Source organism: Anser cygnoides, chromosome 25 (assembly GCF_040182565.1).
Source record: "Anser cygnoides isolate HZ-2024a breed goose chromosome 25, Taihu_goose_T2T_genome, whole genome shotgun sequence".
Lineage (NCBI taxonomy): Eukaryota > Metazoa > Chordata > Aves > Anseriformes > Anatidae > Anser > Anser cygnoides.
This window is the reverse complement of record NC_089897.1, coordinates 6266766-6404375: the sequence shown is the minus strand read 5'-3', so window position 1 is coordinate 6404375 and position 137610 is coordinate 6266766. Positions and strand designations below refer to the sequence as shown.

Sequence of the window (137610 nt, the reverse complement as noted above, 5' to 3'; positions counted from 1 at the left end):
CAGAGCTGATGCCTCTGTTTCAGGATTGCTGCTCCCAGGGAAGTATCCATCTGAGCACAAGTTCCTGAACAGAATAAACTTCAGTGGAAACCATTCATTTGCTTCAAAGCAAACCTCTCTTCCAGGTCATAGGAGTCATCAGAAGATATTTGTAGCAATTTGTATGCAGATGCATTTATTTAATCTTGAAGTTATTTGTGCAACTGCATTGTAATAAGATGAGAAATGGGAGATAATTTTCAGAAAGGTTCTGTTATCTTCTTGTTTAGAAACAAAACGCTCCAATTTCCTTTACCAGGGGCTCAGGCTGGCTTTTTAAGAGCAGTGAATACACCACTCAAAATACAGTGGGGTGCTGCCACTCGAGGTCAGACACTTCGCTTGACAATTTTGTTTTATGAAGTCCTCTGCACAGGAACCTGGGCAGGCGAGGGGATGGGATAGCTGTGCTTTAGAGGGCTGATGGCTGGGATTTGAGTTGTGCTCCCCGCCTGGGGAAGGGGCACTACAAAGCCTGGTGGATAGAGCAGAGCAGTTCCTGTGGGACACTGTGAGAAATGAAATACTGAGTTGCAGGAAGAGTGAGGATTGCAGACCAGCAGGCACCATCCATCCCAGGGACATCCCCCAGCCTTCCACAGCCCCGTCCACGGGGAAGGGTGCAGTGAGCTGTGGTGGTCCTGCTCCCTGGGCTGACACTGCACCATGCAGGGGTGCTGGGAAAATCCATCCTGAGCGCTGAAACTCTTTCAAACTTGTAATTGTTTAATGATTTAGAGTTAGGTCCCCAGCCACTGCAGCGGTTGCCTGAAACCTAACATATCACCAGAAAGTATTCCAGAGAAAGAAGCTTGGCTGTTATGCTTCTAATCAGATGGTCTTGAGAAGCTGTAGGATAAAACTAAAGAGAAACAAAGAAAAAAAAAAAAAAGAAAAAATGGGAAAGAGGTAATGGAAGAAAAACAGAGATAAAGTGCTGTCTGGAGAGAAGTGTGAGGAAATATGCCCCACAAAATAAATTGAGAAACATGAGAAGACGATGAGCTCTCATTTATCTCTCATGCGTTGCTCTTTCAGTGACTGAGCAATAACAGAACAATAAAAGGGCCTCTCCAAAGTCTTCTCTTGTTCAGGATTCACAGGAAGAACATCCAGAGACCAAACTTTTAATACAGCTGTGAATATTCTTAAGGTTTTCCTCAAGAAAAGAAAAAAAGATACTTGGCATCATCAGCTCTGCACCACCTCTAGAAGCTGCTCATGCCAAGTTTAGGTGACTAAGTTGCTATTAACTTGATAATTAGGCTTTTAATTTAGGTGAGTGTTTTCAGCCAGAGAACAGTTCCAAAATCCCGAGTTCAGTGCTTTTCAGACAAAAGTTGTGGTCTGATCTCTCACAGACACTTGAAAAGGAGCCAGAAAGATCCTGACCAGCAGCTCTGTGCTGCCAGAGCACAAAAACCTGATCCCAGTTGGAATTTCCCAACACTTTGCATCGATCTCTTCTGTGACCGGCAGAGCTCCGGCCCCGGCCACCAGCAGTGGGGTGCTGACACCCGCACCCCGCCGTGCTGGAGCCCCGCAGCCCCGGTGGAGCCCCGCAGCCCCGGCGAGGCAAGGTCTGCGCCCCCTCGCCATGGGGAGAGCCCCCGGGGCCTGCTCCTCACCGCTCCCACCCCGGAGCCTTTTCAGGGCTCCTGCACGAGGGGCTTGGCCAGCTCCAGCGTGCCGGCAGGTACTGCAGGATGAGAAATGCAAGCGTTTCTGTGTCATCTGTTACAGCAAGCGGCCGCGGAAATGATGATTTTTTTGTTTGCCTGGCAAGGAAAATACCTTGAGTTTGTACTCATAAGAGGGATTGTTGTGTTAGGGCTTGGAACATGCTAATCCCCATAGTGCCATCAAGCCTGTTGTTCTTTTGTAGCTAATAATCAACATTAATTCTTTAAAGTCTCTTGCTTTCCCTCATTCCTCTCTTATTCCAATAAATGTCACAAAATCATTTATTACTCCGAGATGACAGGTCGTAGACTCTAATTTGATTTCCCTCTGCTTGCGCTGCTGAAGTCCCTTGGGAGACAGAGTAATTCTTACCACATATTTTTGGAAAATGACATTGCTATAAATGCCAACAAAATTGAGGGAGAGGGGACTTAAAAAAAAATAACCTTTCCTCCTGTCACTGGCATAACGTCAGGGAGGGTGCAGGCACCTGGGTTTCTGCTCTACCCCTTCACACAGCTACTAATAGGAGTGCTGCTGCACAGGGAAAGTGTGATGCAGGGGAGAAGCCCCCCTGCCTCGGCATTTCGGCGGGCAGGCCGGTCCCTTGTCCCCGGGGCCCGCCGGGCGCCCTGCCACCTGCACCACCCGGCAGCTCCTGGCCTGGGAAGCGCTGGCCCTGCGGCCCCAGGCGTGGAGAATGGCCTCTGCTGAGCCCACTCCGGTGGCACGGGTTTCTTGTTGATGGGAGGATTATTTTCAAATGAAATTGTGGCACGTAGCACAGACAGGAGAGTTTAATTGGCTGGCTCCAGAATCGATGGGACAGCCTAGCCGTGACATTAGACAGAGAGGTGAATCTCCCCAGCCTGCGGCAATAAAGAGGCTGGAGGTACGAGGCACTCCGTGGTGGCAATGGAAACCTTTCAGGCTCTCTAGCTCTCTCTCTCACAGGCAACCCTGTGGGATGAACGTGCGGGGGTTCAGCCGGTGCCTTTGGCCAGCCCGTGCTCACAGCCTTTCAGCTGCCGTGCCACTGGTGAGGGAGGGCAGAGACCAGGGTGGCCCCTGGCACCCGCTCACCCCTCCACGCGGGACGCGGTCCACCAACACGTTTACCAAGAGGAACTGTTTGAAGGAATCCTCCCTGCAGCCCAAGGGGCATAAGGAATACAGACGTAGCAATAAAGTCAGGAATGCTGTTAACACTAATGTTATGATTGAGATTTGAGAAGTAATTTGCTGCATGATTGCAGAGCAAAATAAACCAACAATGCCAACAAAAGCAACAACCTCTGCAGGTGTGGGTGATACCACAAGAATTTTTTCAAATGAGCCTCCAGCACTGATACTCTTGCAGCCACTGGGGTTTGCTTCTCGCTGAAGCCCCTTCTTGTGCTTCTGCTTTCTGCTCGCGGTTGTAACCCCTCAGAAGCCCCTGCTACCCTGAAATTTCAGGTGTGGGTCACTGTGTCACTGTTAACTTCTCCTGTGGCTTTCCTCCCACACTTTCCACCTTCGTTAAGTTTACTCACCCCCTGAGGCTGTTTTCTGAGCTTAGCAGGAGAACTTTCTCTTTGCAAAGCCCTCTTCTTCTCCCTTTTTGACTCTCTCTGTGGTGCCTTTTCCTCCCGGTCCTCGTTAGCATTCAGACACGCATCTGTGGGGTTACGTCTTCAAGGTTAAAAAATTCCGATGGCAAGTAAGATTCCCGGTCTGAAGTTTTCCTTTGAAGTCTTTTTACAAGCCATTGGGGAGGGCAGTAGGCAGAGAGGCGCTGTGCAGAATACTGACACCGGGACTCAGCACATGAACCGAGGCCCAGAGAAATTTTGCAGAGATTTCTGTTAGGGGATTTGGTTAATGCTACGGGACTTTCATTCTAATGGAGAGGAAAAATGAAATCACGGAGCAGTGAACAATAGGAAAATTAATCATTAAGACTTTTGTTTTCAAAACTATAGCTGTTCATCCAGTTAATATTCATGAAAGGTAACTTAATATGTAAAGTACAATAAATTAAAGCCATTATTTCAGCGTCCTTCTGCTCTTCCAGGAGAGTGCATGACATATATTGTAAAACTGAAAGAATAATTAGAATTCATCTCTGGGAAAGAAAGCTAGGTAATTACCATTAGCAAAATCTTTCTGCCATTTTCTATCAACCAAGCACTTCAGTTACGGTATTATCAACAATCAATAGCAGTGTACTTCAATAACCGATGGTAAGAACATGTGTCCACTGGTTAAATTGACCTTACGCTGTGATCTGCCCAAGTGCAACAAAAGATGCTGCATGACAAACCAACGTGCAAAGGGAGAGCTGATGCAGGATAAATTCAGGTCCACTTTCCTGAAAGAGAGAGAAAACTGAAGTGCTTGTGCTAATCCCAGGTGGTAATCAAAGATATAGAAAACGTGCAGGTTCAGCACTTTCCCCTACATTACTTAGGGTTTTAAAGTTGCAAACATCTTTTATATTCTTTCCTAAAAATCCATGTGTTGTCCCGCACAATGACAAACGGCTGCTGTGCTTCACCCAGCAGTGGCTGTGGCTCAGCTGCGAATGGGAGTGAATTTCTACAATCTGCTCCATTTGGCCTCTGTGGGGATACTTCAGGACCAAAACTGTCAGACAAAACCCCGATTCAACAAAACAGACAAGCAAAGCACAATTTAATGTCAATGGCTGACATTAAATATGTGAAGAATTCACTTAAGACCGTGTCCATTTGTCTTTGGTGGGCTGGGATAAATGTATGATGTGGCTCCTCCTGAAGAGCTATTACTGCAAGTTTAGTTGCACGAGGGCTGTCAGATGCGTTGTCTCAGACACGCTCAGCAGGAGACGACACCCAGCGTGTGGCACCCAGGCTCTCTGAGTGGCACGGACCCCTGGGCGCCGTGCTTAGCACGGGGGCCCGGGGTCACGGCAGTCACTCCAAGCAAAATAAGAAGGAGGAGGATAAACACGGAGCATTTGCGACAGAGCAGCCGGAGGGATGGAGCAGCCCACGCTGCAGCCCCCGTCTGCGACTGCCTGCCGAGCACCCGCCCAGCCCTACTGGCCCCAACGCCGGGGTGACGGCCGCGCACGGGTCCCCTGGGGCTGTACAGCTGCGGGGGGCCAGATCCTGAGCCAAAGGGAGCCCCAGAGGGGAGGACCCGGGTTGTGCAGCTCCATCATCTTCTGCCACTTGGTTTGATTTTTTCTGGGGGTGGGAAGGCCGGCTATTTTAAATGCTTTTGATCAATTCTTTTTTCAACCGTTATTTGCTGAAATTAAGTGGGTTTTGATTGGAAAATAAGCTTAACCAACTGCTTTATTAGTCAGCGGAAATTGTTTTGGCTAATTGACAGAGGAAATATTGGAAGAGAATTCAAGACCTGGAAAATGTTACTTAACAGAAACAGTTCAGCTCCTGTAAATCACGTTAGCTTTCCATTTTGTGGTGATATTGAATGCGGGCACATTATAGGCTCTTTTTCAAGGGGAAGCAGTAGAAAATTTTCCTAGTAGCGGAAAGTAATTGCCTTAGATTTATTGAAATAAAGATGATTCATCCAAGTTTGTGACTGGGGATACGAGCTCTTGAGGCGAAGAACCGAACCTGGTGGCGTGACTCACTTTCTTACCGGCCCATGGCTCGCGCAGCCCTCACGGCACTGCCCTGCACCTCCCTCCACCCGCTGTGCCCTCCTGCACAGGCGTGCCATAAATACTTCCCAAATGCGGCTGGCAGACAGAGCCAGCAGGAGTCGGAGCGGTGCAGAACGGTGGGAAATTACAGCAAAAAGCTTGGTGCCAGATGGTTGTATGCCCAAGTGATTCCTTCAAAAGGATATTGGAAAGGAAGCTGGAACTCGTAGTCCGGATTATTTATCTCGTAGGAGAAATGAAGTGCTAAATGTCTATGTTTTCACTAAAGCTTCCAGTGTAATTAAGGGCAGCAAAGGATATAGAGCACCAGTGGGTTTAATCCCCAATTCAGACAGAAGAGAGCGTGGAAAAGCGTGCCAAGCTTTGGCAGCAGCCATGGGCAGTCCCAGAGGAGCCCGGCCAGGAGGGAAGGGCTGGAGGCTGGCTGCTGGCCCGCAGCCCTGCCGCGGTGCCGGAGGCAGCGCCGTGTCCTGCCCAGTGGTGCTGGTCCCTCCAGGCAACACGAGGCAGCGATAGCAGCCGTGCCACTGACTGGCAGCACGTCCAAAAAAATTAATTAAGGCCTGGTCCTCTCATGAAGCACTGGACTTGCAGCCTCCCTGATAAAAACCCAGCGCAGCGTATGCAGCGCTGCACACATGCGGCGTGTCCTGGCTCGTCAGAGCCGCCTCCCTCGTGCGGCATTTTGAGTGCAGGCACAGCGGGCACCGAGCTTTGCCAGGTCGCTTGGCCAGGAGAGCCTTGTCCAGCGCTTTGCTTCTTTGCAACAACCATCTGCATTTCGGAGGGAGGTCTCTGGAGCCTGGGTTTAACATCAACAGAAGACAAAGATGAGAGCTCTGAAAAGCTGGTGACCAATGTCTGTTCCTAATGAGAGAGGCATTGCTGCTGGATAGTTTTGCTTAATTAGCACATCGCCTGTGAATATTATGAAGCTCTGTAAGCTGCACTGAAACAGAAAAAGAATAATTTGTCGTATGGCTTGGCCTTAGGATTCCTCTACAGTGAATTATTAGGTTGGTGATAAATACATTTTGTCATTTCCTACATCATAAACATATATTTCTAGTGCTAATTAGAACAGATTCATTGTTGCAGAAGTTATAAGTACCTATAAAAGCCTGCAGTTGTTGCGCTAAGTACTCTGCATGCAGCTGTGCCCCCACAAATCTAGAATACTGTAGCAGATGGCAGGTATTATTGTACAATTAGCCAGAAAGGCCAGGCTACCTGCTTACTTATGTAATTAAAGAGTTTGGAGAAAAAAACATTCATCTAAGGCAGAAATATCAGCATCGTATCCCTTCTGCCTGGGCAGGTTCTGCTTTTGAGCCCTACATTTGCTGCTGGGCAGTCCGCGCTTTGCTGGCCGCAGAGAGGCTCCAGTCCTGCCCCCAGCCCTGGCAGAGCAGGGAGAAGCCCTCCAGCTTCAGGGCTGGTACCAACTGATGCCAGAATAAATAGAAAATTACATCCCCTAACATAAATCAGCATTCTCTTCTCTCTCTTCGTTGGCTTTCCTTCTTTTGCTTTCTCTAACACAGTTTTGAAAGTTTCGTCACACTGCTGTATGTTCTCCTGGCATAAACGGACAGTTCATTAACGCTTTCTGACCTGTAGATGAGGATTTGCGTTGCAATCAGAAAATTATGCCTTCTGTCGAGCTGAGCTTCCTGGCAGGCATCAGAAGCGTTCCTGCCCCTCCGCGGGCTGCTCCGAGCGGTGCTGCCCACTTCCAGCCAGGAGCCTGCAGCCGCAGCAGGACCAGCATCCAGGGCTCCCAGGAGAGGAAGGGATGGGACGTGCCCAAGAACCCCTTCCCTGGACGCTTTTCCAGCTGCTCATATCAGCACGAACCTTGGAACTGAGGGAGCCAGCCCTCCCTAGCACAGCACATTGCAGCAGAATTGTGCAGAAAGCTCCAGGCTTTTGGTGTGCACGGATCTGTAAAACATGGCCCCTTCTGCTTTGACTCCCCTGCTTCACCTGGCACACACACTGGCACAGAGTGCAAATAGTCATAACCTAGAACGAGAGAAAATGCTGAAATTAATATTAAAATTCTCACCTAATTTTGGACAAAGCTCCTGTTTTGGTCGCAATCAATAGATCTGTTCCAAAGTGCAACGCTAGGACCATCTTCAGAAAGAATGAAGTTCCCAGGCAGACTCCCAGCCTGATGAAGACTCAGTTCAGCTCATGCTTTAGCGCGCAATATTCCTTGCAGAGTGATGAACTCGGAGCCAATAACGGGGCAATTTCTTCTTGGGATCTCATTTGGGCCAAAAATGACAAATGCAGCTGCTAATTTAATCGTCTATTGAATTGCCTCTCTCAGAGCTGGCCCAAAAATCAATGCATGGAAATATGTTGGCTGCATGTACCTAGCATTATGTATAACCCCAAATAAACCTGTGCCTACTTTTAGTCAATTGCAAAACAGTGTAAGATGGTAATAAAGACTGAACACAAATAGGCTATTTGGCTGAAATATCTGTAATTTAAAATGTGAATGTTCCTGCTTCCACAGGAGCTGAAATGAAAGGTCACGCACTGGCTGCCGCGTGCAGAGGCGGCGGTAGGGAAGCCCCGCGTGCAGCGGTGGGTTCGGTACGTGGGAGTTCACGAGGTACAGCCCAGGCGGAGTGCATGTGTGCAAATGCCCCGAAGGAAGGGCTGCATGCCGTGCCATCAGCAGCAGGATGTGTCCACCCGAGGAGGCCAGGGATTATGCCCCAGCACAGAGCTGAGCGGTGCTGGTGGGAGCTTTGCACGGCTGCTGTGCTGCATGCAGCATTCATGCTGAGAACGAGACATCCTCAGGATGCCGATCCGGTACCATTCGCCAGCAGGAAATTTATTTTTCTGAAAGACGCAAGACTGCCTGCCCTGGCTTTGAGGCGCTTGTAGCACAGCTAGCGCTGCGCAGGGCGAGCAGGCGGCATCCAGACACGGGAAGGACAGCCGGCGCTGAGGCGATGCTCCCACACCCGCACGGAGCGAAGCCGAGTTCTCAGGCTGCCTCGGGGCTGCGGTGTGCCCTGGGGCCCAGGAGGCAGCAGGGGCTGCAGCAGAGCTTAATCCTGAGTTTGAGCAGCCAGACCCCTGTGGGGTGGGACGAAAACGCAGCCTTGGCTGCCGAGAACAGCGGGCAGAGCAAGCTGGACCCAGCGGGGCTGGGGGCTTGCCCTCAGAGCTGCTCGGGGCCGAGATAGGTGCAGAGCACTGCGGGTTGCCTTAGGGCTGTAGGTGCCAAACGCCAGCCTCGTGCTGCAGGTGGCCCTGGCTGGCACCGCCGCGCTGTCTGGCTGCTCCAAAGCGCAGGAGCAGCGGGGTGCACGGAGCAGCCGTTCCTTGTGCAGGAAGGAGCTGGAGATACAGGGCTGCTCTGGTTGGCAAGCGTGTTATTTTCCACCAGCGACATCACCCATGTTTTGTCGCTTGAGATTGTTAGATCACTTAATTTTTTACAGACTAATTACTGCTTCATTATGGTGGTATGCCTACTGTGAGCACAATGTCAAAGAATTTTTAAAATTTTATAAACGATATAGTCCTTGAGCCTTGGGCAGGGTTTTGGCCTAATAATTTAAAATGCATGCACCCTCCCAAAGCATCTCAAGCTCCCTCTGGAAGTCCGTGTTTCTCCCTGAGCATCATTTGCATAGGCCTCATCACTTAGCACGATGTAACGTGAAAAATGGACTTTCTCATCAAGAGCACAATGTCGGAATTATTTCCCTCTTGTTCTTTAAGGTACCTGTGTTCTCCCATCGTCGATTAAATGTCAGGTCATACTGGGTATCCAATCAAAGCCAGAGCTGTTTCAGATCCCATTTCGCATGAGCACAGGGAGGAACTCTGAATTTTTATCACCTTTCTGTTGGAATGAAGGCTCCAGGACTGAGCAGAGATGCATCCAGCGCACAGAAAAATGATGCTGGGGGCTCCGTGCCGTGGCTGCCTGCGCCCAGCGCCAGGCCTTTGCGCCTCAGCCTGCTCTTGACAAACACAGTGCTGGGCTCATCGCCTCCTTTATGCATTATGTTCCGCTGAATTAGGCTCAAAGATTAAAGCAATAAGAAAATAAAATTGAATTAACCTGATGAGAAGGCAAATAATGTCATTTGTAATTAGATCTTTTGTCTTTCCATTTCATTCTCTGCTTTTATTGTCTTTCTCTTTTCAGCTTTTATGTCGTCTCCTCATCCCTCTCTTGATATATTTTTTTAAATCCCTTGCTAAGCTCTGAATAACACGTCTGCACTGAGTAATTCTCAGACAAATGACTGGCTGGGGGCTGCTGTGCAGTGCGGCAGGCGGGGACGGCAGCCTGCCCCCTGTCCCTGGCAGCCCCACGGCTGCTGCCTTGGCTGTAAAGCCCACGCCACAGCAATTACAGCCAGCAGGGGCATGGGAGGCAAAAGGGACTAGCCTCGTAAAGCTCTACAAGACAGTATATATAGAGTGCATCGTGCTGTTGGAAAGCAGCCCGAGCTGTCCTAACACCGACAGGGATGGAGAAACCCTGGGGGTTTCAGGTCCACGCCACCCCTGGCTCTGCCCAGCCCAGACGCACCGAGCGGCCCCCACCACGTCCGGGCAGTTTTTACAGCCCCTGCTCCATTTTGGCACCTTGCCGTACCCTCTGGAGCCCCCCGTGCGCCCCTGTGCCCTGCTGGGCAGCCCCTCGCCCGCCAGCCAGAGCCCCAGGAACGCCCCACTGTGCTCCCAGTGCGGCACAGGCAGCGCGATGCAGGGCTGGATCTGCTGCCGCCGCCTTCCCCACGCTGGACGGGACAACAACACTCCTGCAGAGGTGCAGAACACACCGGGTGGCAGCTGGTCAGTGCCCACGGACACGGCAGGAGGCTCTGCCCTCCTGAGCACCCCGGTCCTCGAGGAGCAACACCCACAGCCCCGAACTGGTGGAGGACCAGTGGCTGCCAGCTGCAGTACTCAAGTTTTTGCAAGGCAGAAGCTGGAAGGGACCTTTAAATGAATGCAGCAACTACCACAACTAAATGAGAAGAGTTTTTAGAGTATTTACTGGGAGAGCATAACCCACATCCAGGGCTGGGGGGCAGCAGCTCCCACCCAAAGGCCGACCAACATGAGGGGACATTTTTGTTTAGAGCTTTGCAATTCTGAAGTCCCAGCACCCCATGTGCTGTGATTTCTCCCAAGCCGATCTTGCTTGTCTATGACTGTCGGTGATTTTTCTCTTGCAGTAACGAATGGTAAAATCAAAAAAATGCAGCTGATTTCAGGTTCAGAGCGGTGAACTGGAATTTGACCTAGGGACTAGGAGAGAAGAGCAGCACTGTTCTCTGTGTACTCAGATTTATTTCATGTATTGGCTGTACGCAAGGAAGGCTCTGATCAAATTACCTCCCAAGGATGTTGGCTATATTTGCCTAGGACCTGAGTTTTTACAACTGTATAATTTTTAATTGAGAAAGATGAGATCTTAGTTTTCAGCATCCCGTTTCATCTCCTGCCTGGCTGTTTTTATCATCCAGCTAACACTGCTCACATTCATCTGTACCTGGATGTTTTTGCTGTAGCTGGTGTTCTATGATTCATACTTTTAGTTTCCCTAAATTGGATTACTGAAATCCTAGGCCTTTTGGGCTGCCTGGAAACTATTCTATCACAGCTGTCACAGTGCTGAGTGCTGTAGCACTGTGTAACATGCAGAAATTTCAGCTCTGATGCCTGTTATGGTTAATCTTGATCCACTTTCTTGCTGAGGGTGGATTGAGTTAATGCTATACAGGATGCTTTGCACCAGACTCACGCACAGTACTGTGGGGCTGGACTGTGTGCCTTCACTCGCTTTAACTTCCCTCATCACCTCCTCCTCCTGTTTTGACTCTCCAGACCCCATAGTATTAAGCACTAATTTCCCATTTATTCTCCATATAAAAAAAACACAACACTTTTATTTTAAAAACTCCTAATAGCTTTCCTAAAGCCATAACCTGTTCTGTCTGTTGTTTAAAAGGAAATCAATATCGTTGTAATACAATGAAATTAGCATTGATTTATCTCATAGTAACTGGCAGCTAAACCAATAAGGTATTAGTCCGTGTGCTCAATCCAGGAGGTCCAGTCGGCTTCAAGCCTGATGTATTTCTCTTTGCTAATGATTAATTACAAAATCCAGCACAAGGTTTGCAAAAGGGATTAGGCAGAATAACTACTTGCAACAGTTTTCTAACTTAATGCAGAAGCGGAGCCCATCAAACCGAGGTGCATCTCCAGCGCGGTGCCGGTGGGCACAGGCTGGCTGAGGCCTGTGCCACCGCGCTGCTGGGCGGCACCTTTGCTTCAGAAGCTGGGAGAAAGCCACAAAAAGCAACAGCATCGCACCACAAGCATCACCCATGGCAAGAGCAGGCAGGGCAGCCAGGGGAGGGCTGCAGAGTGGCGCCGGGAGCCCAGGCAGGAGGGCAGCGCGGTGCCTGCGGCCGCACGGCAGCACTCGCGTAGCGGCTGCTGGAAGAGGTGCCAACAGGAAACCAACGGGTACAGATGGATTTCTGGCCGAGGAAAAAGGACATTTGTCTCTCACTCGGAGGACTGGGAAAGCCGTTTCTCATTTTAATAATGCAGTGATTAACTGAGAGGCTGGAGGGAATACTCCTTTGAGAAAGGAAAGCTCTTGACTGCAGTTTACATGGGATCTACAGTAATTCTGTTGTATTAATATAATTACCAGGCAATCCATTTCAATAACGTAATCACAACCCATATTTCATTCCTCAATTACTGTTCTGATTAGAACAGTTTCTAAGCCATAACCTTCACACAAACCCATCACTAAAATGATTTTTAAAGAGAACAATCCAATAATTACTCTCACCATGTTAAGCCAATTAGCCCAGTGGCAACAGAGCAGAAAGGTGTTTTTCTTACGAGCTACTCATCAGCAGTGGAACGAAGTTTCAGCAGAAGAACGTGTCCCTCTTCAGAGGCCTTTTCAAAAGCTTTCAGTCTTTCAAACGTCAGATACAGCGGGACAAGTCAGCCCTGAGCAGCAAAGGCAGCGCACTGGTGCTCTTGCCCTGGCACAGCAAACCGGGCTGGATTTGTCCCATCCTCCCCCCCACGCACCAGCAGCTCCTCCACAATCCGCAACTGAATGGCAGAAAATGAGAGCATCCATAATGGGAAATTTATATTCTTCCAACTGAATGGACTACTATTGTTGTCAAATTTAGCTAACATTAATAATAATTTACTTTCTAAAATCCATGTGTTGTACTCCTTGGTAAACAAATGTCTAAATTAATTCTGCATGCCAGCTACCAGCCGGCTTGGCGCAGAGTGGCCCCCGCGCCTTGTGCAAAATGGGAACACCGCACAGATGAACAGAGCTAAGTGAATAATGTCCTGTTACTAATTTACTGAGAATCTTTTCCTGTTCTTAGGCTTCCTGCATGCGGATATGATTTTCTTCAGATTTCCCTGGTGTTTGATGTGGTTTCCCTAGCAGTTTATGAGAACCACTGGCCTGTGGCTTGTCCCTAAGCAATTCCTTTCCCAAGCAGCACATGGGAAAAGAGAGCCCCATGTATGTTCTTAACACCTTTTCTGGGGAGTAAAAGAAGGCAAACCTCTGAGGAGCTGGGCTCGTGCCCCCAGTCCCAGGCTGTGCAGCAGGCACCCTCCTGCAAACCTGCAGCGCTCCCAGACACAGCCTGGGGTGTCCGAAATTTAAACAAACTGCACTCCCAGCTGTCCAGGAGATCATGGCAATGTGCAAGGGATGAATCCCTCTTGTCTCAGCACTGAAATTACAGAGTAGAAATGTGACTGTTTATTACAAGAAAGCAGTTTAGAAAGCTGTGTTTTATACATGATCATGTTATACATGATGGTTTTGCACTGCAGTCCTCAGAGATTGTAATGAATAAAATCTTGACAACATTCCCTCCTGCATTAATCATTTTAAGCTGATCCTACAGGATACAAGGGCAAATTAAATTCTATTTGCAATTTCATGCATGACGCACAGGCGCAGACGATTCCTGAGCTAGCAGTTTTTCAGTAAGACAAGCGTGTAAGTTGCAATTATGCAGTTACTTTCTCCCATGTGCCAACACTCTTATTACTGACAAATTTATAAATGAAAATGTATGAATGGTATTAAATTCACCTTCAAGGATGTACCAAATTAAAATGAATAACTTGTAAGACTGCATTTGAAGAAAAACACTACTTTTAATACTTAAAATGACAAATGGAAACTCTGAGCCTTTCCAGGGCTGTCTCCACAGACTGATCTCCCTGCATGACCTGGCGTGCCCTGCAGAAATGGGGCTGCTCAGCACCCTGCTCCTGCCAGGTGCTGGATGAGGATCCTGTCCCTGCACCATGGGGCCGTGGCTGCGGGCAGCACGGGGACGGCTGTCCCGGAGAGCAGCCCTGCCCAGGCAGGCATTTCCAGGCACTTTTGGCTTTTAGCACTTCTAGGAGGTTTTCGTCTTCGTTTCATGATCTGTAAAAAAAAACACACAAAACAGAGCAGCCTTGCTGACGGTGCCCTGGATACACAGAAGAGCACAGTGCCGGGGCTGTGGAGCTCCGTGGCAGCATCCTAATCCAAGGACGGCCAGAGCTCTCTCCCTTATAATCCTGGCAGCCCTTCCCCTTCCCACCACGGTCAGGAGCTTGCAGGGCCCTGCCTGCACTTCCCTCCCAGTGCCCTCCCAGTGCCCTCCCAGTGCCCTACCAGTGCGGGGGAGCCCCTGCCCAAAGCTGCCCCCAGGACACCTGAGCCCAGGAGCCTGCGGCCCCTCTCGGCACAGCCCAGCCTCGCAGCGAGCCCCCAGAGCCCAGCCCAGCCCTGCCAAGACCTCTCCTGCCGAGATTTGCAGTTACCATCTGACCTGTTAAGGCAACAATCTGTCGCTTCTGCAAGACTAACTATATCTACTCGGGCTGACAGAGGCTCCTGCTGCTAATTTTACATGATCTACAGCCCTAATGTCTCTCCACTTTTGGAGATGTGCGAGCAGTGCAGCATATGTAAGCTCTGGTATTACTGCATGGCCTTCCTGAGCCGCGCAGTGCAGGCGTTTATTGAAGGTTTCCACCCAACACGCGTCTCGGGAGCTTTCCCTTCTGCATGACGGAGTCCCAGACAGCCTTCCCCAGCCTGAAGACAGCTGGCAATTTTTCATATCAAGAACAACACTGACACAAAGCTCCAGCCTACCTTCACTACCAAACAACAGTTTTCGAAGCCGCAGCTAATTGCCGGCTCCTGGGGGCTGCGGAGGGGAGATGCTGGAAGGCAGCAGCCACGTGCGGTCGCACGTGGGGAAGCCGGCAGCATGCAGACCCCGGAGGAGCACGGAGTGACTCACGCAGGCTGTCTTTGCGTAGTGCCAGTGGCCTGATGTTGATTCAGGGCTTGAAATAGGAGCAGCGCTAGGAAAGTAATCATAGAAGTAATAATCATAATCCAAGCATGCTGGCTGGCTTTGTGGGGTCAGGGCCTGGATGTGCCCAAAGTGCTCTGCTTGAGCTGTTTTGTGAGGCACGGGACGTGCCGGAGCCACCCGGCACTCTGCTGGAAGGGATGATGGAAGGGAAGCCCCAGTCCCTGGGGCTGCCCGAGCCCATGCCACATGGGAGCCGTCCGTGCTAATTGCGGCCAGGGTGGCGTCCCCAGTTCGGAGCCCCCCGGCACACTGCACAGCAGCCAGCTTGTCGTTCTCAAACAGCCTCCTGGCTTCCCCGCGCAGCCTCTGCACGGCACCTCCTCAGCAGCAGGGACGGGCAAGGAGAGAACTGGCAGAAGTCCCCAGGCTCTCCTCTCCAGGCTTCATCACAGTGCTCGTCATTTTTTAAAATCCTATTCTTGGTTCTGTTGTTGCCTTTCTCTAAGGTCCCAGCCTCTGCCGTGAAGTGATGATGTGAGTTTCTCACTTCAGCTTTCATGGTATAAATGTTCAAAACAAATGGAGCAAACTGCACTGTGCTGGTAGGAGAGAGGGAGGGAGCAGGGCAGAGCCTGCAAGTAGGCTGCCTCTCTGGAAGGCACACGCAGCCCAAATGCAGGCTACCAAGAGTAAAGAAAGGGTATCCAGTGGGTACTTGAACCAGCACCTTGTGCAACCCCCTTCCCGTGCCCGAGCTGTACCGTTCAGCTGCAGAGAGAGTGCAGGAAGAGGGGCCAGACAGCAAACCTTTGTCTCAGAGAAATGCCTTAAACTCTCCTTTGGAAGAATTAAATCCTGCAGAAGTACTCCCCAGCCAGCAAGCTCAGAGATCTCTTGTGCCTCTCCATTGTGCAGTGTATGCTGATCATGCTCCATGCAAAAGTTCAAAGCCATTTCCAGATGCATTTGTAAGGAGGCCTGTGTTAATCAGGTTATAATGTAATATGCTTCTTAGTCCTCTGGAGGGGAAACTTACACTTTTCTTCAAAGCAGTTTTCTCTGATAACTTATAACCTTCTCCCCCCACAGCCGTTCTCCTTCAATGTTATTTCCCCACTGGGAGGAAGTGATTTTTGTGAAGTTATCATGTACAATATCACGCATCAGACTCCTCCGCTTTGGTCTTTCTCAGCACAGTAGCTGCAGAAGAGCCCTGGAACAAGCGGGGCCCAGACCAGCGGAGCCAGACACGTGCAGGTCCTGCAGCTCCCTCCCTGCTTCTCCTGCCAGGGCACCCCGCTGCCCACGTTCTTGTCCCCACGGGAAGCCCACGTTATGAAAGCACTGTTTGTTATTTTTTTTTCCTTCTACATTAGCTTAGATGAAGAAACTCATCGCCTCAGGCTGCAAAAAGCCTGATAAAACCCCGGGAAGGATCAGGCGTCAGTACAGGTCACAAGGCAGCAGCAACGCGCGTGCTTACAGAGCTCTCCAGCTCCTCACATTCTCAGCTCTTTTTCTTTGCCTCTGCTTCTCTGCTTCCTCTCCCCATGCCGTGTTCATTATTTATCACCACAATTAGACCAGCCAGTGCAGAATGCTCAGGAGGGCACCTGCAGGAGGCACCTGCACCAGCGATCACCACGGCAGCTCCAGGCTCAGCACCACCGGCTCTGCCCAGCAGCTGCAGCGCTGCTCCCTTGGGGGCCAGAGCCCCCTGCAGCCCCCACACCCGCAGAGACCCTGCTGCAGCTGGGCATGGCAAACCTCTGCCTGCGAGAAGTTTTTTTAATTGAAGAGAAGGCAGACAAGCAGACGGGCACACACCAGGTCTGACCGCAGGCTTGTCACAGGCAGAAGCCTCTACGACGCAGCCATGCAAACATCACGCTGTGCTCCAGCCCATCGCAGCCTGGAGTCCTGAAACTAATCCAAAATTGACATCGACCTGCAAGGCTGCTGTAAACGCTCAGTAACCTTTATTGCATGTGTTTCTGTCTGTGTGTTTGGAGTTTTCTGGTAATTTAGGTGATAACAACAAGGAGCCTCATAAAAACCCTACACTGTGTTTTATTTGCAACATTATGTTAATGGTATATGGCTTTACTTTGTTGGTCTATGAATAACCTATTCATAAGTGAAACACTTCATCCTGTATGAATGCACTGTGCTTAATTGACACTGAAAACCGTGCTGTAGCTGCATGACAGCAGAGACTGAGAGCCTCCACAAAAACTGGAGAGGAAAGGCACTCCTTCCAGACAAGAGCCCAAAGGCCAGCGGCCATGTGCCTCGAGTGCTCAGCCTGGGACTTACCTCGCCCTGAAAGCACAGTCCTAATTAAAATATTGATGCAGGGAAATGGAATCAATCAGCAGCTGGCACATCAGGGCACGCGCTGAATTAAACAGCAGGCGGCAGACCCAGCTGCGCTGCTCGGTGGGTGCTCGATGGCTGTAGGCACAGCCAGGGAGGTGACCTCTGGCTCTGCCATGTCACAGCTGGCAGAAAGCAAGACCTGGTGCCTGTGCGACTTCAGCCTTGGGTAAAGACTCCCCACCTCATTCCCTTTCAGCATCCTGGCAAAGACGCGGGTGCTTGCTTTTCAAGGGTGACGAGGTCCCACCTTCGGGTGCTGGGGTGAGGTGTGTGCAGCGGGCCCTGGGGCTGTGAGATGCTGTGGGGGCAGCCCCCCCCAGCACGGGTTTGTCCCTCGGCACGGCTGCGGGTGCATGGCAGCGCTGCCGTGGGGCATTTGGGGCCGGTGCCAGCCCTGCGTGAGCGCCGTGCAGGGGCTGCCCCACCAGGGCCTCATTACAGCAGCACGTCCGCTCCGGCCTTGGAGCCATTCCGGGACATGTAAGGGGAATGCTGCAGGAAGCATCAAAGGACCCTGGGAAGCACTGTTAACCCACATCAAAGATGGAGGCCTGAGCTAGCAGCTTGGCAGGGGCAGCAAAAATCACTGCAGTAAGATCAAAAGGAATAAAATACCAAGATGTGCAATATTTCTTTGCCAGCCAAAGAGATAGCTAAGAGAGCTTCAAAGGCAGCTTCTGCATTTGTGACTGATGGCTAAATAAATAAATAAGGCAGTTGGCTCCTTGGGAGCTTAGCAGCCCAGGGATGCAGGGCAGGGAAGGAGAGCTGGGAGCCACCCTGCTGGGAGCCACCATGGGCTTGCTCCCTGCTTCCCCGCGGCCGGGCACCCAGCACAGCACCTGTGTTTGTCCGGGACAGGAGGCAGGAGCTACAGTTGGGAGGGCATTTGCACACCGATGTTATAACACGGAGCCTGTTCTCGACACTTGCAGGAAGCCTCAGCACGTGGATGCACAACCAGAGGGGCTGCGAGGACAGAGAGCCCCTTCCACCGTCCCTTCACAGGGGAAGCCGCAATAACCTGGAAACATGTGCAGGGGGAACTGCAAGCCAGGAAAGCCACCCAAGATTTTGTCTTCACTGTGGTCAGTGCTCATCTCCTGTGAGTGGCCCATGACGGACCCAGGCCCCAGTCTCACCCCAGTGCCCTGCGGCCGCTGCCTGTGGTGCTCAGCAGGCTCCGAGCGCAGTGGGGGCGCAGACCCTCCTCCCCAGTGCCGTGCTGAAGGGGCTGTTAAAAGGCATGCTGAAGTGTAAGATTTTGCACCCTTGTTACAGCTGACATCTGTCACAAGTGGCACCCAGAGCTAATTAACAGGCCCTGTTATCAAAACATGAAACTCGTTATTTGAAAGCAGCCTCTTTCCTTCTCCCAAAGTAAGCTCACAAAATGACACATCAGGCGTTTTCCTCCGTCCCGTAGTTACGCTCCATTTGCTGCATGCTTTGGCAAAGCACCGCAGATTTCGTTCTTTGGGAAATGTGTTTTAGTCCCCGGCTCGTAGGGAGATCTGTGTGGCTGGGAGCACCACGAGATGTTCTTCCTGGAGCCTTGTTAACCCCATCACAGCCCTGTTACCCACATCCCGAAGGACTGGGCCTGCCCCATGGCAGCTGCCTCCCAAACCACGATCCTGGGGAGAAATCTCCCACTGCCCCCCAGCTGTGACAGCGGTGGCGGGGGCGCGGGCAGACACCGCAGGTGTTTCAATCCCATGCCAACAGCTTCGTGGGTCTGCCAAAAGACAGGGATGTGGGTGACACTGCAATTCACTTTGGAGGAAGAGCCCTATTTTAGGTGGTTTTCCGTTTTTTGGTCTTTCTGTCAAGAATACAGCTGAAGCAGTAAGCACACAAATGCTACTGAACAAAGGAGGCAGTTCTTTTATCTAAATGGCAAATTCAGATAATAAGCAGGGAAACAGCTTGGCTTAAAAACTTTGAACAAACTGCGAATTATTCTGTTTGAAAGCAACGAGCATGTTCTAAATTTTCAGTTGGATGGTTGGGTTGTGACTGCTCAAAGATCAAAAGACGCACTTCCTCCAACGTCTGAGGTCTGAGGAAGCCATTCCTCGCCACCCGCCCGGCTGGGACCGCAGGCAGCGCTGCGGGGCACGGGGCTGGTGCCTGTGGCCGGGCTTCCCTGGCTGCTGGGGCTTGGCACGGGGGTGAGGAAAGGAAATAACACCGCAGGAGAAAGCAGACTGAACTCCCGTCCCTCTGCAAACAAACCCGGTCCTGCTCTCCCTGGTGGTGTACCCAAAGCACACAAACAGTCCATTTAACACTGGAAACTAACCAAACAGGAAGAAAATCATTGATGGCATTTTCACAGCTTTTGTTTGTGGACCTTTGTGGGGGATTTCGGTGTAAACCTGCCTGGCTTGGCTTGTGTTAACCCTTCTTTCTCTCTGCGAGTGGAAGGGAGAAGTAGCCGAGCTCCAGACAGACATGTAATGGGTAAAACTAATTTATAACAGACGGTGCGGCCTTGTTGAGTCTGTGAACACCAGCTGTGGGTTATTCTGGGGAAAATTTTCCACCGGAGTGAGGGACCAGCACAGACATTAGGATGAGCAGATTCCTGCATCGGACCTGGGGCTCGCGGTCTGACCCAGCACAGTCAGCAACGTGCCTCCCCCAGCCTGGCCCTGTGCTTTCTGTTCGAGCAGGGCCAGGCTCGGATCTGGTCCACAGGGGGGCTGTGACACAGCGGGCACAGCCCAGAGCCCCTGCCGGTGCCTTTTGTACCATTTGTCTTGTTGTGGATTTAGGTTCAGGAGTGTTCGCCGTCACCTCAGCTATCTCACGTTCCTCAGGGTTTGCACATTTTATGCATGCAGCTGCCTCTCCTGATAAAAGCAAAACAGAGAAGCCAAGGAACACCAAAGGTTGACAGGTGGAAAGGTTAGGGGCACGACATTCATAGGAGGCCATCCATAACCAGTGCTCCATCCCCTAGTGCAAGGGCCAGCACAACCCTACCCTGGGAGAGGAGCTGGAATCATTCGATGGCTCTATGGAAACCTTAGGACATACGCAGCTGCAACGATGGGTAAAAATTTCCTTTCCAGAATTGGGTTAAAGCATTCAGCCTAGTGCGAGAGCCAGTTGGTATTTGAAGTACTGTACATTTGCATTATAAAGGATCAGATCCAGGTATAAATTATATATCTTGTTTCAATACCTTCTTTAAAGGCGAGTGGATATTGTCCTTTGAAGAACGGATTTCTGTGATAGAAGAGCTGCACCGTGCCAGGAGCGAGCCCAGCCCTCGCAGGGCGGCGACTCCGGGGCTGTCAGGGCTGACGGCCCCCAGATGGAGCCGAGCGGCTGCTGGAGGACACCAAGGCAGCTTCAAAGTTGCCTCAGTGCTGTGGGTGTTTGTTGCACACCTGGATAGCAATTATTGTCCTTCTGCAGCGCATGGGGAATGAGAAACCACACGGGGACTGTGCTGCCAGCTTGTGCCGTGGCGGCCCTGCTCAGGGCCTGTCTCCGTGGAGGACAATGCAGTTATTCCGCAGCCAGAACGGTGTACAGGGGAACGGGAATTGTGCCTGATTACTGGATTATCGGTGTCCTTATCTCCCTGAAAATGTGCCCGAAGGAGGTGCAGCAGGAGGGGCGGGGGACGGTGCGCCTGCACTGTCACTGACGGGGGCTTGAAGGCCGGTGGTGCCCACCGCTTGGGCTGCCTGTGGGATCTGGGGGCCAGCTTCCCCGTCCCTCAGGAATGCCGTCAGCACAGCAAAGCCACAGGATCTCCCCCGAGCTCCTTGCTGAGGCTCGCCTTGCCCAGCTTCTGCAGCAGACTGCAAGCACGCTCGCCTTCTCACAGCCGCCTGGCAGACGTGCAGCTCCTGCTGCTGCAGCAGGAAGAGGTCCTCTGCCAATACTGCATTTGTAAAAACATTTTTTCCTATCTGTGTGCATAGGAAGATGAATAGGTTGTTTGCATACTGGGAGCCATAAGCGGTAGTGTGACTTACATGTTGTTGTTGTCTTCTCCAAACCTATTTAGAGGATTAGGGAAAGCCCACATCATACAAGAGATACAAATGTTATTAAGGGAGAAATGTATTTTTCAGCACAGGGTGCCTGAAAAGCATACAGCCAGTAGAGTTTTAAATACCCCAGTGCAGTTATTCATAGAAAATGCTTTCCTTTGTTTTTTTTTTCTTTTTTTTTCTTTTTTTTTTTTTTCCTTTTTCTAATATAACCATAGTCATCATTCAGCTTTATAACTATAATAGATGGTTGTTAGAAGCCTTCTAAACAAGCCAGCACAATAAGATACAGACAGTTAACCCACATCAATTCTCTAAGGAAATTTCATGTTGGGCCCCTTAATACACTCTTTTTGAAATTATTCAGATAAGTCAGTGCATAGGGCACTGCTGCAGGGAAAAGATTGAACCTGGAACAAAGAGGAATGAGATTTGAAATAATAAAAATAAAGAAAAAACACAGATGCAAGCTTCAGGTACACCTCAAAAATTCAAATGAGCTCATTTGCAGAGCTAAAAATTTCCCAGGGACTCAAGTTGATTCAAAGAGAAATGTATTTAATTTAAAACAACTCACTTCAGGGAGCTCTGAACTGGGATGAAACGTATTGAATAATTGATCAGCCAGGGACTGAGAAAAGAGAGGAAAGAAAAAGGGAAAGAGAAAGAAAGGCAGAGGGGCACCTGCGCAGGCTGGCTCTGGCGGAGAGGCTCGCGCCGGCCGCCCCCATCCCCGTCCCCGAGCCAACAGCCCCCAAAGCCTGCGGCGCTCGGGACAAGCCATGGGAACAGCCTTGTCCCGGTGCCCTGCTGGGGGGCCCGGGGAGATCCATCTCACCCCAGTGTCACGCACAAGTTTTTATGATGTTTGCTTCCAGCCGCAAAGTCAAACAAAGCCTCTGTGTTCTGCATGGCCTGCGATTTGTATCGGTTTCCTTTCTGCTTCACTGGGTATTTTACAAAGTGCTTAAAATAAAACAAATATACTTAGTCCTCTCTCCTCAGTTGCTCTAAGGGCAGATTAAGATGTAGCTGGAATCTAAACACACATACTGATTATTTTTCTGCTGTGGTTCAGATTTGGATGTAGAATGGAAATACACTTTTAATGCTTGGATATAACACTGCCATCTATGCAAACAGCAATTAAAACGTGCAGCCAAACTACATAAATCCACCAGCGACAGAATAACTGCAGTTAAAGGGGAAAAATGAAAAGAAACTGCAGCTCATTTGCATTTTTTTAGTGTAATTTTGTTCAGACTACAGTTGTTCTGAATGAAATGTAACTTCTAAGTACTGTTGCATCGCACTGAGGCCACATTGTGAATGCGGGAGGCTTTGAGCTGCAGCTGGGCTGCTCTGAAATGGTGATGAGCACAGCTCGGCGGGCATTAAGGGACCCCTCGGAGCCAGCCTCGCTGCGGAAAGCAGCCCCCTCCTCTCCCGCGAGCCCCTGCCTCTACTCAGGCAGCTGGGTGGCTCCGCTCACCTAAATATTAGTTTTGGAAATGTGTTTAAAAGGCTTCCAGCTTATTAACCAAACTGGGAGGTTTGCATTGCTTTCCAGACAATATGCTTTCTTCCAGCAACAGTGAGCAGATGAAGCGATGCGTGCTGAATTTAAGGCGTGCCTTTTTACTGGGGAATTCGCCGCCCTTGTCCCCAGTAGCACCCCTCATCTGGGGAGGCCAGGGCACGCCGCCTGGCTTGGCAAGGGGCTTTGTAAGCGTCAGCTGGCGTCTTCTCTGTAGCGGTGGCAAACACCGGATGGATGCTCTTATAGCTTCAAATAAATGAATTAAATTACCGGCATAAATGTAATTGTTATCCACTTCATTTACTCTTGCCTGCAGTACTCCTACTGCTGCGGCTGGGTGCAGAAGGCGCGCAGCGCGCCCTGCCAGCGGGGCCAAGATGCTGCGAAGCTTTGCTGGCAGGGGAAACAGAGAGGTTGAAGGCTGAGAGACACAACTGACAGCACAAGGGACTTCAAAACAGTTCTCGCAGCTCTCCTGTTTTTTTGTCCTGCAAGCATGTGCATATATCATGGCTGTCATTCAGCAAGTGAGCTAAACCCTCATGAGGTTAGGCATGCATTAAAAGTACAGGACTGAAATCAAAGTGACAAATTCAAGGAGATTATTTCTGTAAGCGTGATTGTGAATCTTCTGTTCTTTTCCTTGCAAGAATGTTTTTGTGCTCTCCACACACACAATTTCCATAGGAAGCTAATTGTTGTAATCGCAACCAATTTTTTGTATGTAAATTTAATTAAAAACCGTTTTCCGTTGATCGTTAATGCTTAACCAGCTCATTAAAAGCATTTATCTTTGTGAAAGAGAAAAAAGAACCCAGACACTGGAAATGCTGACGTGATGAGCTGCTCATTGATTAGGGCCCGCGGGGTGGTGACACCGGCGGAGCCATGGTGGCGCAGCGCGGGGCAGAGCACGGCCCCGTGGGCCTGCGCCCGATGCTGCAGAGAGGCAGAAATGGGTGAGGGGGGCAGCAGTGGGGGCCTCTCCCCGCAGAAGGGTCTGCCCAGGGAACGTCAAAGCGTCACCCGGCCCAGCACATCCCTGCAGGCTGGCCCCCAGGCAAGGACAGTGTTAGCAAGGGTTAATGAGGTATGAGGTGAGGAATAAATTTAGGCAGGAAATGGCGAAAAGGTTTCTAAGCTCAGAACAGTGAGGGTCTGGGCTGTAAAATCCTTCCAACAGCAGTGGAAAAAAACCACCCTGCTTCTAAGCAGTGTTTTGATGAGTTTCCACAAGGAACTGCAGAAAATGATGCCTCTGATATCCAGGACCGGGCTCAGAAGGCAGCACAGAGTGACTTGTGTGCGGCGATGCAGCAGGACTTAGCCAGCCTTGCTTCCCCAGGATGGGAGCACGCCGGAGCCCTGCAGCCCGCAGAAGTGGTTCATTGCCTGGAAATCCCCCTGCAGAGCTAGGTTCGGGGTTTTGTCACCAAAATGAGGGATTCCAAGGCAGCGGTGTTAATGGTGGCACACACTTCCTTCTGCAGAGTGGGATTTCTCCGTTCAACGTTGGTAGAGGCCAGAAATTGTTAAAACAGTGAAACACACACCAAAACATCCCAAAGAGAGTCATGGAGGGCTGAAGAGGAATTTCCACTCTTGAGGAAATTGCAGCTGGAGTTACCCCGGGCTCAGCCAGGCTCATGCACTCTGCTCCTTTTTTGTACCGAATACATCCCGTGGAAAAAGTATTGATTACAGGAACACAGGCAAGTGAGAGGCAGGCAGCACCAATGAAGGCAGTTAATTGCTTATTGCGCTTTCCTTTGGCTGGTCCCTGGTGATTTTTCCATCAATGAATAATTCAACAGCTACTGACACATAAGTAATATCTCCGTATCTGCATGTGAGCATCACCCAGCAGGAAGAGGACAAACACCTCGCCCGTCCCCCTGGGCTCTGCGTTCTGCCCTGGCCCTGTGCTCTGCCAGCACGTGGGGACCGGGGCCGTGCCTCCCAAAACCTGCCTCAGGGCCAGCAGCAGCCTCCCGGCGCTTTACGTCGCTGAGCACTATGCGGCGCAGATAATCAGATTTACTGACAGAGCTCCCCTGTCTCACGGACCCAGCAAATCCCTTTTAATCCTTTTCTTAAACTCTTTCTTACAAGTGCTTACAACAGAGTTTATCTTTTAGCTTTGGGTCTAATTTTGGTTTCCAAATGCATTTTCTTTTCAAATGAGGCTGCAGCTGTGCTCGTTATTTCCAGGCAGGGGAAGCGGAGCTCGTCGCCTACGTCCAGGCAGCCGCTCCCGCCTGCTGGGACGGTGCCGGCGCTGAGAGCAGGGGCTCGTTTATCCCCCTTTGAATAAAAGTACTGAGATGGACGGGTTTGTGGCAGGTGACACACTGCCAGGACCAGGACACGGCATCCCATGGGAGGTCTCGGTCCTCCCCACGACTGGGAAGCTTCTCCCATGCAGAAGGTGCCTGCGCTGTTGAAGCTCAGCCGGTCCAGGTACGACAAAGGCGAGCAAGGACAAAGGCAGGGAGGTCCCGTTCCCTTCCCAGGGCAGCAGGTGCTCCCCAGCCTTAGCGGTGATCTTTGCAAGTGAAGTTGCAGGTGATTTAGAAACCAACAGACAAAAATAAATCACCCACTCAGGTTTTTTTTTAAGTAGAAGCCTGGATCGCTGCAACAAGTGATTAGATTGTTCTCCTGCGAACATCTCCTCATTACATCCCAGCTCAGGCTCTGAGGCACCTTTTGGGATGGCTGCAAATTATATAAAAGCCCAGCCTGAGTCACAGCAATTAATCTCCACATCAGCAGCACCACTCAGTTCTTTTCCTGCCTCTTCTGCACGTGGTTTTCTCATCAACCAGCTCAGCCTGTTCCCATAGAAACTGAGCAGCACATCACTACTGAGTCGTGGCTTCTGTTGGATTTGTTGTTGTTGTTGTTTGTGGGTTTTTTAACAGCTATCATCAGACCTTCATTCTACCTGTAAGAAAACCATGCTGATAGTTGGGATAGGGGATGGCCTCACCACCTGGTCCACAGCCAGAAAATGGGGCTCAGGTGGGAGTGCTCCCAAGCACAGCCCGCAGAGAGCTCGGTACACTGCAAAGGCTTTGCTGTGGATACTGGCATCTCGTGAATCCTTTCAGCTACAGCTGTGGTCTCCTTTGACCCACTGCCCACAAACGTTCGCTTCTCCTGTGGCTGGTGCGTGCTCCTCCATGGCAGCTCACGGCCAGCCCCGAGCAGCGCCGGGACAACAAACACCAGGTCCCCGTGTCCCCAGGCACCCCGCGGTCCTCGGGGGGCAGCAGCCCAGGGCAGCAGCTCTCCGGCACTTCTCATCCATGGGTTTTAAGGGCTCAGAGATAGCAGACAGCTACCACTCACCAAGCCCTTCATGCAGGGCAAAAACCGAGCTGAAGCTCCAGGTGTGAGTGCAGGTCGCAGGGGATGAGCTCTTGGGAGCGAATGTTTTTATCCCACCGCCACGCCGGGAAGCCCGGGCAGCCCCTGGGAAAGAGCTGCGGGAACCGGGGCTGGGCAGAGCTGCCGGGAGGAGCAGAGAGGAGAAGGGAAAGGCCGAGAGGCTGGGGACCGGCGGTGTGCTGCCTGCAGCCCCGTCCTTCCATCAAACACTGCTAATGTAAATATCTACTGGCAACTATTCCCATTCTATTAGTGACACGGCCCTGTGCAGGCTGTGCTTCTCAGGGAAATACTTTAAAAATCTGCTTGATATATTCAAGTCATCTCCAATGTATTCATTTAATTTGCCTTTTTTTTTTTTTTTTCCTCAGGAGTGAGACTCCAGCACATATGGCTCTGCTTATGCAACTAGTTGATTAGATTTTACATTTCCATGTGTAATTTATGGTAAATTGCCCACAGATTTATTAAAACACCCCATCCTTTAAACATATCCTAAATACTCTCTTCCGTGCCTTTTATATAGAACAAAAATAGGGTGATTCTATATTCTAAAAGGAAACCCGCTGATAAGAACATGTTGCATTTGTAGCAGTTTAAATGCGGAATATAGAAAATGTCTATCTTGCTGTGATTTTAAAATCCCACTAAAATGTATTTCAAGGAATCAATCAGTACTGGCTCAGTCTACAAGAATTGCTTTAATAAATCTAAATAGATGTGTCAGGCTCTAAGTGAATTGCACATTAAATAAAATCCGATTCTTCATCGAATGTATTGATTGTTATCATTAAGAGCATATTTGTTACACTTTCTGAGCAGGGGGCTGATAGAAATAGCAGCAGCAGACAGCACTGTGCAGCTCTTGGGCTGTAGCAGCTCTGTAAGCTCGACCCACAAGTCCCCGGTGAGCCCTGGCAATCCCTTAAAGCCTTCATCCTACACTGGGGTGTCACGGTTTGGGCTGGGATAGTTAATTTTCTTCACAGAGGCTTGTTTGATGCTGTGGTTTGGATTGTTGATGAAAGCAGTGGTGCTGACGCACCGATGTTTCGGACGTTGCAGGACAGCGCTCATCGGAGATGAGGGCCCTGCTCCTCCTGCTCCTCCTGCCCGCAGCGAGGGGCTGGGGGCACGCGGGCGGCTGGGAGGGGGCACAGCCAGGACAGGCAGCCCCGGATGGCCACAGGGACCCCACGGGGCGCCATGCTCTGCAATGCGGGCTGGGGCAGAGAAGGAGGAGGGGGTGACGGTTGGGTGCTTGGCATCCCCAGAAACCGTTCCGCGCGATGAGCCCTGCTGAGCACCCGCCTGCCGTGGGAAGCAGCGAATGGGTCCCTCGCAGCATCGCTTTACCCACAAACTGTCCTTGTCTCAGCCCCTGAGTTCTGCCCATTCACCTTTCCCGTTCTCTCCCCCATCCCACCCAAGGCAGGGTGCTGAGGGCTGCTGCCGCTGCACGGCCCGGCCCGGCAGCCAGCGCTGCGGGGGGTGCGGGCACGGCGAGTGCCGATGCTGCAGTACGGCACAGCGATGTGTACTTTTCTTCACACATTTCACTTTCATTTGCCCTTATGTTTTCCTTAACCCTGTTAAGCAGTTTGAGACAGATATTCCATAAATATATATTCTCCCCGAAAAGCTGTATTCCAAGTGTGGGTTTGATGTACGATGGGCTGTTCAAACATCTGATTTATAAGGCATATGAAGTTTCTGACTGGAAAAAAAATATGATGAATTTCTCAGGTGTCTCACTGATTTATTGACCATATGGCAATTTATAAGTCATGTCAGTAACTTCGTAAGTAACACAATTAATTCTGAAGTTATCCCCGAGTTATCCAAGTTCTGTGTCACTGACGGATACGTGACGGGTCTGAATTATAGGCCGACTCTGAACTATGACTGACTTTGAAATAAGTCACAAAGCTGAGTCATAAATCACGAGATGGATGGATCTGGTCGCACCAAGGAGTCTCAAGCACATCGTTCTGTCAGACACCCCAAGCTAACCGGCTGATTGCCGGGACATCCGCTTCGTATACTCCTTTGGAAAACCATGGGTTGATATACCTGGCTAACATGCAAATCACGGCCCGGCTTTGCACCCCGTGCTGATTTACAGCCTGTGTTTATCGGATCCGTGCCATGCCCTGGCTGCAGTCCCCAAGGCCCCTGCCCGCCGCCAGGCTGGGCGCACTGCTCGCTGCTGTGCTGCTCTCTGCTGTGCCGCCGAGGCCCCGCTGAGGATTTACGAGCTGCCGAGGTGGCATCCACATTATCTCATGGTTTGCAAATAAAAGCCAGGGGTCCAGATACAGGTTTCTGCTGCGGCTGTGGGGAAAGGAGCCAGGAGGCACCAGCAGCCCTTTGCACCAGCCCACGCTACCAGGAAAGGGCAAACGGGGAAAGAAGCAGCAGAGGGAGAGGGAATGCTTGATGGTGTGAAACGCTGCTGCTGGCAAGGGGACATTGGGAATGGTGCTAGCTTGCTCTGCTACTCCTAGCAGCAAGTGGCTCTCCCTCCTTCCATCCCTCCTGCTTGCCCTTTTGGAGTGGAAAGAGGTTTTTTTTTGGTCTTTTAGTTTGCCTGTTATTTACAGGAACTAATCTCAGGCAGCACCACGTTATAGCAACAAAATCCACCTCTAGAGTGGAGAGGTTGTTCTCAGGAAATCAGCCTGGAAATGCAAAAGCACCGAGCTTAAGACTTTCCTTCTGAATCAGTGCTTGCCCAAAACCAGCACGGGTGGCCAGCTGTGTCCCCAGCGCCACTGGCAGGTGGCACCCACAGCTGCCAGCAGCTGCCCCTCGCAGCCCTTCCCCTGCAAGCACTCGGTGGGAGCAGCAGCCCAGCCCAGGTGGCCCTGTCTCCAGTCTTAATGACAGCAATTAGCAGGCAGGGACAGCACAGCCGCCTTGCCCTGCTTACGCATGAGATGCTCACGGTTCTGCTGCTCGTTTGTACGCACGTGCACTTGCACGTGCACGCACACAATAAGTGTCTGTAGCCCTTTCCCTGCCGGTCAGCACCCGCAGGTGCCTCAGGCTCAGTCGCTCGCTCCCAGAGGTACTGGCCCTGTAGCAAGGCTGGCTGGCACTGGCAGATATCGGGGGCTATTAATTAAGATGTCATTTACAGGCCCACTGGGTGACCTTAATTAAACTGTAAAATGGCAAGCACTAATAAAAAAGATGATATCCCTGTGGGTGGCGAATCAAGTGCATTAACCTCCTGGCGAGGAAGCTTTCCTTCATCCGATGGGGAGGAGAGATCCAGCCTGCCACTGGGGCTGAGCCTGGTGGCGCTGGTGCCCGGGCTGGTGGCAGCGGTGTGCTGGTGGCTGCAGTGGGCGGCTCCGCTCCTCGCAGGGCTCCTTCCTTCAGTACCCACTGCCTGGTGCAGCTGCTGCGGCTTGGTGGCCTTGTGCTCCTCGTGCCTGAGGGGCTGATGCAAAAGACTCTGCTTTTGGTACCACGGCTTCCTTTCTGAGGTTGGGAAGGGAGGGAGGGGACCCGACCTTTCCCCCCCCAGCCAGGCAGGGCCCAGTGCCCAGAGCTTTCGCCTCCTCGGCGGGACGGGACGGGTAATGCCTGCAGACTTCACAGGGCAGGGGGACACCCCCGCCCTTCCCGCAGAACATCAGACACTTTCTTGAAGGAAGGGTTTCCTTTTTCCTTTCGCTCTTCTCTTTCTGCTCACACGGGGCGCAGCACAGACCGCGAGGAAGGCTGGCATGCTCCATCTATGTCTCCTGCTTGGGCTTTTTGCCTTGGCTCAACCCTGGTCTAAATTTGGCTCATGGATGGGTTGTACAAACAAGTACACAGTTCAAAGTACAGTTCAAAACCAAATGTTTGTGTGTTAAATACTGCATTTGCAAGGAGACTAGCTGGAGACCCTCAGAGCCCTGTTTGTCGTTATTTCCTAGGGCTATGGCAGAGCTCCACAAGTGCCCCAAAGCCTCACGTCCCCGTGCTGGGGGGGGGGAGCAGCTGGGGGCCATGGCACGCTCGTCCCCGCACGCAAGGGGAAGGCGATAACCAGCAGCAGTTTGGGTGTACAAGGAGCTTTTCTGTTTGTTTTTCTTGCTGTGCATAATTCACAGATGCTGTTACGCTAAGCACTCATTTCGTATTCCCAGGAGGTGAGGAAGATGTCATGGGAGATGTATTTACATTTGTAAGCTGCAATCAAAACTAATTAAAACCAACACAAATACTGATTAATAGAGGGGGAAACCTGACTTCAAGTCCCATGGCCCCACCCCAAATAACAGTGACTTACGCTGTCAGAGGAAGGTTTTCTTGTTCTCCTTTCACTCCTGACATCTGGTGGCACGGTGCCGAGCCCCAGGCCGTGGGAGGCAGCCCTGGCAGCAGCGTGCCTGGAAGCTGGGCAGGGGCGGCAATCCGACGGCACAGCTTGTCCTGCTGAAGAGCAGTTTTCTTTAAAAATGCACTGTTGGGACATTATGGTATCGGGTATGCTCCATGCCTGTTCTCATTTGGTACCGGGCCACTGGTTCCAGTCTGTTTCGTGAAAGCTGAATTTAGTCCAGCAAAGCAGTTAAAATATTCATTACGAGCCTTGCCACCTTTAAAACTCTCCTCTCCCTGTGTACTGTCAATAATTGCTCACTCCAGGCAGAGAGCTCTGGGATGGCAATTCTCCAGACAGGGTCTCAAATGAAAAAGGCGCTAACAAAAGTGAGTCAGGCTCACAGAAATAGCTCACATCAGAGCGCGCTTCCACACAGGCGTGCTGCTAGCAGCCGAGTGATTAGCACAAGCAGCAAGGAGCACATAGTTTGCTAAACACGTAAAATTGTGGATGGAGCGCTGAGTGAAACACGAGGGAAATGACTCTAAGTGGAACAGAAAGCCAGTTTGTTTAAACAGCAAGTTATTGATTACTGTGCAGCGATCGGCAGAGCCGCCGGGTGGGGTATGAGTGCCGGACCTTCCTGGGAGCCCAGGCGGCAGCTCCAGGAGTGGCAGCCGTGGCACCCACCTCCTGACACCCACCTCCTGGCACCCACCTCCTGGCACCCACCTCCTGGCACCCACCTCCTGGCACCCACCTCCTGGCACCCGGCCCTGTCCCAGCGGCGGTGCCCCTCAGCACCCTGCTGCCTGCCCAGCAGCTCGGGGTGGTGGGGCAGGGGCTGGCGGGGCTGGGGGCCAGCGGGGTTGGGGGCTGGTGGGGCTGGGGGCTGGCGCTCAGCACCCTCTGTGCCCGCAGCCTGTTCCTCTGCTGTGGCTCTCCTGGTGCACCCAGATGGCTGTCAGCACTAGCGGACACTTGACTGTGATGGACTTAAGACAAGTAATTAATTTCCACGAAGTGGCCTTTATTACACCGTCTCGTATAGCTTCTCCCTCTGCAATGAGCCTTTACTGGGACAGTGCTGGCAGTGACTATTTTCAAATCGCAGTTTTTTGTGGTAAATGCTGTTTTCCCCAGGCAGCCAGCAGGGGTTTTATTGTTTAAATAGTGTGAAATCCTTCTTTATGAGGCCACTTGCCTTCTGGTCTACAGGAATGGCCTATTACAGCATCTAATGTTCCCTGTTCTCCCAGATGCTATTTGTTGGAGACAGCCTGTCCAATCTGGGCCCTGCTGTCCTGCTCTTCCTTACTAACTGCTCAGGATTTAAAGATAAAATGACCCACACTGAGGGTGAGGGCTGCCGGGCACAGCATTCACAGGTGGTTAATCTTCCAATTTCCTGCAAAGGATTTTTACAGCATTTCTTTTTAGAAATTGCAGGTTTGCACTGCGTGTGCCTCCCGTGCTCTGCTGAGCGAGGTCCTTGGTTCAAAGGGAAGGTGGGGGAGCCAAAGCCCAACATCAGCCGGATGGCACAGCCGCGCGACAGCACCGCGCCTTTCGTGGGAGCAGCTTCAGCCTGCAGAGAGCCGGCTGTCCTGAGAGATCTTTGGGGACTGAACCGGTGTCCGCTGACCCAGTCTTTGGTCTGACACCGTGTGGCGATGGCACCAGCTCACTTGTCAATATGACTATAGAAAGCTGATATCCCAGCTTCAGCTCAACTAATTAACCCAAAGTTCCTTTCAAACAAAATATCACACCGCTTAATTATTTTTTGTTTAACCACTTGCAAATGCCATCAATTACTGGAACGTGACACCATTGCCTTTTGTAAGACACTGGAATCACACTCCACGTCACCCTCTAACAGGAGCCTTGTAAAACTGCGTTATTCAAATCACACATCAGTCACAAAAATTGAGGAGTAATTTGTCAAAGTCACAGCTGTGCTCAATAGCAGTCAGGAGATGACTAAGTAATTAATCAATAATGCATTCTCACCTTTTCATTTCTCTTGGTTTCTGTGACTTGCACAGTGGAAAGGCTGAAACGTAACAGCCTGCGCTGCCTGGTGGCTTTGGAGACAGCAGCTGGGGGTGGGAGGCGCTGACGCAGCCCGGCGTGCACCGGGGTCCCCGTGCTCCCAACCCACCGGATTGCGGATGGCAATACCGCTGCCTGCCCGGCCGCACCTTCCCCGAACACCCCTCGCTGTCACGGGCAGGTATCAGGAGGGGGCGAGCAGGATGGGTGCAGCTCCTTGTCCTGCCGCCTGCGCCACACGCGAGGTGTGCGGGGCAGAGCCGGCACAGAAACCCTCGAGCCTCGCAGCTCGCGGCGCCTTCACCCGCTTGGCAGCCATCGGGTGCAGTTTGCAGCCACGCTGCCCCCGGCTCCCCGCACCCAGAGGGGCCCGGCTTGGCCGCTGGCACCCCCCCGCTCCCCCAGGGCTCCGGCTTGTGCAGCTCCCGCATCCCGGGCCCGCCGGGGCTGTAAATATCCTCAATGACCTCAATTGCTCAGAAGCCTCTTTCAGGCCAGATGGCACCAACTAAAGCCTGGCACATGCTGGGCGTTGTGTGCAAGCACAGGCACCGCCAACAGCATCTGGGACAGTGCTGCCGAGAGCTCGTGCTGCTGGCCCACGTGCCTGGCAGACCCTGCCCAAACCCTCTGGATGCACTACGGAGCTAGATGCGAGCTCAAATTTCATGGGTCAGACCGATGCTTTTAACCTCAGTGCTCACCCTGTAATCTAAGTTATCAGAGATATTGTTAATTTAGTCTAATTTCTTCTTTATGTTCTTGAAATAACAGTCTCTAATGCAATGCAAGAATAACCCATCAGTGTAGTGAAACATTTCCCTGCAAGACTGAGCTGCTCCTTCTTGGATGACCTAAAAGTGATAATTTGATTAATAAAATGGTCAGATTTGCAGTACCGAGGGGCTTTTCAACTCAAAATCAATCACTTTACATCTATTACTCAATGCTGAATTCACTGAATGCATTGTTGAACTCACTGAAATCTGTGTTAGTGATATTAAGTAATTAGTAAGATTAATGCTCTTGCAGAGCTATAACCTGGGCAGAATCCAGATTGATTAGTGTTAATTATCTTCTGCCTGTTTAAATAATTTATATACTGTTTTCTCTGCTATGGGAGAGCAGAAAATACCCGAGGAAGACTCCCTTCCCCTGCACGTGCCAGCCCCAGCCAGAGTGTGTCCTCCAGACCCACTGCTCCTGTGCTGCTGTTTGGCCCTGAAGGCTGATGCAGTAATTTATGCATGATTCTGGCTTTCTAATCAAAATTTCATTATTATAAATGATTGCAAAAGTTTTCAGATTCTACATTTTGTCTTTGCAGAGAATTTTAAACACTCTCTAATTTTGTCCCTTGGTGCTGGTATGTGTAATAATACCGCTGATCCATATTCATATCCCCTCAGCCTTGCAACTCCTGGAAAGATTTCAGATCTCAGGAAATCATTTTTTTTTTAAAGAACTGAGTATCCATAATATTTTTTATTGTTATTAATGCAACATGATTTCAGCCCCTTTAATTAATTTAAATTAATGGGACATCGTTCCCATCCTATTTAAATAATTGATTGACTTAGAGCCCACTAATACGAAAGCATCAACAAGTATTTAATAGGATCGTCACTCGATCCTGGCTCCATGCAGCGTGCCCTGTTACCGATGAATCAATTCTGTGTCTCCCTGCTCATGAAACGCTTCTGGCAGCTCGGCAGGACCGTGGCCATGTGCTTTCCCTTCCAGGTAGGGGTATCGTGCCTGGTGCGATACCCGTGCGGGCCCCCGTGGCCCCTGCCTGGGGATGCGGAGCAGGGAGAAAAGCACATCGGGGGCAGCGGAGGTGTGCAAATTTGTCCGTTTTCTGTTGGCAGCAGTCAGGAGGGATGTCTGACGTTCGCATGCAGGCCAGCCTCACCAGTCCTGCATTACCCTCGCTTTCACTGATGTGCACAGCAGGCTCCAGCCCCGCTTTGCAGGCACTGGACATGCAGACCCAGGGGCCTCCTGCCCGCGCTCTGAGAGGAAGAGGAGAGCGAAGCTGCGTGGGCTGGGGCATCGCGGCCAGGCAGGACAGGGCTGGCAGCAGCCTCTTGCTGCTGGCCTGGATTAAAACTGGAAAAACCCTTCTGTTGAAGAAAGGAGAGCCTTGGCAAAGATCACTTCTCCCAGGAGCATCCTTCAGTGGCTCTGGCCCCGCAGGCAGGAGCGTGCCAGAGCAGCAGCCAGGCAGTGCAGGGGATGCTTTCCGCAGAGCAGCTCTTGCTTTACGGCTCTGGGGCTCCGGACCTGGAGGTAAAGGATCAGGACCCCATGAGATAGGGGCAGGGGATGCCAAATGGGCCAGGAGAGCAAGTGCTAGATCACGGATTTAATGTGTTCCTGCAAATGTCAACAAAATAATACACATATTTTCATTTTTTACTTATTTGACCCATTAACTAACTACAAAATTTCTCAGTAATCCCCAGCAGATGAGCATCAAAGACCAGACCTATGGTCCTGGCTAATCCCTTTATCATGAAGTAATGCTACAGAAATCAAATACCAGCAGTAAATCGGGAGATTAACAACAAGCTGGGAAATGCTCAAATTAAATTGCAATCTCCCTTGCTGCTTTGCACAAGCCGACGGTGCCATTTCTGCTCCAGCCACTGCAGCCTTCCCAGCAGGAAAACAAGGTTAGAAATCACTTTATAGAAATGAAAATATACTTTAATCCCTGATCCCGTCAGTAAATAGTCTGCCCAGAGTGAGCTGGGGCCCATGCAGCCCTCCCCAGCCCTGCATGCCTTTGGCCTGGGGGTGGCAGAACTGCCAGCACTTCCAAACGTGCTGGGCAAACCAAAGCTGGAGACGGTCTGTTCCGGCAGCGTGGGCTGTGCCCTGGCTCCACTTTTATTACACCGTAACATCCAAATTAATATTTTATTCACTCCCTTAAGAACATCCCCACAAATGCACATTTTAATAAAACATGAGGCTGCATTTTTGGCAGAGCCATCTAATGCTTCAAACAACGCCATCACAGTTTATTAACCAGAGCAAACACTGGGCAGTTGCACTTTTACTAAGTCGCGGCATGTGCGCAGCGACAGGAGGGTGCCCGCAGCGGGGCCGCGCCGGGAGCAGGGCCGGGGCTGCCTCTGCCTCTCACCCCGGGCAGGGGCATGGGCACGGCCTCGCTCTGACAGGGCTGCGCCTGCTCCTGGGCATGACAGAGGGAAAAATGTACCCAGTTTCTTAGCAAGAGATGCTAGCAAACTTCAGAATGTTAAGCCTCAGGTACACGTGCAAACACGCACCAGTGCTGAAGCCGCTGCGTGTCCCTTCCCCTGGAAGCAGGACGAGGCGCACTGCTCTGGGTCTGATACGCCGGCTGGTTTTCTACATTCCTAACTGTGGCACTGGAGCTGCATGGTGAATCTTTTCTGTAGCTGGGGTGATTCTAGCAAAAATCTTGTGGCTTCTGGAAAAGACAAAACTTTTTCTTGTCCTTGTTTGAATCCATTGTAAAAGCAGCAATAAACCAAATGGCCAGACAGGAGCAAGCTGAATGGCAGCAGTGGGATGGAGGTGGCAGAGGTTACTTCTCTCTCCCTGCTACAAGGAAAAGAGATCCAATTAAGTCTGAAAGGAAGAAATTTAAAGGCAGTAAAAGAAAATGTTCCTCCAGCCCTAAACTGGGCTGTTGAACTCATCATTGCAAGAGGCCACCGAAGGCAAGTCTTTGGCGAGGTGACAGAGGGAGCGATGCTGGCAGGAGTAACAAGGGTGGCAACAGCGGCAGCAGCAAAACTTCGGGGAAAGCAAACCGATTTGGGGAAGGGGACAGGCCCCAGCCCAGCACAGAGCAGCCTCAGCCGTCACTCACCAGGGGCTGCAGGAGGGAGAGGCACCGGGGCAGTCGTGCCGCGGAGGCAGCAGCTCCCCGGCTGCGCCACGCCGGGTGGGGCGAGCTCCCCGCCACGAGCTCCCAGCCGCAGCATCCCTCGGACAGCTCCTGCTCCGAGCAGCCCTGCGCTGCTGCTGACAGGTAGCACTGATTTATAAAGCAGAAATAAATGAGCCTGCTCTGCAATTTCACCTAATTTTTTCTCCCATTTCAATTTTCCATCTCTCAGGGTAATGCTGGATGGTTAATTATGTTTCCATCTTATTTCTCAGATAATACACCCCCTCGTACTGCATGTCGTAACTGCTCTAAGGGTCTCATTTTACCTTTCATTTCACCACCTAGCACAGCTCTAAATTTAATCAGCTTGTAATTTTTGGTATTTTATACATTATGCCTTTATTATTGTGAAGTAAAACGGAATCCTAGTCTTTTAATTCACCCTCTAATAATTCTCTGCCAAACCTTAATACAAAGGGCTTTCTTTTTTTTTTCCCTGAAGACTAATTGAATGGGGCATAATTATAATACCCAGGGAGATGATATTGAAAGCACCTTAACTGAGATGGGTTCCAGCGACTAACGGCCCCTCTGGCGACTTACAGACCTCGGCAGCTCAAACTCCCCGGGTGGCTCATGTGCTGTGTGGTAAGGCCATGCTCAGCAGGGGCTCGGCTGCGCCGCTGCTCCTGGGACCCTCCCTGAGAGCAGGGGGACGGAACAGCCTCTGCAGCTCCCTCTGGGAAGCGTTCACCTATCAGGAGGGGAGCCGGCAATTTTCAGTATTTGTATACTTTGCTTTGACAGTGGTATACAACAGGCAAGGTCAGCACTCAGCAGAGACACCAAGGGGCTATTTATTCCCTAAACCATGTATTGCAGTAAGTGAAAAATAAGTGCTACGGGTGGCTATTACGTGGACAATAAAATGTTTCTATATCAATGTAGGTGTCAAGCTCGGTGCTTCTGTAGAGTGGATCCTTACCGTTACGGGCCACTACAATTATGCTTAGCCAAGCAGGGACGCTCCCAGCAGTTGATGGAGGGAAGTTGTGTTTGTTATTATAAATAACAGCCTTTCACGGCGCATTTGGCAGATGTGGCTTTGGGCAGGGGGCGGCCTCCAGGTGGGGACTGTACAAATCCAGCCTGACGCGGGGAGGGGGGACAGGGACACCACCCTGGGGCAGCGGGGATGGGGTGCGGGACGTGCTCAGCAAAGCGAGTCCTGGAGACCTTAATGCTCTTCGTTTTAGGATCGCTATGAGCTCATTAGCCTCTGCTGGCCAGAACAGACATTTTTCTTTCCCTCACATGGGCTGCATTCAATATTGGAGGGAAGCAGGTATTAAACCAGCACTCGCCGGCCCTAGAGCCCAGTGATCGTTTGAACTAATAGGGAACAGCTGCAGGTCTGGCTGGAGACAGGCATGTGGGCATTTCCAGGTGCAGCTCATTTGTGGTTGAAGATCTGCCTCCAAAATTGAGCCAATTCAATGGAGAGCTGCTTGGAGGGCAGCACGATCGGCGCACCCTTTGCAGCTCATGCACACTGCAGCCATGATGCATGCCAGCACCGGCAGGGCTGCAGGACCCGCGCTCAATGGGGCTTTGCACAGGGTCTAACGAGCTCCATGGCCTCAATGAGCCTCCGCCTGCTGCTGCCTTCCAGGCCTGCTCCACATTCACGCACTTCTGGCATCTCTCTGCTTAAATGTCCCTGACCAGAATTCACTCGCACACAGACTAGTCCTAAAAGCCTTGGCAGCAGTAACTGCAGCAAGGAATAATAATGCCAGGGAAACATTGGGAGCAGACCTGAGGGCACGCTCCATGCTTGTGCAGACAGTGAAGTCAGTGCCTGACCTGAGGAGGAGAATCAATTAAAACTTCCAGCTCCATTAGCAGCTGCAAAGGGCAGAGTGAGGAGCAGACAAAAGAAGCCCCTCCGCACCCACAGAACCTGAGGACAGCGATGAAATGCCATTTTCCAGCCAGCTGGATCGAGCCTGAAAGCACAGAGGGACACAAACGAGCTGCTCCCCGTCCCCCCCATGGTGTCGGCTGCCCAGGACACCAGGCAGGGGCAGGGGCTGCAGAGCTGCTTTTTCACACACCCCCAGTGCTGAGGGATCTCTTCCTGGTTATTCTGAATTTGCTTCTTTTTTCCACCCTCCCTTTGCTGTTTTTAACAGACGAGATGTCCCAGGTGTGGCTCTGCAGCTAGGGACACGCAAAGCTGCCGGCGTTGTGCCGGCGTTGTTCCTGCGTCCCCTCAGCCCTGTTTCCGCAGGGACGGAGGCTGTGCTGCGCGTCCCTCCTCCAGGAGCTGCCATGTCCTGCTCCCGCAGCGCTCGCCTGCACGCCAGCAGCGTCCTGCTGCCCCTCAGCCCACTCCAGCCAGCGCCACGAACATCAGCACAAGCTGTTGACAAAACACGCGAGCCCTTTGCTGGTAACAGAGGAATCGCGCGGGGCTTTTAACAGAACAAGCGTTCTCGTGGTGCTGGCAGCACGTCGTGGCTGTGACACCGGAGCGGGAGCGGAGGGGTCGGCTCTGGTCAGATCCCGGCGTGCTGAAACAGAGAGGCACAGGAGAACTCATCCCTGCGGCAACACCAGCGAAATCGGGACGAGAAGCAGCCCGCTGCGCACAGCCCAAACTGTTCCGCTGCGGATCGGCTAAATGAAAGAGTATGTATGCCTCCTTAATGCAACATGTAATTAGAGAGCGTAAGTCACAGCCAAAAGATTTTATTGAGCCAGAGAATTAGGCAGTTGCATGAGTAATGAGACTAGCCGGGGCTGCAGGAGCCAGGTGGCTCCAGGAGGATGCGGTGCCTCGGGGACCAGCCGCAGCCCCGCTCCGCACCCCACGGCGCACAGGGGGGGTTAGGGGTGAGCCCCCAGCCCCAGGCATCCCAGTGCGAGCTGTGACCAGCCCCGAACCAGCCGGGGACCTGCAAAGGCACCGCTCCCTGCAGCTTCTGTCTTCTGTGGTCCCCCTTGCAAATCCAAGGCAATGGGGCAAATGCGACATGAATTTATCCTGTAAGGAAACCTGTGCTGGACAACACAAATATAAACAGACCCGAGGGATCTTTCCCTTACCTTTGACTTACAAATCGGCCTCCACAGAATTAAAATCTCTACTCTCATTCAAAACACATTCTTCCTTCTTAGCCTCTCATTGAAGGAATTGAAAGAAAGCCTAAATCCTGCGTACTTTAAAAACACAAAGGACTGAAAAGCCCAGCAAAGCAATTTGATGCACAGGGAAACTGGTGCATAAACGTCTCTGGTCTGATGACAATAAAAATAATTTCTAAGCGTCTGAGCAGCTAACAGCGCTGTGTTTCTCAGCCTCAAAGCACCGCGTCCATCACACAAAACGCTCGCACTAACCTCTGCTGACCCTGGCGTAACACGGGGAGCCCCGCAGGGCCCGGCAGCCACCCCAGACCCCCCAGCTGGAAAACCAGCACTCGTCAGAGCAAAATGAGAACACACGGGAGGCAAGGGGCGAGCAAAGGGCAGGGAGCTCAGCAGCACCTCAACAGTCACCTCGCCTCACACCAAATGCGTCTCCCCACACATCACTGGACCAGCGCTCTGCTTACAGAACGGCAGAACCAGTCAATAATAATAACAGAAAACTGTGAGCAGTTCCTCATTAAAGGGGAGCTCTAACAGGCAGATCCCAAGGGGAAGGCACAGTGGCTCTGCATGGACCCCGCTGCAGGATGGGTACGGGACAGCCAGGGGACAAGAGCAGGGCCCCCCATCCCCACAAGGATCAGGATGCCCCCAGCGATGCCACCCGTGCTGAGCAGAAGGGGCCGCGGCTCGAAGCGGTGCCGTGCAGACCCCAGGCAGCACCGGCTGGGCTCGGAGCCGGCACCAGGGAGAACGGCAAGGTGAGGACAGAGACCCCCGGACCCCCCCGCCTTTCTTGTGGGCGGTGAGAAAAGTGCTCCTGCAGCCCCCTCTGCCTTGGAATGAAAAGATCTTTTGCGGAGATTAAAATGAATTTAATATTTCCACAGTCTGGTATTTACATCGCATCTGCAGCAGGTATTGCGTGCCCCGTTACAGAAACGCCCCCGTGGCGAGCCCGGCAGCAGCACCACGGGACCCCCGGTGCCCCCCAGCTGCAGGGCTGGGGACACGGCGTGTCCTGGAGGCCTCGAGCTCACGGCCAGGGCAGGGTGCACGTGTCCTCGTGCTGGATCAACGCAATGACGCCTGGCTCAGGCTGGTCTCTGCACAGCTCTCTGCGCTGCGGCTGGCGCGACAGGCCCCGCAGACGGGAGAGGGGTTCCCCCTCCCTTTGTTCTGGGATTGATTGCGGACATGAGCAGTAATTTGGTGCCTGGGACGTGCACTGGGGGAACAGATATTAAACTTGCAGCCTGATTAATGCAATTACAGAGGAAGGAAAAACCAGCAGCATGCTCCACGGAAACATTTTTACCATCTCCGGTGCCGGAGGTGTCGGACGGCACCAGCCACGCCGCCACGCCGGGGCTGCAGCCTCTGCAGGGCCAGCACCGCGCTCCCAGCGCCGCGCCGGGACGACTCCGCGCCGCCACCAGCTTCTGAGCTCCTGGTGCTGACCCTGATTCGGGATCCTGGAGATGGGGTAACGGCGACTCCTGCAGCAATGATTTTTGCTATTTTAGCTGAGATTAAAGCCTGGTTTGGGGGACCATTGTCTGTCTCTGTAACCATCAACAGCTCTTATGGAGCATTTTATTTAAGAGGACGGGAGAATGAGCCCGTTCCTTGGTCGGTGAGCACGTCCATGGGGGAGAAGGGGACCGTGGAGCAGCAGGAGTCTTGCAGCTGCCTTCGGGCCCCATTCTTGCAGCCTGACGGGAAGCTGGGTGGCAGCAGTTGCTCCGAACCCGTACCTGGCATGGTCTGACGGCGGCGCGGGATGCAGGACAGGAGCACCACAGCACGCCGCACCTGGCTCCGGGACAGCACGGGCACGGCACAGGCAATGTAGCAGGGACCCCCACGGGGGTGCTATCGGGTGACCTGCGGGCAGAGGGGACATGTCGGGCTGGTGCCAGCCCCCGGCTGCCTTGTGGCACCTCTGTGATACCAAGAGCAAGGTCTGTGACGGGGTCTCCAGAGGCCACGTCCCACCTCCCCCAGCAGCAGATTACCCACAGGGGAAATGTGCCCCTCTCTTTTCGTGTTTGAAACAGTTTTCCTGAAGAACTGTTTTTTCGGTGTCGTCTTTGCTAATGGAAATGGTCAACTTGTCGGAAGTGGGCAGTTGACCTAACGCACCGGCTGATGCTTGATGCAAGAATTACGTGAGCCGCCTCAGCAGGTGCAAATGTGATTCGCTCTTTGCATTTGACAGGGTGGTTGTTCCAAAGTTCAGCACATGAATTATTTGTGAACCCCTTGCTCTGGTGACAGCTCCCACTTTGGGGTCTGTCTGCACAGGGAGGCTTCAGGCTCAGTTAGCAGCTGAGAAAAACAAATAAATAATACAAAGAAGGGGAAAAGACAAAGAACTAAAAGTCACGCTGCAATTACTGGTCAGTCAAGGGTGCCCAGGCCAGAGCAACCTTCTCAGACATACACAAAAACACTTGAGCAGGAAAGTGCTTTTTGTGCTCCAAAATAATAGCAATAATGAAAAAACCTCCCACATCACTTTTTTAATACGATAATTTTACGGCAGGGGATGTGGGGTGAGAAAAGCTAAAGCATAAGGAATAATTACTCTCGACTATATGAACAATGATTACAAAATTATGCAACTGATTAACCATGACATGTATGTAATTACTAATGAGTTTGATAAAATTTTAATTATACCTTGTTCTTTGGGGCATTCAGCAAGCCATGAAAATAATAATCATGTAGCTCCCTGTCACAGATGACTGCCTCAGACAGGGCGCGCAGGCGGATGCGGGGCCGTGCGGAGCAGCCTGCTGCCCCAGGGGCTGGCAGCCTGGGGCTCGGGGCCAGGAGCCCCAGCACAGCCTCTGGGGCTGAGCCATGCACCCGTGGGGTTTTGGATGGGCAAAGCGACAGGACCGACGCGGGGTCGCTGCTATGGGTGAGCTCACCCTGCCCCTCTGTGGGGCTCGGTGCGCGCAGGACGAGCAGCACGCGCCCAGGAGAAGCGCAGCCCTGTCCCCCCACCAACTGCAGGGACGCTTCCCCGGGTGTTTTAGGAGAAGGCCGCGGGGCTGCCCCTGCGGCATGGACGTACCTTGGTTGTCTTCACTTTGTTGCCGCTGCTGCAGCTCCAGCCTGAGAGGTCGGGCAGGACCTTGCACTCCTCCCCGTCAAGGCAGGGCTCCATCTGGCACCACCACTTCTGCAGCACGATGGAGGCTGGCACGAGAGGGGCCGTCAGCGTGGCCTGGTTTGGGCTCACAGCATGGGGGGATGGTTTGGGGGCGCCAAGGGGGACGCACGTCCCCACACAGTACAGCCAGCAGGTCCAGGCTCCTGTGTGGGTCGGGCCTTGCAGGAGCTGCATCCACCTGCTCAAAATGCCTTGGGGTCCTGGCTCTGCAGAGCCGGGACCTGTGCCACTGGGTTGGCTCTGCACGGCTCTGCCCCTCCTAATGGGGGCTGCTGGCTCCAGGGCTGCATTTAACACAGCTGCCTTCGAAGCACCGCATTGCCTATCACTGTCCCCAGTAAAAGGCAAAACATCAGCCCTGTCCTCATTCCCAAACGAGCAGGGGAAGCAGCTTTGTTCCCTGACTTGCTCCGGGCTCCACCACTAATGCAAAGTGACTGCCTATTACTGCTCAGCTTCGTGAGACTCTTGTCATGTATGCCTAGTGAGGGTAAGGAGAAGGGGCTTCCCTATCTTTAGGAAAGGCAACACATGAAAACTATATGGGACAACGAAAGCCTTCCCTGACAATTAATCCAGGCCTTTCTCGGTGCTGTGGAGAACTGCGCTCGCAGGATACAGGCAATTGAGTGAATCAATACAGCATTGGCAGAGGCTCCCAGCTGCTCCCGGTGGCTACACAGTGACGGCACATGATGCCATTTGATAAAATAGAAATGGCCTGAGTTTTGCTGGGTGCTCTTCCCTGGTGGCGGTGCTGTGTTGCTAGAGGCACGTCCGTGCCTCCAGCTGCAGGCGCGTGGGCACGCAGGGACCAGTGCCGTGGCACCCAGTCCTGGTGCTGCAGCATGCCGGGGAGCTTGAGCAGGCAGAGACTAGCTGGGCAAGTGGAGGGTCCCCCAAAACACCTCCCTGTGCCCTCTGCTTCACTGCAGCAGCTGGCGGGACCGAGTTGGTCCCGGGGCAGGTTCAAGCAAGCAAAAGCCCCCTGCCACCAGGGAAGGTACCACTGGGGCTGCCAGCCGCGGTACTCACCGTCCACGCAGGATGGGGCCGCCCGCGTCGTCCCCGCCACCTGCCCTGGGAAGCAGGAGCACTTCACTGTCTGGGAGCGCTCCTCGATCTTGTTCTTATTGCAGCACCTGTGAGCCGCGATGACCTCGCAGGTGCCGGGCTCGATGTGCACTGCACGGGAGAAACAGCCACATCACGCGGGGATACGGCCCCGGTCCCCCGACACGTGCCATGACTGAGGGATGGCAGAGCCCAGCCACGGGCAGGGCTGCCCTGGCCCCCGGGGGGCTCCCCGGGGCTGCCGCAGGCATGGGTTGGTGCCACGGCTCCCCAGCCCACCCCTAAGGGGAAGTGCTGGTTCTGCTCCAGACCCCTGTGTCTGAGCTCCCAGTCCTACGGCTCCCACTCCCATCCTACCAAGCAGAATTAACAGCCCTTTGCCACGGCCAAGCCAAGAGCCTTATTGAAACAAACAAGCACATTAGTTAACTAGGGCTGATAACGAGCTGCAGGCTTTGCTACAAGAGGGGATGGCGCGTCGTGTCGCCTTGGGTTCCAGCAGAGGAACACCACCCCCAGACCCCTAACGCCGCAGCTGAACACGACGCCTCGCCTCGCTGTCATGCACCACCCTTGGGATGGAGGAGGGAGAGCCAGGTCTGTGCTTCCAGCCCGCAGCGACACAGAAATGTCACGCTGTTCATCAGAAATCCAGGCTATTCTGCTGCTCCCCCCTCCCATTGCCATTAAAATATTAAGGAAGAAAGAAAACTAATGTGCTGGCTTATCACCTCTGGGATCTGGGTTTAGAAGCTAGTTAGCATCGCAAATCAATGAATTTCGCTGGGTAATGGCCCACACAAGCACAATACAAATTAGCCAAACAGGGCTAGATAGGCTTTATTCCCATGACCTGAGCAGGAGTGATCGCTGCAGGACCTGTTTAATGAGCACCGGAGGAGCGGGCTCAGAGCTACGCGCCCAGACACCCCCGTGCTACAGAGCAGGCTGTTATTTATGCAGCAGGCAGCTGCCAGGCGGCGAGGGGGAGAAGGAAGCCGCGTTCCTGCAGCGTGCTGTCCCCAAGCACGTGCCTGCAAGCACGGGTCACATCACCCGTCCTGGCTGCCTGCTGTCTGCCCTCGGCTTGGGGACAGGAGCTCGTCCCCTGCCGCCTCCCAGAGCACAGGCGGGAGCCCCAGGGAGCCCCCGACAGGACAGGGGGCTGCAGGGAAGCCCCTCTGCTTGCAGCTCTCGCCTCCCGCTGCAAACACAACCCAAGTGCAGCCACTATGGGCACTGGCCGGGCCCGGCCGTGCCGCAGAGCCCATGGCCAGAATCTGCACACCCACACGCCCTGCGCCCACCGGCACACGGGCAAGGCAGACTGTGCAATTATTCGCCTTTATTTATTGTTATTTCATGGTCATTTTCTTTTAATGAACCATCACTTTCATTTCTGCCCATAATAATTACACAATTACCTATCCTGGAAGTATTCTGCAATAGCATCTCTGGCCATACATTTTATCCTCCCTTTTAAATGCCATCATAATTCAGTTTTAATGACGATTTCCACTCTCTGTATGCAGAAATGATAGACTTTGCTGAAAGTGAAAAGGAAAGCAACTCATTACAGAATAAACGTGACCACGCTTTGCTTTGTTTTTATGGTGAATGGGATTTTCCAGGTGCTGAGGAATGTGCAGAGGTGCCTGGGTTTGGCTGCCTGTGAACCCACACTCCCTCCACGCCCTGGGCAGCCCCTCGCAGTCACTCACTGCCCTGCGCACCACAACCCACGTCCCCCGGCCCAAACACAGCATTTCTTACCCTCCAACTTGGGTCCTCACATGTGCTTGGAGGTTTGACTTTTTTTGAAGCCTCCGTCCCTGCAGAGCTTCGTTACCATAGCTTGTCCCCGACCCCTCTGCCCCTCCTGCACCGCTCACAGCCTCTTGTTTTCAGCTAATTTAAAAAGGCTCAGCAGAGGGAGAGCTGGGCAGAACTGAGAAATCGCTCATTACAGCCATTCAATAGGAGTTCACTAACAAGCCAAAACCCTTTTAATTTCCTCAAAAAGGTGCAGCGGGGAGATAAAGGGAAGCCAGCCTCTCCTTGGCAGCACCGTGGCTGGCTGGATGCAGCACGAGACCCGCAGCCCACCCCACACGGCAGGAGCCGGCTGGGAGCCCACAGACACCGAGCTCCCCCCAGACAGACGGCACGGCCGTCTCCATCGCCCCCCTCACTGTAACACCCCTGTAACACCCCTGCCTCCAGCCCTGGCATGCGGGCTGGGGAAGGCAAAACCCCAGGCAGACAGGAGATGCTCTCAGGTGAGATCGCTCCCGGGGCAGCTGGGGGACGTCCCAGGGGAGTGGGGCCAGAGCCCCACAGCACCGTGACACGTCTCAGCTCCCTGAGCTCCACAAGGGCTACAAGGGCTCACTGCCCTCCTGCGCCGTGCCCGCAGGCGCCGAGGGCTGGTGCTGGGGACCCCTCGCCGAGCAGGCTGAGGTTTGTGGGGGTTGCAAGATGCGGGCAGACCCCAGCATCAGGCGCACCCTGGCAGGAGAGGCGGGCAGGGCCAGGGGCTGCCCAGCCACCGAGCGGCTCCCGGCGTGGGAAGGAATTGCTGAGTTTGAGCACGGGCACGGGGACAGCGACTGCTGCCCCAGGGCTCCCTGCAGGGTTTCTCTTGCCGAGCAGCAGGGAACTTTGGAGCAGATAGGGCTGAAAAATGCAGGCCCAATGGTGTGTTTAACACCAAGTGCAGGAAACCCCAGAGAGCCTGGGACAAGCTCCAGAGCTGCTGGCACGCTTCTCCCTCCCATTTAACTGCTACTCCCCCGCTGGAACCCTTTAAGAATCTCTTATCTCACAGAACCGTAAAGGCATTGTAAAAGCACAAGGGTTTTGAGTCCTGCATGTAAAAATAAAATAAAAAATGCTATCCTACTCTGGCTGACCTTTAAGTGAGCAGCAGAACATGTTTTTTTATGGCACAACCTGGAACGACACACTTTGTCTCAGGGAGCTGCGGGCACTGCTCCACACGTTCGGTGTAAAATATCTGCTCGCTGGTGGGAAGTTGCAAAATGAAGTCAAGTGCAGTGTAAGTGCTGGGCAGAGCCCAAACCCTCAGCGTCCAGAAGGGCAGAGCAATGCCATTAAACCACTGCACACCCTCGGGAGGGCTGCGAGGCACGGGGGCACCAGGCAGGGGCCAGGAGGGCAGCGGGGTCCCAGTGCCCTCGGTGCACGGATGGCGCAGCCTGGGGCCGAGTGCCCATAGACAGCCCTGCATGGCAACAACCCCACCGCTAATATTCCCTAAATAATTAAAGTCTTAAAAATCACTACTGCCTTAGATACATGCATTATTTAAAAGGCTTTTGGAGAGAAGCAGGCCTGTTTTTATTGCTCATTATCACTGCACGTCAGCTGAGATTTTTTTTTACTACCTCTTCATATCAAAACTTCAGATCATACTCCATTCCCCTCTGTGGCACGTGCAAGTGCACACACACCCATGAACTGCTTATCCAAATCTGCAAACAGAAAAACAGATGCACAGGCTGCGTGGAGAACAGCTGGAATTGTGCTCACACACGAGAAATAAACTCGCACGGGCACACTGCAGCTGGAGGACACAGCCACCACCGCGCAGCGTCTCCCTCCACAGCAGGGGCACCAGCTGCAGCTTCTAGAGAAGATGGCTTAGGAAAATATCCCAGCTTGATTTAAAGGCTGTGCATGAGGGGGAAACCAACGTCTCCCCACACAAGAGGGAAGCTTGCAGAAGCACCTCACAAATAAAAGCCACTTAGCTGCTGTCCTCGCTCAAAGCAGCGACACGCCGGCCAGTAAATCTCTAAAGATATCAGAAATCAGTGCCCTCCTTTCACTCAGAGAACCTCATTTCCTGAAAGCTAGTCCCAGCTGACCAGGTCTTTACTTCTGCCCTGTGTCAAGTGATGAATGCAAAGGAAGGCAAAAATGGCACTTTGATTATCAGCATTAAGGGGCTTATCTGAAGATGCTGGGGCCACCTTTGTGGGAGCTGTGTGTAGACAAGCAAGGCTTGCTCGTCACATAAAGCTCACCAAGTTTTATGTGGGATTAAATTGCTGGTGAATCATTCTTCACTGAGGAGTCTCCTTTTCCATTTCCAAATGACTTAGTCTCTGCACAGGGTTCACGTGGCTATTTAAATGCAACCAAATACACCGGGACACACTGCTCTGCTCTGACACATTAGCACACATTAGCATTCTCCACGTGTGAGGTGAACATAAGTGATCAGACCTTATTTCCAAAGCCAGATGCTTAAAATGCATTGCTTTCCCGAAAGGCTAACAAAGAAGATCTGCACGCATTCTCTCCTTTCGAGAAATTCATGTACTCGAAGGCTCTGAGATGTGGCTATATTTTCGCAATTGCATATTTTCTTCTGCAATTTTTTGTTTTCAGGTGCCACACCTGTGAGTAAACACGGTACTATACATGGCCAAAAGCACTGGATGTGTCTATCCTTCTGTGCGTGCAATTCATCAGCACCTCTGACTCTGGGGTTTGCGGGGTGCAGGGGTGCAGCCGTCCCATCTCACACCGCCACTCCATGTGCAGAAACGCAATGGGGGCTTTCCAGGAGAAAAATGTCATTGCAACTAAGAATGCAACCTCATAGAAGTGCACTCCCAACGTGACCTTTACTAAAAAACTGTCCTAAATGAAGAAAAAGCACAGGACAGACAAGAGGGAAATGAATCCCATGAACCACAACAAGCAGACTAAAAATTCCTGCTTCAAACACAGAAATTCAGCCCAGGAAAGCAAGAAGCAGTCAGTGCAAGCATGCAAAATTCCTTCAGTAACCAGAAATGCAGGATGTACAGGCAGAAACCTTGCTAATACATAGACACAGAGTGAGGTCAAACTTTTAAGTATTTGCTCCTATTATGCCCTCTTTGCTGTGGGTTAGAATTTGCTTGAATAAGAAGAACAAGATTTGGTCCGCTGTGGATAAGTCTTTGCGAGTGAAAAATCCCCAGCCCTCTGCCTGCGAACACATGAATACATAAGCGTCGTCTCCTCACACATGGAGAGAGATTTATACATAATTCACACCCCACAAATACACTTGGGCATTTGCACTTTTAAACCTCAGTGAGTCGCAGCTTTATTAATTCCAGGCCTGACTCTTCCCCCAGGAAGCACCTGTCCCTCCAAACCGCTCCTGGCTGCGGGGAAGCGGGGCTGGGCATTGGGACCAGCTCAGGAGCCCGGGGCTGAGTCCTTGTGCCCAGGCTTACGCTCTCCTGGAAGGGAGCACAGCACCCGTAGAGCCTGCGCCAGCTGGGACGGGCAGTGGGAGCCGGCCGGAGCAGCGCTCCTGGGCACCTGTCCGGCATCATCCCATGGAGCAGACACTTGCACACCCCACAGACCTGCCCGCCACAGCGCACCCCTCGGCTCCGGAGTCGCTCCGATGCAAACGCCCCACGGGGCGATGCCCCACGGCAGCGTTTTTGGTAACGGCTTCACTTCGGGCCAGGCAGGATCCCACCTGGGTCCTGCAGGTCACCTGCCAGCACCTGGGGAGTCCTGAGCTGAGGCCAAGAAGTAATTCCAGAGATGACTGAGGAATTTTATCTTTTCATGCACCTGCGGTTAGGACGAGGGCAAAGCAGGTAACTGCTGACTAGCTGGTTGATGGAGTCACTCTGGAAGATATGTTTTGGTTTTAAGCAATGAGGATGGGGATTATAGGATTAGAAGTGCTTTAACTGTCAGGGAAAAACGACAGAAATAGGACAGGGTTAGGTGTGGGGTCAGGCAATAGCACAACTATTTTCAAATTAACCCTTGAATGCCATCTAATAAGGTAATAACCTGGAAATACGGACACGAAGAGCTTTGCTTTCCAGCTCCACAGAGCAGCTGGGCTCTCCGAACAGCAGCTTTTAAATAACCCACGTCAGATGCTTACAGGGCACGGCTCCAGCTCACAGGTAGCGGGGCCAGGAGCTCCCCGCATGCGCAGAGCCCTGGGAGCCCGGTGTGCAGTGGCACAGCCATACGGGAGGCACCGTGACTGGGGACCTCGCCCTCCCACCCCGGTACGGGCTGCATGGGGCCACATCACCCCCACAGGCCCCACAAGGCACCCACCGGGGGCCCTGGGACAGCATCGCAGAAGCGCATCACACGTGGACGGACGTTGCTTCCCCTACCTGAATGGCTTCTGTGGTGGGTGGAGGCCAGTGTCAGTCTTCCCCATAGCGTGGTAAGGCAGAGAGTGAGCACTAAAACCCATTTGCTCAAGCTTTGTATGTCTCTTTCACTCATTCTACCAAAAACAAGAAGAGAGAGAGGCGTGCAGAGGACGAGGGGCTGTGGAGGGGCCGCGTGGTGGGGGCACGGCCACGAGCGGCGGGGATGCGCCCGCCTCCCTCGTGCTTCGTCAGCAGCAGCCACAGCTGCGGGACAGCAAGAACCACATCGGCAGTAGCAAAGATGAGCGATATTTACCTCTTACTGGGGCTTCACGCTAACACCCGTGCATCTGCCAGCCGCAGGTAGAAGGGGTCTTTGCAGGGGGCAGACATCAGCGCATCTGAAAGGGGAGAGAGAAACATCGCGTGGGTGCGCTGCCGGCTGGGCCGTGCCGGTCCCCGCAGGGCTGCAGCCAGGCACCGGGGAGGGCACGAGGCACAGGGGGCAGCGGGGCAGGTGCCCACAAGCCCCCCACCCGCAGCGGGACATCCCCGGTCGCTCAGCCCGTGATGCTGCTCGCCCCGTTTTACGCCAGCGTGACTCCACCTGCTTCAGAGGAGCTGTTCCATATTTTTACTGCTGAGAGAGCAAAATCCGGCTCGTTACGTTATTAATGCTGATCACAAATACCAAATACACATTAAGTGCACGTGGGAAGAGGCAGCGTAAATCAACCATGAACCGTTCCTCCTCCCAGCAGGGAGGTCCCTTACAGGGACACCCAAGTTTTGGTTCCCATGGGCTGGGCACTTGCCACCAGACAGACAGACCAACCAACCACCAGACAGACCGCCGGACAGACCGCTGGACCTCGTGCCCTCACCAGCCACCCTCCAGCTCAGGGGGCGAGCACCACATGGGAGCTGCGGAGCCGAGCAGCCCAGGCAGGCACGGCGCGGGGCCAGGAGCCCTGCCACAGCACCCCACAGCAACGCCGGCTTCTGGGGCCGCTCCTCCCCGCAGCGCACTCACAAAATTTGTAAGAGCGCACAGGCACAAAGCCGCACCGTTATCTCCGAACACACCTGCTCCCCCGTAACAAGGGCTGGCACTTCGTACCCACCTGCTTATCTCGGCGATGGAGCAGCGCAGCTCCGCCAGGGATGCTCACGGAGCAGTGCAGCGTGACCGGCCGTGCCAAGGGGACGAGATGCTGGCTCCTGACAGGGCTGCCCCTCTCCCAAAGCACCACGCAGGGTGCAGGAGCTGCCTCCCAAACCCTCCCTGTGACCAGCCACTGGAAACAGCTGGGAGCTGGCAAAGGAGCCCACTGGCCTTGGCCCGTGGTGCTGGGGGGCACGGAGGGTGAGCGGGATGAGGTAGGTGGGGAGCAGAGACCCAGACTCCAGCAGGGACCTCACAGCAGCTCCCCGGGCCCCAGGCTGTGCCTGGACCAGCAGCATCCTGCTTCTGGCTGGCAGGCGGCTACCTCCCTGCCCTGAGCGCTCTGCAGTCAAGGAAGGGAAAAGCACAGCACTCGCACCACGACCTGTGCACGGCCAACACCCGCGTGGCAGAGCCGGCATTCGCTCCCACGCCACGTGGGACCGCTGGGAAGGAGCCACGTTTTACGCCGTCCGGAGCCCTTCAGGAAAAATCCAACCCCCCAGAGCTTCAGTGTTTCACTTTAACTGCTTGAAATATGCTCTTTGTAACATTTATCAGCTGTGGCCCCCAAGGTGGAAACAGCTCTGGGGCTCTGCAAGAAGCAACAGGAGAGAACAGCCCTGACAGCAAAATCTCTGCCAGGTGTGACGACAACTTCACGGCCTCGTTCATCGCCTGCTGAGATCTAGCAGGGTCCTGGGCAAGTAACTGTCCCGCATAAAGCTTCAGTACCAGATCGTAAGTTATTGACGAGAGGCCACGCAGATGAGCGGTAACAACGCTGAGGCTTGGGAGCGATGCAGGCGCCATGCGGGTGGGAACCTGCCCTGCGGGATTGGGATTGGGATCGGGATCGGGATCGGGATCATGCCCATGCCCCAGCCCCAGCCCCAGCCCCGCCACTCGCAGCGCAGCAGCCTGCTGGGCATCGGGAGCAGCCGGGGCTGCTGGAAGAAGAAATCTTTAATTTCTAGCAATCTTCTAAATTGGTGTCTGTTCCAGCCCAGGCTGGGATGGTGAAACATACTCATATAATGAAGTGCCAGAACAGAAAACACTGACATTTTTAATCAAAACAAAGTGATTTGAGGTGGTAAAGGGCATTTCTTGTTTGAAGCGTTTCAAAATGAATTGGTCTCTTTTAAACTGACATTTCAAAATGAAAAATATTTCATTCCAAAATGCTGATTTAAAATGATATTTTTCCATTTTGATTTTCCTAGCTGGGAAAAAAAATCAGAAAGTGTCACAAAAAAATGTTGATGTTCTCCCAGAAGAAGAGTGATCTTGATAAAGACACATTTTGGGCTAGAAAAGAATTTAAGGCAAGAAAATTCTCCGTATTAGTGCTGCGGGATAGCCAGCAAGCACACCGATGTACAGACCGTGGAGGGCACAGCTCTGCAGGCGACCCGGTCACGTCCCTGCCCCGCTGGGTGACGACGAGCCCTTCTGCCCCGCAGCCCAGCTCCAGGGGCCCTGGGGTGCTGCCAGAGCCTAAGCTTCCCAAGGGTCCTGCACCACGTCCCCACTGCTGCCGAGGCTGTGGCCGCCCCAGGGCCGAGGGAAGCTAAAGGGGACCCGCACCCCACACCTGGAGCGATGGCAGGGAAGGGGCTGGGAGCCACCTGCAGCACGGCCGGGACCTGGCTGTGCCCGGAGGGCTGCACGGTCGGGCCGGGAGGGACGCCCTGACCGAACCCCCCCAGGGTGCCCCACTGCCAGGCGCTTCCCTCTGCTGCTGCGCCCCGTCCCACTGGGCCCGCTCCCCCTTATCTCACGGCTCCCTATTCCCAGCTTGCAGCTCACCCCGAGCAGCACGGGAGAGGTGCTGAATGCTAACGAGCGGCAGCACGGTGCTACCAGAGACGTGGCTGCTGATGAGCCGGCGGTGGTCAGGCAGTGGCAAGCAGGGGCCGGAGGGGCTGCGGGACCGGTAATGGGCCCGGCCCGAGATGCTGCACTGGCCGAGCGAGCCCATAGGGCGAACGAACTTTGAGGGCGAGAACCCTTTCCTTGAGGTGGGAGTGAACGGTCGTGACAAGGCTGGGCCGACTGCCTCGCGTAAAGCCGTGTTTAGGCAACCCCTGGCAGGGCTGTCAGCTGAATCTGATCTGCAAGAGGTTTCCTCAAAGCGTGCATTTCCACACGGCGCTCTGCACTGTGATAGTCCCTCCAGAGTTGTCACAACCCATCCTGTAAATATTGACACCAGCTTCAAGCCCGCACCATTTCCTCAATGAAAAAGCAAACAGCCCTCGGAGCTGCTCCGGTGGCAAGGCTGGGCAGCGGGGACATGGTGCTGTCCTGCACCTCCGCATGCTCCCATCCCACGGGCGTGTGGGGCCTCCACGGATCTCCCAGCCGAGCCAAAACGCAAGCACACTGCTCGCCTCCGCCCTGCGCAGGACAGGGATGCGCTTCCAGTGTGAACTATATTTAGCTCAGAAGGCTGAGCTGTGTTCTATAGCCAGGGAGCATAAATAAAACAGGGAGTTATCAATAATGCAGCCCACACCATCCACGCCGCACTTCGTGGGGAAGCCACCGCAGCAGGCGCAGCGCTGGCAGTGGCACAGCCTGGGGAGCACGCGGGCGCTGCGAGCGGCGCGGGCACGCGGAGGCTCCGGGTGCCCCAGCAGCAGGGACTCAGCCCCGCGGCCATCGGAGCTGGCTCCGCTCCTCAGCCCCGCGCTGCCACAGGCACTCGATGCTCTCACTCACGCACAAATTCCCCTTAGAAAAACACAGCTTTGCAGAAATTGCTATTTTGACAGTTATCAACCTCCATCATCGTGAGACTGCAGCTACAAATGTTTGGTCTGACTTGAAATTTTTCAGCCTGGAATGTCATTTTGAAATGAAGAGTGGTGTTCTGGCATGTCAAAGCACTTAATTTTGATTGAAAATATCAGTATTCTCTGCTCTGTTCCATTTTGTTTGGAATTTTGTGATATTTTTCATTAACATTTTTGGTTAGCTGTTTTCTACCTATCCAGTCCAAGCTGGGACCCAAAGGAACTGCAAGGTGCCCGAGCCTCTTCGAAGATAAATCTCGGTCACAGCCAGTGTGCCAGAGCCGAGTTTGGCTCCAGGTGTGCCCGTGTCCCTCCCGTGTGGGCACGGGGCCACCGCCCCCTGGAGCACACTGCTCCCGTGCCCCCCTGGCACCACGCTGCGGGGCCAGCCCCGGTCAGGCCGTCAGCCCCTGCGAGGCCAGGATGCCCAGCAAAACGCCTGGGTGCTGCGGAGGGCACCGGGCCCTCCTCGTGCAGGCGCCTCCACCCCAGGCACACGTGGCCGGAGCAGACCGAGGCGGGGAGCAGGAACCCCCCTGCCCGGGCAGGGGGAGCGGGCACACACCGGCTCTCGGGGCCGAGCAGAGCCCCAGCCCTCCCGAGCACCACAGTGCTGCCGCCTGGCTCGCGCTGCAACCCTTCACACAGCACTTTTAATTTTTTAGCATGTTTGTTAAATACAGCACAGAGCTATGTAGGAGGAAGTGCCAGTGAACTACGCAGCAGTTAATCATGAGCAGCCACGGGGATCTCGGCACTGGAGCACTGCTAGCATTTCTAAGAAGTCACAGGATGTGGAACCTGGAGACTTCTTCTGCCTCTTCATTAAAGCGGCACGTAAAGCTGTGACCTGCAGCCAGGGCTGCTCCATCCGCAGCTCCGCTGAAGCGCAGCCCGGCGCCCCGTGGTGCTAATGAGGGACTCTCTGTCACGCCAAATTACGCTCTGAGTTTTGGGAGTCTGGAGCCTTATTTGCCAAGGTCCGTGTGAGCTGGATAATTATAGTTAGCAAAATTCCACCCAAAAAAGAAACAAAAAGGTGGGGGAGGCTGGCATTTTCTGTGCCAACTAACACAAGAACTCCCCACCGCAGCTCTAACATCACCAACCTTTGCGCACACCTACAGATTTCCAGTATTTTTAAAGCTATTTTAGTCCTCCTGCTGTTTCAGCACACCTTGGAACCTCGGTGTTTCTGTTGGGCGTCAGAAGAGGAGCGTGCTTTGCTTCCACAGAGCCCTGGGCAGCCCCACACCCCGGCCAGAGAGGAAACCTCCGCAGAATCCAGCAGGCACAGAAACCTTTCTGTGAGCGCTGCAGGAGCTGTCACAGTGCCCGCTGGTGGGGGCAATTTTATTTTGGAACTTCCCTGAAGCATCGTCAGTCCACCTCAGCAAATGCCCCCACTGCGTGGGAGCCAGGAGCGCAAAGCTGCAAACTGAAGGGAAGCGATGAGCCCAGAGCCATTTTCTGAACAGGACAAAGAGCGAGGATAAGCAAACCCTGCTAGTGAAATTACACCGAGCGGGCTGAGGAGCTCCCTCAGCCCCCGCAGCACGGGTCCTGCCAGGAAGGCACACACGCTGCGCATCACCGGTGCCTGTCGCTCAGCATCACAGACACCAGGCATCGGGCGAGAGCAGCGACCCGCGCGCAGCCAGGAGCAAACCCCACAGCCGCTGCCGGCCTCGCACGGCCCACGTGCTCGCACCTCCAGCGACTGCCCCGCTTTGCAGCGCTGCCTGCGGTCACGCTGCTTCGGGCAGCCAGGAGGCAGAGGCCACAGGCGCGGGTGTCCGGGCACCAGCCCCCTGCGGGACACCGCGCATCCCCGCCGTGCCGCACCGCCGCCCAGCGAGCCTCGGACAGCGGTGGCCGAGCCGAGCCCCCTGGTACCAGGGGGAGGGCAGGGCCCCCCGGACCCCCCTGCTCCGTACTCACAGGCGCTGCCCTCCCCTCGGCCTGGAGCGCAGCTCTGCCGGCTGCACAGCAGCAATCGCGGCAGCATGGAGATGCTGCAGAGTCTCCAGAGAAGCTGACACCTCATCAAAAGATCCTGACAAGCGACGAGACACCTCCACGGTCCCCCGGGAAGGCATGGCACAGGCTCCGTCACAGTTCTGCTGTCAGCAATGAACGGGGGGGAAGCAGCAGGGTAGGTCTGGCAGAGAGGGCCAAACTCTCCTCACCCAAGGCTGGAAAAATCAGCATGATCCTCTATCCCAGGCAGGCGAGGAAACAAGACCTGCACAGGCGGTGAGGTTCGGGCCCTGACCTCCGCGAGGCTCTGCTGCTGAGCATCCTGGGGACAAGCTGCAAGCCCTGACCACGGCCGGGGGCCCTGGAAGCAGGATGCTGCCACCCCCGGACACAGCCTGACAACGGCAGCACCCTTCATACCCACAGCTTTGGGTTACCAGTGCCAGCCAGCAGACTGGCTATATCCTAACTCCTTCTACAGCACTAATGATGCTTAATTAAAAGCCAGGGTGGGAAGTCAGAGCTACTGAGGCTGCAGCTGCAGAGCTGGGGGAAGCGCGAGGGGGCTGGCGTGCCCACTTTGCGCTCCAGGCTGAGCTGAGCCCTTCCGTACACTTCACTTTAGCTCTTACCCTGGGTATGCTTGCAGGGTCTGTCCCCACGGCCCCGCAGCCCCAGCGCTGGGCAGGGCTGTGCCCACGAGGGCAGTGCCAGGCGCGTGCTCGCCAACCCGGCGGGGAGGCAGCAGCGGAGCTGACACGAACACAAAGCACTCATTCCCACAGGCGTGCTCTCTCCTCCTCTCCTCTGTGCTGACTGATTTCCAGCTCCTTCCTCATTCCTCCAGCATCTGCAGCATTTCCTTCCCAGCCAAGGTGAGCAGGAGAGTTTTTAACTTTAATTCGGCCCAAGCATGTGCCTGATTCCTGCCCCCTCGCTCAGTGAGTCCCATCCTCCTGCTGCTGCCGGCGCTCTGAAGGTCAGCTCCGCTGACAGCTCTAACCTCAGACTCATCCAGCGCCAGGAACCTCTCTCTGGCAGAGCATGGCCACGTATCAGGGTGTTGAAGCCCAAGGTCAGCAGCAGCCAAGTCAGCCTTGTCAGCGGGGGAAGGCAGAGCACTTGGCAGCTCAACTTTCCCCAGCAGACTCCACTTCTCACCCGTGCGGGCTCTGGGTGTGGGTGCCCAGCACCGGTGGGCTGTCCCAGGGCACAGCCATCCCACACGGCCACGGGCTGTCCCAGGGGGCTGACGGCCCCCCAGCCTCACACTGCGCTGATGGGGATGGCACGAGCAGGGCACGGCTGGTCCAGCGGTGCTCCTTCTCCCTGCCCAGTGCCGCAGCACGCACCCGCTGCTGCCTGCCTCCAGGACGGGGCTGGTACAACTCGTGCCCCCCCAGACCACGGAGCCTGCCCTCGCAGCCCCAACCGTGCCAGGAGCTCCCCTCCTGCACCCCCGGAGCCACTCCATGAGCCAGGACGGAGCCAGAAGCAGATCCTCCCCTGCCAGAGGAATTGTACCAGAGACGAACAAAGCAGAGGAAGATCCAAGCCCGCACCCCATCCGCTCCTGCCTGAAGCTTTGGCTGCAAGGGGCAGCTTGCACCAAAGGCAGGCGGTGGTTGGTCTCGTGTTCCCCTTCCAGGATGAGGATGCATTTTAGCACGGCTGTTACCCCTCAGCTCCCAAGCAGCACTTTGTCTCCCCAAACTGCAAGCGGCTCTGCGGGTCCGGGCAGAACCACCACACCGCCGGGACACGGAGCAGGGCCGGCCCCAGGCCCCGCTCGGGGCGAGCCCCCCCCGGCCGGCCGGGGCTGCGCGGGACGCGCCCGCTGCCTCCGGAGCTCCGCGGTCGGTGCCCGAAGCCCGAGCCCCTCGCGGCCAGCCCCGGGGGAAGGATCCCGGCCCCGCCGCCTTCCCCGGCCCGGCTCCCCGCTGACGGCCCTCGCTCGGCCCCGACGGGGCGGCCCCGCTCCCCGCCGCCCCGCTCCGGGCACGCCGGCCCCGCCGCGGCGGGCAGGGGCGCGGGGCCCCGACGGCGCTGCCGCTCGGCCCCGGCCCGCGGCGCCCTCGCAGCCCGCCCCCAACTTTCGGGCCGGGCCGTACCGTACCGTACCGGGCCGGGCCGTGCCGTGCCGGGCCGGGCCGTGCCGCACGTACCTGCCGGTGCCGTCCGTGCGGGCCGGGGCCGCCGCTGCCCATGGCCGCCGTCCGTGCGCTCCGCCGTCAGCGCCTGCTCCGGGGGCCGCTCGGCCGGGGGCCGGCTGGCATCGCCGGGCGGCGGCAGCGCTCGGCTCCGCTCGGCTCGGCGCGGCGGGGCTGGGCGCGGCGGGGGCGGCGGGGCGCGGAGCCGGGCGGCCCCGGTGCCCGCGCCGGCGCGAAGGGGCGCAGCGCCGCCTGCCGCCGCCCCGGCACCGACACCGGCACCGGCACCGGCACCGGCGGGAGCTCCCTGTCCACCCCCCCCGCCCCCCGGTCCCGTCGAGAGTTCGTGCTGGAAAGGCGCGGGCCCGCCCCCGTTAGCCCCGGGCGGTCGGTGCTGTCAGTCAGGTAGGCTGGAGAGCTTCCTGACCCCGGACCCGTCCCTCCCTCCGAAACACGGCGTGCGGCGGCCCCGGGACTGCCCCGGGAGCGGGCTGGGCTGCACGGCACGGGACAGACGGGCGGCCAGACAGACAGCGGGTCCCCCTCCCGCAGCACCCCCCACGGACGGCAGGACCCCGGCTTCCCGGTGGCCCCACCAAAGCCGCAGCTTTCTCAGAGCCGACAGCTGCCAAAACCGGCACCGATCCGCACCCAGCCCCGCGGGACGCTCGCACGCCTGGCACAAGGGACCGAGAAAGGGGCCAGGGATGGTTGTGCCCCCACAGCAGCTCCCAGACTGGCCCCTAAAAAACCCCTTGTGGGTCACCCCAGGACAGCGCTCTGACAACGGACAGCAGCAGGCTGTAAAACAGCAGCAGACAAGGAAAGCGAGGTCAGATCTTCACAGCGATCGCTGCCATCGGTGTGTGGCACTGAAGGGACAGGAGCTGGTCTCACAGCCGCAGGTCAGCTGGGGAGACAGGTTGGAAATAGGTATAAGTCATTTTCTTTGCTTTATCCCAAACAGTTTGCGTCTTTGTGTGTTGAGGACAGCTCACAGTTTACTCCCGGAACTCTCACGCCACCAGCCAGCTGGGAGCTCTGGATGGGGTAACCCGGAGGAGGAAGGTCTCAGCAAAGCCCAACCTGAGCCACAGGCCAAGGGCAGCTGTTCAGACAACCCGCGCGTGGGCAGCTTGCAAATCTCACGGCCGTTTTCTTTCGGTGAGATCACCAAAGCCTTTCCACGTCCCCTTTCCCCAGCCAGGGCACCAGCCTTGGACTGGGCTCTGCTGAGCCCCCCAGTGAAGTGCCATTTTCAGGCCACCCTTGCCAGGAGCTCGTAGTGCCTGGGTTTGTACAAGCCCAGGCTGCCCCACAGCGGGGCTCCTTGCTGCCACCCAGCACCCTTTCCTGTGGCTTTGGTGCACACTGGACCCGGCCTGGCTCCATCCTGCTCCCCTGGGCTGTGGCTCCAGCTCCTCCCATGCTCCGTGCGTCTGACAAGCCTCATCGTCTGACCTGGTTTTCTTTCTCTGATCCAAACAGTTTCTGCAGCCACTTAGAGCAAACCACAGCCTCTGTCTCCACAGGCCTTCCATCCAATGTCTCCAGCTTTTTTTTTTTTTCCTAGGAAAGGATGCAGGACAGACAGTATTCCCCACTGGGAAGGTTTCTCTCCCCTCCATGTATCCGCAGCAGAAGCCCAGGCTCATCCCTTTCTAATCTTGGTTTGATTGATAGCGTCTCCAGTCCAGATCAGTGAAAACGATTAGTGCTGGAGGAAGCTGAGCACAGAGGCACTGCCTGGCCCCAGGCAGCCCCGAGCAGCTGCCTCCTTGGCCTTTTCCCTGGGCAGAGGCACCCTAAGTGCGTGCAGGAAGCCAGGCAAAAGTACTCCTGGTGTTAAGAAGCACTGGATAAGAGCACATTTCCTCTGCTATTTCACTAAATGGAACTGAGTTTCTTTCCCCCTTTTTTAAGGGGGAAAATTGCATTATCGTGTTAAGTTCCAGTTGATTAGACTGGCTGCTCAAAAGAAAGGGAAAAAGCTCTGCAAGATTAATCCAAACTCCAGTTATAAGATATTAAGGAAATAAAAGCATCGTACTCTTCAGATCAGAGAGTTTTAATAATAATGGCAAAAATCGATATGAAACAAAATTAAATCTGCTGTTTATATTCATCAGGTAACTTGACAGAGAGTCCACAAATTCAAGTCTCTATTGCTGTGATAAGTAAATACAAACATATTACTTTCCAGATCACAAAGTTTTAATGGGAACGATCAAGAGCAAATGCAATCAAAACCACCTTTCACATCAGCCAAATTCCAATTAAATTAGGGCAGATTATTCAATAAGGAAGCATACAAAATCAAGCTCTTTATTGATGTAATAGTATAGAAGTACAAACGTGCTGCTTTCCAGATCACAGCATTTCAATGCAGGGGAAGAATTAAGACTTCAGTTAAACAGATTTCATTTAAATTCCGGTGGAAGAGAACACGGTAATTTCTCTTCCCCCCTGACTTCTTGTTAGACTTCCCAGCAGCAGTCTTCAACACTGTTCTCGTTCCTGGCTATGATTCTTCAAGGAGTCCATTATTTCACTGAAGAGAAAGGGAGGGGGCGGGGGGCTGTTCATTCCCCTGAAGCCTTTGAGAGCAGATTTTAGCACAAAGATCCCTCGGGCGGTGTGGAAGGGGTAAGTCAGTTTTGGTAGCATCAGAGAAGGGGCAAAAGCCAAGTGACTCGAGGAGATTCACCTGCTGACCTCCCCCTCTGCAGCAGAGGGAGGTGGTGGTAAAAGCCTGCAGGAAGTACGCACGTGCACGGGGTCCTTCAGTCTGCCACAAGCTGCAAAGAGGTCGCGGACGAGCCCTGAGCTGCAGTGCTCCCAAGGCTTTTCTGCACTCGAGCAGGAACAGACATGGAATAAAGATGTGTGGTTGCAATCACATTATCCCTTAAAAGAAATAACAATAAATTCTGAACTTCCCAATTACAGGGGACAGGCAAACCTTGGAAACCATTAAGAGCTGCTTCTTCTGTTGATGAATTATCCAGAGTGCAGAGCTATTTGCTGAGCTTCACTGTATTACACTAATTATAAATTAATATATTGCTCATTACACAGTAAAGCTGTGCAGTCGACTAATGCACTGCTGCAAAGAGCTTATTTTAAAACATCCTCTGGTACTTTTATGATCAAGATGTTTAATCTACTTCCATACTGGCTTAAATGCCACCAACATGTCATTCTTTCACATTTTCTTACCAGAAAGTGCATTACAGCTCAGATATCCCTGGCTTCATCCTACCTCCTCTGGGACCCAGCAACGCATAGGAATGACGAACATTAGACAGGCCTTTTTAATGATGAGCAGTTGCACGAGAAATGAAGCAAAGTAGCAAAATTTAAGCCCAATTCCCTTGTTACTAGTTTTTAGTCAGTGTTTAGCATGAGCAGAAATCCTCAGATGATGCAGAGCGGCACACAGAACCCCCGGGTTTAGATCAACGCAAGCAATCGCCCACTCGAGGGGAGCTGCGGCAGTTTTGTTGTGCTGGAAGGAGCTCGCTACAGCCTGGGGGCGGAGATGCCTCCAGGACCGAGTTTGGAAGCAGAAAGCTGGTGGCTTTTGGTGGGATTCTCCAGGACAGCGGGTCTGCCAAGTAAGGCAGAGGGAGCACCCGGAGCCGTCTCCAGCAGGGTGAGCTCCTGGTGCAGGCGGGGCGGGCGGCTTGGCTGAGCCGGGGAGCAGGGGGCAGAGGCCACCCCAGGCGGGAATCCTGGAGTGGGAAACGCGAGGGCAGAGCAGATGACGTCCCAGCTTGCCACAGGGGATTTTCCTGGAGCTGCCCCCCAGCACTTGCAGCCTGACTCAGCCTGTGACCGCCTGCGAACCCCGGCACGCACACAGGCGGCACTGCGAAAAGGCTCACCAGGACGGCAGACAAGGAGGAAACCTCCCAGAGAGCTTGCGGGCACGATGAATAGGAGGAAACGTAGCTCTCTTTCTTGGAAAACAGCTATTAGCACCACATTGTTTCAGGGAACATTCCTGCAGCGTGTTTTTATGTCACACCATTCTTTCTGCGCAGTGCTTAGCATAACGGGAAAAAAACATGCCTACAAAACAAGATCAGCCTCACACAGAAGTCGTTTCGGACGCTTCCAGTTCCTTCTTTCCAAGGAAAGCATCCTGGTGGCTCGGGGCGGGCTGGCCGCCCCCCGAGGGGAGGGACGGCCCTGCCAGGCCGCTGCTTCGCGACCTCGGCGCCACAGGGGATGCTCTCGGGGCCCGGGCACGGCCGGCCCTGCCCAGCCCCGGCCAGGAGGGGCTCGAGGGGAGGGCCGGGGGGGGCCGGGAGAGCGCCCGGGCCGTGGCGCAGCCTGTGCCGCCCCCCAGCGCCCGCCGCCCGCCCTGCAGCCCCGCGCCCCCCCTGCAGCCCCGCGCCCCCCCCTGCAGCCCCGCGCCCCCCCCTGCAGCCCCGCACCCCCCCTGCAGCCCCGCGCCCCCCCCTGCAGCCCCGCGCCCCCCCCCCGCAGCCCCGCGCCCCCCCCTGCAGCCCCGCGACCCCCCCTGCAGCCCCGCGCCCCCCCTCTGCAGCCCCGCGCCCCCCCTGCAGCCCCGCGTCCCCCCTGCAGCCCCGCGCCCCCCCTGCAGCCCCGCATCCCCCCTGCAGTCCCGCGCCCCCCCCTGCAGCCCCGCACCCCCCCCCGCAGCCCCGCGTCCCCCCGGCGGAGCGGCAAAGGAAGGGGCAGGCAGGGGAGGGGAGCGCCGGGGGCGGCCGCGGCCCAGCCCGGGGAAGGGGCGCAGCGGCTCCTGCCGGGTGGCGCAGCGAGGAGGCGGAGGAAGAGCCGGGCAGGACGAGGGTCTCAGCCAGCTCCGGGCCGGCAGCAGAGGTTCAGAGGCCCCTACGGTTAGATAGAAAGGGCCGGGGAAATTTGACCCCCTATCGAAATGCAGCGAGGAGCCTGACCTTAGCCGTGTTCCGGCTCAGGGAGCTGCAGACCAGCAGTTCCTCCAAGCCTCCCTCGTTCCTGTGGGAGAAAGAGCAGGGAATAATTTAATTGGAGCCAAACAACAGCGGGGACAGCCAGGTGGTGCGAAAGAAGGCAAGAAACGAAGCAAGAGCTTCAAACAGGAGCGTTGAGAGTAGGCATCAGAAAGCAGAGTGGGAAGGGGGGTACGAGGTGGGGACCTTAATGTGACAGACTGCTAAGTAACTTGAAGCTAGGGATAAAAGGAATACAGGGAGTACTGAATAGCATCCATAGGCTGACCTTAACAGTCTGCTATAATTAAGCAAGATCTAGCCAAGGGTGCAGGCTAAAGCACTCAGAGCTTTACAGAGGTAGCCGTGAAGTGCTTCTGCTCAGACCTTACAGCACAGAAGACCTGTATAGAGAGGAAGAAAGCAGCTCCCTTGGAGAACCGAGAGCACTGGAGCACGCAGGTCCTAGCAAACAAACTCAATTCTGCTTTACAGCAGGGAAACACGGTGTTTTTTCAGCGGGTTTTTTGCTGTTGTCATAGGAACCCAGAGGAAGGGAGGTGCTGAGGTCAGGCTGTGCAAGAGACACCGTCTGAGCTGCCAGGTCTTCCAGCGGGAGCGTGTTACCCCAGCTCAGTTAAAGCTGCATCCCAGCCGGGGCCGGCCTACTGCAGCTTCAGTGGAAGGCAGAGGTTCTGCTCCCAGCCCTTAGTCACGGCAGCTCCTTGCTCCTCTGCAGGCTGGCCAGTTATTAATAGCCTGGCGCGATTGCGAGTGGGTTGGGTTTCGCTGAGGAGCGCAGGGAGAGTGACAAGGCACCTGCCAGGGGAAGTAGAAGCCGGGTCGGAGTAGGCGGCTTTGCTGCAGCCCGGGAAGCGCCAGCCTGGGAGCCCGTCCGCTCACCTGCGGCAGAGCGAGGGCAGGGCAGCGGGCACGCGTGGGCAGGGTGAGCCCGCGGGCAGCACACGCGCGTCCCTCTCCCTGCTGCTCCTCCGCCTCCCGCGGCCTCTCCCAGCGCTGCCCCGCGCCGTGCCGGCTGCTGCGGGGCTGGCAGCGGGAGGAGAGCCGGGAGGAGCGGCGGGAGGAGCGGCGGGCTGCCCGCAGGGGGTCCCCAGCGGCGCCCCGGGGGGGCTGCGGCGCTGACCTCGCCTCCCCCCGGTCCTGATTCAGCGTTGGGCAGGAGCCGGGGGGCCGGGAGCGGGGCTAACGTGGGGCTAACCCGGCCTGCGGGCGCCCCGGGGGGCGCTGCCGGGGCCCGGCCTGGCGGCGCTGCGCATCTCCCGGAGCGCGGCTCCCGCCGGGGGAGGGCGGCGGCGGCGGCCCCGGTAACCGGGGCGGGGCGCGGGGCGGAGCGGCGGGGCCGGGCTCGGCTCGGCACGGCACGGCTCGGCCCGGCATGCTGCTGCGGGTGCGCTCGGCGGTGGCGCACCTGGTGGCCGGGCTGGGCCCCGGGGCGGGCGCGCAGCCCCCGGCCGAGCCCCGGCGCGGCGGGGCGGGGGGCGGCGGCGGCGGCGGGGGGGGGCGCGGCGGCGGCGTTGTTCTGCCGGCCGGCCTTCCTGCAGCTGACGCCCGAGGAGCTGCGCCGCGCCGACGACCACACGGGCCGGGCCGTGCAGAGCCCCCGCGACGGCCGCCGCCGCCTGCCCTGGAGCACGGGCTACGCCGAGTGAGCGGGGCGGGGGGGAAGGGGGGGGCGCGGGGCCGGTGCCCCCCGCCCGTTACCGGCTGTGCGGGACGCCCCGGGGGGGCCCTTAGAGATGGATCGGGGCGGGGGGACGGGACGGGACAGGGACGGGACGGGACGGGACGGGACGAGCGGGTGGAAGCCGGCTCCTGGGCCGCCTGCCGCCGGGCGAGCTGTGCGGGGGGGGGGGGGGGGGGCTGCTGCCCGCCGCCTTCCCAGCTCCGCTGTTTTCGGCACCGATGTGCCCGGAGCCACGGACGGGGAACCGACACCGGGGGGGTGGGGGAAGGAACTGCTCGATCTCTCGCAGGCCCCGGGAGGGGGGGAGGAGGGAATTGAAGCCGTCTTGGGAACAGGACCTGACTCCGACTTCCCCTTCGAGGGCCGGGTTCTCTTCTCCTTTTACTGGGGGTGAGTTTCACCCCGAACCGAAGGCAGGTGGGAAGGCCACCGGTACTGCTCCGTGACACCAGCCTGCTCCCGCGTCCCGCGCACAAGCTGCTCTGCCCGGTGCCTTGGGAGCCTCCCGAGGTGCAGAGTGGCCGGGGAGGTGCTGGGGTAGGAGTGCCCGGTGCTCGATCTCAGGGGAGCAGGAACCTTGCAGGCTCTGGGGGGAACGAACGAAAACCGCCCTCTGCTCGGCAGCAGGACTTCTCTTCTGTGTCTCGAGACTTACTTCTTTCTGCAAACCGCTTGAAAAGTCCGTGCCCAAATAGCTCTTGTGCACATTTACTGCCTCCCCCCGTGAGCAGGTTTGGCAATCTGGATCTGAAATCTGCTTTGCCAGCATAAGCTGTAAAAAGTCGATGTGAATCTTTTCGCAAAAGTTCTGCTGGTTTCATTTTCATCTCCTCCCCTCTGAGCCACCTGCTCCCTCTGAGCAGTGCTGCTCTGACGATGAGGCCGTAATCCCCTTGCGCAGTGTCTGAGCCCCGGCTGGCTGTGCGTGCACTGAGGCTGCTGCAGGTTTTCAGGCAGTTGCTCTGCTTGGGGCAGTGGTGGGGACCTGCGGCAAAGGCACCTTTTTCTGGCCACCTCCCTCTGCGGGTGCCCGGCCAGCCGCTGTCCCTGGCCCCTGCGGTGCAGAGGGAGCAAGCGCTGCCACTGCCCCGGGTCAGCCCCCGCGGCCGGCCTGGGACCTCTGCTCGCCTGGCTGCTGCTGTGCAGGACGGGAGCCCCTGCGAGGAGCGGGGATGGGGGCAGGAATGGGGCAGGGGGGGTGAGGTGCTGCTGGGGTGGCCCCTGCCGTGGCCAGGAGCCTGGCTTACCCCCGTTCTCAGCGAGTGAATTAGGGTCGGGTTTTCTGGAGTACCTGTGGGCAAAACCTGATATTTTGGGTGCGAAAGAGCGAGTCTTGACACCTCGTTCCCTCCTTGCAGGGTGATAAATGCGGGCAAGAGCCAGCACAACGAGGACCAGGCATGCTGCGAGGTGGTGTTTGTGGAGAGGAGGCCGAGCCCCAGGGGACACCCACCCTCCGGGGATGGCAGCAGGGAGCTGGATGGGGTGAGAGCAGCACGGGGTGAGAGCCGGAGCGGCTGCACGGCAGGAGGGGACGCGTGGCTGTGCCCTGCTGCTGGACTGGGGCTGGCTGGTACTGGGAGGCGCTGGCCCTTGTGCCCCTGCGGGCTGCCCCAGAGGAGCCAGCTGCTGCAGACGGGGCGCTGGCAGTGCTGGGTGTCAGCGCAGGGCTGGGCTCGAGCCAGCGGCAGCCCTGACCAGATGCCCTTCGTCAGCCACCCACGTCGCTCCTGCCTGCGCCGCGCTGGGACATGCGAGGCAGAGCCCCTATGTCTGTGTCCCCGGCCGCTCGCTCTGCAGCAGTAGCCCCAGCTGCTCCCTGCTGCCCACCGTCTGCTTCCTCACAGCACTCGCTGAACCTTCCTCTCTCTCCCCGCAGGGCAGAAAGGGTTTTTATTTCCACTACTGGGCCTTGTTTGATGGCCACGCGGGCAGCGGTGCTGCCGTCATGGCATCCAGGAGGCTCCACCTGCACATCTGCGAGCAGCTCCGGGACCTCGTGGACATCCTGCAGGACCCCTCCCCGCCTCCCATCTGCCTCCAGCACGATGCCAGGGCTGGCGCAGCTGAGCTGAGCCGGGCACCCGTCACAGAGGACAATGGAGAGGTCCCCAGCGATGCTCTGCCACGCTTTCACCTGGAGAAAGCAGTCTCTCATGAGAGCCTGGTGATCGGTGCCATCGAGAATGCCTTCAAGCACATGGTGAGCGATCCCTGGCCTGCGAGGACGCCTGTTGGGCACTGACTGGGAGCGTTTGCTTTGCTTTCTGTCCCCTCCAGCAGGAGGCAGGTCTGCAGCGAGGGCTCCTGGCAGGGCGGCTCCTGCCCTAGTGTGATGCTGTCCCCTATTTCAGGGGTTCAAAGCACAGAGGCTTTGGGCTCGGGGCCTGTGTGGGTGCAGGGTTTGACTGCACTTCATTCCAGCAGTGCCCAGCTGCTCCCCTCCCATCTTGTTCTCTCCTGCCTGCTCCACAGCCCCAAGGAAGCCGTGCCCCTGCTGCCCACAGGACCCCAGGCTGCGTGGGGCAAGGTGCCCGGCCTCAGCCTGACGGAGCAGCAGGACGCTATTTTGGGCTGCTTGGACCTCTGCTTGCTGGTGGGGGCTGCTGCTCGTGCTGCCCAGACCCGCTCTCTGTCTCCCCAGGACAACCAGATCGCACAGGAGCGGGCGTCCCAGAGCATCTCCGGGGGGTGCTGTGCCCTGGCCGCCGTCTACCTCATGGGCAAGTTCTACGTGGCCAACGCTGGTGACAGCAGGTACAGCCCCCGGCCTTCCCCCCGTACTGGGGCTTGCCCCAGTGTCAGGGCGGTGAGGAGCTGGGCTGTCTGGGGGAGGGCAGGAGCAGCCAGAGCAACCTGCGGCCTGGCCACGAGCCCTGAGGACAGCGTGCCGTGCCGTGCCGTGCCGTGCTGTGCCGTGCCGTGCCTCACCATACTCTCCGTGTTTGCCTGGTGCACTGAGGGGCTGCGGAATTTCCTCCTGAAATCTGGGACTTGCCACCTTCCTTCTCGGCAGTGTGGCATTCGCAGATGGCTCCGAATCGCACACCAGCCCCTGCCACCGGTGCTGGCCTGGGCTGTAAGATGGAGAGTGAAAATTGCCCTCAACAAAGCTGCAGAAAATGTGCGAGCATTAATTTTAGGGTACATTTCATACCAGTGAACTATTCTATCAGGACGTGCAAATCTGTGTGCAGTCAAGGCCCGAGGGAGCTTGGAGGCCAAGGATTTTGCCTGACAAATTCATTTCCTTGGGTGCATTACTGTAGTCACTTCTGGGTACGTTCATACTGCACGAGAAACAGCAGGAAGGCAACTCCGTCTCACACGGAGGGCGAAGCTGCTTTGAACGCTTCTTGCCCTGGGATGGCGGAGGAGATCTTGGTGCCTTTCTGCTGGGGGTATGCAGAGCGGCGTGGGCAGGAGCCGCGAGCAGAGGCTGGAGGTGATGAGCAGGGATTGTGCTTGGCCTCTGCCAGTCTGCCGTGGGGCAGTGGGGTGCCGCGGGGCTGGGTGAGGACCGCACCACCGGGGAGAGGCTGGGGCTGGAGGGGAGCCGCTCGCCCTCAGGTGCAGGGCTCTGCCTGCGGCTCCAGCTGCTGGCAGTGCCCGGGGAAGGCAGCGTGCGTGGACACCACGGCTGTAGCCGTGCAGCTGGGCGAGGGTCTGCGCTCCCTCCTCGGGCATCAAAGCCCTCCAGAGCCAGCCTCACCTGGGCTCTGTGTCCCTGGAGGGGACTTGCAGCCCTTGAGAGGACAGCGAGTGGGGCAGATGGGCCACAGGTATCAGATCCTCGATGCCCCCAGACCTCCAGAAACATCTCATAAACAGCCATTGTTTTAACCCATCAAACACTTTTTTAACGTGCAGCACTGGTGTGGGTGCGGGCTGGGCGCTTGCACCCCTGTCCTGCAGCTGGTGACTTCTGCCTGTCCTGTGTGCAACTCCCCTGCTGACGGAGGCTTTGTAACCTTTGTGCTGCTCCTTCTCTAACCATATCCCTTCTTCTAGTTTGCTTTCCATCCCCTCTGCCCCGTGCTTCCCTTCCATTTTCTCATCCTCTCTCCCCTGCCCTGGGTGCCGGCTGCAGGGCTGGGCTGTGCCAGCCAGGAGCTGCTGTCCCTGCAGCTGGGGCTGGGCAGAGGGCCCGCAGCGGGGGGAGGAAGCTGCACCCCTGGGGCAGCTGGGCAGGGAACCAGCGGGGCTGCCCCAAGCTGAGCCAGCCCACCCCATCCCCTCTCCTCCTCTCTAATCTCATCCTTCCATGTTTCATTGCAGGGCCATTATCATCCGTAACGGGGAAATCATTCCAATGTCCAGGGAGTTTACTCCAGAGACAGAGAGGCAGAGGCTGCAGTTTTTAGTAAGAAAGACCTTTCTTCTCATCTCATTCCTGCCGAGCCACCTCCCGGCCCCTCCGCAGTCCCCCGTGCTCCCTGCCGGGGCTGTCCCCTCTGTGGGGTGCGGGGCCCTGCTGCCGGCACCCATCCATCCTGGCCGGGGGGTGCTGCCCGGGAGCTGCCCCCGCTCGCTGTGCCGTGGCTGCCGGGCTCCTGGCTCGCTGCGGGACCGGGGATGCCGGGCTCTTGGCACCGTGTTGGTAGGAGTGCGTGGAGCTGGTTCAGCCCATCTCGTCCGGCTCTGACCCTAGGGCCACAGAGTGTCCCCTCCCCGTGGTGGCACCACGTCCTGCCTGCGTGCCACACCAGGCTGCTTTGTGTCCCTGCGTGCAGGGGAGCGTGGGTCCGTGCCCTCCACCTGTGGTGCCCCCTCGTGTGTTTGGGGGGGCCACAGCGCTGTGCTCAGTCCTACTTTCGTGCCTGGATGCCCCCTGGGGGGCAGCTGAAGTGTGCCAGTGGATTTCTAGCTTTCTTCCTGAAAGCTCCCTCTCCTGCTTGTCCTGGACAAACCTTTCTGTGCCGTACAATGAGACTTTTTAAGGTTATAAAGACCTCTCTGATGGCAGCACGGAGGAGGAGGCGTTTCTGCTAGAGGAGGTCTTGCTGGATGCGATTTCCTGGCTTGCAGCGTATTTGGAAAAACACTAAGGCACTTTTTCTCAAATCTATTTTTGAATGACCACGGGGAAGAAATTGCTGTGAGCAGGATCCTCTCCAGCCGGCTGCGATGCTCAGGGCACGCAGGCAGAGGGCCAGGCGCATGCTTACTCCGCCGTGCTGTGGCCAGGCTGTGGCCGGGGCTCTCCGTGCCTCTGCACCAACACCACCCTTCTCCCCGAGGCCTCTTCCCCTTTCTTTCAGCTCCTCTCTTCCTCCACCTGCATTTTCCAGCACCGTCCCGATCCCTGGCGCCTGCAGGCTGTGCTTGGGGAAGCTCCAGGGCTGCTGGCGCAGGGTTCGGCCGGGGCTTCCTGGCTCAGGGCGTGCTGGGGTCTGCTGGGTGCGGGGCGGGGGGTTCGGTGGGATGCAGCTGGGGCCGACACCCGCAGGGTGCTGGGGAGGTGGCTCCGGGGCTGGGTCCCTGGGGGGCCCCGGCTCTGCAGGAGCAGCGCGGTGACAGCTCCGCGCGGGGTAGCGATGCTCATGGGAGCACTGGCGGTCACCTGGACATGGCAGGGGCCGGTGGGTGTCCTGGCACAGGCTCTGTGCTGCTTCTCGCTCCCTGTCCCAGGCCGTGGCTGCAGCCAGGGCGTGCTCTCAGGGAAGAGGTCTCAGCTCTTCGCCCAGCGAGCCCTGCGCTGCGTGCTGAGCCAGGGCCCCGGGAGGTCTGTAGCTCTGCCTCCTCCTGGGCCAATTCCACCTTCTCCTGGAACTTGCCCTCTTTATGGTCCCTTTTGGGTTTGTTTCCCCAAACTCCTTGCTCAGCGTTGGCATGGCCACCCCGAGCTGCTCCTCTCCTCTGGGTGTAGCTCAGGAGGGTGCCTCGGAGGCTGCGGCACCGCTCCCTGCTGGCGTTGCAGTTGGAGCAGCTGATGTTACCCCCACCCCACAGCACCGAGCCCATTTCCCAGCAGGCTGGCATGCCGGCTGTCCCGTGCGGCGTGGGGGTGCCCGGTGGGCGATGCCAGCCCAGGGGGTGGGCGATGCTGGCAGGACCCTGCTCCTGGCACCACGGCTGAGCCCTCTGCTTCGTCCTGCAGGCGTTCCTGAGGCCCGAGCTGCTGGGGAAGGAGTTCACGCACCTCGAGTTCCCCCGCAGGATCCAGCCCAAGGAGTTGGGGAAGAAGATGCTGTACAGAGACCAAAACATGAACGGCTGGTAACCCTGCTGCCCCCCCGGAGGCTGCCGGCTCCAGCTCCCTTCCTCGTGCGGGCCCTGGGGCATGCCGGGCACCTTGTGTCCTGTCCAGGGACACCTGTCCGTGTCCTGAGCGCACAGGGGAGGCGCTGGAAGCTCTTGCCCGCCTGCTGACACGTTGCCTCTGGCTTGCTTTAACCAGGGCTTACAAAAAGATCGAAGAGGATGACCTGAAGTTTCCACTAATCTATGGGGAAGGCAAAAAGGTAGAGTGCTGGGCATGAGCTGTGCGGGGCGGGGTCCCCCTGCCTGGGAGGGGGGCGGTGTGGTGGCACTGCGGGGCCGCTTCCAGTCTGCCCATGCTGACTTGCAGGATGCAGTGCCTTTTTGCTAGCGCTGTCGCAGCTCCAACACCACGTGCATTTTCTCAGCTGGGGATGGAGGTGGAGATGAAGCAGCTTCAAGCTTTCTTTTGGTTTCGCCTTCCTCCAGGCTCGGGTGATGGCCACAATCGGGGTCACGCGCGGCTTGGGAGACCACGACCTCAAGGTGTTCAGCTCCAACATCCACATCAAGCCCTTCCTGTCCTGCTTCCCAGAGGTGAGCCTGGCCTCTGGCTGCTCCTCGCCCAAGGGCTCCTGCGATGGCTGGAGCCGGTCGGGGTGCCCGGCCTCGTGGTGCGCTTGGAGCGTGTGGCGGTGCCGGGGGGCTGTCCACGAGCCTCATCTGCCCTCACTCTCGTGTCTTGCCCTGTTCCCTCCCAGGTCAGGGTTTACGACCTCACGCAGTACGAGCACTGCCCTGACGACGTTCTGGTCTTGGGCACCGACGGGCTCTGGGATGTCACCAACGACGAGGAGGTGGCCAGCGTGGTGATGGAGGTGCTGACGAGCTACGAGCCCAATGACCTGTGCAGGTGAGCTGCGAGTGGGGAGGGGACAAGCGTGGCCTGCACTGTGACATCCCACTTGGTCTTGTTCCCTGGAGCAGTGTCGTGGCCACGTACCCGCTGGCCTTGGGGCTGTTGCTCTGCAGTACACAGCACACGTCTGGATGCGTGCGTCTGAGCTTGGATCTCTCTGAGGGAGCCTTTCCTGCACCTCTGGCTCCTCCAGCTTCTCCTTCCCTGCTGAGGCCAGTAGTGTGGTGCCTCGCAGCCTGCTGGCTGTGGGCCTGGGGGGCTGCTGACCCATGCTGTGCTCTGCCCGCCCAGGTACACGATGGTGGCCCAGGAGCTGGTGGTGCGCTCCAGGGGGGTCCTGAAGGAGCGGGGCTGGCGGCTGCCCAACGACAGGCTGGGCTCCGGCGATGACATCTCTGTCTTCGTGATCCCCCTGGGTGGCCCGGGGAACTACACGTGATGCCCCATGACCCGGGGCACAGGGGCTCGCGCTGCCTGGACGGACGCGAGCAGGACCCGGCGCTGCCTCGGGGCACCTCTCCCTTCAGCGCTTGTTTCCCGAGCTGACCACAAGAAGGAGAAACTTGGAGCCTCCGCCTGCGGCCCTCGCAGCCCCTGCCCGGAGCTCCCCTCACCTGCTGCGTCCCAGCACCCTGCAGAGATGGAAGGGCCTTGGACAGAGCGGGGACTGGGCTCAGGGGATGTTTTTCATGCTGCCATTTTCTTGATTGCTGTGAAGAGCCCAAAAGCTCCCTGGCTTCTCAGCGCATGCTTGGCACCTCGCCCTGGCCGGGAGGTGCTGGTTACAGCCATCGGCCTGGGAGGCTGAGCACTCCTGCCTGGTGAGGCCTGTACTTGCTGCTGCAGTCACCTCCTCCTGGCCCTGCCCTGTGCAGTTTGCACCGCGGACACTGAACCTGCTGCCGCTGGGCCGGGTGCTGTGTCCGGATGGCTGTGCCCAGCCCTGAGCAGCCCACCTGGGGGTGCTGGGGTGGGGGGTGAGCCCCACGACTGATGCCCTAGCCTTGTGCTTGCTCCCTTGGGCTCCTCCGGCCTCCGTCCCCAGCCGGGCACTTGGTCACAGTCTTGGGTTTGGGAGGACGTGGCAGCGCTCAGTCACTGCGGTGCATGGCGAGCACCTGGTAGGAAAGGAGCTGTTGCACTTGCACATGTCTGCCAGCCCCTGGCTGTGCCACGGGCTCTGCCCACCACAGCTCTTCATGCCTTGGATCACTGCTGTTTTTCTAGAGCCAATTATTTATTGTTAACTGTAGAGCTGAGCTGGGAAGCATCTAAATTCTTTCTCGGTACGGGGTGGTGGTTGGTAGGAATATAGGTCTGTGTTTCTGAGCAGTTCTAATTTGGCCACTGCTGAGCAGCAGTTGCAGAGCAGCCCCGTTCAGCCAAGCTTAGCAGCTTAAACACGCTGCATGGATCTGCTTAGCTGAGGGCTGGGAACCCACAATAAAAGCAGCTTGGTTGTCACTGGGGGACAAAATGACAGCTCTGTCCTTTTCCTTCGTCTCAGAGCTGGCGCTGAGCAGAGCTGTAGCAGCAGTTGTTCTCTGCGTACTATTTTGTTTTGCATCCTGCATACCTCTGACCTGCACCTCTGCGGAGTGTCGCATCCCACCAAAACGTGAGGGCTGCCGTCGTGGCCGAGGGGTGTGGGGGGACAGCCGGGCCCCGGCCCTTGCTTTGAAAGGCCCCGTGGCACCAGCAGTTCGTGTCCTGCTGTCACTGGGTGCGGCCAGCCCTCATCAAGTGTCACCTCTGGTGAATGTTGTTTGTCTCTTGTAATCAGCGAGATGTAAATAAACTGGGTGCACTTAGTGGAAGTGAAAGCTATCCAGCGAGATTTTAACCTATTGACGTTTTTGTGCTGAAGGGAGCAGGGAGAGATACTGGGACTGGAGCAGCTGTCCTGGCGTAGCACTGTTTAAATAAAGGTGCCACTCGCAATCCTACTTCAAAGACTTACTCGCAGAACTCTTGCAAAGAAGACTTACCTAAAATCCAATTAGTGCTGATTAATTTGTGTAGGCAGGCTCGGTAATCATGTGAGCTGCCGTCCGCCTGCCCTTGCGCCAGCCGGAGCACCCTGGGACCCTCGCACGTGGGGACCGGGAGCCCCTGCTCCCTGGGCAGGGCCACAGGGGGGTCGGTGACCCTGGGGCCCTGGTGAGCGCCACGGTGGTCTCCCTGCCCATGGGCCCCCCTCCTGTGGCTGTGCCACCGGTGCTGTGGGATGTGGGGCCTCCCAGCTGGGCTGCCTGCTGGAAGCACCCCTGCGCTCACATACCCGCCAGTGGCACCCACCGTCCTGGTGCTCCTGGGCTGATGCTTGCCCGTGCAGCCCAGTTCCCCCAGTTTATGCAGCCCAGTCGCTCTTGGCTGCCGCTGGCTGGGAACCAGCTCTGCCTCCCGCAGCTGCTGGGTGAGGCGAGGCGGCGTGGGCACAGGCTGCATTTAGCGCTGCCTCTGCGGTTCCCTTTCTTACTATGGAAACATTTCCTTTGGCGCCAGCTCCTGGCCTGGGGCTCGACAAATTAAGGAAAAGTTGTCCCCGAGACCTGAAAATAGAAACCGTTCGGAGGCCGGGGCCCGGGCCAGGACCGGGGCTGCCGCTCCCTGGCCGCGCCGCGGGGATGGGCGGGGGCCGTGCGGGGCCGGGGGGGGAGCGGGGGCTGCGGGCCGGGGGCTGCGGGCCGGGGGCTGCGGGCCGGGGGCTGCGGGCCGGGGGCTGCCGAGGCCCCGCCGCTCTCCGCCCTGGGGGCTGCCCGGCGGGGTCTGGGTGAGGCAACCCCGGCTCCGCTGGGCGCGGCCGCTGCTTCGGGGGCCGGTGCCGGGGCTGCCGCTCTCCTCCCGTCGGTAACGACACCCGGGGGCAGCTCGGGGGGGGGGGGGGGGGGGGGGGGGGGCACGGGGCCGGGCCGGGGACCGCGGGCGGCCGGGCTCAGCCCGCCGGGGGCGGCGGCGAAGGGGGCAGCGCGGCGCCGGGTCCCGGCCCGGCTCGGCTCGGTTCGGCCCCGCGCGCTCCGCCCCCCGCGGGCGGCCCCAGGCCGGGGCGGCCCCGCCCGAGCCGCGCTGCGGAGCCGGGGCCGGAGCCGGGGCCGGGAGCGGGGCCGGAGCCGCGGCGGAGCGAGGTGCGGGCAGCGCTCGGGGCGCGGAGGCCGGGGGAGCCCCGCGGCGGGGTGGGGGCAGCGACGGGCCGGGGGGTTGGCGGGGGTCGGGGCTCACCGGCACGGGGGGGGGGGGGGGCAGCGCTGGGAGGGGCAGCGCCGGGGGGACCGCGGCGGGGCCGGGCTCGGGGGGGTCCCCGGGGCTGCCCTGGGCAGCGGCGAGGCCCGAGGGGGCGAACGGCCCCGGCCCCGCCGTGCCTGCTCCGGAAAAAGGCACAAAGTCGGCTCTGCTCGCCGCGGAGCTCGGTGTTAAACATTTATCCGGGGGGGGTGGCGGACAGCTGTGTAATGTCTTAGGAGCAGGGGCGCATTCCAAAAGCATGAGCGCGCCGCTGCCCCAGCGCCCGGCGGGCCCCCAGCCCTTCCCGAGCCCCCCCCCAGCCCCCCGAGCCCCCCCCAGCCCTTCCCGCGGCCCCGGAGCCCCCCGGACCCCCCCGGAGCCCCCCGAGCCGTGGCCGGGCCCTGGGCGGCTCTGCGGGCGGCTCTGCGCCGCCCTCCCCTTCCTCCAGGCGCCTTCGGGGGTCCCGGCAGTTTCAGCGCACCTTTCGGCTCTTCCCTCTTCGCTGCGGCTGGCAGGGCTAATCGCACGCCCGAAACTGAGCCCGTGTTCCTGACAGCCTCGGCGCCTGCAGGGAAATGCTTTTCCAAGTGGAGAAGGAGCCAAGTCACTGCCTGCCAACAGGTTATCCGGGGCGTTTAGCCGGCCTCACCTGGTGGCCTGCAGTTTGCGCTGGGGAGGCCCCGTTGACATGGAGAGTAAGGAAGGTGTTGGCAAATATTGGCTGGCCCTGGGGCAGTGGCTGTGAGGCACTGCGCCACTCCGGGCATCCACTCCGATTGGGGCACCAAAGCTTTCGGCGAGGTCCTCGCGCTGCCGTGAGCTGGGGAAGGCTGGCCCTTGGCGGGAGGCGCGGTAAGGATGGCCTCTGGGGAAGGAGGTGAGGGCAGGAGGCGAGCAGACACCGAACGGAGCCCAAAGTGGGAAGGAGGAGGGCTCGCTGCCACCTCGGCTCGCCGGAGGGGTGTTCCTTGCTGCCTGCTCCTGCTGTGCCACGTATTTTGCTCATATTGTTTTCAGTATGCCCAGTTAAAATAAAATACATTCGGTAGCTTTACTAGTTCAGCAGCAATACATAAAAAGTTAGCTTCTCTTCTTTAGCCCAGTGATACCCAAAAGTCCGAAGTCCATGGCTGTTGTCCTGAAGTCAGAACTGTGAGCTTCATTTCAAAGGTTCTGTGCACTTGCGGTATATTCACTGCTCCAAGAGCGGTCATCCTGCTCTCGCTTCCTTGGGTGTCATCATACGACAGAAGACGTTTAAGTTAATTACAATAAGAGTCCTTGTTCCTGATAGTGTTTGTATAATGTGTTGATTTCTGAGTGTCTGCACATAAACTACCAGCCCTGCAAAACAAGCCGTGTGGGATTTGCTGGGCAATAATCCCACGGGGTCCTGGCTGGCACAGGGGGGGCTCTGCTGCTCTAAGGGGCTGGAGGGGGTTGAAGAGGGAGCTGTGCGCTCCGCGGCGTTTCTCCCTGGCAGCAGCGAGCAGCAGGCACAAGTTTTCCCACAAACACAAGCACTCAGGGTATCGTGACCGAGATACGCCCAGGAGCTCGGAGCGGAGCTTCACTGCCATGGTGTTTAACTTTGGCATTGCTCTTCCCTTCCAGCTGTTGGAATGGTTTTCTGCTTCTGTTTAAGAATTCCCCTGATACCCGAGCCAGGGATTTGTCCGGCACTGTGGGACTTGCTGCTGGTGATTCATGCACATAGCTGCGTACCCCTGCCATTGTCCCCAGACGCCTTCAGTCCCCTTAGAATGATTTTAGCTTCAGGGACGGCAGTAGCCGTGAAACACTCTTGTGAGCCTCCCCGCTTTGCTGTCGCAGAGCTGCGTGCAACCGGTCGGTGGGGTGGGAGCCTCCCCCCTGCTGGGGTTTCTGGGGGTGCTGTCACCAGCCCCGGTCCCGTTGGGCTCTGGCAGCGCCAGCACCGACCCACGCCTGCCCGAAAGCGGCTCCTGTTTGCCTCTCTCCTGGGGACCTGTCCTGATGTGCCCTCGCCTGGCGCGTTTCGGGATGTGGCAGCAGCCCTTTGCACACACAAAGCCATGTTTAGAAGTGGAGACAGCCTGTCCTCGGCTGCTCTGGGTAGAAAACCTTGTTTGTGTTCCCTGCTAGTGTTTCCTGCTCTCTGGGTGCCGCGAGCTCCCTTGGATCTCGTCTGCCTTACGGGGTGCGCTGCCTGAGCTGAAGGCCTGTGCTTTGGGGGATTTGAAACCCAGTTAAATTCCTCGTGAATATTTTAGCCTTGAACCTGGTTTGTGTTGCAATTAGCTCGGCTCCTTCCCAAGCAGAAGTTAAATCAAAACAGTCTGAGTACCCAGGATGCCTGAGTACCCAGGACACTGTTGTTTGTTAAACCTCTGGAAGTTTAGCAGAAGCTGAAGACACAGCAGGGCTGAGTGGACGGAAGCCTATCTCGGTCCCTTCAAAGGCTCGGTTTCCTCCCACAGCGCTGGGGGGGCCCCCACGGCCGCAGCCCTGCCTGGGGCCGCAGGAGCCGGGCCCTTGGCTTCCCCCTCCAGCTGGGAGCCCTGCAGCTTTGGGGACGTAGTGAACTCGGTGTCTGAGGCGGTGGGGTCCGAACGGTGGTGCTGAGTGTTTCGTTAGCCCCTAGTCCTAGAGGAGTGACTACAGAGGTGCCAGAGGCGGAGAAATATTTTGGACGGTCTGTCAGGAAGCCTGTAGGGAGTTGTCTTCTGACAGCTCGGCAAACTGCCGCGGCAGGACGTGGCCGCGAGCCCCAGGTCTGTCCTCCTGCCTGTCCTCCTGCCTGTTCTCTGTCTTCTGCCAGGAGAGGCCGGCGGCCGTGCAAGTGCTGCCCGATGCTGGGCCTCTGCCTCGCCCTGCCCACCGCTGCTGGTCCCAGGTCGGGGGGGGCTGCTGAGCGGGGCCGGGGCCAGCCCTGCCGTGGGGCAGCGCCGGGTGTCCCTGCGAAGGTCCGATGCCTTCTTCAAAGCGCTAATGTCTCCCTCTGCCATTTCCTGAGATCTGGTAACAGAAACTAGATGAAAGATGCATCCTGCTCCGGAGGAATTCCCCGTTTCCTGCTCAGCAGGAACTTCGCTTTTTGAGGCATGAGGCTCAGGAGAGGCTGATCACGTAACAGCTGTGCCCGAGCCCTCGCTATTTTTATGATGATGACTTTAGAATAGGTGCTTGGAGGATGGAGCGGAGCGATTTTGTTTCGTTTTGCAATTTCTTGGCTTGCCGCAGGTGCTGACCCGTGGCAGTCAGCGCTGGGGGAAGCGGCGGTGCCACGAGACGCGCGTTGTGCCCCCGTGCCCGAGCACGGCCCGGCTGCGGAGCTGCAGCCCCGGCACCTTGCAAAGGCTGGGTCGGTGCTGCTCAGCACCAGGGTGCTGGCAGGCAGGTACCACTCTGTTTCATGCGCTCCGTGGAGGAGCACAAGGCCTCTGAGCTGAGGCACCCGCGGCGCTGCTCCCGCTGTGCCCTCGGGTGCTGTGTGCGCCAGGCTCGCTGCGGCTGTGGCCAGGCAGCAGCCCTTACAGGGAGTCCGGGTGGTTAATGGTAGAAGAGTTCAAAATCTTCCCGGCCTCGTCCCGCCCTCCCTTTGGAGGCCGGCCTCGCATTAGCAATGGGCTATTTCTGGGCCACCCGGCTGAGTAATGGAATGAGTTGTGCTGAGATTTTGGGCGGGTCGGTGCCTCTGCCCCGTGAGTCACCCGCGGGCAGGGCTCGAGGCGCTGCTGGGGCCCCGCTGCTCAGGGTGGGTGCTGGCCCCGGCCCCAGCCCTGTCCGTGTCAGCTCCTGCTGGGGGCCGTGGGGGGGGGCTGGGCTGTGCAGCCCCTCTCCGCTGGGAGCCGGCAGCCCCCAGCGCGCCGCGTGGCTGTGTGCGGATCAGATCTCAGTCAGATATCCTGCGGGCTCGGCACGGGCAGACCTCTTCGCCCTGTCTGGACGCGGGCTGCCTGCCTCCGCTGCTGCTCTCTGTGCCTTGTGCTGCGGATGTGTCTCCCCCTGCCTTGTACTGGGTAGATACCAGCACTTCCCACAGCACCTTTCTTCCTCCATCACTCTGAGGTGTGGGATACCAAAGCAGCAAATCCCATTTTTTCTGTGGGCAAAGGCATTTTCTAGTAGATATTTTTGCCCACCAGCTTTCCTTTTCCTGTGCTGTGGAGATGGTGGCAGGTGAGTGGACGAGTCTTTGCCCAGGTGAGAAGGCTGGTTTGCAACAGGGGGGATGCATTTCTATCCCAAGGGATATGCCACCCTTGAGCCCCCCCTCCCCGAGGGCAGGAGTCAGCAGACTGCTCCATCCCTTCCCTGGCTCCATACCTCGAACGTGGTACCTCCTCCTGGTGCCCTCCCCGGCTGGTTGCCCATGCGTGGGGCCGGGGGGGTTCCTGGCCCAGCTGGGGAGCCGTGGGGCGGCAGGAGGAGGAGGAGGAGGGCAGGGGGACGTGAGGTGTGAGCCGCGCCGGGGGGCTCCCCTCAGAGCTCAGCCTGGCCAAGGAGCCTGCTGGGCACTTCGGGTGCCTTCTTCAGCTTCGGCGGTGCACAAACGTGCTCGCCCCGTGCTGGGGCACGCTGCTCACCAGGGTGAGAGTTTTACGTGTGAGGCTCTGGTGGAGGATTGCTGGATCCTGCCGGGCCCTTGGTCCTCTCTCTTCTCTCATTACAAGTGCGGCCTTACTCTTTTTATTAATGCCTCTACAGCAGTCTGCAGCCACAAAACTTTCGTGCTTCACCTTGTCAGCCCAAGTGCTTATAACTTGTGGAGATCTGGGGCTGTGGCCAGAGCCCGTATCTGGATGAAACCTTTCTGTCTCCTGCTCGGTCTGCGGGAGCTGCGGTGGTGCTGAGCCCCGGGAGGGTTTGTGGGAGGCTGCGGAGTGGGGCACAGCCCTGGGAGGTTTCCGTGGGGCAGAGGCAGCTTGGCGGTGACCTGCTAAGTGTGCAGATAAGAGGAGCTCTCTGCAGCCTGCTTTGAAATGCAAGTCAGCCACAGTGTCTAGTTTCTTGATCCCTCTCTTGCAGCTAATTACAATGCAGCCTTACTCGTGTTTTTCTCTTTTCCTTCCTTTATGTCAGGGCAGGGTGTGTGTGTAATCGCCCTGGGAGACGCTGGCTTCTCTCGCAGGAGCTGTTTGTGTGCTGGGCTCCGGCTGAGCGCCGCGTGGGGCATTGCCAGGATCCTGAGCGTGCTCTGGGGGAGTGGTGGCAGCTCCGAGCCGTGGGTGTACGTGTCCCTCCCGCGGGGTCACGGCAGGTGAATCACCCCAGCACCTCGAGCAAACACCTGCCTGCCAGGGCTGCTGCAGCTCCGCAGCAAGCGGAGCCCCTGCCTTCGTGCCCGGCCCCTTGCGAGCGGCTTTCTGGTGAGCTGCAGCCTCCCCAGCCCGCAGAGCAGTGCGTGCCCTCCCAGGGATTAAACCGTGAGCTGTCATCGTGCGCCTTGCCCTGGATTCCTGCAGGGATGGAGAAGTAATGGTGTCACGCGGGTGCCTAAGAAATGGGTCGGGCTCTGGACCGAAGTTTCTGGGGCCTGGAGGTGTCAGAGGGCTGCTGGGGCCCAGCCTGAGGGCGAGGAGGGCTGCGATCCCAGCCCTGCTGCTCGATCAGACTTCAGGGCAGGCAGTTCCTGGCATCCCGCTGGGCCATTCCCAGCTTCAGCTGTAATCGCATCCTGTAACTCAGGGACGCGAGGCGTAGTCTTACTTACAGGGGAGCATCCATTTCACTAGGGGCAGAAGGCAGCTGGCTTGGCTGGGGGGCTCGGCTCCGCTTGCTGAGCCATGGCTGGCAGCTTCTCCTGCCCCGGTGTCAGTTCCCAGCCGGGTGGCAAAGGCTCCTTTGTGACAGGGCTGGGACAGGGCCAGCCCAGCGCCCGGTGCCAGGCACAGGTCGGGCTTGCTCAGGGCCCCGAAAGCTCAGCTTGGCGCGCTCCTGCCACTGAGCTGATTATTTCGGAGCCAGTGAGCATGCCCGGGTGACACCCTGAAGAATTTATAATCTGAAAATAAAACCAGAGGGTGTGTGCGACTGAGGTCACCACACAGCCCGTGTGCCTGGGTTGGTGGCATAGCGAGAAAACTCAGCTGGGGGAGCTGGTGGCCGGGGCTGGGCAGCCGCGCTCTGCAGCGTTACGGGCTGAAAGACGCTCGTCTCGGTAAGGCGGAGCTGGTGCTTTTGCAGGGGGTCCCCACATGCAGCCTCTGCACCGCTTGCGGCGGCTGGGCCATTGCACGCAGCGCTCCTCGCAGTGGTGGGTGTAAATGTGGGGCTGGTTCCAGCTGCACTGCTCCCTGCAGTGCCTGTGGGCTGCTCTCCTGCTGCCTGCCTCCTGCCCTGGAAGCTGCTCACGCCGAGGTGTGCTGACGTGCCCAGTCGTGCGCTCTCCGGGGCAGCTGCGCAAGAGACCGTGGGGTGTCGGGGCCAGGAGGGACCGGGTGTGCGCACTGCCTGTGGCCGCGGCCCTGCTCACCCGTCCCCTCCCGTTCCCGCAGCGATGGCAGCCATCAGGAAGAAACTGGTGATCGTGGGAGACGGTGCCTGCGGGAAGACGTGCCTGCTGATCGTGTTCAGCAAGGACCAGTTCCCCGAGGTTTACGTGCCAACGGTGTTTGAGAACTACATTGCTGACATCGAGGTTGACGGGAAGCAGGTGAGGGCTGTGGCTGGGCACCGGGGCTGGCCCTGTCCCCCTGTTCCCTTGGCTCTGCGGGGGGTGGTGGTGAAGGCGCTCCGGGGACAGCGTGCCCTCGCACACCGCCACCACCCGGCGCTGCAGCGTGGTGAGGTTTGGGCGGCTCCGATGCTCCCTGCACCGGCAGAGCTCGGGCGGGAGCCCCGCGGCTCCTGGGTTTCTGGGTCACCCTGAACCTGCCCCAGTTTGAAAAGGACCCTGGTTATAGCCGAGGGAGATAAAGTGATGCTCCGGGCCCGACGAGCCTGCCTGCAGGGTCTGCGAGCTGCTGAGCCATGTCCCTCTGCCCCGCAGGTGGAGCTGGCGCTGTGGGACACGGCAGGACAGGAGGACTATGACAGACTGCGGCCCCTCTCGTACCCAGACACGGACGTTATTCTCATGTGCTTTTCTATCGACAGCCCGGATAGCCTAGGTAGGGTCCAGGGAAAGAGGGGAAACCTGGGGTCCTGCAGAGCTGGGTGCTGCTGGCTGAGCCCCTGCCGCCACCCTGAGCTCCGGGAAGACCCTGTGCCAGTGTGTTTGGGGGTGTCAGGTCTCCCCACTGCACCCCCTGGCTTTATGTGCACTCTGAGAAGCTGCTGGGAACGAGGTTGGGGAGCTTGGGGAGGGCATAGCCTGGGCTGGGACCGCGCTGCTGTGCATCCCAGCACCCCTTGGCTCAGTGGGTGCGCGCTGCCTCCCGCAGAGAACATCCCGGAGAAGTGGACCCCGGAGGTGAAGCACTTCTGCCCCAACGTGCCCATCATCCTGGTGGGGAACAAGAAGGACCTGCGGAATGACGAGCACACGCGGCGGGAGCTGGCGAAGATGAAGCAGGTGGGGAACGCGCTGGAGCCGGGCGCGTGGCCGTCGGGGGGGTCCTGGCTTTGCGGTGTGCGAGGGCCTGGGGGCCCCGCTCCCTGTGCCACCTCCCCGGGGTTCCCTCTTGCAGCGCCTGGTCCAGGCGCTGGGGGATGCCCCGCAGGCCGTTGCTGTGCTTCTCGCTGCTGTCGTCGGGTGATGTTCCCAAGCCTCCTTTTTGATGCCCTGTAGGAGCCCGTGAAGCCAGAGGAGGGAAGAGACATGGCCAACCGCATCAACGCCTTCGGCTACCTCGAGTGCTCGGCCAAGACAAAGGAGGGAGTGCGGGAAGTCTTCGAGATGGCTACCCGCGCGGGGCTGCAGGTCAGGAAGAACAAGAAGCGCAGGGGCTGTCCGCTGCTGTGAGTGGCCGGCCGGCGAGGCGGGCACTGCCCCGTGCAGCGTCCGGACACCACAGCGAGAGCTCGTCCTGCCCGCAGCTGCCCTGGATCCTCCTCCCGAGAGCTGCCCCAGGTACGCGGGCATCCCTGTGCCCTGCCGGGGGGGCAATGCCTTCAGTCCCTGCCGCTCCCCTCAGGCAGCACGGTGCGTTCGGGCAGCTCCGTGTTGCCCCGTTTTATACCGATCCCCCCGATTTTGCCTGTGCCGTGCGCTGGGCAGGGCTTACGGCCCGGGGGCTGCTGGCCGCCCCCCACGGCTTGCGGCCATGGTCTGCTCGGGCCCCCAGCCCTCTGCCCCTGACCGGGACGGCGCCCACCGGGGTTTTACAGGGACTTGCCCGGGGCAGCTTTCAGCCCTGTCCGGGCACAGCCGGGCCCGGCCGCTGCCAGGAGCACTCCCCAGGCCTGGTGCCGGGGCAGGGCCTTGTCCAGCCGCCTCCGAGGCTGAATCACTACGGACTTAGCACCAGTAAATTGAACTGTGTAATTGGGAGAATAAATGCAAACTGGTATTTCAGTAATTGCGGTGCTGCTTCCATGGCTTCCTTCGGGCTGTCCTTACTGGCCCTGGTCCGTGCCCCTTGTGCCCCCCCAGGCAGGCCCCAGGACTCGACACCAACACTCTAAATGTTTTCTCTAAATGTTTATTCGGGGAAAGAAAGTTGTGTGTGTCTGCACACCACCCAGCTTGGGGGCCAGGTGAGAGCAGTCAAAGGCAATTGGTTTTCTTTGGCTGTATCAAAAACTGATTAAAACAAAATTGGTCCATGGTCCCACGCTGCGGGGGGGGGTCTCTGCCCTGTGGTCTGGGTCAGGCTCGCGGCTGGCAGCCACAGTCACCTCTCCCCTGCCACAGGGACCCCGGGCAGGCCCCGTCCCCAGCGCACAGCCTGGGCTCTGGCCCAGCGCTCGGCTCCGCAGGGATGCGTGGGGTGGCCGGGGGGTACCCACGGGGTGCCAGGGGACACGGTGCGGGGGGAGGAGGAGGCTGCTGCAGCCAGGGGTGAGGTCAGGGTTGCTGGAGCTCCGCGGGGCTGTTCCTGCTGAGGGGGGTTTCCTGCGGGGAAGACCCACGGGTCAGGAGCATGGGGCAGCTCCTGAAGGAGGGCCCGCGCAGAGCCCGGGGTTACCTGGCTGCTAAGTGCTGAGGTGCAGAGAGTTGAGGTGGGCCGCGAGGCTGTCCTCCTCGGGGGTCTCCTCCTCGTAGGGGTAACCTGTGTAGCCGCCCTCCTCCTTGCAGTACCTGAGGAACCTGGTGGGCACAGCAAGGGGTGAGCACGGCCACGCGCCCTGCCCCGGCCCTGAGCAGCGGTGGCAGGGGGCAGCCAGGCGAGGCTCACCTGTGCCAGTGGGGGTCCTTGCTGAGGACAGCCGGGTTGCCCACCACTATTAACAGAGCCTTGGCCCTGGTGATGGCCACGTTGAGTCTCTGGACAAGGGAACAAGAGCGAGGGCTTCACCCTGCAGCAGCACCTCCCGGTACCGGGCTCCAGGGCCACGTCCTGCACCTGCAGCAGCTCCGCCTGGCCGCAGGCAGCGGGGAGCCGAGGGGGCTGCTCGGGGAGCGCCGTACCTTGGGGTTCTTGAGGAAGCCCAGCTTGAAGGTCTGGTCGAGTTGGAAGTACTCACTGCAGCTGCGCACGGTGGAGATGAGGATGACACGGCGCTCCTGGCCCTGGAACTCCTCCACGGAGCCCACCTGGGGCAGGTGAGGGGTGAGCGGCTGCTGGGGCGACGCTGCCTCCCCCAGCCATACACGGGGCCCCCCCAGGCTGAGCTGCACTTGGGGGGGCTGGGCCCCTCTGTACCTTCAGCTTCCTGATGTCCGGCAGCGCCTTCAGGACGGCGTCGTGGACGGTGATGGCTTTCTGGATTTTCTCCACCTGCAGGGAGGCACGTGTCACACTGCAGCAGCACTTGGGGGGGGGGCTGCACCGCCCCCCGCTGCTGCCTGCCCCTCACCTGCTTCCTGTAGGGAGAGATGATGCCGATCTCCTTGGGCGAGATGGTGGGGCAGCCCCGCTTGCCCTGGCTCTGCAGCAGCTTCTTGAGGTATTGGACCAGGATTTCGATCTCAGCCGTATTGAAGAAAGAAGGGCTCTTGGCTTCTCTCTGGTCTTCCCCACAGACCCCGTGGAAGATGATGGGGAAGCCCTGGGGGCGCAGAGAGTTGGGGTCAGCTGGGCTGCAGCTCGGGGGCTCCTCCCAGCCCCTGCCCTGGTGCCCCCTCACTTTTTTTGGAAGCTCCTCCCAGGCACAGTAGAAGTTGCGAATATCAAACTCGTCACCCTCGCAGGCCTTCAGCTCGCTGTCGTAGAAGAGCTCGTTGGGGATCCTGAGGATGGCCTCGTGGGACCTGGGAGAGGTGGAACAAGCGTGCAGGGGGTGGCCCTAATGCTCTCCCCAGGCACTGTGTGGCCAGGGCCAGGGGTTTGCCCCATCTCCTGCACAGGCTGGGGCACCGCGAGGCTCAGGGGCACCCGTGGGAAGGGGAGCTGGAGCGCGGGGCGCATGCACGCATCCTGCACAGAGCTGTGCGCTGCGACAGCCCCGTCCCAGCCCCACGCTCGCCCTGTCCCCACCTGTAGTTCCAGAGCAGTTTGGTGACGAACTGCGGGTTGTAGCCATCGCTTGACTTCTCGTACAGCACGTTGTGCAGCATCAGCCTCTCCAGCAGCGAGGTGCCTGCGCACAGCCAGACCCGTGGCTCCCCGCCGTGCCGCTCGGGCACCGGCATCGCTCCCACCCCTGCCCTTGCTCACCCAAGCCGTGCTGCGTGGCCAGTGGCGACCTCAGGACGGGACCCAGCTGCTGGGGGTCTCCTGCCAGCACCAGCTGCCCCCCGTTGGGGTTGGTCTCCTGGTCCATGGCAGTCAGGAGGCCTGGGCAGAGGGAGCTCAACGCTGGCTGCGGGGTGGGGAAGCGGGGGGGGGAGCCCAGGGGCAGTGATGCTGACCCGGGAGCCACTCACCAGCGATAGCGACCACGCTCTCCGGCTCTACCGCATGGCCGCACTCATCAATGAAGACGTGGGAGAAATACCCTGGGGGAAAGTTGGCCGATGCCAGCCTGGGGAAAGGCAGCGTGAGGCTGCGTGAGTGGTTCTGCCTGCCTGGCCAGCCTTCCTCCCCTCGCCATCACCCTCCCTGGGGCTGCCCCGCTCTCCCACATCCTTCCCTGTTGCACCCCAGCAGGAAAGCCCCTCACGGCCCAGGCACGAGGCAGCCCCCGGGGTCGGTCGTGGCAACTCTGACCTTCCCGCTGTCACCAGCGTGGTGATGATGATCCGGTAGCGCCCCAGGAACTCCTTGCTGGGGTACACGTAGCAGTTCTGCTCGTCGTCCCAGTTACAGCAGGGCTGGAACAGGGTGTTAGATGGGAGCCCCCTCCCTTGGGGCCGCCAGCCCGGCCATGCCACGAGGGTGCTGGGCAGAGGGGCACGGACCTACCCTGATTTCTGCAGGCACCTCCCGGTAGCTCCTGGAGCTGGCCATGATCCTGTAGATGTAGCGGGGGGCGATGTCTGTGATGAGGCGCTGGCACAGCAGGTCAGCGGCGCTGTTGGAAGGGGCACAGGCCAAGATCCTGGCGTCCTTGAAGCATGCCCACACCTAGATGGGGAGGACGGGGTGAAGGCGCTGAGCCCCACAGTGCTGGCAGCGATGCCGTGAGCTGGTCCTGGGCCCTGGCTGCTCACCTGCTTGATGGCTTCCACCAGGGTGACTGTCTTGCCAGTCCCAGGAGGCCCAAAGATGAGGTATGGGGCCGGCCTGGACATCCCCATCACGATGTGTGTCACGGCTCTGCACTGCTCCTCATTTGCCTGCAGCTTGCAGTCGAACCAGCTGTGGAGGCCAAGGCTGAGCGTGCTGGGTCCCTGTCCCCCCCCGTCCCGTCCCGTCCTGTCCCCACGGGGCAGCTGGCCCCAGGCACAGGGACTCACCGGGGCTGGTAGGTGCCTGTGAAGAGAGACTTGTTGCAGGAGGCAGAGGGGAAGAGGAGGCTGGCCAAGCCATGCTGCATGGACAGGGCTGCAGCCCGGTGCTGGACCTGCAGCGGCAGGCGGCTGAAGGTGAAGGTCACGTCGAACTTCAGCTGATTCACAAACTTCTTCATTAGCCTGGGAAGGAGCGGTGTGAGCCGGGCGCAGGGGATGCTGCCCCACGGCCTCCCTCCCCTGCCCTTCCCCACCCACGCCCGGCCTTTGGCGCCGAGCGGGGCTGCCGGGGCCCTTCCAGCCCAGCTGGGAACGGACACCACTCACTTGGAGGAGAAGCCCAGCCTGACCTTCTCCAGCTCCACGTCGTGCACGTAGCCCTTGTACTGGATGAGCGGGGAGCTGTCCCGCTCGCTGCTCAGGCTGACGAAGAGGTGGTCGCCCCTCAGCACGGACGGGCGGTTCTCAGCCACGCCAGGCACCTGCACCAAATGGCCGGCGTGATGCCAGCGTGCTGCCAGGGCCACCCCGAGCCCCTGGGGCTGCCCAGCCGGGTGGACCCCTCCTGCCGCAGCAGCTCTCCCTACTCACGTCAAGGACCAGCAGCTCCCTGTCCTGCACCATGGTCACCTCCTGCATGTCGTAGCGGCGGATGTCCACCTCCATCTGGATCTCCTCCAGGTGCAGCAGCAGCTGGAACTTCTGCTGGTAGTTCCCAGCCTGCAGCGGTGCCTCCAGCAGTGACCTGAGGGCCAGCGCAGGGGATGTCACCGTGCCCCACGTGGCCCTGTAGGATGCAGGGGCAGCAGAGGGGACATGCGCAGTCCGGGGAGGCATTGTCCCTGCCCATCAGCACTCACTGCATCTTAACCCAGCTGGAGGCAGGGTCGGTCTTGGGTCCGAGCTTGATTGTCTCCTTGAGGCTCTTCGGGTACTGGTAGGTGCTCAGTGGGATTTCTTTCTCCAGCTCGTTTTTCAGGGAGCTGGGTGGAGGAGAGAGCGGTGCTGTGGGGACAGCCAGGCTGGGTTCTTCCCAGGGCTGTGACCACCCGTGGCCCTGGCAAGTCACCAGCGCTGTCCCCAACCACCGCCTGGGGACAAAACACCATCACAGACAGCCCAGGTGCTGGAAAGCCGGGTCCCTATGAGCTGAGCCTTGCCCCAGCCAGGTGAAGAGCCAAGGCCCACCGTGTGGGATGGCAGCAGGCAGCCCCACCACGTACCTGCTGGGGGGCACACCCTCCTCGGTGATGACCGTGACGGGGCGCTGGAGGTTGGCCTGGTAAGGCTCAAAGGATGACGAGGGCCCCAGCTCCTTGGCCAGCTGGCTCTGAGCGATGGCAGCAACGGAGCGCCCGATACTGAAGGACTCGCCCAGCTCCTTGGTGAACTCGAACACCACCACGGCACGGAAGAACCCATTGTACTTGGTCAGGCACCGCACCTGGATGGGGTACGTGCCACCTGCGAGGAGGGGAGAGCTGGGGGCCAGCGTCCTGCATCCCCTCCCGGGGCCGTGCACCGAGCAGGGGCTGGGGCTGTACCTGGATGCAGCAGCAGGGGCTGGCCCTGCGTCGCCCCTTGCTCGTCCAGGAAGGAGAACTCCCGCACGCGGCGGAGAGGCTGGCAGCGACGCAGCGTCACGGCCTCCGCGCCCTGGTTCTTCACCTGGACGGTGACCGTCCGGGGCTGGCCACGTGTCACATCGAAGCGGATTTGCCCGTTGGCCCGGTCATGTTCTGAGACGATCTCTACCCCGTGCTTCCCACGGATGAACTCGGCCCTATGGGAAGAGTGGAGTCAGGCTTCCCTGGCTGGGGCAGGGGTACCCAGGTCCCCCTGGGCAGCCACGGGCAGGGTGCCGGGGGTCCTACCACTTCTTGGCACGGCTCAGTGGCACTTGCGGACCGGAGCTGGGCTGCTGGCCTGGGGCAGCGGGTGCAGATGTCTTTACATTCATTCTGGGTCTGCGGTACTGGTCTGCCACCTCCAGTCGCTTCTTCCCCTGCGAGGAGCAGCGAGCATCAGCGTGGCGCCGGGCACAGGCCCTCAGTGCGTGCCTGGGTCCTGCTGGGGGCTGGGGGCTCCTGCAGAGCCCGTCCCTAGGGCTGCGGGAGCTGCTGCACGGCCCCAGCCCAGGCCCTCCCTCACCTTCTTGAAGTGCACAGACTCGCCGTGCACCTGAGCCTGGTGGGTCACCCTCAGGGCATACAAGATGCAAGAGAAACTGGGCATCTTTGTGTCAGTCCTGCACATAAAAGAGAGAGAAGGTTTCCAGTGGGGGGGATAAAGGCTGGGCACTGGGGAGCTGGGAGGTGCGGGGAGGAAGGGGGTGAAGCCGGGCCCCTCACCCCAGACATTCTGCTCTGGGGGACAGAGGGAAAGGGAAAAGGACCGGGGCTTTTCCACCGGCCCCACAAACGTAGCAAATCCTCCATCCCTGCAGGCTGCTCCAGCAGCACCGTGCTGTGCCACGCCACCGCTTCCTGGCCCCCGCCGTCCCTGTCGGTGCACGGGCGGCCCCGTCCCCAGATCCTCGGCAGCCGGGGCTGCCCAGGGGCACCTACGTGGCCGGGGGGGGGCTCCCAGGCTGCGGTGCCCCCCGCAGCTCCTCCCGCAGCGCAGCGCGCCTCCAGCTGAGCCCCGGCCGGGCCCGGCTGTGCCGCTGGGTAACGGCGGGGACGTCGCCCCGGGGCCGGCGGGACCGGGGCCAGCGGGCGAGGAGGGGGCGTGCGGGCGGCGGTGCCCCGGCCGCGCTCGGGGGGGCTGCTGGGGGTCCCTGCGGCCGGGATCGTCCCGGCACGGCTGAGGGGAGGCGGAGGGGCGCGGGGGCACGGGGCCGGTGTCCGGAGCGGCCCCTGCCGTGCCCGGGGGGAGCGGCCGCCCGGCAGAGCCGCCCCGGTTGCTCCCGGAGCCGGGCCCCGGCGCTTTGGGCTTTCTGGCTCCGGGAGCGTCCCCCCCGGGGGCTCGGTAGCGCTCGGGGCTCCGTCCGGCCCGGGGCGGGGGGGACGAGGCGAGCCCCCGGGGGGCCCCGCTGCTCACCTGGCGCGGAACTCGCCGCCGTAGATGGTGCGCAGCGCGTCCCGGCGGCTCTCCTGCTCCCGGCCCGTGTCCCGCAGGAACTGCACGAACTGCTCCCCGCACCGCTTCGCCTCCGCCACGCTGAACCGCGGCATGGCCGAGCCGAGCCGAGCCGTGCCGAGCCGGGACGTGCCGTGCCGAGCCGGGACGTGCCGGGCGGGGGCTGGCTCCGCGGGGAGAAACGAAAGCGAAAGGGGCCGAGCGCCTCCCGGGCCCGCCCGCCCGGGGCCGGGGCCGGGGCCGGGGCTGGGGCCGGGGCCGGGCCGTGGGGGCGCTGCCCCCGCCCGGGGCCGCTCCGCCGCCCCCCGGGCCCTGACCCGACCCCGACCCCGGCCCCGGCCCCGACTCCGGGGCCGCACCGCGGGCCCCGCATCCCCCGCCCGGCCCCGGGGCCGCAGCGGGAGCGGGGAGGGGGGGGGGGGCCGCGGGGCTCGGCCCCCGCCGCAGACGCCGGGACCGGGGGCAGGGGCCGGGGAGCGGCGCTGCCGGGTCCGGGCCGGCCGCTCCCAGCGGTGCGGATGCCCCGGCGGGCAGGGGGGGTGGCAGCCGGTGCCGCTGTCAGGGCTCCCAGGGCAGGAGCAGCCGGAGCCCAGGTGTGTGGCATTGCTCGAGCCAATGATGGGGGGTGAGAGCTCCCAGGGCTCCCGCGGCTGCTCTATAAATAGGGCAGCAGCAGCGCTGGCTGGGTTCTATGTTTGGCTCTGCCTCTGATTTCTCGTGCTGTAGCTCTCCAGCCTGCCTAGTTAAGGATGGGGATCTTCGGCTTGCTTTGGTAAAACAGCTCAGGCCTTGGGACTGCTCGCGGTGCTGCTCGTGCTGTCTGTGGCCAAAGGATGCCGGGGTAAGTCTGCTATTTTCACCTCCTTAGGTCTGGGCGAGTGGCTTTCTGACTCAAGCACTGCTGCTGATATGGCACGCTGCGGAGGCGGCTGCTGGAGTGTGATGGGGTAGGGCTCCCACACAGGCTGTGGGAGGGCGCTGAGGCTTCAAAAACATGGACGTCACTTGGAGAAGTTGCTCGTAAGCCTTTTTGTCACTTTTTGCTGGCAGAATCCTGGAACTTTAAGCTTTGAGCTCACAAATAGCTAGGAAAGCTCTTTCCTTGGGGGGCCGCAGGGTAGCCCTGGGGCTGGCAGGGATGCTCCGTGCTGCGCTGCGCTCAGCTGCCTTGGCTCGGTCGAGCTGCAGTGCCTGCTTGCTGTGCCCGACCTGGGATCAGGCCCTGACTGGTGTATGCTTGAACAGTGAGCCCGGAGGAGTCAGTCTCTAGCTAGCCTTGGGCTCATCTGAAACCTCTGGGCCTGAGCAGAGAACAGCTAACAGCTTTAAAGATTAGAGTGTGTCACTGCTGACAATTGCTTGGCGGCTTGGTCACAGTGAGTTGCAGTGCTGAATTTTGTTTCTCCAAGGAGCTGGGAGGTAGCTGAGACAGGGACGGCTGAGTCTGCTGCGGAGAAGGGTGAGGAGGTAGGTGGGGGAATGAGTTGGCCCTGGAAGTTGGCTAGCTGAAGTTTGAGAAGGGCAGAGAGATAAAAATTGTCTTAACACTGGAATGAGTGGGGGTGAACTTACAATTTAACAAACTAGGATCAGTAAAAGACTAGCCTTGAGACAGGCTGTGCTGGTAGATAAAAGCTCTGCTGAGTGCACAGCCTTATCTCAGCCCCCCCCTAACCCCCAGCTTCGCATTGCTGGAATTCCTGCAGTGCTTGCCTGGATGGGGCCACAGACCACAGCACCTTAGGCACTTATCCACACCTTTCATCTCCTCCAAGCTGCAGGGAGGAAACAGTTGCTACAAATGCTGGTGATAGAAGTGCTGTCCTTGAGTAGCTCTTAGCACAGCTGCGTGCAAACTGAGCAGAGGACAAAAGCTCCTAGCACTAAGGCAGTCTTGCTTTGTCCAATGCAAGTGACATAGGATGTATGGACTAGATGATCTCTGAAGATCCCTTCCAACTGTACTATTCCCCGTATGTTATATATGCATGTATCCAGCAATGAGTTTCAAAAGTGGAGTGTAAGAGGCTAGTAGGTGTTACAACAAGACCCAGGTGATTAGCAAAAAAACACTTATGTTTTACCAAGGTGAAGTGCTTCATTAGAGCAGTATGATTATTTTTCTTTCAACCTAAAAGGTCTTAGACCCCCAGTTCCCAGGTCTGCATACTAGGATGTGAGCACCTGAAGGTTTGCAAACACCCCCATCGCTGCTTTCAGCTTGCCACCTGCACTTCTGCCTTCACCAGGCATTAACAGAAGTGAGACCAGGAAAGAACAGACACAAATGGCTTTAAAACAAAGACCCGTGTATTTCTACTAGACTATACAGAGGATGCCTGTAGGATGAAAGGTCAGTCTCAACAGCAAATACAAATATATTTTATTTTGACAAAATTTCTCACAAAGGGTAGACACTTATTTTGTGGCATTACTGTGCAAAACCTCAAGCAAAATGCACAGGCAGTTACATCCCTATCTTCTCAACCCCTTTCTTTGTGTACTAAAAAATAGGAAGACACTAACCAGTTTAAAAAACAGAACCTGCAAAAAGGCCCAGTGATAACCAAGTGTAAACAAAGAAAAGTGAATTAACCAAAGGGGTTTCATTTTGCAATGAATCAACTTTCCAAGTTTAAATTGAGGAAAGCACACACGTGCCTCTTCAACCTCCCCTTAAGAGAAACTGATAGGACCGCTATTTTTGATTTTTACAGAAAAACAAAGTAACAGAGAGCAAGCAGTTAAAGAGCAATGAAGTGATTAATTCCAGATTCTCCCATTAAGTATGACAAGAAACTGGCCACAATAGAGACAAAATGGAAAGGTTATTTCTCTCACTTTGGTGCAAGTTTATTTATTTTGTACACTATCCATCCATACACCTGTGATACAAATTCTATGAACCTGCCACAAAGCATTAAAGCGCAACACACCTATTATTCTGTAGACATTTGCATTTTAATCTTCATCCAGTCTACATGGATCAGCAGTGATCCAACACAGACGCTTGCAGCCTGTAAAAATGCAGATGTCCGATAACCGTACATACATGAGGGAAAGAAGAGCAAAAACGTTCACTTTCAGAGAACGTGGCTCAAATCTTCAGATTAAAAAGAGACCCTGGAAGAGCTGGCTTTGTAGGGATTTCCGTAATGGATTTTGTAAACTCATTTTGTATAGTAAAATCTAAGCCTACAGGCTGTTTGCTTTGTGGAGGTCAGTAGTAAGGATACATAGGAGCACTTACTGTCTCTTGCATTACTATATCTTGCAGCATAGCGCCTTGAGCTGTTGGCAGATTTGACAAACTTACTGGAGTACCTGGAGTGCTGTATACAGGTGAAGGAAATGCTCTGCACCCTCAGCTGTATTTATAGTAGGGCTTTTCCAGCTAGGAAGTTTTCCAACCAGTACAATTAGTGATTGAAAACAGCTATGCTTCTGAACCATGAATGTGGTTTAATTAAAACAACCTATCAGTATATGCAGTCACAATAGGAAGTTTATGCGGCAGGAAACACAAAACACAAAGACAACGCTATTTGTTCCACAGTTTTCTCTGAGGCTAGAAAACCTGTTAACTTTGAAAGCCCTAGAAAAATGCTGCACTGGTTTAGGAACCATCTACTTGGCATAGGACCACATTTGTTTTTTGCACACAAACGTTTCATAAATCTCCTTATTTCCACATTAAGCATTCTGCATTTCTTTGCCAATCTTGTAGCTGAGGATTTTGTTCCAGTCTATCTTGGTGCGGGTGACAGGTAGCTGCCGGCGTAAGGCTTTGAAAGTGGTGTCTGACATAGTCTGGTAGTTCTCGCTGATTGCTGTCTGCAATGGCAAAAGTAGACTCAGTTATAGTAGTAAAAAGATACTCTGGAAAAGTGACTGTTAAAGCCACAAAACCCTTTCTACAAGGGGAAGGCATGCTACTGACTAGTTAATGCTGTCACCAGTGTGTGTGCAAGCAAAGGGATTCTATAAAACTCTCCTAAGGAGACACTGCTACACTCACAGGTGTTTCTGAACTATCTGTATCACATCTGCTTCTTGCACACAGGCTGGAATAACATAAAAAGCTTTCATGCATTTCCTTTTCACTATTTTTACCTGTCAGGAAAACTATTAGACTTGTCCACTCCCCTTCCATGCTTGTTCCAGGCATCGTTTGTAACCCTTTAATAATCAATTTTGCTGTATAGTTATTTTAATTACACATAGTTTTACAACCAGATTCTGTCAACAAATACTAATGTCCTTTTCAAAGTAATTCTTAGTAACAGATAAGAACAGATAACAGTCACGGTAAGTCAGAAACAGAATTAGAGGTCAATTTTTTGTACTTCCTTTAACTGTAAATGGAAATTGATATGATTCAATTGCATTTATTTAACTACTGATCTTACCTGATACTCATTTTCTGCGTTTTCTATTATCTTAATAAATTCCTTAGCTGTCTGGACATCACTCTACAAAGGGGAAAAACAGATACTTATGTTCAAAAATAACTTATATGCAATGGATTTCTAATGCAATGGATTTCTCAAATAACAGACAGTATAGATGAAATGGATAATGTGAGGTGGCAGCTGCTATTTGTAGCTGGGTTCCTTCCACTCACTACACATCTCCGTGGAGTTCAAGATACTAGCTTAAGCTTGTGTTCCAAACTGAAACAGGACTGCACCCTAGTGAGCAAAAGGGAAGTAGGCCTTCATGGTACAGATTAGGGATTTTATGACGATTGCTCCCTCTACTGTACTACAGGACTACTTATTTTCCTTTAGTATACTGTTTTTATGTCTCAATTCTCTAGGATGTATATAGAAGGGCGTATTCTGCCATCTTTAACTGACACTCATAAGATAAGCTGTTCAATGGAGATTGCACTTTTTAAATAGACTTCTTTTAAGCAATTAAGAATCTGGGTTTTCCATCCAACAATAAACACTACAACTACACTGACTAGGCACTCTAAAATTACATTAAAGTCAATGGAATGTAGTCATACAAGGGTATAATTCATGAGATATTCAAGAAACAAAATAGGTGCTTTATCATTAAAAATTATTTTGGCATACTTACTGAAACCTGTACAGAGTCCTGGATATCTTTATGACTAACCAGTTGAACATTACCATCTTCATAATAATGAACCTAAACAAAGACAGACAAAATGCAGGTTATCATTAACACTCGTTTTGTAATCCCTAGAGCCCCCAAATGCTACCAGAATGGCACAACAGCTTTGTTGTGCCAGTCTTCTCTGCTTACGTGGAGACTAAAAGCAGGAAGGTTTCATTCTTTGTCAAGACTGTTCAAGATTATGTTAATGAAGTAAACGCCTAGAGTTGAAATAAGAGCAATTATAAAAGAATTCACAGAATAGGTTTTAGCCGTACAAAGTCAAGCAGACTTGGAGGCATATAGGGTAATGCTATATAATAAGCCACAGGCCAGGTTGTAAGCAATGCCCAAAACACTGAAGTTTTAAGAATTAATTTCCTGAATTGTTAGCTTAATAGTATCTTGACTCCAGAAGGACATCTCTGCTGTATTTCAGCATCTCGTTTTGAGTCACATGCATTAGTGTAAGGCAAGCAGCCTCTCCTGTTATTTCCAGACAATGCAGCTCACCTGGATCTTGAGCACTGCAGCCACCTGAGCTGTTGGTGGTGTGATGGTAAACTTCCATTCTGATCTCCAACGACCGTTCCTAAGAACAATCAAAGCATGTAAACTATTTCCAGTAAGTGCTAACAAAAAAGAGCCACATTAATGAGCAATTTATTCCTGCTATCTTGTGATCAGTATTGAAGTGCCTTATATGCCACTGAATTCCATTTCTGAAGCCCAGCTTGCCACAGTGCAGCTTCATTACAGGCTGGCTCCAATGTACTCATGCTTTGGAATACATAACGGGGTGTCTATTCAGCTCTGCTAATATATTTTTCTCTAGGTAGGTCACTGAGCCTCACTGAAAGCTTTAGGGAAGTGCCAAAGGGCTTGCAAGGAAAATAGACTAAAGGATGAGAATCAGAGCTCCTGGGGAAGCCCAAGGCTACTTGCCCTTCAGACCCCCAGTAGAGATAGAGGAAGGGTTTGTTTGAGGACTAGTAAAGGAAGAAAATGCACTGTTTAAGTAGCCTTACCAGAAATTTTTGGGCTGGAACTGGTGGCTCTCAATACAGGCAATAATTGTCTGCTGTCCATCTATAGATTTACCATAAACCTGCATTCAGAAAAAGAGTTAAAATGGCACAAGAGCTGAAGAAAACCACTTGCAATTTCTGTTCTTGGTAGCACTGTGGAGGTTTCGCATTGTGGTATCCCATTGGGAATGTTAACCACTAGTTACATTGTCCAGCACCTCCACTTGCAATCGTGCAAATAATGCCTCCGTTTCCTTAATGGCAGGTGTAAAGGTGTTTGGCAGTCATAAATATGAACAAGGTGGTCTAATAAATCTCTACCACTATGTGCATACCAAGATATTTGCACCCTTTTTGAAATTTGTTGTTCTAAAGTTAGCGAAAGTTAAAGTTAACACTAGTGAGGATGGAGAATTCAAACAACACTGCTTAGCAGCAAGTCCACTCAAAGTACTGAGTGACACCGAGCTAAGAATTTTCAACAAAACAAGACGGATACTCAACAGTACAGAAGCCATTTGGGTAATGATCTTTCACATAAGCTCTCAATGCATTGTCGCAGGCATCTCTCCATTGTTTTAAAGCTGATTCTGTGTCTTCAGGCTGGGGATCACTTGCTTCTTTCCTTAAATGATCAAACTTAAAAGAGATTTTGTTTCTTGGGTCTAAAAATCTGCCGTTGCCCAGATCACCATGTTCTGTGATTAACACCTGTAAAATAAGAAATTGAAATTAATACATTCTTATGCTGCTATAAATGTGTTTTGTCTATTTGAATAGTTATCCATGTCTCAATGGGTGGTCATTAAACTACAAAATCACAAAGAAACATGGATTTTCAGTAATAATTTCAACTAAGAGTAGTTGTGGTGAGGCTGTGAGCTGTCTGCTCTTTGCAGTTAATATTGCACTAGTCTTCTGTCCCAGAAATGACTGTATTACAGTAACACATACACTTAGCTTAAAGTTGGGCACCTTACAATACAAACAAGTGGTCTTGTTTTTAAAATTTTGTTTTTCTTCCCCATATCTGAAAGAAACTAAGAATTTTTCTCTGGAATTGACTGTTTATTGTCATGTTCCATGTTGTACTAGATCTCTTTCCAGCTGAGGAGGGGAGGTAGATGTGGCTACTTCTGATGCATACAAACTAAAGTAAACAGACAGCAAAGCAGCACAGTAACTTCTTTCTCCTTTGTCTTATTCATCCCATTTCTCTGGTTTCCCAAACATTGGCTCACTTTGCAGGTTGTGCAGTAGCTTCCTCTTGTCAAAGCTATTTCTATGGACAGCCCTCTTAAAATATCTGCCTCCCATGAACATATCTGGGACACCAGGAAAGCTAGGTCAGTACTTGGCTCAGAATAGAACAGATGGTCAAGCCAGCTTTCTATCTTCTGTAGTACTTACTTCTTGCTCTCAAAAAAAAATAATCCTGTAAAAAGTCCTACTTCAGTGTGTAGGCATCGAGATGTTAAAACTAAAAGCTTGGGCCATTCTAGAAAAGACAATGTTCCCTAGTCTTTTTATAAGAAGCACTATAAAAGGGAAAAGCTTTGCTGACATGGATTGGGCAATATTACACTGATATATTCTAAGATACAATGATTTTTTTTAGGTAACTGGGGATGGATTAAAATGCAGACCATAGCATAAATACTACTAAGAATCCACTACTGAATCACAGTAGGAACTGTGAGCATGTAGTAACAATCTTTAATCAATGATACTTGAACTGGAATTGCAGTGACTTTGGTGTGGGGCTCTACTTAGCAATGAATTAGTTACCAGGTAGTAACAGACAATGCTTTAAGGGAACATTTCACCTATGCCTCTCATACAAGAACAAAAACTTGGTAACATGAGGATGATCTAGTGGAAGGAGGAAAGATGATTTGCAGGTAGCACGAAAATCGTAAAGATATTGATGAAACAACACATTTATTCCTTCTGTATAGTGCAGTAATACAAACATTCAGTGTAAAGCTTTCCCTTACCTGGTCATCATACCCTTCTATCTTCACAGGAGTGAACTGATCCATGTTGTACTGTGCAAATGCACTGTTAAGAATTAAGAGCATGAACTTTAGCTGTACATTCACATTTATTTTCACTCAGGGATAAGTACGTGGTGTGATTTATACTACAGAAAATTTCAACTTAAACTTGCAAATAATACACACTAGCACTCTTAAAGGATTTTTCAATACCTTTTATTGATGATAGCTACAAAAACACCCGGTCTAAAGTCAGATTTATTTAGTGATGACCATGAAAGTACAGAGTTCAAAAGTAGAACAGCAGGCAGCCTGAGGGATAATGAGCAAGCCAATGCAAAACAGGAACACACCAGCTAAAATTTAGCAGTAAGGTAAACAAATATGAGTAGACTAATATTTACAGCAAATTTTCTTCTGTCAAGACCTGCTCACTGATCTCACAGCTCAAGGTAAAACCTTAGCATCAAAAGGCTCGTATGCATAACCTTGAGACACCTGATGAGACTGCACAAGTAAACAAGATATTCTGAAAGTATTTTTTCAGGGCAGTTTAAGCTCTTGCTAAGGACTACTCAGTATTTCAGGCTTCACTTGCTTAACAAACCATGCTTCAACAAGATCAGACATTCCTGCTGCTGCAGAATTACGCTTTTTGGCAGATTGCCTTCCTGTCAGTTTCATATGGCCTCTACACCACAAATTCCAATTTAAGCCTTTTAAAAAGAATCAGCCATGCCTTTTGTTATATATTTTGTTGGGGGATAACGAACTACAGCAGACTGCTCTCAATAGAACAAATGGCTTGCTTTGTCACAGAATCATGGTTGTAACTCAATCACCATAGAGAAGCACACATTTTATGTCTGAAACATTAATACTTACTGTGCTGCTCCTTCCCTGAGAAGATTGTCATTGTTGAGCAGTAACCGGACATCTGGAGAAAAAAGGTTGTTCAGATAGGTTATTGGTTTTGATCAAATGTTTCTTTATTTCATTTTCAACTGTACAAAAACATGAATGATTAAAATCATTTCATCAAGCATAAGTAGTCACAGAATGAGTGCATGCTTTTCCCTTACTTCTACCTGACCTTAAAAACAACATATCATGACATAACCATAGACTCTCATAGATGAAATGTGAAGAAAATGCTACTGATCGTTTTTCTTCATTTACTTACCATTGAATACTTCATTGAATTCTCCAGGGGGTGCATGAGTGATGAATTTTGCAGCTATACGCACCTACAATGATGCAGAGAAGTAATTAAAGACAAAAGATCGTTTACTGAATTCATACATACTGCAACCTACACTGAAGCAATTCACCAACAAACCCAAATCTGACAGTAATAACAAGCCCCATGTTTAGGGAGAAATCTAGATGTCTCTTCCAAGTAGAAATCATCATTCTCATAAGCCTAGCCATTTTTTTTTCAGTGCAAAGAAACCCCAAATGTACTCAGCAAGAACACCAAACTCCACGTGGGCACCTGTTAGAATGGGAACTATTCAACCTTCGTAGCTGTGTCTTTTTATTTTTTTTTTAAAGAATATAAATGCTGGCTGCCCACTCTTGGTGACGTTTCTAAACATTTTTTCCTGGTCTTTGCTAGTAATCAGGAACCTAAATGCCAACAAATATAAAGAATAAGAAACCACTGCAGTAAAACTGATGCTTTAACTAGATGGCAACCTACAGCGTGATCACACCGCTAAGGTGTGTCTGACACACTGCAAGACTTGTTGACTCCCTGTGATGCAACGCGTTTGCTGCTTACAGCTGGCTGAAGGAGATGCCACTGACTCACAGCAAACAATGGGTGGAGGATGAGAGGTTGATCCCTCTATAAACTGAGCAGTAAACCAATTACATCAACTGCCATTGGATTCTATGTGGATCTGTTTATTCTGTCATTCTAAATATCTCCTGTGGTACAACAAACACCCAGTGCAGGATCCTTTGGCTCATCTGACGTATTCTTGTACTGCAGAGAGCACAAGCTACAGCCTAGCTGTTAGCAACCATAAAGAAACTTTGCAGGTGGAATCCCTCTCCAAAGGCAAGTGCAGTATTATAAACCTTGGGAATACAAGGCTAGGAAAGGTAAACCAACCCTGTTCTTGCTACATCCTTAAGTACCTCTCCAAGCCTTGCAGTGTTGTGTTTAAGCATGTCTGTATGTATATTGATTATAGAAACAGAACCATAGAATGCTTTGGGTTGGAAGGGACCTTAGAGACCATCTAATTCCACCCTGCCCTGGGCAGGGACATCTCCCACCAGACCAGGTTCCTCAAAGCCCCATCCAACCTGACCTTGAGCACTTCCAGAGATGGGGGGGGTCTACAACTTCTCTGGGCAACCCATTCCAGTGCCTCACCACGCTCTGAGTGAAGAATTTCTTCCTAATATCCTAATCTGAACCTACCCTCGTTTAGTCTGAAACCGTTACTCCCTCTCCTATCACCACACTCCCCGGCAGAGCCCCTCTCCTGCTTTCTTGTAGGCCCCTTTTTAGGGACCTGCTCTTCATCTGCATCACGTGTCCTGTGCAAAAACATCGAGTGGACATACTCAAACTTTTAGACCTTAAACCTATTAGGAAACAGTGGAAAGCTTGTTAAAACGCACGCTGGCTTATCAGAAACGTGCTTAATTTGGAACTGGCCAGGGCTTTCTTTCAGAACATGCTGGTTTCTTTTTATCAAAGCCATGCTGTACTTTCTTCAAGAGCTACTGCCTGTTTGGAGTCTCTGGGTAAGAAAAAGAACTGAGAACTACTTCCTGTAGTGTGCCAGCATTTCTGGCATGTGTTCTCTTGAGGATTACTTGGTACCCTTCTTCTTTGGCATGTTACTCCTTCCCTTATCTTGAAATAGCATTTTATTGGAAACTGTACCATAGTCTAGCCATGAGCTGTCACTAGTGAAAGAATTAAGGCATCTGGAATTGGAATTGATACAATCAGTAAGTGAAAAGTCCAGCTGGCAGGAAAATACCTGACTATCTGTAAACTTTGAAGCTGTAAAAGCAAAAGTAAAGTTTTTTAAATTTTTCTTTAAAAAAAAGAAAAGCCTTCATTGTATTCTGAAATCCAATATACTTGTCTTGAATTATTAGGGTTTAGGTGGCCTTTGTTTGATTCCGTTGAAACTGGTAAGAGTTTGTTTTTATAACCAAATCTTTAATGGTTTTTACAAGACAGAAGGGAATAAAATCTTCTTGGACAAGACTTGAAACAGGAAATGTCACAAAACTGGATCTTTACCTTAGAAGGATAAAAATGTCATTTTTCTTCCAAGCACAGCTAACAAGGCTGTGTAAGAGGCCTTCTTGCTCAACTAGATGCTTATTGAAGATGACTACAGAACGTTTGCTAAAACTCTGATTACTTTCCTACTTTCCATTTGAGCAGTAAAACAAAGATTTATGTATATATTCAACTATTTCATCTGAATTACTGCCACAGCTGGAAAAAAAATGCTGCTTCAAGTCTTCCACGTTTTTAATTAGAAAAAGTTGTATCACTTATGATGATTGTGATGATTTAAAGTAAGCCATGAAAGGAAATACACACCTGTCCAAACAAAGGGTATATTGCCTTATTCCAGCAGTATCAAGTAACAACTCTGTCCTTACTGGGCAGAGCTTCAGATAAAAATAGATCGATTTCCAAATTAGCATATATTTAAAAAAACAAACAACAAACAACACAGCATGTTCTTTATGCCTGAAATAATTCTGCAGTATGAGTGGAAAAAAAAATGTACTGAATTTTTTCAACTTGTCAGTGACTTGTGTAGTTCATGTGGAAATATACAAAACGTAAAGCCATTTTCTCCTGATTATCTACTTTTAGATAAGGTTGGTAAGCATATAGCAATCCTAAAACTGTACTACTTATTGTGTGAGAATTTTCACGATTTAAAGGACTGGAGTTAGGACTTATTGGTTACATAACCTTTTTAGATTTCACTATTGAAAGCTCGGATGGTGATGAAGTTAACAGCAGTAATTAAGAAGGATGCTTTTGCTTTCTATCCTCTGTGGACTTCACTGAGAGACAGCCCTGAAAGACTTGACATTATACCATGTGCTTTTCTGAGAAAGTGCAAATGTAAGCATTAATAGAGGCGTATCAGACTGCGCTAAAGCATTTACAGATACCCACTCCATGCCAAGATCCATTTCGGGGGAGGACTGGACTAGACCATGCACTGCGAATTAACTCTCCAGATGAACAGATTACTTTTTATAAGGTGTTTAAATCAACATATGGAAAACCAAGGCCCCTAAAAGCCATAAAAAATGACACTATGCACTAAAGCAACAATGATGTGGCTGCAGAATTGTGCTGTACGTGGAACCTTCATAAAAGGGACAGGGGCTTTAACAGGTTGACTTTTAGGTTGATAGTTTCTGATAGACATATCCTTGGGGAAGGGAGCATGAGAACAAAAAAATATTGCAGGAGTTTTAGCCTTCCACCTCAAAGGATGAGCAGAACACAAAGGGGGCTCTGCCTTTCGATCAAATGTCCTCACAGAACCAGCCATGAACAAACAGCAACCACTGCACGTGAAAACTGTTCACTCTTTTAGAGCATCCTGTGCACCGACTCTCCTGTGAAGCAATAAAATATAAAGTACTTAAATCAAACTACTGAAATCAGGACTGGAGTGCAGGAAGCAGACTGTGAAGTACTTAATCCTAAATGTCAAGCATTTGAGTTGCTGTTACTTGTCATTTTTAGAGTTGATTTGTTTCAAAGCGGTGTCAGCACAGCGACAGGATGTTCGTTTGCAGAAGCACAAAAAGACTTTCTGTAAACTGACCTACTTCCTGGCCATCATTACCATTTCAGGTAGCTCTGCAGTAAGCTAGCAAAACTAACTTCCTTTTTCTAAAATGGGGAAAGTAGCTGACAGGGAAGCTGCTCAACTACTAGTTTAAACTGGTAAAATGGCAGCAGAAAACAGACAACAGGACACACCGCAGTAAGGTTTAAACTAATGAACCCCTAGCTTTCCTAAAATGCACCTACAGAGAATAAAGCAGTGAGGTTTATAGGGGTGAGAGGTGTGAGGGGAGGAATTAACTTTATTGCTCTTTTGTTTGATTTTCTTTGTTGTTTCCTGAGTGGTTATAAAATGGATACTATAATGAATCTTTACTGCATGTTTCTTTTTCAGAATCCTCACAACCTCGCTTTCTACCTGTGCCAGGCATGGAGCTACTTTAAATTGATGCCAGGTTGCCTGAGCCAGGACATGAAGCAGAACACAGGGCCCAATTTCAAGTGAAATCCCAGCTAGTTTGACAAATAAAATATCTGGACACACGTAGTCCTAAAGGGCCTCCTGCAGGATGCGTCTTCCCTGAAAGTGCTTTGAAAGAAGGCGCAATGAAGCGATGGTTTCCATTGCAGCAGTTCAAATGAAATTTCAGCCAAATGCCAACAGGTTAAAGAATTTTACACTATATCGGATAGATTTCAATAGTGTACTGATGACTACACGTTCTGCTCTGGAATACTTATTTCAAACAATGGTCTAAAACGTTAACGGGCAAAGGGGACCTCTGAGGTTCTCTGTCACAACGAATGTCGCCATAATGAAACTGAAAGCAGCAGTTTAAGAGAGAAATTAAAGCCGGCTCCAAACTCCCAGATCTTTGAAGATCCCCAAGCCTCGACGCCCCGCAGGATTTTAAGAAACGAAACGAGCCCATCTGCACGGCGCAGGGAAGGGAAGGCGGCAGCTCTGCCTTCAGCTACCGCCTGTCGGTGCTCCCCGCTTCGGAGGAGGCTGCCCCGTTCTTTGTGGCAGCTCGGGACTGCCCGTGCGCCGCCAGGAGCGGGAGGCACGACCCGTTCCCCCCCCCCCCTTACACACGCCCCGCTCGGGACCCCCTTGAGCGGCGCAGCCCCGCCGTGAGGGCGCCGCGCTCGGGGGCGGGCGGCCTGCGCCGCCCTGTCACGGCGGCACCAGGGCTGCGGCCCCCGCCCCGCTGCGGCGCCCCCCGGCCTTCCCCCGGTCCCGTTGCGGCCCGGCCCGGCCCGGCCCGGCGCAGCCCCCCCACCTTCTCGTCGTCCGACACCCGCTCCTCCAGGTCCGCCATCTCGGCACCTCTGGGCCCGGCCCGGCGCCGCGCGGAGCATGCCGGGCGCTGAGGCTGGGCGCCGGGCAGGAAGCGCGGCCGGCGCCATCTTGGCTGCGGGCAGACGTCGCGGGGCGGCCATCTTAGGGGCGGGCGGGACGGGCCTTGTGGGGGGGGCGCGGGGGGGGGGGGGAAGGCGGTGAGGGCCGGCCCGGGGCTGGCGGGGCGCGGGGTCTCCGCCCGCGGTCTCCGCCCGCCGCCGGAGCGGGGCCGCGAGGCGCGGGGGGTCCCGGCTGGTGACCGCCGAGCCCCGAGGGCGGACCCCGCCCCGCCCCGTCCCTCTCCCGGCGTCCCCCGGCGGCGGCCATGGCGGACGGCAGCGGGACCGGGACCGGGAGCGGGAGCGGGACAGGCAGCGGGCGGGGGCCGTCGTGCCCCGGGGCGGCCGCGGCGCTGCGGCGCTGGGAGCAGCTGCGGCGGCGGGCGGCGGCGGCGGCGCCCTGGGCCCGCGGGCTCCTGGCCGTGGCCGCCGGGCTCGGGCTGTGTTACGCCGTGCTGCGGGTGCCGCTGCGGCTCCGGGACGGGCTGGCCGCCGGTGAGAGGCGGGGGGGCCCTGCCCGGGGGGGGCCCTGCCCGGCCTCGTTAAGAATTTACACCGATTTTTTTTGGGGGGGGGGGGAGGGGGTCACGTGGAACCCAGTCGGCTGTCACAGTTACGGAAGGACAGTAGCAGACTGAAGGGGTTTTCTGATAAAGTGACGTAACCTGTGAAGTTACGCGGGCTGTGCTGTGTGTTATGTCCGCGTAGTGTTTCACGCAGTGTTTAATAAAAAGCTCTCTGTGTGTTTCAGTTCTGCTCATTAAGTCTTTGTTTTTTTGTGTTTCTTAACAGTGACTGTGTTCTTAAGCACTTTGACTCCAAAATTCTACTTTGCCCTTACAGTGACCTCATCTTTCATATCTGGCCTGATATTTGTAAGTAGTCCACTGTTCTCCTCTCCTTTAACAAATTTAGCACCTCTAAGATTCTTTCATTAAGGGTAAATGCAACAGACTTTTATCAGACTCTAGAGGGTGCCTTTGTACTACGAAGGAGCTTGTTACCGAGTATCTTTTCCGATGTATAATCAGTACTCTTTTCCTATGTGTCTTGTACATTTAGGTGAATCTGGGGAAAATAACTTGAATTTGTTTTAAGGAACTCAGGCTTGTTTTAACTGTCCATTTTGTGCTTTATTATTTGGGATTAATTTTGTAAAGTGAAAAAGCTATATCCATGTTGTGCCTGCATGTGCGATTTCCCTGTACAGCACACTTTAGTGTATAAGATCGAGGCACTTTCTGAAAGGGCTTAGAAGTTATCCTAACAACGTGGGGGGAGAGTAACGTGATTAGACTAAAATTTACTTTTTTTCCAATCTCTTCTATGTTACGGGGGTAATTCCACATGACAAGACAGGCCCGAAACAGATAATTAGTATTAATTTGTATGTAGATAGGTCCTGCCTGTAATAATTTGCAAGGGGATGTCCTTCCTCTGTGCAATTTACTTTTCATCTCTGATGTTTATGTTGGAAGGGTGTTGCCTAAAGAAATTTCTGATGCTTTTTTCTCCCATAACAGGTATTTGAGTGGTGGCATTTCCGAAAATATGGCACATCTTTCATCGAGCAGGTATCTGTGAGTCATCTGAGACCCCTCATTGGAGGTGTGGAAAATAGCCCTCCAGCACCAGCAGCGTTCTCAGTTGGAGAGAATGAGACAAACAGGCAGAATATGCCAGGTGATTGTTAATGTGTCCCAACAGTTTTCATTAAGCTTGCAGGCGACTGGCTCAAATGAGTTGAGTTTTAAATGGCTTTGACTAAGCATTAGTGCTTGTAGTAATTGGGGAAAGGCCTATGCCTTACGATGCGTTTTATTAATATGATAAAAGAAATCAAGTGATAATGTATCTTTGATCTAAAACATTCATTATTAAAAACATCATCTAGAAAATATGTTACACGTTCAGCTAAAACTGTTTAAGTAACACTAGATATTAGCTATTCTAAACATGTGCAAGGTAAAATTGCTTGAATGTAAATGGCAGTGTTTAATCTTTCCCACATGTGCTTTTGTACCACAACAATGGTGGGGAGCCAAAATATTTAAGTGATAGGAGAAATTCAGGGAGATGATAAAGATTGTATGATTGTGCTCAGGTCAAATAAATCTAAGATAAAAACTGCTTTTTAAAGTAAGATTGCATTTGCATTACTGCATTTTAAATCAAGGTGGTAATATTTCTGCTCTTAACTCAGTAAGTACTTTCTTTTCAGAGTGCAAGGTGTGGCGAAATCCTCTTAATCTTTTCAGAGGGGCAGAGTATAGCAGGTATTAACTATCTTACTTTCCATTGCATGTTTTTAAAATTAATTGGGAGCATACACATGACTTCTTTGCAGGGCTTGTACTAGTAATATTGGGAGACAGCTGAAACCTGTGAGATTATAGGGGTGATTGATGCCAATCCTGTGTTTAAAAGGCACCTCTCCAAGCTTTGGCAGTTTCAATGTTAAGAATGCAAATATTATTGTAAACATCATCATTTATTTGAGAGTAAAGTAGGAGAAAAGTATTCCCGGAATTATTTTCATCTTCTTTCAATAACTCTATGAAAGTCATGATCTTACAGCTGTTACAGTTTTATTCAGAGGCTGACACTGATTCAGAATCTTAAATCTCTCTTATTAAACAGATACAACTGTATTTAAGTCTCCTAGTGTTATTTTGTAGAAAAAGCTGCTTCATAGGAAGCTGTTTTTCAAGTTGATTAGGACTTCGGCCTCAGAAAGACTTTCCTTCTGCAGGAAGCCTGCTGGCAAACTGTTAAGATTATGGAACAGGAGTACTTGAAAACTTCTGATTAGTAACTCCAGTGTTTTATTAATAATAACGATAATAAAATCTGCACTAGCTTGTAGTTAAGCACATCAGATACCCTTTTTTGCATCAGCGTTACTATTTACTAGCAACGCATCTTACTGAAATTTCTCCCATTGAAGATACACGTGGGTGACTGGGAAGGAGCCCCTTACATACTATGACATGAATTTGTCTGCTCAAGATCATCAGAACTTTTTCACGTGTGATACAGATGCCCTTCGGCCTTCAGATACAGGTACCAGTGTCATATGCATAAGGTACATAACAGTTGGAATATGTAGAGTGGTTATACACTTCAAGGTAGTACTTCAAGGTAGTACAAGCTGTCATGTCAAATATTTTCTGAAATAGCTTTTCTCTACTATCTAGGAGCTTTAATAGGTGGTGTTAGAGAAAAGATGTTTTTTACTTTGTGCTTTATCTACTAAGACTATCAGGATCCTGACATATTTTAAGATCTCACGCTTTTTAAATAATTAACAACCTGGACTGTATTCTCAAAAACCAATGAAGTGGTCTCATTTGAACTGTAATAATGAATAGTGCAGTCTCCATTATTTTGTCATTGTATTCCAAATGTTTAGTGCAGAATATGCTCTCTACCTGGTTATTGTCAGACTAGGTGTTAGCTATTACCAATTTGTCAAGTTCCGGAAGCATTACTTGTCAGCTAGTTGTGACATGTTTGATATGAATGATGTGTTTTTGTTTCACAAATGGAGTGTATTGTCTCGCTTACTAAGCCAAGACTAATATTTTGTTTCCAAAAGAAAACTCAAACATTTTTCCATGGTGTTCTTGCTGGACAGCAGAAGGTTTTGTTCCAAAAGAAACATGTATAGATTCCTCAATTTTCTTATCATACTTTGAGATAGGCCAGATATGTAATTCCATGAACGTAAGGTTTTGGACTTATTTCAGAACTGTTATTTAGTGTGAAAGCTGTTAGTTCTGCACTGAAAATGGTAGCTATAAGTAAGTTGAGTGTTTTTTGCTAGAAACTGGCTTCCAGTTTGGGATTCCCATTTTTCCCTAATGGAAGAATAGTGGGGAAAGTTTTAGAGATAATTTCACCCATTCTTGTTGCCTCCTGTAATGCTTTCTAATAAGGTGATAATGTAGTGTATATTGAATTGGCTTTGCTGTGTGGCTAAGCTACTCAGAAGTGCTTTGTAAATTTAGAAACAAGCTGTTTAACCCTTTATGATCTGGCAGTTGTCTCAATACTGAAGCATTTTATGCTTATTTCATACTTAAGTATGCCTGTGCAACACAGAGCTTACCTCTATCATTGTTTCTTTGAAGCTCTGTTTGAAAGCTTAAATTAAAATTCTGTGCAGGTCTGTGCAAGAACCTGTGTTTAATGATCGCTCCTGCCAAGCTTTCAACAAGTCTTGGGAAATGTTTCCAAAATCTGTAGCAATTTAGAAATTGTACATCTGTCTGGTTATGTAAGCTGTCTTTGCTTCTCAGTGTAGGAGTTTTTAAATGGTCAGCGAATAATCTTCCTGACGGTGTTGCTATCTTAAGTTAAGTTTCTGACATAATGAGAAGGTACAAGATTCTGCTGCTTTTGGTAGAAACTCTTGCTGAAGTTAAAACATTTATTTACTATTACCTACAACAGTTACACAGAAAACAGGAATTTTCAAAATAGTTGTGAATGTTAATGCAGAATTGACACTTGAGCAGCCAGCATTGCCTCGCCTTTTCTGATTTGCTACCAGGTGTTTCACCAGCCTGTCTGTATCTCACCAGTCTTTAAATGTTTTTGCAACAGTAATGCAGAAAGCATGGCGAGAGAGAAACCCTCAAGCCCGGATTAAAGCAGCGTATCAGGCTTTAGAGTTGAACAATGAGTAAGTTTAGAGTATAAGATCATTTGCTTTGTTTCTAATCTGAAAGAATAAATGGATTCATGTTGAGCACACTGTCAGTGTCTTCTAATAATAATAATTAACAAAGTTCTGCATAGCTGAAGGGGGATTTCTGCGAGCGTGAGAATTACACACATGGCTGTAAGTTACACTCAAGTATTGAACTATAATAAATTTACAAATAGCTTTTGTTCTCCACTTTTATTAGGAAAGATTCCATAGCAATAACAAAGGAGAAATCTTAATCTTATATGAGATTATATGTGTATCAGTGGTGGCATTGTGATAACGCTATATTTGAGGTTCATAGATGCCATTCCTGTAAGGGATTTAAAAATACTCCTACAACACAAATGAAAGAATTCAGTGCACTTCTCTGATCCATTTCTTTATGTACTCTGGTTGTTTTTGTGTAATTAGGTCTATCTACTGGTTTTAAAATGCAAACCAAACAAAAAAAAATCAGCAGAAAATTACCAGTGCATTTTAATATTTCAAGGAAAATAACCTTACTTGCTGTTAGAACTTTCTTTAGTTTTTCTCCTAATGTGTGTGTTTCTGTAAAACTGAAAAGTCTGTTTTCCTGACGCTATTTTAACGTTACTCAGTCAATAATCTGGTAGTTTAATATTGTCGATGTTTAGATACTTAACGTATGTGAAAACTCCCCGTTTCTGATTCTTCTGTACTTATTCAGAAATAGTGAATGTTGTCCCTCAGACTGATCTGTGGCTTTTTTCCTTATTACAGTTGTGCCACTGCGTATGTTCTTCTAGCAGAGGAAGAAGCAACGACTATTGTAGATGCTGAGAAGTACTTTAAGCAGGCTCTGAAAGCAGGAGAAATGATTTACAGGAAGTCTCAGAACTGCCATTCCCAAAGTCCACAGCATGAAGCACAGCTGAGTAAGCACTTTTAAATCAAAAACACTTATTTTTGTGTGAGCAGATACGTACAACTAAATTCATAATTAGTGATTCTAGTTTGATTTTTAATTCAGTGAGGCACTTCCTGCTTTTTTTAGTATGCTTGTGCATGTGCTCTATGATCTTACGTAGTACCCAAATGAATCTAGAAGGTGGCAGGTGTGCTGTGTATTCATCATAGGTTGTCTTGCTGAGGCTGGATGCGTTATTGTCTTGGAAAGCAGGGTAGATAGATAGAGCAGACTAATGGAACAATTAGCATTTGGCCGTAGCATCTTCTGTTTTTACACCACTGATGCGGAAAACAAACTTTTTTTGTCATTTAACCTATTTAAAAGTTTCTGGGATTGGTCTAGACGGGCCTTGGTTGGGACAGCAGTAGTGATTGTTATGCTTTTACATGTGGTTAGGAAGAAGGTTTTGGGATTTTTGGTGTGATTTTGGGAGAGGGAGAGTAAAGGATTAAAACTGGTAGATTATTGTTTTCCTCTTTTTCATCAGGAAGAGACACCAATGTACTGGTGTATGTGAAAAGGAGACTAGCTATGTGTGCAAGAAAACTTGGAAGAATACGAGAAGCAGTCAAAATGATGAGAGATGTAAGTAATAAGGAGTTGCTCCTGTTTTTTTCTGTTGTTTTCAGTCACATCGTTCAAACTGTTGGTTTAAAATCCTTTTGTAGGCATCATAGTAAATCTAATTGAATTATTTCCCAGTGAGATTTGCACATCACACTTTATGATTTTCTTGAGAACAGTTTTTTTTTATTTCTCATATCTGGGGTTCAAATTTTTGTTATATAATGTCGTAAGTTCAAAGCTCTGTTGTCCAGTTTCCTTTGTGCTTGGTGTTGTGGTTTAACCCGGCTGGCAGCCAAACACCACACAGCCGTTCGCTCACCCTCCCCCCTCCCTCCCTGGGATGGGGGGAGAGAAACGGGAAAGTGAAGCCCGTGAGTTGAGATAAAGACAGTTTATCAAGACAGGAAAATAACAACAACAATAATAACAATAATAGTGATAATGGTAATAGTATTAACAATAATAATGTGTAAGAAAACAAGTGATGCACAATGCAATTGCTCACCACCCGCTGACCGATGCCCAGCCTATTCCCGAGCAGCCGGCCCCCCCACCCCGGCCAGCCACCCCTATATATTGTTTAGCATGACGTCAGATGGTATGGAATACCCCTTTGGCCAGTTTGGGTCAGCTGTCCTGGGTCTGTCCCCTCCCAGCTCCTGCTGCACCCCCAGCCTGCTCGCTGGCAGGACAGAGCGAGAAGCCGAAAAGTCCTTGGCCTGGTGTAAACACTGCTCTGCAACAATTAAAACATCAGCATGTTATCAGCGCTCTTCTCATCCTAATCCAAAACATAGCACCCTACCAGCTACTATGAGGGAACATTAACTCTGTCCTAACTGGAACCAGGACAGATATCCACCCCTTATTCCATACCATTTATGTCATGCTCAGGTTACACTCTGTCCAATACATTCTAATTAATCACCATTTTCATCTATGATATATAGCAATCATGGTAGTGATGACATACATTATTATATAATAATTAACATACTACAATTCAACTCATGGGCTATTCTCACCCAGTATCAAATCCCCTTGAGGTACACACCGGACCTCCCCATTCTTTTGCATTACCCACCAAGTGCATCCAGGTCCCTGAGCAAAAGCAATTCCACGAATGGGTTTGCCTTTTCCTGAGGCAGGAGTAGCCCAGACTGTTTTACCCAGCATGTTTCTTACGTGCACTACAGGAACTTTATCCCCTTCTACAGTGCGTAACAGGTTTGATTGGGCAGGTCCAGCTCGGTTGGCAGATCCCCTGGTATTGACTAACCAGGTGGCCTTTGCCAAATGTGTATCCCAATTTTTGAATGTCCCAGCACCCATTGCTTTCAGTGTAGTCTTCAACAGTCCATTGTATCGTTCAACTTTTCCAGAGGCTGGTGCATGATAGGGGATGTGATACACCCACTCAATACCATGTTCTTTGGCCCAAGTGTCTATAAGGTTGTTTCGGAAATGAGTCCCGTTGTCTGACTCAATTCTCTCTGGGGTGCCATGTCGCCATAAGACTTGCTTTTCAAGGCCCAGGATAGTGTTCCGGGCGGTGGCATGGGGCACAGGATATGTTTCCAGCCATCCGGTGGTTGCTTCCACCATTGTAAGTACGTGGCGCTTGCCGTTGCGGGTTTGAGGGAGTGTGATGTAATCAATCTGCCAGGCCTCTCCATATTTATATTTCAGCCATCGTCCTCCATACCAAAGAGGTTTTGACCGTTTGGCTTGCTTGATTGCAGCACATGTTTCACAGTCATGAATAACCTGTGCTATAGTGTCCATGGTCAGGTCCACCCCTCGATCACGAGCCCATCTGTAGGTTGCATCTCTACCTTGATGGCCTGAGGTGTCATGGGCCCATCGGGCTATAAATAATTCACCTTTATGTTGCCAGTCCAGGTCCACCTGAGCCACTTCAATCTTAGCAGCCTGATCCACCTGCTGGTTGTTTTGGTGTTCTTCAGTAGCCCGATTCTTGGGCACATGAGCATCTACATGGCGTACCTTTACAACCAGGTTCTCTACCCGGGCAGCAATATCTTGCCACAATGCCGCAGCCCAGATGGGCTTGCCCCTGCGCTGCCAGTTGTTCTGCTTCCATTGCTGTAACCACCCCCACAGGGCATTTGCTACCATCCATGAATCAGTATAGAGATAGAGAACTGGCCACTTTTCTCGTTCAGCAATATCTAAAGCCAGCTGAATGGCTTTTACTTCTGCAAACTGACTCGATTCACCTTCTCCCTCAGCAGCTTCTGCAACCCGTCGTGTAGGACTCCATACAGCAGCTTTCCATCTCCGATGCTTTCCCACAATACGACAGGACCCGTCAGTGAACAAGGCATATTTCTTCTCATTTTCCGGTAGCTTGTTGTACAGGGGGGCTTCTTCAGCACGAACCACCTCCTCCTCTGGTGATATCCCAAAGTATTTGCCTTCTGGCCAGTCCATAATCACCTCCAAGATTCCTGGGCGACTGGGGTTTCCTATTCGAGCCCGCTGAGTAATCAGTGCAACCCACTTGCTCCATGTAGCATCAGTTGCATGATGCGTAGAGGGGACCCTTCCTTTGAACATCCAGCCTAGTACCGGCAGTCGGGGTGCCAGGAGGAGCTGCGCTTCAGTACCGACCACTTCCGAAGTAGATCGAACTCCTTCATATGCTGCCAATATCTCCTTTTCAGTTGGAGTATAGCGGGCTTCAGATCCTCTGTATCCCCGACTCCAAAACCCCAGGGGTCGACCTCGAGTTTCCCCAGGTTCTTTCTGCCAGAGGCTCCAGGTGGGACCATTCTCTCCGGCTGCGGTGTAGAGCACATTCTTTACATCTGGTCCTGTTCGGACTGGCCCGAGGGCTACTGCATGAACTATTTCCTGCTTAATTTGTTCAAAGGCTTGTCGTTGCTCAGGGCCCCATTCAAAAGCATTCTTCTTACGGGTTACTTGGTAGAGCGGGTTTACAATCAGACTGTAATTTGGAATATGCATTCTCCAAAACCCCACGACACCTAGGAAAGTTTGTGTTTCTTTTTTGCTAGTTGGTGGAGACATAGCTGTTATTTTGTTGATCACATCCATTGGGATTTGACGGCGTCCATCTTGCCATTTTATTCCTAAAAACTGGATCTCTCGTGCAGGTCCTTTAACTTTATTCTGTTTTATGGCAAAACCGGCCTTCAGAAGGATTTGGACTATTTTCTTCCCTTTCTCGAAAACTTCTTCTGCAGTGTCACCCCACACAATGATGTCATCGATGTACTGCAGGTGTTCAGGAGCTTCCCCCTGCTCCAGCGCAGACTGGATCAGTCCATGGCAAATGGTAGGGCTGTGTTTCCACCCCTGGGGCAGCCGATTCCAAGTATATTGGACTCCCCTCCAAGTGAAAGCAAACTGTGGCCTGCACTGTGCTGCTAGAGGGATGGAGAAAAATGCATTAGCGATATCAATTGTGGCATACCACTTGGCTGCCTTTGATTCCAGTTCATACTGGAGTTCTAGCATGTCCGGCACTGCAGCACTCAGTGGTGGCGTGACTTCGTTCAGGCCACGATAGTCCACTGTTAGTCTCCACTCACCATTAGACTTTCGCACTGGCCATATGGGACTATTAAAAGGTGAATGAGTCTTGCTGATCACTCCTTGGCTCTCCAGTTGACGAATTAGCTTATGGATGGGACTCAGGGAGTCTCGGTTGGTGCGATATTGCCGCCGGTGCACAGTTGTGGTAGCGATCGGCACTTGCTGTTCTTCAACCCTCAGCAACCCCACAACAGAAGGGTCCTCTGAGAGACCAGGCAAGGTAGACAACTGTTTAATGTCCTCTGTCTCCAAAGCAGCTATGCCAAAAGCCCAGCGGAACCCTTTTGGGTCCTTGAAATATCCTCTTCTAAGATAGTCTATGCCAAGGATGCACGGAGCATCTGGGCCAGTCACAATACGGTGCTTTTGCCACTCATTACCGGTTAGACTCACTTCAGCCTCCAATACAGTTAACTGCTGGGATCCCCCCGTCACACCATAAATACAGATGGGCTCTGGCCCTTTATAGCTTGATGGCATTAGAGTACATTGTGCACCGGTGTCTACCAAAGCCTTATACTTCTGTGCGTCTGACGTGCCAGGCCATCGAATCCACACAGTCCAATAAACTCGATTGTCCCTTTCCTCCCCCTGGCTGGAGGCAGGGCCCCTCTAGTCCTGGTCAGAATCTTCATTTCTGTGTTTAAAGGACTGCCTGCTGGAAGTTGGAGCAGCAAACCTTTCAGAGAACTCCTTTTTCCCAATTGTTTTCCTTTGCAATTCACGTACCCGTGCCTCTAGGGTCGCAGTAGATTTTCCATCCCATTTTCTCATGTCCTCTCCATGGTCACGTAGGTAAAACCACAGGGTGGCGCGGTGTGTGTGCCCACCATATTGTCTTCCTTGCATAGATGAACGTTTACCCCTAATAGCTGAGACACTGGTTTGTACAGGTGGGGAGGAAAATAAACTCTCTTTAAGTTGGTGGATCTCTTCAGAAAGTTTCTCCAAGGTATTCTCTTTTAGCTGGTGGACACTAGTTCGTTCAGGTGAAGGGGAAGATAATCTTTCTTCAAGTTGGTGGATCTTTTCAGAAAGTTTCTCCAAAGCATTCTCTTTTAGCTGGTGGACACTGGTTCGTTCAGGTGAAGGGGAAGATAATCTTTCTTCAAGTTGGTGGATCTTTTCAGAAAGTTTCTCCAAAGCATTCTCTTTTAGCTGGTGGACACTGGTTCGTTCAGGTGAAGGGGAAGATAATCTTTCTTCAAGTTGGTGGATCTTTTCAGAAAGTTTCTCTAAAGCATTCTCTTTTAGCTGGTGGACACTGGTTCGTTCAGGTGGAGGGGAAGATAAATTCTCTTTAAGTTGGTGGACCTCTTCAGAGAGTTTCTCCACAGCTGAGACACAGGCCTTTAGGGAAGAGGAGAGATTTCCTTCATACTGCCGGAGTATTTTAGTCACTTCATTCACTGTGGGATTCTCCTCCGTTTTCCAGGCTAGTATTGCCAATGAGTTGGCATATGATGATGGGGCACTCCGTACAAACTTCCGCCACATGGGTGGTGTACACTGGACTGCATCTGGATCTGCGGATGTTTGTGCGTCATCTAGGTCCTTATAAATTACTTCCCGTACGGCCAATTCCCTCAGGTACTGAATTCCCTTCTCCATGGTGGTCCATTTGCTTGGTAAACATACAAGTTCTTCCTTGAAGAGATACCTTTCCTTCACAGCTGACAGGAGACGCCTCCAGAGGCTGCGAGATTGTGCTCCATCTCCAATTGCTTTGTCAATGCATGCGTCCCTAGCAAGGGATCCCAGCCGCCTGGCTTCCTTGCCCTCCAATTCCACATAATTGGCTCCCGTGTCCCAGCACCGGAGCAGCCAGGTGACAAGCTGCTCGCCTATACAGCGACCAAAATCTTTTCGCACATCTCGTAGCTCACGCTGGTATAGAGTTCGGGTAATTACTGTTGATTTTTCGACATCCTCATCCTCATCTTCAGTCTTCTGCACCTTTGATGGCCGGTGTAGAGTCCGGGTAGTTACTGTTGATTTTCCGACATCCTCATCCTCATCTTCAGTCTCCTGCACCTTTGATGGCTGGTATGGAGTCCGGGTAGTTACTGTTGATTTTTCGCCATCCTCATCCTCATCTTCAGTCTCCTGCACTTTTGATGGCCCAGCCTCGTCTTCACTTCGCCCAGACTTAGCAGAAGACTGTCTGCGTTTTAAACGACCTGAGCCTCTATACCATTTTTTCACCTTGTCTACAGGGGCAACTTGCACTGCTACAGCTCGTTTCTCTGACCCAGCCACAGGGTCTGCCACAGGGGTTGGAATACCCTCTGCGGGGTCAACTTGCACTGCTACAGCTCGTTTCTCTGACCCAGACACAGGGTCTGCCACAGGGCTTGGAATACACTCTGCGGGGTCAACTTGCACTGCTACAGCTCGTTTCTCTGACCCAGACACAGGGTCTGCCACAGGGGTTGGGATACCCTCTGCGGGGTCAACTTGCACTGCTACAGCTCGTTTCTCTGACCCAGCCACAGGAGTGGGAGCAGCTGCACGAGCTGGGGCAGCTGCAGGAGCTGGGGCAGCTGCAGGAGCTGGGGCAGCTGCAGGGGCTGGAGCTGGAGCGGCTGCAGGAGCCGGAACGGCTGCAGGAGCTGGAGCTGGAGCGGCTGCAGGAGCTGGAGCGGCTGCAGGAGCTGCAGCTGGAGCGGCTGCAGGAGCTGGAACTGGAGCGGCTGCAGGAGCTGGAACTGGAGCGGCTGCAGGAGCTGGAACTGGAGCGGCTGCAGGAGCTGGAACTGGAGCGGCTGCAGGAGCTGGAACTGGAGCGGCTGCAGGAGCTGGAACTGGAGTAGCTGCAGGAGCTGGAACTGGAGCGGCTGCAGGAGCTGGAGCGGCTACAGGAGCTGCAGCTGGAGTAGCTGCAGGAGCTGGAACTGGAGCGGCTGCAGGAGCTGGAGCTGGAGTAGCTGCAGGAGCTGGAACTGGAGCGGCTGCAGGAGCTGGAACTGGAGCGGCTGCAGGAGCTGGAACTGGAGCGGCTGCAGGAGCTGGAACTGGAGCGGCTGCAGGAGCTGCAGCTGGAGCGGCTGCAGGAGCTGGAGCTAGGTTGCTAATAACATCAATTGCAGCTCGATAGGCACAAGCCAGACCCCAGCACGCTACAGTGATTTGTGTCACTTTGGAACTGCCAGAGTCATGACACCTTTTTTTCAAGCATTCTGCCAGCTTTTTAGGATTTTGCAGTTGTTCAGGGGTGAATGTCCAAAACACTGGAGGTGACCACTGCTCTAGAAACCTGCCCATATCCTCCCACACTCCCTGCCACTCGCAACTACCCCGCCTCAAGACAGATCTCCGGATGAGATTCCTAAGTAGTTGTTTAACCCTCCACAAAATCTGAAGCGCATTCAGGAGACATAACAACAAGAGCAGGCTGGTCTGAGTATCCCAAGGATATTCAACATCTCGGAGAACCACCGTAACTAACTCGGGGGATAAGAGAGTGGTGGTGAAGGAGAAAGGGAGAGTGAACAGGTAGGGAAACATGTCTTCCCCTGTCCCCTTCACAGATTGGCTCCCTAACGAAAACAGGCAATAGGTGTAATTGCTAATAGTTTCCGAGATATGGGTTCCAAAGTATAGAGTCGACGTCAGTGCTGAGTATAAATACCAGGTTAAAGTCGTGACCAGATATTTCATCATTTCATAAGCCATTGTTACACCGCACAGTACCATAACAATCTTAAACCAGGGCCCGGAAAGGATAAACAGTGCAACAGGGAGCACATACAGAAAGTAACGCACCATAAAACTCAATTTGGAATACAGGTACAGCAGACTGGAGATTAAGGCAATCAACATCGTGACTAGCAACTATTAAGCAGGTCCAATACTTATACCAATTTTAGTTTAACACACTCTGGTCAGATTTGTCGATATCTCAACCCTTCGGGCCCCACGTTGGGCGCCAAAAAGACTGTTGTGGTTTAACCCGGCTGGCAGCCAAACACCACACAGCCGTTCGCTCACCCTCCCCCCTCCCTCCCTGGGATGGGGGGAGAGAAACGGGAAAGTGAAGCCCGTGAGTTGAGATAAAGACAGTTTATCAAGACAGGAAAATAACAACAACAATAATAACAATAATAGTGATAATGGTAATAGTATTAACAATAATAATGTGTAAGAAAACAAGTGATGCACAATGCAATTGCTCACCACCCGCTGACCGATGCCCAGCCTATTCCCGAGCAGCCGGCCCCCCCACCCCGGCCAGCCACCCCTATATATTGTTTAGCATGACGTCAGATGGTATGGAATACCCCTTTGGCCAGTTTGGGTCAGCTGTCCTGGGTCTGTCCCCTCCCAGCTCCTGCTGCACCCCCAGCCTGCTCGCTGGCAGGACAGAGCGAGAAGCCGAAAAGTCCTTGGCCTGGTGTAAACACTGCTCTGCAACAATTAAAACATCAGCATGTTATCAGCGCTCTTCTCATCCTAATCCAAAACATAGCACCCTACCAGCTACTATGAGGGAACATTAACTCTGTCCTAACTGGAACCAGGACACTTGGCTTAACAACTAACCTGTCAAAACAGCCAGCTTTATACCTCCTCCTAATTTTTCTTTCACTTGCCAAAGGTTTATCATAGGCTGTTTTTACATGGGAAAGTATTACTGACCAAATCAACCCACTGTGGGAGATATGCAAATCTGGGCTGAGAGCATGTTTTGTGAACCTCAGTATATGTATTTTCTAGTAGGTGAACAGAGGAAAAATGTGATGACTTTAAGATAGGAATAATGCGATACTTTTCATGTTGCTTACGTGCCAGTTTCGAATGCTAGAAGAGAAAAGAACATTGAAAAGAACAGCTTAAATTATGCTGATTTCTATTAAATATTTCTGGGATTCAAGTGAAAATCTATATGTGCCTAATATATTTCTTTTTACTGATTTGTAGTTAATGAAAGAGTTTCCACTTCTCAGCATGCTGAATATTCACGAAAACCTCCTGGAGGCGCTACTGGAGTTACAGGCTTATGCAGATGTCCAGGCAGTTTTAGCAAAGTATGATGGTAAGCGATGTATACTGGGAAATACTGGTGGTTTTGTATAAGTGCATAGGTGAACTGGGCAAGGCTTGCCTATCCGAAAGCAGATGTCTAACCAGTATCTCAGCTTTTTGACTTAGATTCCCTTCATCAGCAACAAGTAGGTATTTCCAGAGCGTGGGTTGTTTCTTTTATTTTGAATTGTGAGCTCAAATTTAGGCGACCTATAACCCATGCACACCTTTTATGTTAAGTTAACACTAATTCGTAAAGATATCTTGGAGCTCACTTTGCCTCAGCTCAAGGATTATTTTAATTCTTAATCTCTTCTGCATCCATGGTTATGCCTAATTTCATCAGCCTTTCTCTGTTAGCTCATGGCCTCCTAAGTAATTGATGTAAATAGGCTGAAAAAGGTTGTCTTCCCCTCTCTTGTGTTCCAGTCTTGGCCTCAAGATTCTGTAATAGCGAGGCTGCTTGCCAGAGATTAGTGACATACAAGCATGCTGCTTGCCAGAGATTAGTGGTATACAAGCTTTCGTTCATTAAGTGGCAGTGGTTTGCTTTCACTTTGCATCTGAAGTAATACATTTCAGGTGTTATACGAGTCTAGAAAAAGGCTAATAAAGTATATCCTTACTTTCTTACTGTCCTCAGAGTTTTGCCACCTAGATAATGCCCACATCATTAGTGTACAAAGTGCTGCTGTCAAATCTGTCCATTAAATCATCTCTAAAATGGAGGAACATGGAAGGAGGATGTTTTTGGCAATTGTTCAATGCCCTTGAGGAGTCGATATGTCCTCTTTTGTGTTTCTGTTCTTTATAGCTTCAGGGAATAAAAAAAAAATGTTCTTGTCAAAATCCTGTGCCCATTTTCTGTGGTCACTCTAGCTCCCAGTTTCTTTTATTTGATCATCTGTGTTCTTCTGTGTGGGTTTTTATTAATTTAACAAAAACATTTGCTTTTTTCCTGGTACTTCTTTATCTTAGAATCAAAAATTGTGACATTTTCTTAAGAAAAGGTTTCTGATTTTTTTCTAAGCATCTGGAAAAATGAGTATGAACTTCAAACTCTCCATAGCCTCCCTGTGTTTTGCTTGACACGACAGCCAGACTTCTAGTAAGTGATGGACAAGCCCAGGATAGGATTTACAAAAAAAGCAAGAGCCATCTGACTATACACAACATGGTACTTGGGAATTAGACCCCAGACTTTGTCTGCTTTTAAAGTAAACTTGTACTGTGGAGTGCTAACATTCTAATCTATAATTGTCAGCTCAAACTTGGCCTCAGATGTTCTATAAAACCTACAACTAATAGAATTTTTTCCTATGCACCTGGAAAAGAATGGAAATTGTGTTCTCATTAAAATTTGTCTACCTGTCTGTAATGTAATATATTTTTGGTCAGCTTCTAGTAGGTCTCAGTATTTTGTAAAACTCCGTGTTAATGTTGCAAAATTAGGTAAAGATTGGAAGCTTATTTTAAACCTTTGTGGGTTAATACAGGACAAGCACACTGTTCTTAAGAGTATATTTATACACGCATTTCTCTTTGAATTCAGTTTCGGTGTTTTGGCTTGTTTTAGTCTCTTTACCATCTAACTACAACTCTGAGTTTTTAATCTGACGCTGACTGGTGACCAGAAAGAAGACTTGTGCACAGAAATTCAAAGTTTCTAATCAAAGTTGAAATGTTTCAGATGTTACGGTTATTGTATGGTGTACCAAAATAAAAATCTCTAAGCTCAAAGGAAATGGGTTTGAAAATGTCTTGCCTAAAAATCTTACAGCCTTATTATTTTATTTTATCGTAGATATTAGTCTTCCAAAATCAGCAGCAATATGTTACACAGCAGCCCTGTTAAAAGCCAGAGCTGTTTCAGAAAGGTAAGCAAGCACAACTGTGAAAACAGTGGTTTGTTGCTAATCTTGGGTCATGCTGTAAAATATGACTTTAAAAGGTCTAAATCCAATGTGTAATATTTATATTTCTAAGATCAAGTTATGCATATTTTAATATGCATATATTTATGTATAATAATTAGCTGTATAGTTTTGTATAGTTAAGCATAATTTAAGGTTTATTTTAAGCATCCATAGAGTTAATACAGATGAAAGTATTTTTTTGAAGGCCAATGTACATGTATGCCTTTGTATAAATCTTGTTTTCAGTATCTTGCTTGTGGCGTTCATCAGTTCTTTAATTTGTGGATTGGGTGATAGGTAATTGTGGTGGATTTTATGGCATTTCACTTTCATTCTGATCCATTTATGCAGCTGATTTCAGCTTTAACTCATGCTAGCTGATATTCTATCAATCTTATGAAAGACTTGGGCACTCAATCACTTGGGTGATTGACATGAAATTTCAAGAAGTTTAACATATCTTTGTTGTATGGGCTTGGATGACAGTCAAGATACCTAAATTAGCATGAACATTTGTCTCCTGGAAGCATTTATCTATCTTGATAAATCAGTCAAATTTTAATGAACTCTAAGCTTATAAAGAAAATAAACATCTGGATAGCTTTTATTATTTATTACTTTTGTTCAGTATGAATTTTCCTCTTTAGGTTCTCCCCAGAAACTGCCTCCAAAAGAGGGCTTAGTACAGCAGAAATAAATGCCGTGGAAGCAATTCACAGAGCTGTGGAATTTAACCCTCATGTTCCAAAGGTAAGAGTATTTTATTTGCTATTGGACCACTTTATTGTTTTCTAAAAGAAGTCATGTTATGTTGATGTCTGTTTTGAGCCTTTTTAGCCCCATGTTTTCCTGAAGTTGATTATAACTCTTGAGTTATTAAACCGTCTAGTATTTATATCATAAAGGTTTGGTTGCCAGAATTAGTTTTTTGTAATAGCTTATGTTCTAGTAGCGTTGCTACAAAAAAAAATTAAATTTATCTAACTTGTTGGAAAATCCAGTAATGTGTTACTGAAGGCCTTCTGTTGGGTAAGGATAAATATTAACAAATATAAATTTAGATATTTAAAATCCCTGAAGCCAAGTTAAGTTCACCAAACAATGACCACTCGCAGTATTTCAAAATACTTTGTTATGCTTAGAAGCAAGGCTGTGGTACTCTGGTTAGTGGTAGATCTGTCACTTGCTCTCTTCGTTTTTAAACAAGAATAAGAATCAATACTTCTACATTTAACGCCTGTCATTACGTGAAGTGGCCAAGGTGTGGATTCCACTGAGCATGGTGTGAAAATAAAATTCTATGTGGCTTTTTACTGTACTAGCATTAGTGATGTGTTCAGTTTGAAACCTTGAATGCAGAAGGTTGGCTTAGTTCTGGACCTAATCCTCTGCAAATGATCGTGGAGTCCGGATGACTATTGCTATGAAGGCTCGAATTATCCAACCACTCTATTCTGTCTGCCTGTCCAATCTAATAGAATGTGCACTGGGGAAGCTAATTGCTGGGAGAAATTGCTGCTTGTTTGCATGACTGATCAAGAGCGTAGCAAGTTCATTTCAGACAGTCTCAGACAGATTTTTCTTTTGCCTCTGCCTTTAGGGGAAGAAGATTATAACGCATTATCATCGTCTAAAAGTTTTTTTTTAAGTTTTGTTTGTCCTTCAGTTATTTCAGGAGTCTCGTATACCTTTTTAAAGAAGTTAGATATAATTTCAAACAGACTGTTTGCAAAATATGCTCAGTAGTTTTACAAACAATTGTGGAAACTGAATCCAGGTTTCAGTAACTTGATCTTCCTTTCTAATTGTATCTGTCCAGTTTTCTTGGTGAGTTTTTTATTACAATGTTACCTTGAAACACTACTTTATTAGACTGCATGTCAGAATTTTATTGAGAACTCCACAGAGTTCTGAAATTCTTGTAGTCAAATAATAAAAATAATAAAAAGGAGGAGAGGAAGGTTACAAACAAGTGTAATAGCATACCTAGAGGATTGCAGTGGACTATTGGCGAAGACAAACTGGTTTTTGAATTTGCAATCTGTTCTGATCCATAGGCTGAAAATAAATGAATTTAGAAAGTAGAAATCCCTTTGCTCTGGTATCTGATGAAAGTGGTTTTCTTTACACGTAACGTTTTGCATAAGGAAAAGAATGTCTTTTTCTCTTTGTTCTCAGTTATGCTTTTACAAGGATGGGTTTTGTTTGGAAAGTAAGGAAAGCATTTTATAGTTCTAGAAAAATGGTACTCTAAAGCCATTTCAAATTAGAGATCTGTAACTGCATTACGATAATGTATGAAATATTCATTTCCAATGATCTTCTGAATATTTTCTAAATTTTTATTGGGTAGAATGACTTTCTGAAATCTGCAAAAAACCAACATTTTCAGTGCTAATACCTTGCCTGCTTTATGGTTAAGTATGGACATTAAACCCTTCCGTATTCTGGAATTTTGCTGTTTATGTAGTAACATATGGGTGTTATATACGACCACCAAAACATAGAGTTTAACATCGGGATGTTGTGGCAATACTTGCAGTGGGGTTTCGTCACGACTTTGTATTCCCTTAAAGTGGTTAGGGCTATTGAAAACTGGGCACTGGGGAGAGCATGAGGAGTCAGGTCAAAGGGCAGATATTTGAGACCATTTTCCCACAGCAGCCCTGTGTGAGTGATCCTTTACTGTGTTAAAAAAAAATGAAGAAGATTAGAGGGGATTAGCAAGAATATTACCCTCCAGAGTGTGGGCCCAAGGCACTAAGAGAAAAACCTAGCCAGGCAGTAAATGTGCTTTATTTGGCCAGGGCACAACCCCTACTACATTCCTTCAAGAATCTGAATGGGAAAAGTTAAGTCCTCAAAATGGATTAGTAAATAATCTCATAGTTTGTGGCATCTGCTGAAATAAATCGGTGAGTTAGCTGCATTCTTACACTTTGGGAGACAGTCAAAGGAATTGCCAGCTACATTGATCAAAGATGTGGATTAGCTTTGGCTGTTACTGAATGAGACACTGTATGCTAGGAGAGACCAACTCACAGGTACATACTAGAGCTGAAACCGTCACTTAATTCTTTTAAAAATACTCATCTGATTTTTAAATTGAAGTTCAAAAGGAATAACTCTTTTTTAATATAACACGAAGAAGCAAAATTGCATGTCTTATGTTTCAAGGAAAATGGAAAATTATTAATCCTTGTGTTTTTTAACCCTTCTGTGCATCGCATTCTGCTGATGTAGGGAGAAGGTTGAAACAGGAAAAAACTGAAATCAGAGATTCTTTGTGATAGCACTGAAAAACCACGTTAAAATAAGACTGTGGGTTTAGTTTTTTATTCTTCCTTTGGTTAGCATACTGATACTTTCTGATTTGCTGCTGATACTTGGGAGCTAACAAACATTTATCCTCCTACATTGAAAATTGCGCTGCTGAAATGATCAGCAAAAATATGATTTTTTATTAGCCTAAACTTGTAGTTCATTGCTATTGTACATGTGGCATTATACTTTGTGTATATTCCACAAGATATTTTTTTTTTGCCTTGCCATAGGTGCTTTTTTCTGATATTGTATGTGTGAAAACCCCAGTTTGAGCCTACACTGATGGGACTTGCTGCTTTTCACTTGCTGTAAAAATGAGTGCTGCCTAACCTGTCAGGATTGAGCTGTGTTAGCAGCAGGTAGAAGCTGGTCTCTGTGTGGTGCTCAACTATGCCTCAAGCGATCCTGTTTAACAGTTAGTAAGGATTTTGGAATATCCTATGTAACCAGGTGTGCTTTTTTCTTTTTTTTTTTTTTTTTTTACTTTCAGTACTTACTAGAAATGAAAAGTTTGGTTCTACCTCCAGAGCATATCCTGAAACGAGGGGACAGTGAGGCAGTAGCATATGCTTTTTTTCATCTCCAGCACTGGAAGAGAATAGAAGGGGCTCTAAATCTGCTGCACTGTACATGGGAGGGCAGTAAGTATCTCTCCTTTTTTTTTCTGTACAATAGGCTAATCTCTGCCTCTATTCACCTCAGTCACAATTGGTTTTGTTTGTGAGAATCTGATCACTTGATTCAGATACAGATCTAATGTCATTCATTCTTTTTCAGCATTTAGGATGATCCCGTACCCATTAGAGAAAGGTCATCTTTTCTATCCCTATCCAAGTTGCACAGAAACAGCAGACAGAGAACTGTTGCCAAGTAAGTGGTTTATAAGCGGTAACGATAATAAAACATAACTTAAGGACATGTTCAATTTGTGCTGTTCTTTATTTACCTTACAATGTTTTTTAGTTAAGAGCTTCCCTTGAAGGGGATTCAGCTATTTGTTGATGTCCCTCCCAAACGATCCTTAAGCATATCACAGGTGTGTAGGCCAAACATTAGCTCGATTCTGTAAAAACATAATGGCTTCTTCAAATATAAAGTTTGTGTGTGGTACCTTCAGCCTGCGTTTGACAATTTTTGACAGCAACTAAATGGACCAGTTCTTTAAATTATTATAAAATCCATGACTTCTTTTAAAACTGTTGTAGAGTTGTTTCCTTTTAGCAAGGAAGGAATGCATGTTTTCAGTCCTGCATTCAAGTACCTAGCAGAATGTGTTTGTGATCGTACAGAGAATCTTCACAGAATGTATTTTGGTTTCTGTCACTAATTCAGTGATACATATTAATCTGTTGGACACTATGCTGCTTGGAAATTTTTATCCATTTAGATCATCTTGTAGATTTATGTTAACGCTTGACACTGAAAAGTAAGTCTTCTCCAAATGTCCAGTACTTTGAGATTACTTCATGGAAGTATGAACCTACAAGTTTTATTGCTTTGGTAAGGCAACCTGAAAATAAACCATTAATGCCCGTGCTCATCATACTTAGGAAAATAGCATTAATTTAAATTAGAATTGGACTCTTTATTGTACATGTTAATAGAATTCCTTTTGTGAAGAAACACAAGTCCCGCAGGACTGGAAAGAGCTACTGCAAAAGCACCATCAGACCCACTGAGACCACAGCTGTGGAAAGCAAAACTGCACATACGTGTTTCTATTTAAAAAAACTGAAGTTATATTTAAAATGTGTAATTTAAATTTGCCCCCAGACTGCTTTAAATTACTCGTTTCTCACTTACGCAGGATATTGCAGAAGGAATTCCTCGGTTAGTGACTAACCCTAACTTGTAGACTTCTCAGCATAATTAAACACCAACACATGCAGATATTTCAACACGATCATTCACGCATTCCTGTTATGTTTTAAATATAAAACTACCCATAAATAAAATCATCTTAACACTTTTATTGCAGTACTTCCTCAAGGAATCTTGATACTTTACTTTAAATAGATAAATTTAAAACAAATTATGTTGGCCATATTAATAATGCAGAAATCCTGGATTGATCTGACTAGTGACAATTCCCAAATGGCTGTGAACATATGGAATTGCCTTTTGTTGTCCTTACCTATTTTGGATTTGATTGTAGCTAACGAATGTAGGAAAAACTAGTGCAAAAAGAATCTTTCCATCTTAGGTTATCGCTTTCTTTACATAATATATCTCTGCGTTTTAAAAATCAAGTGAGATTCTACATTCTATGAGAGCATGACATTTATTCCTTAGTAGACGAAGTAGTTTCTTTGATTTTTCAAGTAGAGACTGTGTTTCTGTCGTACTGTATCATGGCATAGCAGGGCTGATTGTCTGTTAATGAGTGACCTGATAATCTCTGGGATATCATTAAACATCTCTGACTAGATGGAACTCAAATGCTTTGCCTAGTTGTGCTCCAAAATTATACACTTAAAAGCAAAACAAAACCCAAATACTCTGCCTCTGAATTGCAATAGCACAAGTCACTTTTGTTGGGCTTGCTTTTATAATAATTTCCCTTACGTGCCAACATTCAGAAACAGTAACTGAGGATTCGTCTTCAGACTTCAGTCTGTTGCATATCAAAACCCTACAAGTACAAAATGTAAAACAAATACAGTGAGAATTAGTGCAATTATATTTTTGTATTTTCCAAAAAGGTATACTTAAATTTCAAAGCTTTTGTTAGATTTTAAAACGAGCTTGTGAAGAAATATGCAGCCCTTTCATAATTGCTTATGTCTGTAGAAAGGTTTTTCTTCATTTGAAAACCATTCAAAATCATTGGTTAAAAGTCAGAGCTGCAGGTATTCACAGCCGGTAAGTAATTGCAAATTCACCAAACAGGTCCTCAGCTAGCAACCAGTTGTAGTGTCTTGAGTGCTGAAAGCTCCATATGCCAGCCCCTTAGCCTTTCTAATCACCTTCTTGTGATTTTGTTACCGTAGATTGGAAATTGCAAGAAACTGCTATGTGGAGAATTTATAACCTCGTCCTGGTACTGTTTTCTTTGAGGTCTACTCTGTCAGCTGCTCTGAAAAATTTACTGTAGTCTACCAACCAGAAATCTTTGAAAAGTATTAAGGAGCTACTTTGCATTTATATATAACATGATGGTTGTTTTGTACATGCTGTGCATTTGATCTTACAGGAAGGGCAGATAACAGAATTAATGCTTCAGGTGGTTGAAAACACCTGAATTGCTTAAAAATGATCTCTGTAATTTTGACAGCTTGTGGATTTTGTAACTCTTCCCTGTGTCCTGTTAAAAGAGTACCAAAATCTACGGCTGATGAAATGCTTCAGAAGTAAATGCCATGCAAGTGAAAAAGATGGTTGGGAAGTGTACTGACTATCAATAAGTAAGATGAGCCTTTGATATGGGGGGAAGATTTTTGAGAAGTTTGAATAAAGTACTGGGACTTAATATGGGGTGCTGCACAATAGTCTTGACACTGAATTTATGCATTCTGTAAGTCTGGAATTAAGCATAAAACTATGTAAATAATTCAGAAAACTGTCTTTGATTATCAAATGTCAATATTCTTATTTTTTTTCCTTTTCAGCATTTCACGAAGTCTCCGTTTACCCACAGAAGGAACTTCCCTTTTTCATCCACTTCACAGCAGGCCTGTGTTCCTTTTCGGCAATGCTTGCACTCCTTACACACCAGTTTCCTGAGCTGATGGTCATTTTTGCTAAAGCTGTAAGTATTGGCTCTCATTTCTATTTTACCAACATTTCCCACGTGTTTGTATTTTAAAAGTCAAAGATGCCAGCTTCCATATAGCAGACGTTTGCTATGTTTCACTACGTCTGCTAAGGGCTTGGTATAGGACTTTTTAGCATGCTTCCTGCTGCATTATTACTGTTGGTTAAAAAAAAAAAGGAGGAGCTGCTTGGACAGCTACTATGCCTTTAGGTTCCTACTAAAGGAAGGTCTTGTTAATGCTAAGTTGAATTCTTGGGCAAATCTGCAAAGAGAATAATTCATACAATTCAATAAAATGTTACTGAGGTCTGCCTCGTTTCTGGATTTTTTTTATGCCTCCCTTAAAGAACCTAGCTACAAATGATTGGACAACAGCAAACAGCGGAATACATAAGTGTACATATGGGTGGGTTAGAAAGCAGTGATTTAATTGCAATAGCGGTTATGAAATATTGAAGTTGGTAGAAAGCGAAAATGATCTTTGCTGCTTTAAATATACTTAATTGTGTCTTCTATGAGCTTTTTCTTCACGTGAACGGTTTCTGTGCACCTCTCTTTTTTCCTTCTTTCTGCCCTATTCTTTATGGGTTTTCTTTTCGCTGCTTACCTGTTAATATTGGTACTGGCTCTAATCTTAGAATCTTTTCCTGGACTCTGAAAGGTGTACTGTCGTACTTCAACAAGGAGGAAAAAACTGTATAGGCAGCTTCCCTTACCCACAGACTCAACTGTGTAATATATTAGGCCTTTATTGAGCTATGGATCTCATGCAGTGAAGTGGAGTTACAACTCAAGAGCACTGAACTATCAGTGAATTGTTATTTCAAACTTTGCTAGTCAAAATAGAAAGTGAAAGAGGTTTTGCTTTCTTGCTGTTTTAATACATCAGGTAATGGAGACCCAAAAGGTAAGCCCTTTTTCTTAAGAATACGTTGCTCCTGAAAGTGTTGGCTTTGCTAATAATTCCAGTGTACAACATCCAAATCATGCAGGTCTGAGAGTGGGGCCCCGTCTCCACGTTTCTGTTGATCTTTATGTTAGAAAATGTAGTTGGACGTGCCAGTGACAAATTTCAGTGCTGCTCATAATTGGCCGGATCCCTAGTAACTAGGGTCTAACTATCTGCTTGATTAATTCTGTAAGGACTGCATTAGCAAAGTTGTGTGATTTCCAAAGAGATACAAGGTCAAATGTTATGCTAACAAAGAATTGCTTGGTGAAGTTCTCTGCTAGGTTTCTTGAACCAAAAAAAGACTTTGTACAAGTTAGTTGGCTTTATATAACGGCATTTTGAACGTCAATTTACATGTCCAAATGTGGGGAAAAAATCACAAGGTTTGGTCATTTGGCAGTGTATTTATTTAACATTCTGTAGGAAAGGATGGATAGTGCTTGCTCAGCAGGAAAAGATGATCAAGAAGCATTGATATTGCTGCATAATTCCACCGAGCAATTGATAGAGATGACAGGCACAGATGAAGGGGTTCTTGCCACTCACTGTTCTTGTTTCATACTGGCAAAAGTGGAAATTACATTGTTAGATAAACAGAAAAGGAGTGAATTCTGTATTGATCTATTGAGATTGGCTGCTGGGAAGGACATCGTCTTCCAGTATTCTGCTATTTTAGAAAGAATTAATGTTAATTTTTGTTCATACTCTGACTAATAGTCTTCCTTATCTTAATTATTAGATTATTGTACTCTTGATCCTATTCTTGTTTTCAGAACCATTCAGAAAACTTGTAAGAAACAATGATATTCAGTATCAAACTCACACTTTCAATTTTATTCCTGAATTGCCTCAGATCCTTTGCAAGTTGTTTCTGTATTTTAACTATAGATAGTGCTGTGGTGAATGCTGTGTTGAACACTTCATAAAACATTCTCTCTTGTGCTTTGGAGGTATGCGGCATCTAGATGAATTTTGATAGAATCATCTAGGTTGGAAAAGACCTAGATCATGAGCTCCAGCCATCATCCTGACTTACTGAATCCCATCACTAAATCGTGTCCCTTAGTGCCACATCCATGTCCCTTTAATACCTCCAGGGATGGGGACTCCGCCACTTCCCTGGGCAGCCCATTCCAATGTTGACCACTGTCTGTGAAGAAATTCTTCCTAAAAATAATTTTGTACTGAAAATGGAAACTTATGTTTAATGACACCCCCCCCCCCCCCCCCCCCAAAAGAGTACTGGGATAAAAATGTGCTGTATCTAGTGTTATACCTGCAGGTAATTTCAGTGCTTTAAACTTTCTAAATAAGATAAAAAAACCTGTGTTTTTCATGATTTCAAGTGCTATTTCATGATACTACGTTTTAACTTATTAAATATAATCATTTGAGATAATAAAGTTCTGGACGGTAGATACTTGGAATGCTTTGACCTTAGTGAGAAAGTGGTACAAAACAGATTTCTAGCAAATTGCTGGAATTGTTGAATTTCAAGCAAATCTAAAGCACGGTTTTAAGAATGACAATTGAAAAGTATTGTGCATATGGATTTTTTCACTATAACTAAGTGATTTAAATACGACTACTTAGATTATATTTCAGTTGCTTCTTAAACTGTTGTTTCCAACAATTGAATCTAGTCAACTGCATGCCTCTAAACAGCTTTAAGAAGTTGAATACCTTTCTATTGACTTTAAAAGTCTGAGTTTACATATTTTCATTTGTTAGTGCTTGAGTTTGTTTCCTCCGTAATAAATCACAGGGTAAACCTTGGCAAATTGCTAAAAGTATTCCAAGTGGCCAAAAATCACAATGAAGCATTTGCTAGTTCCAATGTATACAACCTAATACACCATCAACAAAAGACTTTAGCACTGGCACCTACCCGATTCAGCTCCCTCTGAAACTGATGGCAGTCTTTCCATTGTAGTCACTGGCCCTGGGATCAGGCGCCGGCGGGATTTTGGTTATGTTTTATGCAGGTGGAAGGGTTTGCAGGCACTAGGGACTGATGCTCGCAGAAGTGCTTAGCATTTACTAATCTGGTTAGAGCCAACCGTGGCTTTACTAGTTCTCTTGCAACTCGAGTTTTGAGACGCGTCAACTATAGGAGTAGGGGAAGATGTGCCACGTGAGTCATTTGGGTGATGACGGGGCAGAGAACCCATGATCTGCAAAAGGACTGCAGGGGCTTCAGAGGGTGCTGTGGGTAAGGGCTCAGCCTTGCTGTTTGGTTCAGCTAAATTTCTGATCTCTGAGAGTCACTGTTACTGATAACCTGAGGTTTGTGGCTGTTCGGAATTCTCTTGGTAAGTGGCAGAAGGGAGGAGGTACAGGAATGGATGACAGTAGTTTGTACAGCTCACTGAGCAAGCTGAAAAATATCTTCTGTCAAAACGAGACAAAAGGATCTTGTTTCCATTCAGTATGAATTTTTATTTTTGAATAATTATGTAGGTGGAGGACTGGGTAGCTGTCTAGGATCTTGCAAAGGTGATGTTGCAAAGTTCCTTTTTGCAAAGTTCCTATTTACAAACTGTGACAAAGATGCTGAGAAGTCTGCTTTCAAGAATACTGCAGACGCAGCGTGACAGAGGGCACCGTAAAGAGTCTTGTCAGAAGTTCCCGAGACCAACTAACATGCTTAACTTAAGAACAAGTCAGTCCCGTTTTTTTTAAGTCCTAACCTTTTTTCCAATATACGCTACTGGAATAGACCAGTGTTAGTTCATTTTGAAGTATTGAAAAAATACAGCAGTGTTCCCGTATCCTACTGAAAACACGTTTCTGTTCAGGGAATTGGACAAAATCCTAAGACAATACATGTTCCAAAGTATTTTGATATGGATTGCTTGATATTTTCACAACAAAAAGAAGTCATGGGACTTAAATTAAGAATTGGCTAATTTTTATGATTGCAAGATAAGGAGAAAACATATTTCATTCTGGTTGTGCTGTAGCTCCCCATTAGAGGATTCCTTGCCCTTCTCCTGATAGCAGCCAGCTAGAGACAGAATATAGGACTAAACAGACCCCAGTCTGTCAAGTCCTGTTTTCTGTGACAATCTGCTTTACTTTCTGAACAAATCCCCCTACCACTTTCCCCAAAGCTCATTAAGTGAGACTGGAGAATTAACTTTTTAGCCAGCTGCTGAACTTTTCATATTTATAAACACTTGAGTCTTTTGCTTATCTAAGAGAAAATGTGTATAGTTTGGAGATGTGCACTTCCCTGCCAATGTGTAATGAGTGGTTCTACACTTCATAGAAAAAAAGCCTGAAGTTTCCTGTCACAGCTGAGTGTCGATGCCAAGGGCAAAGGTTTCTTGCCTTGCTAATCTACATCTTAACTCATGCACTTAATGTGAAGGTGCCACACGCACGCAGGCAGGGAAGAAGCTAGCTGCAATGAAAAGCTCCTGCGCTGTTGTGAATGTTATGTTTTAAAAGCCTTTTTAATGTAATATTTGAGGTTATGATAGAAGCCAGGAGGGCCAAAGTAAAACCCTCAAAGTAAATGAGTCCTGTCACTGCTGCCTCATGAAAAGAGGGTTTGTGTGAGGATAACACAAGTCCCGGTGGAACGGTCGGGGGGATGGGTTGAGAAGGTGCAGGGGAGTGTGCACCATTTGTTTTAGCTTAATCTTTATTTCTGGAACTGTTTAGATGGCATCTAGAATATGGATCCTGTCTGGAAGAAGGGGCTGGTCTCGCTGGGTTGTCTGTTCAGTTTTTACACGTTTGAATCGATGACCTATATATAATCCATGCCTGAATATACGAGAAAATGCACTACCCTCCTTTCCATCTGGTTAACTGACGGTGTGAGCGCGGAGCTGCTGGCGGGGTTGCAGCACAGAAACGCCATCCTAACGCGTCCTGCTTGTGCCTAGGTGCTGCGAGTGCTTTGGCCCGTGAGTGCTCCCAGCGTGCTGGCCTCCGGCTGAGCCCTGGACGTCCCCTGGGTGAGTTGTGCTCGGAGCCGCGGCTTTCTGGAGAGGTTTCTCTTTTTTTTTTTTTTTTTTTTGGTCTTGGTTTTAAAGTCAGACACTTGTCTGCAGCAACACACTGTAAGATAGAGGTTTTCTTTGTTCATACCTTGAGCCTATGGAAGGAAATTGTTTTTTGAACTTGAGCTCATTTATTGCTGTGATCTGTTTTTTGTTTTCCAGTTCTTTGGGACTGTCCTTTTACCCTTCGCTATGGAATCGCTATGGAAAACACTGAGGTCCTCGTGCTGTCCAGTCTGTGGCATCAGCTGACTCCAGTTTGACCGGAGCATGCTTTCCACGATGCTTCGATTTCATTGTTCCCACAGGCGTCTCTGCTAGCACCAGCTGGGCATGGTTAGCTGACACCAAGGGGGGAAGGCAACAAAGAAAGGTGTGCTCTTCAAACCGGTGTCTTTCACAGGCTTCCATGTTGGTAATGGTGCTTTATGTATGAAGTTCTTCTTTGGCCTTGGCGTCTGTAGTCATCTAAGAAAATAGTTTTTGTTGAGCAATAATCTCATTGCTCTCTTAATCGCTTGTACAACAGGAAGCTAATACTTCCTCCGTAAGAAATGAGAGAACACAAATTGAGCAGATGTTTTGAGTATTGACACTTCTTTCTCAGCTGGAGACGCACCAGATAACTGGCTTAGATTTAATTTTGTAAGCCTTTTTCAAAATATTTGTTAAGAGCAAAGTATGGCTCTGCTTTCTTTATTAAAAGGTTACTTCTTAACGCATTGAGTTTCATTGAATTCATAAGCTGCTGTTTTAATACAGATTATAGCGTACAAACAAAGATTTGTTTCTTCTGTATCCTGTAAGCTTGCATTACACAAGGAAATTGTGGTACAAGCTCCTCTATTTCATATTGTTATTTCTTTAGATTTAATTGTACATCTTTTGTCTTTCAAATCCCTTTGCGTTGAAAAGCAGGATGATTTCTGAAACTGCCAAAAGCGATTGTGGTATCTGCACGGGAGTCTGCTTGGGAGACCCGAACTTTCAAGTGTTAGTCCAAAGAAAAAGTACTATCATTGTTGATATCAAGTCTTGAAGAGAACTGAGGTGTGGAGCACTCTTCAAAGGAATTACTTCACATATGGACCAGCCACAAGGGTCTGTTTACTGCAAAGGTGAAAAGATAGCTCTGGCAGCCAAGTGCTTTGAGGTAATTGGTGTGACCTCCATTTCCACTCTTCCCCCATTAGAGAAAATGTCAACTCTTTAACATTCGGGTCTGCTGCTCAGTATTGAGGAAGCAGACTCATGTTAGACAAGGTGTCTTAAAATGTGGAAGTGGCAAAAATAGCACGGGCTTGTGGATAAATGCTAACTCTGAGCACATGAAGTTGCCCATCTTCATACATTTCACAGATATACACATACAGTTATCCATAGTAAATAGGGAGATTTTACATGCTTAATCTACACTGAATCTTTGTGAAAGATTGATGTAAGCTGTGACCTCGATGGCTTCTTTGAAAGGTGTCATAAATTATTCTAGTTTTTAAATCCTGAATGGAGGAAGCTTGCTGTAGCCTACACTATTTTCTGAAGTAGTACCTAAATCAATCAGCAGATGTTTTTTTTTTCCATCCTGAAGTTATTTGATTCTTTAACATAAGCAGGACTCCTATGAAAGAGGGGATATTTTAATTAGTACAGATGAAGCATTCCTTAATTCTGATTCTCTAAAAGTCTTCTTTCAGCACAGTTACAGCTTCTAGTACTCTCTGTTCTGCAGAGCCCCCTGCCAAAGGTCTGGTTGGCACGTGCAAATAGTAGAGTTGTCATTCCAGCTTTTGGCAGAATATAAAATGAAAGTACGCAATGTGTATTATCCTAGACCATTTGAATTGACTTATAATCTACCTTAATGCAGAAGGCTGAGTTTTTCAAATTCTTTACCTTGTAAACAAAGGACTGTAAAACGGATGGTCACCTATGTGTCTCCTGTTTGCAAGCGTGGCTGAGAGGATGCACACATGTTTAGGTAGAAATGCCATTGTTATTCTCCACTGTATATTTGTATTGACTGGGCTTTAATCCAAGCTAAACACTTGAATTCATTGAGGAGTCACAAGAGGAGCCCTACAGAAAGGTGCTACCAAGATGTTTTTGAGTTGCCTTACTACTAGTAGGTGATTTTCTCAACTCTCTTTCCAGTTGAGTGTGAGCCATTGGGGTTGTTTCTCACTGTGGAATCGTTGTGGTGATTAATAGATACGCTGTGTTCATGCAGTTTCACTTCTTGGTCCACAGGGGCCCATAAGGTAACCAATCTAATGCTTTTTAAAGTTGAACATTTTCCAGCATTTGTGTGGGGTTATAAATGAAGCAGTGCCTCCCATGTATCATCCCAAGAGCTGCTTTCTTTCACTGTCCTCCCCTGACATAACAGTAACAGAAAGGGGATGGGCTTAGGCTGAAAGTATAGCTGGCAACAGTCTATGTAATGAAAATCTTCCTGTCTTTCTAGAAGTGCCAGTAATTCTTGAGGAAGGAGGAGCTCTCTGTATGATTTCCTAGCAGGACCGTTCATGCTTTATAGCAACATTCCTTAGCCACTTAGGAGCAGGGACTTACCACCTGATGCATACCATAGCAATACCATATCAATCCATGTGCAGTTAGGTTGCTTTTATATATATATGTAACAAGACAGTTATGACTGAGGACAGATAAACATTGATTGTTTTCCCTGAAACATGTGCTATGGTAACCTTACAGACACTGGGATGCCAAAAACCTTTTTTGTAGGTTGTATGTAATGTAGACTTCTCCAATTTTCATTTGGAGTAGCCAGTGAAGCAGCATAATTGTAGTCTCTTTGATTCATACTGGCAGGATTTGAATTTGCATGTGTGTTTTTTTGTTGTTGCTCAAAGTGTCTTAAAGCATCTCACACCAGAGTAATTTTTGGTCAGAATGTCTAGGTAGAGGAACGTTGCATTTCTTCCTGCTAACCTCTTTTGTGTAAGTGATCTCCAAAGAGGACAGGAAGGAAGGAAAGAGGGAAATATTATTGTAGGTAGTAAAGCTATTGAAGCAGTTAGGCAACTAAATTCTCATGTGAATTTGCCCAGTTTTACCACTGATTTTAATGAAAAGTATCTAAATATGTTTGTGGACAGGGCCTTTATTGCATATGCATCTAGAGAGATCACACAAACATGACTTGTTTTCTTACTGAAGCAGAACTTTGTAATATTGGCTTACTTCAGATGAAGTCTTTGGAAGTTCAACACCCAAATACTATTTGATATTTGATGTAATTTAGATATGCTAATCCTTTAAGCCTGACAAATGTCCATCAGGTATATTATTCCTATAAGCATACTTTATCTGAGGAATTAATAAGCTCTGTAACTCTGCCCTGTTGTACAAGGAGGAGTGTTCCAACCCAGTCCGTAACAGGTATGGTGGTTCCTACCAAGGATCTACGGTGGCCCGTGCCAGTTGCCTGGGAAGGATGTGAGAGCGAGCCAGGCATGTGACAGTGCCTCCAGAGCACTCTTCAGACACTTGCACTGCAGGGTCGTCTCCTCCAGAGGTGGTGACTTTGTGCTGAACAGCTTTCAAGGGGTAAAACTTTCCACTGTTTTATAATATTAACATAATCAAGCTCTTAAAGCAGTGGTGAGGCAGGTTAGGCTAATAAATATTTCTGGTTGACAGAGTCAGCCTGAAGCAGCTCTAGTTTGGTTGTGCTAATAAACCACATCAGAATTATCCTCTAGGTAGCGAGCTCTCTTACACTTGTATACTCTGAAGTGAGTCCTTCGTTCCCGAAACCAGGGGGGGACACATGCACTGCTAGCTTGTGTGCAGGCATGTTTGTGGCAACAGGACTTCCCATCCTGTCCAAAACCGCAGTCACCAAAATTGTGTCGACAAATGTGTGCTGGAGGTGGCCCCCTCTTAGCCCTGGCTGCCGCGTTGGAGCGGTTCCTGGCCCAGGCTTCCCATTCTCTGCTTTTCCTTGCCACATCTCCTCCAGCATCGGCCAGGCCTGTTTAGTTCCTGCCTCCTTGTCCTGGAATTGTTGTGAGGGTGCCAAGGCTTGTAGATCCATGACTCTGAGCAAGGCAGGGTTTAAAGGTCATAGTCAAGACCATTAATAACAAGGTGCAAACGGCTGGTTTATATGTAATGTGAAGCTTTTTACTTATTTCATTTTTGCACTTTGAGGGCTCTGTTTGCTTATGGAGCACTTGGTGTCTGGTACCTATTTAGGCTGAGAGCAGGCAATTGGGTTCCTTCAGGCCTTCAGAGGAATGCAGAAAATTGTTCTCTGGTGTTGTAATTCTGCTGGGATAACTGGAGCTTATTTGTCTCACTGCTTATTAAATGCATACTTGTCTTGAGGTCCTCTTTTTTTTTCTGAAAAACGTTGGGTGAATCCCAAGGACCACAAGTGAGAGGAAGATTCCAGGGGGAGGGGGGCGAGTGAAGTGCCTGCACCTCTACGAACTGCATCAGCAGCCTCCTGTGCCAGCAGGCTGGAGAGG

The 137610-nt window shown here is 52.1% G+C and overlaps 6 protein-coding genes and 2 long non-coding RNA genes across 20 annotated transcripts; 3 read left to right on the top strand and 5 right to left on the bottom strand.

Annotated features, from left to right (window-relative positions):
* Positions 1–13237: 13237 nt before the first annotated feature.
* On the bottom strand, positions 13238–20671 carry LOC136786943 (uncharacterized). Its single transcript, XR_010826576.1, has 3 exons — positions 20351–20671; positions 14610–14824; positions 13238–13889 (listed from the first exon to the last, which is right to left on the bottom strand). It is a non-coding gene; the product is annotated as an uncharacterized lncRNA (long non-coding RNA).
* A 14187-nt stretch (positions 20672–34858) lies between these two features.
* Positions 34859–58343, bottom strand: TAFA3 (TAFA chemokine like family member 3). Of its 4 annotated transcripts, none has more exons than XR_010826556.1 (7): positions 58064–58343; positions 50269–50353; positions 49971–50086; positions 43753–43902; positions 42619–42743; positions 41291–41420; positions 34859–36085 (listed from the first exon to the last, which is right to left on the bottom strand). XR_010826556.1 is itself a non-coding variant. In XM_066983015.1 (6 exons), exons 3-6 carry the CDS (start codon positions 50083–50085, stop codon positions 41409–41411), a joined length of 402 nt encoding a protein of 133 aa, XP_066839116.1. In that variant the 5' UTR covers position 50086; positions 50269–50353; positions 58064–58342; the 3' UTR covers positions 40131–41408. The 4 variants fall into 4 exon arrangements, 2 of the variants coding, with proteins under 2 accessions (XP_047927184.1, XP_066839116.1); XR_010826555.1 differs by lacking the exon at positions 34859–36085 and adding an exon at positions 40122–41032; XM_066983015.1 differs by lacking the exon at positions 34859–36085 and having other exon boundaries at positions 40131–41420; positions 58064–58342.
* A 1791-nt stretch (positions 58344–60134) lies between these two features.
* LOC106041358 (uncharacterized) lies at positions 60135–63918 on the bottom strand. Of its 3 annotated transcripts, none has more exons than XR_007165893.2 (3): positions 62977–63918; positions 60818–62122; positions 60135–60599 (listed from the first exon to the last, which is right to left on the bottom strand). It is a non-coding gene; the product is annotated as an uncharacterized lncRNA (long non-coding RNA). The 3 variants fall into 3 exon arrangements; XR_007165892.2 differs by lacking the exon at positions 62977–63918 and having other exon boundaries at positions 60818–61782; positions 61936–62417; XR_001210445.3 differs by lacking the exon at positions 62977–63918 and having other exon boundaries at positions 60818–60955; positions 61936–62417.
* A 454-nt stretch (positions 63919–64372) lies between these two features.
* PPM1J (protein phosphatase, Mg2+/Mn2+ dependent 1J) lies at positions 64373–73633 on the top strand. The gene is given in 11 exon segments (XM_066982989.1): positions 64373–64501; positions 64503–64657; positions 66055–66181; positions 66576–66899; positions 67341–67453; positions 68975–69059; positions 70797–70915; positions 71097–71160; positions 71387–71494; positions 71659–71810; positions 72108–73633. Coding segments are annotated over 11 exon segments (1509 nt in total). The 5' UTR covers positions 64373–64387; the 3' UTR covers positions 72256–73633.
* Positions 73634–74641: 1008 nt separating this feature from the next.
* RHOC (ras homolog family member C) lies at positions 74642–83482 on the top strand. Of its 2 annotated transcripts, none has more exons than XM_066983195.1 (5): positions 74642–74666; positions 81518–81675; positions 82012–82132; positions 82406–82536; positions 82753–83482. In XM_066983195.1, exons 2-5 carry the CDS (start codon positions 81520–81522, stop codon positions 82924–82926), a joined length of 582 nt encoding a protein of 193 aa, XP_066839296.1. In that variant the 5' UTR covers positions 74642–74666; positions 81518–81519; the 3' UTR covers positions 82927–83482. The 2 variants fall into 2 exon arrangements, with proteins under 2 accessions (XP_066839296.1, XP_066839295.1); XM_066983194.1 differs by lacking the exon at positions 74642–74666 and adding an exon at positions 74784–74941.
* A 107-nt stretch (positions 83483–83589) lies between these two features.
* Positions 83590–90167, bottom strand: MOV10 (Mov10 RNA helicase). Its single transcript, XM_048071109.2, has 22 exons — positions 89941–90167; positions 89050–89146; positions 88773–88903; positions 88443–88681; positions 88122–88362; positions 87759–87881; positions 87490–87643; positions 87226–87380; positions 86905–87081; positions 86659–86806; positions 86411–86572; positions 86216–86319; positions 85933–86030; positions 85724–85843; positions 85544–85646; positions 85194–85317; positions 84924–85115; positions 84770–84844; positions 84535–84660; positions 84302–84390; positions 84092–84213; positions 83590–84018 (listed from the first exon to the last, which is right to left on the bottom strand). The coding sequence occupies exons 1-21, from the start codon at positions 90072–90074 to the stop codon at positions 84099–84101; spliced, it is 2907 nt and encodes a 968-aa protein (XP_047927066.2). The 5' UTR covers positions 90075–90167; the 3' UTR covers positions 83590–84018; positions 84092–84098.
* A 265-nt stretch (positions 90168–90432) lies between these two features.
* Positions 90433–133832, top strand: ST7L (suppression of tumorigenicity 7 like). Of its 7 annotated transcripts, XM_048071024.2 has the most exons (19): positions 90433–90572; positions 90706–90820; positions 91389–91446; positions 103330–103599; positions 105129–105211; positions 105860–106019; positions 106558–106612; positions 107284–107399; positions 108945–109023; positions 109792–109946; positions 110469–110566; positions 119051–119165; positions 120960–121032; positions 121719–121821; positions 124886–125036; positions 125173–125265; positions 128004–128143; positions 132998–133069; positions 133277–133832. In XM_048071024.2, exons 4-18 carry the CDS (start codon positions 103590–103592, stop codon positions 133049–133051), a joined length of 1485 nt encoding a protein of 494 aa, XP_047926981.2. In that variant the 5' UTR covers positions 90433–90572; positions 90706–90820; positions 91389–91446; positions 103330–103589; the 3' UTR covers positions 133052–133069; positions 133277–133832. The 7 variants fall into 7 exon arrangements, with proteins under 7 accessions (XP_047926981.2, XP_047926980.2, XP_013045138.3 ...); XM_048071023.2 differs by lacking the exon at positions 91389–91446; XM_013189684.3 differs by having other exon boundaries at positions 90485–90820.
* On the bottom strand, positions 92268–104370 carry CAPZA1 (capping actin protein of muscle Z-line subunit alpha 1). Its single transcript, XM_066983193.1, has 10 exons — positions 104219–104370; positions 99315–99378; positions 99017–99068; positions 98132–98195; positions 96639–96845; positions 96135–96214; positions 95620–95698; positions 95068–95139; positions 94389–94451; positions 92268–93813 (listed from the first exon to the last, which is right to left on the bottom strand). The coding sequence occupies exons 1-10, from the start codon at positions 104255–104257 to the stop codon at positions 93673–93675; spliced, it is 861 nt and encodes a 286-aa protein (XP_066839294.1). The 5' UTR covers positions 104258–104370; the 3' UTR covers positions 92268–93672.
* Positions 133833–137610: the final 3778 nt, after the last annotated feature.

Coding starts and splice junctions, on each gene's coding strand:
- TAFA3 (XM_066983015.1), bottom strand. CDS start 50,085: ATGAGTGAAAGAGACATACAAAGCTTGAGCAAATGGGTTTTAGTGCTC. Junction 43,903..49,970: donor CCACCACAGAAGCCATTCAG/GTAGGGGAAGCA, acceptor TCTCCCGTGCAG/TGCACATCGAGCCCGGCACC. Junction 42,744..43,752: donor GGCCCCATCCTGCGTGGACG/GTGAGTACCGCG, acceptor CTCTCGTGCCAG/CCTCCATCGTGCTGCAGAAG.
- RHOC (XM_066983195.1), top strand. CDS start 81,520: ATGGCAGCCATCAGGAAGAAACTGGTGATCGTGGGAGACGGTGCCTGC. Junction 81,676..82,011: donor TCGAGGTTGACGGGAAGCAG/GTGAGGGCTGTG, acceptor TCTGCCCCGCAG/GTGGAGCTGGCGCTGTGGGA. Junction 82,133..82,405: donor CGACAGCCCGGATAGCCTAG/GTAGGGTCCAGG, acceptor TGCCTCCCGCAG/AGAACATCCCGGAGAAGTGG.
- MOV10 (XM_048071109.2), bottom strand. CDS start 90,074: ATGCCGCGGTTCAGCGTGGCGGAGGCGAAGCGGTGCGGGGAGCAGTTC. Junction 87,381..87,489: donor GGGAGCTGCTGGTCCTTGAC/GTGAGTAGGGAG, acceptor CATTTGGTGCAG/GTGCCTGGCGTGGCTGAGAA. Junction 85,647..85,723: donor GGCCACGCAGCACGGCTTGG/GTGAGCAAGGGC, acceptor GGCTGTGCGCAG/GCACCTCGCTGCTGGAGAGG.
- CAPZA1 (XM_066983193.1), bottom strand. CDS start 104,257: ATGGCGGACCTGGAGGAGCGGGTGTCGGACGACGAGAAG. Junction 99,379..104,218: donor GGGTGTCGGACGACGAGAAG/GTGGGGGGGCTG, acceptor GCATCATTGTAG/GTGCGTATAGCTGCAAAATT. Junction 98,196..99,016: donor CTCAGGGAAGGAGCAGCACA/GTAAGTATTAAT, acceptor AATTCTTAACAG/TGCATTTGCACAGTACAACA.
- ST7L (XM_066983189.1), top strand. CDS start 104,603: ATGGCGGACGGCAGCGGGACCGGGACCGGGAGCGGGAGCGGGACAGGC. Junction 110,567..119,050: donor CAGTCAAAATGATGAGAGAT/GTAAGTAATAAG, acceptor ACTGATTTGTAG/TTAATGAAAGAGTTTCCACT. Junction 119,166..120,959: donor AGTTTTAGCAAAGTATGATG/GTAAGCGATGTA, acceptor ATTTTATCGTAG/ATATTAGTCTTCCAAAATCA.